The sequence below is a fragment of the Salvelinus namaycush genome, chromosome 4 (assembly GCF_016432855.1).
Source record: "Salvelinus namaycush isolate Seneca chromosome 4, SaNama_1.0, whole genome shotgun sequence".
In the NCBI taxonomy this organism is placed as follows: Eukaryota; Metazoa; Chordata; class Actinopteri; order Salmoniformes; family Salmonidae; genus Salvelinus; species Salvelinus namaycush.
In genome coordinates, this window is record NC_052310.1 from 56,848,116 (window position 1) to 56,992,294 (window position 144,179).

A 144,179-nucleotide genomic window follows, 5' to 3' on the forward strand; every position below is an offset into this window, starting at 1 on the left:
TGCCAAATAAAAATGTGATTCACATTATAAAAATAAAAAAATGGAATAATATATATATATATATTTTTTAAATATTCACATTTTCAAACAGTCCATTTATATTTTCCAACAGGGCCATACATTTGGCTGAGGATTTTCTCTCGCCTGAGTAGCCTCGTTTCACTGCCAAAAATCAAATTAAAGCATCTAGTGTTCAGCGAAACAACAACACAAATCAAATCAAATCAAATGTTATTTGATACAGCCAACACTATGTCAAATACAGGTAGCCTAGCCAAATAATTAACAAACAATCACATTAACCGTTACTCTCTCACGGGAATTCCACTAACGGTCAGTATGTAGCCAAACGTAACTGCTGCTCATTCCGTTTGCTCGAAAATTGATAAATAGTTTAAAAAAGTAAGGCCCGCGTCCATAGAGACACATAGCAGCTCTACTGGCAGTACTGCTACTACCAGCAGTACTACACCTGCACCTTTCGATGACACAAGTTGTTCCACTTCCACGAGCAAATCCAATGCTAGCATTAGTAATTCTACACTTGTTGTTAGTCCAGCTAGCATGGACACTGACAGTTGTGAATCTGATACAGCCGAAGAACTACGACCCCCTCACCCGGGAAAGCACCGAACAACAGACAGGGACAATGGACCATCGAAGAGGTGCAAATATGATGAGAACTACATTCATTTGGGGTTCACTTATATTGGGAGTAGTGTTATCTGTGCAAAAGTACTATCTCACAACTCAATGAAACCTTCGCTCTTGCGCAGACATTGTCGTGGCAGAATCAGATTTAGCTAAGTAACATAGATAGATAAGATGTAATTTTCATCATATGCTTGTGAGATACTTGTCATTAGAATGGTGCCCTTTGGACTATAGAATTGGCAGTGCATTTTCCTCTTCTGTGATAGGGCTTAGTAACTTGGGGCCAGAGAGGGGAGAGGTCAGGCTTGTCTTCATATGTCAATGTACAGTGGGGCAAAAAAGTATTTAGTCAGCCACCAATTGTGCAAGTTCTCCCACTTAAAAAGATGAGAGAGGCCTGTAATTTTCATCATAGGTACACTTCAACTATGACAGACAAAATGAGAAAAAAAAATCCAGAAAATCACATTGTAGGATTTTTAATGAATTTATTTGCAAATTATGGTGGAAAATAAGTATTTGGTCACCTACAAACAAACAAGATTTCTGGCTCTCACAGACCTGTAACTTCTTCTTTAAGAGGCTCCTCTGTCCTCCACTCGTTACCTGTATTAATGGCACCTGTTTGAACTTGTTATCAGTATAAAAGACACCTGTCCACAACCTCAAACAGTCACACTCCAAACTCCACTATGGCCAAGACCAAAGAGCTGTCAAAGGACACCAGAAACAAAATTGTAGACCTGCACCAGGCTGGGAAGACTGAATCTGCAATAGGTAAGCAGCTTGGTTTGAAGAAATCAACTGTGGGAGCAATTATTAGGAAATGGAAGACATACAAGACCACTGATAATCTCCCTCGATCTGGGGCTCCACGCAAGATCTCACCCCGTGGGGTCAAAATGATCACAAGAACGGTGAGCAAAAATCCCAGAACCACACGGGGGGACCTAGTGAATGACCTGCAGAGAGCTGGGACCAAAGTAACAAAGCCTACCATCAGTAACACACTACGCCGCCAGGGACTCAAATCCTGCAGTGCCAGACGTGTCCCCCTGCTTAAGCCAGTACATGTCCAGGCCCGTCTGAAGTTTGCTAGAGAGCATTTGGATGATCCAGAAGAAGATTGGGAGAATGTCATATGGTCAGATGAAACCAAAATATAACTTTTTGGTAAAAACTCAACTCGTCGTGTTTGGAGGACAAAGAATGCTGAGTTGCATCCAAAGAACACCATACCTACTGTGAAGCATGGGGGTGGAAACATCATGCTTTGGGGCTGTTTTTCTGCAAAGGGACCAGGACGACTGATCCGTGTAAAGGAAAGAATGAATGGGGCCATGTATCGTGAGATTTTGAGTGAAAACCTCCTTCCATCAGCAAGGGCATTGAAGATGAAACGTGGCTGGGTCTTTCAGCATGACAATGATCCCAAACACACCGCCCGGGCAACAAAGGAGTGGCTTCGTAAGAAGCATTTCAAGGTCCTGGAGTGGCCTAGCCAGTCTCCAGATCTCAACCCCATAGAAAATCTTTGGAGGGAGTTGAAAGTCTGTGTTGCCCAGCAACAGCCCCAAAACATCACTGCTCTAGAGGAGATCTGCATGGAGGAATGTGCCAAAATACCAGCAACAGTGTGTGAAAACCTTGTGAAGACTTACAGAAAACGTTTGACCTCTGTCATTGCCAACAAAGGGTATATAACAAAGTATTGAGATAAACTTTTGTTATTGACCAAATACTTATTTTCCACCATAATTTGCAAATAAATTCTCATTTTGTCTGTCATAGTTGAAGTGTACCTATGATGAAAATTACAGGCCTCTCTCATCTTTTTAAGTGGGAGAACTTGCACAATTGGTGGCTGACTAAATACTTTTTTGCCCCACTGTATATGTTAAACCATGTGGTGCTATGTAGAATATCAGAAGGGGAGGAGGACAGAGGGGAACGTTGTTTTCTTATGGGAATGTGTCTGTAACTATTCCTAAACCATGTGAAGGGATGGCGTTATTAATGGGGAATCAGTTAGTTATCTCATACAATGTCTGTACGCCAGTCACTCCCTACTTTTCTCAAGGGGGGAAGGAGTAAGGCAGTGTTTGGAACCATTGTATGTCCCCTCTGAGGTTGCCCTTATCTTGATCTGGTATATGACCTAAGAGGTTCACTGTCTTTTCTGAGCTTATCCAGGAGGGGGTGTATTTGAGATGGGAGTATCTCAAATGACAATTGATATATGCCATTGGATGAGGTAATGTTTTGGTAGACAGTGAAGTACCAATGAAACCTTGTCTTGGGAGACCAAACTGAACGATGATTTATAGCTGATGCTGTCTAGCGATAGGATACTCCTCTTTGGGGTAAAGGATTCTTTGTAAGTTGAGAGGGGTGTATCTTGGCTATAAATGAAACTAAGAATTGTTTTGTAAGGACTCTCAGATAATTCATTGATAGACACTGAATTGATCTGAGAGTCATAAAGGTCTATGGTGAAGCTTATATATTATTAAAGATGGATTTTATAATATAACTCTGACTTGTGTGTGGTTGGCTCTCTCTCTCTCTTTATTGAGTAATACAGGAAATTACCACGACAACATTTAGAAACAAAACATGCCAATTTGAAAAATAAGCCACAGGAGTTTTTTGAGATTCGAGTAGTAAGACATGTATAAAAGCAACAGATACCATTAATAAGAAGGGGCTAGAAGCGTCTTATATGGTGAGCTACCGAGTGGCTAGGACAGGCAAGCTCCATACTATTGTGGAGGACTTAATTCTTCCTGCTGTCGGGGATATGGCTGGGACATTGCTGGGGGAAAAGGCCAAAAAAACTATACAGACAATGCCTTCATCAAACAACACTGTTTCACAACGCATCAGTGACATGGCAGGAGATGTTTTGAAACATTTGTCGCTTCGCATACAAGCCAGTGAATTCTATGCGTTACAGCTGGATGAGTCAACAGATGTGGCGGGCCTGGCACAGCTCCAGGTATATGTCCGTTACGTTTATGGGGGTCAATTAAGGAAGACATCCTCTTCTGGAAACCAGGACAACAGGAGAGGATATTTTTTAAGTATTGGACAGCTTTGTGACATCAAATGGACTTTGATGGTCAAGATGTGTTGGTATCTATACTGATGGCGCGAAAGCCATGACAGGGAGACCTAGTGGAGTGGTAACGCGCGTAAAAGCAGTTGCTCCTGACGCCACTTGGGTACACTGCAGCATCCACCGAGAGGCTCTTGCTGCCAAGGGAATGCCTGACTGCTTGAAAGACGTTATGGACACTACAGTGAAAATGGTTAACTTTGTTAAAGCAAGGCCCCTGAACTATCGTGTATTTTCTGCAACATGCAATGATATGGGCAGCAAGCATGTAACGCTTTTACAACATACATTGTATAATTTTGTGTGTGCAAATGAACTAAAGCTTACGGACAATGTCAAATGTGATATAGCGAAGTACCTGAGTGAGTTTTGTGCGCAATTACGCAGGTACTTTCCCGAAACGGATGACACAAACAACTGGATTCATTATCCCTTTCATGCCCTGCCTCCAGTCCTACTTACCGATATCTGAAAAAGAGAGCCTCATCGAAATTGCAACAAGCGGTTCTGTGAAAATTGAATTGAATCAGAAGCCACTGACAGATTTCTGGATTGGGCTACGCTCAGAGTATCTGTTAAGACACTGATGCTCTTTGCAACCACATACCTATGTGAGAGTGGATTCTCAGCCCTCACTAGCATGAAAACTAAATACAAGCCCAGACTGTGTGTGGAAATGTATTTAAGACTGAGACTCTCTCCAATACAACCCAACATTGCAAAATTATGTGCAGCCTTTCAAGCACACCCTTCTCATTAACCAGTGGTGAGTTATTCACAATATTCAATTAAGTTTTATATGTAGGATGGCTAAATAAAGAGCAAAATTATTGATTAGTATTATATTATTATTAGTGCCCTGGTCCTATGAACTCTTTGTCACTTCCCGCAAGCCAGGTTGTGACAAAAACTCACACTCATTCTTAAGTTTAATAAATATATCGTATACTGTGTTTGTGGCAGTCTTACAATGATGGCAAAAAACAGCATTTGAGAGTGCGCTGACCCTGGTGCTAAAGGGGGTAAGCAGCTAGAGGTTGAATGTTTGAAGGGGTACGGGACTATTAAAGTTTGGGAACCACTGCATTTACACGTTCTGACAAGCTTTGTAACAAGTTAGACAAAATAACAATTGTCTTTCAAACGAGATACTAAGTCGTTCAAACAAGATAATTCCAAGAGTGTAAGTTTTAGTAGATTCTTTTGCCTTGGGCTTCAGGGCTTCCATATGTCTTTGTAGGAGGATAAAACCAAGATTGTGCTGCCAGCATAATATTCTGCTGCCAGGAGAACGGTAATGAAGTGATCGGTGAAAGTCCGAAGTGCATGCACAAGTTATGTGCTCACAACCATCTGCACCAATTTCGGTTCTCTCCAATTCCCCAATAGTGTGTGATTACAGCCCACAATTTGGGGTGTTCCTGCATGTGGTTATTCCCCGACCCTTGAGCATCCCATTGGTTCCTGCATGAACGCCCTCCCCTCGAGCATCCAATTGATTGGGTGGGCCTGAAGAAATTTGGGTGGGTAGAGAAACAGTTAACCTCTTGCAATTCTATACATTCTGCCATGGGGCAAAGAGAAAAATGTGCAGTTTTATAGCTAATCTCATGCTATTCTACACATTTTGCCATGAGGCTGAGAGAAAATGTTGCATTTTTAAAGTTAATTAAAGCTAAAATATAGGATAAAGTCACTATATGAGTTGTCTTGTTTGCTAAATTGACAAATGAAGTAGGCAGTGACATGGTGCATATAGCCATAAAAGCACAGCAACATACTTTGTGTGTGTGTGTCTATATACAGTATCAGTCAAAAGTCTGGACACACCTACTCATTCCAGGGTTTTTCATTTTTCTCTCTCAATTATCTACATTGTAGAATAATAGTGAAGACATCAAAACTATGAAATAACACATATGGAATCATGTAGTAACCAAAAAAGTGTTAAACAAATCAAAATATATTTTATATTTGAGATTCTTCAAAGTAGCCACCCTTTGCCTTAATGACAGCTTTGCACACTCTTGGCATTCTCTCAACCAGCTTCATGAGGTAGTCACCTGGAATGCATTTCAATTAACAGGTGTGCCTTGTGTGAAATTTGTGGAATTTCTTTCCTTCTTAATGCGTTTCAGCCAATCAATTGTGTTGTGACAAGGTAGGGGTGGTATACAGAAGATAGCCTTATTTGGAAAAAGACCAAGTCCATATTATGGTAAGAACAGCTCAAATAAGCAGAGAAACGACAGTCCATCATTACTTTAAGACATAACGGTCAGTCAATCTGGAACATTTCAAGAAGTTTTTAAGTTTCTTCAAGGCAGTCGCAAAAAGCATCAAGCCCTATGATGAAACTGGCTCTCATGAGGACCGCCACAGGAAAGGAAGATCCAGAGTTACCTCTGCTGCAGAGGATAAGTTCATTAAAATAACTGAACGTCAGATTGCAGCACAAATAAATGCTTCACAGAGTAACAGATACATCTCAACATCAACTGTTCAGAGAAGACTGCGTGAATCAGGCCTTCATGCAAAGAAACAACTACTAAAGAACACCAATAAGAAGAAGAGACTTGCTTGGGCCAAGAAACACGAGCAATGGACATTTGATCAGTGGAAATCTGTCCTTTTGCCTGATGAGTCCAAATGTGAGATTAATGGTTCCCACCGCCGTGTCTTTGTGAGATGCAGAGTAGGTGAACGGATTATCTCCACATATGTGGTTCCCACCGCGAAGCATGGAGGAAGTGTGATGGTGTGGGGGTGCTTTTCTGGTGACACTGACAGTGATTTATTTAGAATTCAAGGCACACTTAACCAGCATGGCTACCACAGCATTCTGCAGTGATACGACATCCCATCTGTTTTGCGCTTAGTGGGACTATCCTTTATTTTTCAACAGGACAATGACCCAGACCACGAGAAACAAAATTATCTGGTCTGATCAAATCAAATCAAATCTTATTGGTCACATACACATGGTTAGCAGATGTTTTTACGAGTGTAGCGAAATGCTTGTGCTTCTAGTTCTGACAGCGTAGCAATATCTAACATGTCATCTAACAATTCCACAACAACTACCTAATACACAGAAATCTAAGTAAAGGAATAAGAATATATACATATAAATATATGGTTGAGCAATGGCAGAGCGGAATAGGCAAGATGCAATAGACAGTATAAAATACAGTATATACATATGAGATGAGTAATGTAAGATATGTAATTCTGGCCTGATGACTCCTTGCTGCCCCCAGTCCATCTGGTCGTGCTGCTGCTCCAGTTTCAACTGTTCTGCCTGCGGCTATGGAACCCTGACCTGTTCACCGGACGTGCTACCTTGTCCCAGACCTGCTGTTTAAAACTATCAAGAGACAGCAGGAGCGGTAGAGATACTTTAAATGATCAGCCATGAAAAGCCAACTGACATCTACTCCTGGGGTGCTGACCTGTTGCACCCTCTACAACAACTGTGATTATTATTATCTGACCCTGCTGGTCATCTATAAACATTTTAACATCTTGGACATGTTCTGTTATAATCGACAACCCGGCACAGCCAGAAGAGGACTGGCCACCCCTCATAGCCTGGTTCTTCTCTAGGTTTCTTCCTAGATTCCGGCCTTTCTAGGGAGTTTTTCCTAGCCACCGTGCTTCTACACCTGCATTGCTTGCTGTTTAGGGTTTTAGGCTGGGTTTCTGTACAGCACTTTGTGACATCAGCTGATGTAAGAAGGGCTTTATAAATACATTTGATTGAAATTTGATTGATTTGATTGATGTAAACATTATTAAAGTGGCATTATTAAAGTGACTAGTGATCCATTTATTAAAGTGGCCAATGATTTCAAGTCTGTATGTAGGCAGCAGCCTCTCTGTGTTAGTGATGGCTGTTTAACAGTCTGATGGTCTTGAGATAGAAGCTGTTGTTCAGTCTCTCGGTCCCAGCTTTGATGCACCTGTACTGACCTCGCCTTCTGGATGGTAGCAGAGTGAACAGGCAGTGGCTCGGGTGGTTGTTGTCCTTGATTATCTTTTTGGCCTTCCTGTGATCTCGGGTGCTGTAGGTGTCTTGGAGGGCAGGTAGTTTGCCCCCAGTAATGCGTTGTGCAGACCGCACCAACCTCTGGAGAGCCTTGCAGTTGTGGGCGGTGCAGATGCCATACCAGGCGGTGATACAGCCCGACAGGATGCTCTCAATTGTGCATCTGTAAAAGTTTGTGAGGGTTTTAGGTGACAAGCCACATTTCTTCAGCCTCTTGGGGTTCACTATACAGTCTGTGTGGGTGAACCACTTCAGTTTGTCCGTGATGTGTGCCCCGAGGAACTTAAAACTTTCCACCTTCTCCACTACTGTCCCGTCGATGTGGATAGGGGGGTGCTCCCTCTGCTGTTTTCTGAAGTCCACAATCATCTCCTTTGTTTTGTTGATGTTGAGTGAGAGGTTGTTTTCCTGACACCACACTTTGAGTGCCCTCACCTCCTCCCTGTAGGTTGTCTCGTCGATGTTGGTAATCAAGCCTACTACTGTTGTGTCGTCTGCAAACCTGATGATTGAGTTGGAGGCGTGCATGGCCACGCAGTCATGGGTGAACAGGGAGTACAGAAGGGGGCTGAGCACGCACCCTTGCGGGGCTACAGTGTTGAGGATCAGTGAAGTGGAGATGTTGTTTCCTACCTTCACCACCTGGAGGCGGCCCGTCAGGAAGTCCAGGACCCAATTGCACAGGGTGGGGTTGAGACCCAGGGCCTCAAGCTTAATGATGAACATGGAGGGTACTCTGGTGTTGAATGCTAAGCTATAGTCAATGAGCAGCATTCTTACATAGGTATTCCTCTTGTCCAGATGGGATAGGGCAGTGTGCAGTGTGATGGCGATTGCATCGTATGTGGAGCTATTGGGGTGGTAAGCAAATTGAAGTGGGTCTAGGGTCACAGGTAAGGTGGAGGTGATATGATCCTTGACTAGTCTTTCATAGAACTTCATGATGACAGAAGTGAGTGCTACAGGGCGGAAGTCATTTAGTTCAGTTATCTTTGCCTTCTTGGGTACAGGAACAATGGTGGCCATCTTGAAGCATGTGGGGGATAGCCGACTGGGTTAGGAAGAGATTGAATATGTCTGTAAACACACTAGCCAGCTGGTCTGCGCATGCTCTGAGGACTGGGCTAGGGATGCCGTCTGGGCTGGCAGCCTTGCAAGGGTTAACACGTTTAAATGTCTTACTCACGTCGGCCACGGAGGAGAGTCCACAGTCCTTGGTAGCGGGCCGCATCGGTGGCACTGTATTATCCTCAAAGTGGGCTAAGAATGTGTTTAGTTTGTCTGGAAGCAAGAGATAAAACCAAGACCAAAATTGAACTCTTTGGCCTGAATGCCAAGCGTCACTTCTGGAGGAACCTGGCACCATCCCTACGGTGAAGCATGGTGGTGTTAGCATCCTGTTGTGGGGATGTTTTTCGGCAGCAGGGACTGGGAGAATCGAGGGAAAGATGATCGGAGCAAAGTACAGAGAAATTCTTGAATGAAACCCCAGTCTGAGGTCCTGAGCGCTCTGGAGCAGGTTAAGGTTCACCTTCCAACAGGACAATGACCCTAAGCACACAGCCAAGACAACGCAGAAGTAGCTTCAGGACAAATCTCTGAATGCCCTTGAGTGGCCCAGCAAGAGCCCGGACATGAACCCGATCTAACATCTCTGGAGAGACCTGAAAATAACTGTGCAGCGACGCTCCCCATCCAACTTGACAGAGCTTGAGAGGATCTTCAGAGAAGAATGGGAGAAACTCCCCAAATACAAGTGTGCCAAGACTTGAGGCTGTAATCGTTTCCTAAGGTGCTTCAACAAAGTACTGAGTAAATGTTCTGAATACTTATGTAAATGTCACATTTCAGTTTAATATTTTTTATAAATTAGCAAAAATGTCAGAAAACCTGTTTTTGCTTTGTCATTATTGTCACACCCTGACCTTAGAGATCCTTTTTTGGTCTCTATTTTGGTTGGTCAGGGCGTGAGTTGGGGTGGGCATTCTATGTTGTGTTCTATGTTGTCTAGTTCTATGTGTTTGGCCGGGTGTGGTTCTCAATCAGAGGCAGCTGTCTATCGTTGTCTCTGATTGAGAACCATACTTAGGTATCCTTTTCCCACCTGTGTTTGTGGGTAGTTGTTTCCTGTTTTGTGTTGTTTCACCTGACAGGACTGTTTCGTGTCGTTCACTCTCTTTTTTGTTTTTGTCATTCAGTGTTCAGTCTATTTAATTAAATTACAATGAACACTTACCACGCTGTGTGTTGGTCCGATGATTCCTATTCCTCATCATCAGACGAGGAGAGTCGTTACAATTATGGGGTATTGTGTGTAGATTGATGAGGGAAAAAAACGATCAATATTAGAATAAGGCTGTAACGTAATAAAATGTGGAAAAGTCAAGGGGTCTGAATACTTTCCGAATGCACTGTTTATATTTAAGCAATAAGGCCCGTGGGGGTGCGTTATATAGCCAATATACCATGGGTAAGGGTTGTTCTTATGCACAACGTAACAGAGTGCCTGGACACAGCCCATAGCCGTGGTAAATTGGCCATATATCACAAACCCAGGGTGAGTTTTTGCTATTATAAACTGTTTACCAACGTAAGTAGAGCAGTAAAAATAAGTGTTCTGTCATACCCGTGGAATACGGTCTGATATACAACGGCTGTCAGCCAATCAGCATTATAAACTGGGCATTCAACTGCCCAGTTTATAAATAAATATAAACTCAACAAAAAAAGAAACGTCCTCTCACTGTCAACTGTGTTTATTTTCAGCAAACTTATCATATGTTCATACAAATATTTACATAACAAGATTCAGCAACTGAGACATAAACGGAACAAGTTCCCCAGACATGTGACTAACAGAAATGGAATAATGTGTCCCTGAACAAAGGGGGGGGGGGGGGGGGGGTCAAAATCAAAGTAACAGTCAGTATCTGGTGTGGCCACCAGCTGCATTAAGTACTGCAGTGCATCTCCTCCTCATGGACTGCACCAGATTTGCCAGTTCTTGCGGTGAGATATTACACCACTCTTCCACAAAGGCACCTGCAAGTTCCTGGACATTTCTGGGGGGAGTGGTCCTAGCCCTCACCCTCCGATCCAACAGGTCCCAGACGTGCTCAATGGGATTGAGATCGGGGCTTCGCTGGCCATGGCAGAACACTGACATTCCTGTCTTGCAGGAAATCACGCACAGAACAAGCAGTATGGCTGGTGGCATTGTCATGCTGGAGGGTCATGTCAGGATGAGCCTGCAGGATGGGTACCACATGAGGAAGGAGGATGTCTTCCCTGTAACGTACAGCGTTGAGATTGCTTGCAATGACAACAAGCTCAGTCCGATGATGCTGTGAAACACCGCCCCAGACCATGACGGACCCTCCACCTCCAAATCAATCCCGCTCCAGAGTACAGGCCTCGATGTAATGCTCATTCCTTCGACGATAAATGCGAATCCAACCATCACCCCTGGTGAGACAAAACCGCGACTCGTCAGTGAAGAGCACTTTTTGCCAGTTCGGTCTGGTCCAGCGACGGTGGGTTTGTGCCCATAGGTGACGTTGTTGCCGGTGATGTCTGGTGAGGACCTACCTTACAACAGGCCTACAAGCCCTCAGTCCAGCCTCTCTCAGCCTATTGTGGACAGTCTGAGCACTAATGGAGGGATTGTGCGTTCCTGGTGTAACTTGGGCAGTTGTTGTTGCCATCCTGTACCTGTCCAGCAGGTGTGATGTTCGGATGTACCGATCCTGTGTAGGTATTGTTACACATGGCCTGCCACTGCAAGGACGATCAGCTGTCCATCCTGTCTCCCTGTAGCGTTGTCTTAGGCGTCTCACAGTACGGACATTGCAATTTATTGCCCTGGCCACATCTGCAGTCCTCATTCCTCCTTGCAGCATGCCTAAGACACGTTCACGCAGATGAGCAGGGACCCTGGGCATCTTTCTTTTGTGTTTTTCAGAGTCAGTAGAAAGGCCTCTTTAGTGTTCTAAAATGTCATAAATGTGACCTTAATTGCCTACTGTCTGTAAGCTGTTAGTGTCTTAACGACCGTTCCACAGGTGCATGTTCATTAATTGTTTATGGTTCATTGAACAAGCATGGGAAACCGTGTTTAAACCCTTTACAATGAAGATCTGTGACGTTATTTGGATTTTTATGAATTATCTTTTAAAGACAGGGCCCTGAAAAAGGGATGTTTCTTTTTTTGCTGAGTTTATATATATACACAGCTGGCTCCCCAACTGGCTACGAGTTCATTTTCAGCCAAATATGTTAAATTCATAGTTTATGCAGTGACCACCCAGTGGAGAAACAAGTACTCAATTGTCATACTTGAGCAAAAGTAAAGATACCTTAATAGAAAATGACTCAAGTATAAGTGAAAGTCACCCTGTAAAATACTACTTGAATAAAAGTCTAAAAGTATTTGGTTTTAAATATACTTAAGTATCAAAAGTAAATGTATAAATAATTTCAAATTCCTTATATTAAGCAAACCAGATGGCGGAATTAAATTTTTTATTTACAGATAGTCAGGGGCACTCAGAGATCATTTACAAACAAAGCATTTGTGTTTAGTGCGTCCGCCAGATCATAGGCAGTATGGATGACCAGGGATGTTCTCTTGATTAGTGTGTGAATTGGACCATTTTCCTGTCAAAATATAACAAGTACTTTTGGGTGTCAGGAAAAATGTATGGAGTAAAAAGTATATTATTTTCTTTAGGAATGTAGAGTAAAGTAAAAGTAAAAGTTGTCAAAGTAAAGTAAAAGTTGTCAAAAATATAAATAGTAAAGTAAAGTACAGATACCACAACAAACCACACAGTCATGGGTGAACAGGGAGTACAGAAGGGGGCTGAGCACGCACCCTTATGGGGCCCCAGTGTTGATGATCAGTGGGGTGGAGATGTTGTTTCCTACACTCACCACCTCGGGGCGGCCGTCAGAAAGTCCAGGACCCAGTTGCACAGGGCGGGGTCGAGACCCAGGGTCTCGAGCTTAATGACGAGTTTGAAGGGTACTATGGTGTTAAATGCTGAGCTGTAGTCGATGAACAGCATTCTTACATAGGTATTGCTCTTGTCCAGATGGGTTAGGGCAGTGTGCAGTGTGATTGCGTCGTCTGTGGACCTATTGGGGCAGTAAGCAAATTGGAGTGGGTCTAGGGTGACAGGTAAGGTAGAGGTGATATGATCCTTGACTAGTCTCTCAAAGCACTTCATGATGACGGAAGTGAGTGCTACGGGGCGATAGTCGTTTAGCTCAGTTACCTTCGCTTTCTTGGGAACAGGAACAATGGTGGCCCTCTTGAAGCATGTGGGAACAGCAGACTGGGGATAGGAATTGATTGAATATGTCCGTAAACACACCAGCCAGCTGGTATGCGCATGCTCTGAGGACGCGGCTAGGGATGCCGTCTGGGCTGGCAGCCTTGCGAGGGTTAACACGTTTAAATATTTTACTCACGTTGGCTGCGGTGAAGGAGAGTCCGCAGGTTTTGGTAGTGGGCCGTGTCGGTGGCACTGTATTGTCCTCAAAGCGAGCACAGCACAACAAGGTGAGTCCAAAAATGCATTGTATGCCACTGCATAATTTATGTAATATGCCATGGATATTTGAATACTGTAGCTAAGAAAGTAATACTTACTGTATGTTGTGTAGTAAGATGTTACTAGTCCATGTGCCTCACCTTAATAATTTGGTCTATTTACCGCTCTTAATTTCACCTACTGTTCTGACTTGGTGGTGCACATGTAGCCTATAGCCTGTTTTAGAGAAATGTAATCATCGAATATTGTAAGAGCTTTCATTGTCTGCTTATATGCCCCCTTTATTTATCCTACGGTTCCGACTTGGTGTAAAGGGAGAACACTAAGAACGGCCCATGTTCTGAATTCTGTCGCTGTACATTTCAAAAGTGCTAAACAAATAGTTATATTGACTACGTCAGTCCTAGCTCGCTCAATGGCTTAACCGAAATTATGAACTGCCTCTTATCCGCTTGTCGTCCCCTTATTCCATAGTTTCTACATCTCAATTATCATTAGAAACCACATTTCTTTAAACAAGTCAGCCATATCAGCTGTTTTTTTAAAGGCAATAAATGAGGCTGAATTGAACCATTTCGCTGCCAGATAAGGCTCCGCTGATAGCCAGGTGTAGCAGCGGTAAGATGTTGGGACAGCTTTATGTAGGCCGTTTGTGGACACTGTCACTGTTATAATGCAATTAATGTACTGTTTAGTGGCTTTGCTGGCATGCATCCCACATTTTTTTGCCCCACCAAGATTTACATGCTAAAATCGTCACTGCCTATTTGATACATTTGGGTTAACTTGCTCATATCAAGCAACACATACCAGTTTGTGGAAAGGTAAAAATAACAAGTGATCGTTTTTTGAATGATCGGACAGCGAAACCAAAATAAATTGGTTGCTAGCTGGTGAGACTTATTTATTTCTCAATTAATTTGGTGATGAAGCTGAAGCTGGTTTCCAAAGTCGTTCAGACGGTGCTAACTGCTCATGCCGGCGGGACGAACTAGCTAAGCATATGGCTCTGTAGAGCATCCGTGAAGTCACACACTCAAGAAGGCTCAACCAATCACCCAACAGGTACTATGTTGACTGATGAATATTCAGGATATTGACTGCACCCTTCTCATTCAACCAGTTTTCAACCCACTAAAAAGTAAGAAATTCAATCCAAATTATTTTGAATGTCATTCCTTTATTACTAAAGTCTCAAAATCACAAATGAACACAAGCATGCTTGAATCATCACTGAACAAGTTTATGGTTTCAGATCAGGTTCAGTTATGTGCTATAGGGTAAAGGTGAGTACATAAGGTCGAAGTACATAAGTATGTCTCTTTGGCTGCACTGCATTAACAAGTATTAAAGGACAGGCATAAGAGCAGCACAATCTTCTGAACGTTCTAAGCAGTGCATTAGATTAGTTTTAGAGCGACATTTTGAAATGAACATTAAAAATAGAAGTCTATTCAATCAACATGCAAAGATTATACACTTCAGAGCCTTCAATTTTCATTCCATATTTTTTTTTAGGAATGTTTGATCTGTAGCGAAGGCAGCGGTAGAAGTCCCAGTACTACAACATTTCAGCAAAACAGTCTGTCCATGTACATATCAGAATAAAATAGAGACTTGAAGCTTTGCGCCAGTGTATGAAAAAGACATGGACATTGAAGAAAAAAAAACTCCTCTTAGCTTGATGAAACACCAAGAGGTACTTAATAACAAAACATTTCAAATATTAAAACATTACTTTGGAAATTCCACAAGTTTCTCAAAATCAAGTGCTTTAAAACATAAATATTCCAGCATATACTACTGCCCACCAAAAGCTCATGAACTGTGGCGCAGCGGTCTAAAGCACTGCATCTCAGTGCTAGAGGTGTCACTACAGATCCTGGTTCGATTCCAGGCTGTATCACAACCGGTCGTGATTGGTAGTCCCATAGAGCAGCGCACAATTGGCCCAGTGTCACCCAGGTTAGGGTTTGGCCGGGGTAGGCCATCAATGTAAATAAGAATTAGTTCTTAACTGACTTGCCTAGCTAAATAAAGATTAAATAAAATAAAAAACTGAAGACAGACCAATAAACTGTGGTGTGCAGAACAGTTCAAGTGCTGTCCAGTAGAGGGAGTCCCAGTGCAGTCATTACTTGCAGTCCTCAGTAGAAGCGAAGCCAAGGACTGACTAACTCCTACAGAAGGCATACATTTCTGTGTACAATTGGCACAATAGTTTCTACAATAATTGTTTTATTATTTACAATCAGCTTGTTTGCTTTTTTAAATCAAATTGACGGAATTAAACAAATTGAATGAAGTAACGTTTTAACAGTTTTGTCGTTACATTGTTATTAAAGGAAGGATAGGATAAGTAAGTGAGGCCTTGGCGTGGCAGTTGCTAATATCACTGCCTAATTAAATTCTTATCGGAAGAGCCCTTTAATAAATAAATAAGCTAAGAATAGCGTCATGTAAAGTGACAGTGGAAAAAGTAATGTTTATATTATGAAAAACAATGGACATAGTATTTTTTTTGTTATAGTGATGCATATTATACAGTTGGCTTTGTATACAAAGAAATATTAATTCTATATTAGGGATACTCTACAGTTGGCCTTCTCAATACGTAGCTATCCATACCCCTTGTGTAATCTATAACATGGCATAAAGGCAGTGTACACAAAAATTCCTCTGAATAACAAGCTGTCCCAACAGAATTTGTTTTAGAAAATCTAATGAAAATGTAGTACACTTGCAATCTTTAGATCAACTACAAAAGACAATAGAATATTGGTTCTTCAGGTAGAGCAGACAGGACATTGACCCGATTACAGATGTGTTGCTCCACCTAAAATACCTATTCCATACCCCTGCACTTGTATCAAGTTTGGCAACAATTTGTAGAACTTTTGCAACAACTCAAACAAGCAAAACAAAATCAGCAGACACCTTGGAACTTGGCATTAAAAAAAGAGAACATTAAACATGTATGGCTAAGTAACCATCACTAAAGACCTAAACCCTACATCACCCTCATGAACATATCAATCAATTGGATAAACACTAATCACTCTTTTGTAATGAGTACTTTGTAGTGAGTACTGAATATTAAATCTGCTCTCTAATAGTAAACTCTAAGCTATCTTACTGGGAAGTTCAGACTCAGAGTATGATACATGTTATTTTTACATGTGAACTCTCCACTCCTATTTAGAAACTCAAAGAACGTTTTTGGATGTTGTAAACTCAGTTCTGAACATTCTGGGAGCTTTTGGGGAGTTTCTGTCCCGAGATGTCAATAATTCCAAGAGCACATGAGCGCAGCATAACATCTCAAACAGAGAGCTGAACTCTAACTCTAGTCAACTAATGGAAGATTACATCATGTTGAAAAGGGATGCTGGACACGGGACATGCAAAAGTACAGAATTGGCTACATTTATTATGTAACAGGCCTAAAGGGTTTAGGGAAGAAATCTATTGAGTCATATTTTATGGCTGAGATAAAGGGAGAAATTCAAGAAAGAAATATGCCTCCATTTCAACATCCCCCATTTATATTTTTCTCACCTTATCTGGCTGCAAGTTCTGATGCACACAACAATAGAGCAAGGAACAAGCAGCACAAGAAACAAAACTGCTTCTCTCTCCCAATCTCTCACAGCTGTTTAGTTAGGAAATGAGCCATACATTTGGACAGAATTGTAGAAGCCCATAAACCTTAACAGCAACAAGTGCTTTGTTTGAAAAAACACACTCCCCTGCTTGATGCGTGAGTGAAAGGGCAAGGTCTTTCCATACCCATAGCAGATGGCATGATGACCACCACAAGCTTCCTATGGACTAACATTCACCCAGAGCCATCCCAACAGAGTCCCATACACCCAGGTTCGGACATAGAGTTTCCTGCCAGACTCCGTCAACAGCATTGGCAGTGTTAGCCCCCCCAAAAATAGCAGCGATGGCAATGTCTTCATAATACTCAGATGGGACCTTTGACCTTCTCCAGGGAATTTGCCTTTTTTGTCTGGATCCTCAGACTCATAGAAAGTAGTCAACATCCTGTGGAGAAAGAGAAGGTTCATTTTAGAGTTAACACATATCCCCAGTTTGTGTATAAAATTAGCCAATCATACCAATTTATAACTCTAATTGTCAGTTCTAGGTCTGCAAATTTTCACTAATTCCGAGATTTTCCAGAAATTATGGTTGAAAGATTCACGGCATCAAATGAGAATAACCAAGAAGCCCGGAATCCTCCAATCAGGTTTTCCCGTAAAACTGGATATTCTGTGCACACTTTTATTGTGTAGTCAGGGCACTCATATGATTGAATGAGCAATCAAAACAGACCAGCTCTAACATCCTTAAAATTAACATTGCAGTCCACCATTTGAAGTGGTGGCAGCATTTCTGATACATTTTCCTAACATGAACTGAACCTTGGCCTACATGTGGAAATTGTGTATAGCAGGTTGGTCAGTGTCGTATAGTCAGACATGGTTAGAGAGAGGGGGTAAGTAAGAGGATACTCACTGGTCCTTGATCTCAAATCGCTTGTGCAGCCAATCACGGAAAATCACGGACTCCGGAGGAATTTCCTTCATGTCCACACGTTCAAAGTGGATGTGAACTCTTGGAGATTCCTTACACAGGAATTCTATCAAACAGAGAAAACATGAATGAGAGACAGAACAACATGAGGAAGAGCATAGGGCTTAGGCCACGTAGTCAGCCATCAAATCAAAAGTGTGTTCAACAGGTTGTTAATGAGGCACCATGTAGGTTCAGAAGATTATGGATGTGACCCTAAATTCTTCCGTCCTCTAACTCCAAATTAAGCGACTACAATTTGCACTCAGGTGGTTTTCCCCATAATTTCCAAAACATTATAATCTGAGCATAATTTGAATGCCCAGTTTAAGAAACTATAGAATCCTCAAGAGCCCTGCCTGCTGTGTGTTTCTTACAGGCCCTCAGATTAGCCTATAGGCCTATTCTTAATCATAGCACTTATTTGGCATTTTCATATGACTCAACCAATCAGCCAGATCCACGAGGGCAAAGCAATCATTAAAATCATTATTGCACACTACTAGCTGGATTGTATCATGAAAACCTCCTGAGATATAAGAAACCCCAAGTCACATCAGGCCAGAAGAGTCAGCCTTTGCTGTGGCCACACTCCTAGTCTCCTTCACGCTTTTCAGATTACGAACATACCAGTACCGAATCTTTCTCCATGTTTCTTTGATATCGGTGCTCAAATTTCATGATCTCTCTCCAGCTATCGTCTTTTGCTTGCTTGTCCGAATACAACCGCATTGAAGGGTTGTAAAGGTTCTCGTATCGTCTCACCAGCTCACACAGACACTCCTCCAAACTGGACAGACAATAGCGCTAAGCAAACCTCAAAATAAACGTCCATCGAGCCTCCCGGGTGGCGCAGTGGTCTAGGGCACTGCATCGCAGTGCTAGCTGCGCCACCAGAGTCTCTGGGTTCGCGCCCAGGCTCTGTCGCAGCCGGCCGCGACCGGGAGGTCCGTGGGGCGACGCACAATTGGGCTAGCGTCGTCCGGGTTAGGGAGGGTTTGGCCGGTAGGGATATCCTTGTCTCATCGCGCTCCAGCGACTCCTGTGGCGGGCCGGGCGCGCTAACCAAGGGGGCCAGGTGCACGGTGTTTCCTCCGACACATTGGTGCGGCTGGCTTCCGGGTTGGAGGCGCGCTGTGTTAAGAAGCAGTGCGGCTTGGTTGGGTTGTGCTTCGGAGGACGCGTGGCTTTCGACCTTCGTCTCTCCCGAGCCCGTACGGGAGTTGTAGCGATGAGACAAGATAGTAATTACTAGCGATTGGATACCACGAAAATTGGGGAGAAAAGGGGATAAAATAAAAATAAATAAAAAATAAATAAATAAATAAACGTCCATCTCTTCTGTGTTTATACCAGAAGGGATACCGGAAAAGATGTGATGTAGACAAAGGGCCTGGACTTGCTCAATACTGCCGGTCAGTCTTTATAAAAAACAAAATTACAGTGTGTACACATGCTGCTCCAGGGCCAGTACAGTTCTTCCTTCAAACAAGCATGCATCAACATTTTGTTAATTTGCAATGTCTCTTGTTCACATTCACTTGTAAATGTCAAAAAAAAAAAAAAATGACATTCGGTTGCTCCTACCTACACTACCGTTCAAAAGTTTGGGGTCACTTAGAAATATCCTTGTTTTTGAAAGAAAATCAACTCTTTTGTCCATTAAAATAACATCAAATTGATCAGAAATACGGTGTAGACATTGTTAATGCTGGAAACAGCAGATTTATTATGGAATATCTACATATGCGTACAGAGGCACATTATCAGCAACCATCACTCCTGTGTTCCAATGGCACATTGTGTTAGCTAATCCAAGTTGATCATTTTAGAAGGCTAATTGATCATTAGAAAACCCTTTTGCAATTATGTTAACACAGCTGAAAACGGTTGTACTGATTAAAGAAGCAATAAAACTGGCCTTCTCCCCGGGTGGCGCAGCGGTCTAAAGGCACTGCATCGCAGTGCTAACTGTGCCACCAGAGATTCTGGGTTCGAGCCCAGGCTCTGCAGCAGCCGACCGGGAGGCTCATGGGGCGACTCACAATTGGCCCAGCGTCATCCGGCTTAGGGAGGGTTTGGCCGGCAAACCCTTGTCTCATCACACACTAGCGACTCCTGTGGCGGGCCGGGCGCAGTGCACGCTGACCAGGTCGCTAGGTGTACGGTGTTTCCTCCGACACATTTCGGGTTGGATGTGCGCTGTGTCAAGAAGCAGTGCAGTGCTCAGTCTCAACGTCAACAGTGAAGAGGCGACTCTGAAATGCTGGCCTTCTAGGCAGAGTTGCAAAGAAAAAAAACATATCAGACTGGCCAATAAAAAGAAAAGATTAAGATGGGCAAAATAACACAGACACTGGACAGAGGACTCCAGCATCCGGGAGTCACCTATTCATGTTGAGATTGGTGTTTTGCGGGTACTATTTAATGAAGCTACCAGTTGAGGACTTGTGAGGCGTCTGTTTCTCAAACTAGACACACTAATGTATTTGTCCTTTTGCTCAGTTGTGCACCGGGGCCTCTCACTCCTCTTTCTATTCTGGTTAGAGCCAGTTTGCACTGTTCTGTGAAGGGAGTAAAAGGTTTTTATTTTTATTTGACCCTGCTGGTCATCTATGAAGGTTTGAACATCTGGCCTTAATGCCCATGTACTCTTATAATCTCCACCCGGTACAGCCAGAAGAGGTCTGGCCACCCCTCAGAGCCTTGTTCCTCTACAAGGTTTCTTCCTAGGTTCCTGCCTTTCTAGGGAGTATTTCCTAGCCACTGTGCTTCTACATCTGCATTGCTTGCTGTTAGGGGTTTTAGACTGGGTTTCTGTATAAAGCACTCTGTTACATCTGCTGATTTAAAAAGGGCTTCATAAATACATTTGATAACAGGGCTGCAGTGGAGCAGGTCAACATCTTCAAGTTCCTCGGCGTCCAAATCACAAAAAAATTACAAATAGTCAAAACACACACTCTTCCCCCTCAGGAGGTTGAAAAAGTTTGGCATGGACTCTCAAATCCTCAAAAAGTTCTACAGCTGTACCATTGAGAGCATCTTGACTGGGCTGCATCACTGCCTGGTATGGCAATAGCACCGCCCTCTATTGCATGGCTCTACATAGGATGGTACGGACAGCCTAGTACATCACTCGGGCCGAGCTCCCTGCCATCCAGGACATCAATATCAGGCAGTGTGGAAGGAAGGCTCGGAAAATCGTTAACTCCAACCCCCCAACCCATAGACTATTCTCTCTGCTTCCACATGGCAAGCGGTACCGTTACATCAAGTCTGACACCAACAGGCTCTTGAACAGCTTATATCCCCAAGGACTAAGACTGAAAAATAGCTAACAAAATAGCTACACAGACTGAGTTAACCTTGTATCTTTATTGACCTTTTAGTATTGCACTCACTATGCACACTCACAGGACCTTACACACACACCATCATCTCCTCACTCACACATAATATGCGCATACCTTTATACTGACTCTCCACACACGCACACCTACTCACATACAAGCTGCTGTTACTCGGTTTATCTTATATCCTGTTGCCTAGTCACCTTACCCCTATACATATCTACCTCCATCACTCCAGTATCCCTGCACAATGTAAATATGGTATTGGAACTGATCCTGTATATACAGTTGAAGTCGGAAGTTTACATGCACCTTAGCCAAATACATTTAAACTCAGTTTCACAATTCCTGACATTTAATCCAAGTAAAAATTCCCTGTCTTAAATCAGTTAGGATGACCACTTTATTTTAAGAATGTGTAATGTCAGAATAATAGCAGAGAATTATTTATTTTAGCTTTTATTTCTTTCATCACATTCCCAGTCGGTCAGAAGTTTACATACACTCAATTAGTATTTGGTAGCATTGCCTTTAATAGTTTAACTTGGGTCAAACGTTTCGGGTAGCCTTCCACAAGCAATGAGTTGGGTGAATTTTGGCCCATTCCTCCTGACAGAGCTGGAGTAACTGAGTCAGGTTTGTAGGCCTCCTTGCTCGCACACGCTAATTCAGTTCTGCCCACAAATTCTCTAGTATTGAGGTCAGGGCTTTGTGATGGCCACTCCAATACCTTGACTTTGTTGTCCTCAAGCCATTTTGCCACAACTTTGGAAGTATGCTTGGGGTCATTTGCGACCAAGCTTTAACTTCCTGACTGATGTCTGGAGATGTTGCTTCAATATATCCACATAATTTCCTCATGATGCCATCTATTTTGTGAAGTGCACCAGTCCCTCCTGCAGCACATCAGAATCTTCTACAGCTTCTAAATCTTCTACATCCTTTTCGGGAATTTTCCAAGCTGTTTAAAGGCACAGTCAACTTAGTGTATGTAAACTTCTGACCCACTGGAATTGTGATACAGTGAATTATAAGTGAAATAATCTGTCTGTAAACAATTGTAGGAAAAATTACTTGTCAAGCACGAAGTAGATGTCCTAACCGACTTGCCAAAACCATAGTTTGTTAACAAGAAATTTGTGGAGTGGTTGAAAAATTAGTTTTAATGACTCCAACCTAAGTGTATGTAAACTTCCAACTTCAACTATATATATGTGTGTGTGTGTGTGTGTGTGTATATATATATATACATACACAAACACATACAGTACCAGTCAAAAGTTGGCACCCACTCATTCCATTTTTCTTCCTTTACTATTTTCTACATTGTAGAATAATAGTGAAGATATCAAAACTATGAAATAATACATATGGTATCATGTAGTAACCAAAAACAGTGTTAAATCAAATTACATTTTATATTTGAGATTCTTCAAAGTAGCCACCCTTTGCCTTGATGACAGCTTTGCACACACTTAGTAAATAGTCAAAATAAATTAAAACCCTTGAATACGTGTCCAAACGCTTGACTGGTACTGTATATATAATACATAAAACGATGCCAGCTGATTCCTGATTGACAGGCTGAGAAATGCTGCCTGCCAGTCTGTCTCATCCTGACACATTCATTACATTACAGCTGGAGATCGAATTTGAATACTGAAACAATCTTGCAAATGTCAGAGGCAGACAGCAAGGTTTATATAAATCGCCGCTGTTGAAAACTAAATATTAGTCTAAAAGAAATGTGAAATAATGTATAGATGCTTTTTACAGTGGAGATCAAGTTAATACATTGGGGTTTTAGGCTGGGTTTCTGTACAGCACTTTGTGACATCAGCTGATGTAAGAAGGGCTTTATAAATACAATTGCCTGGCTGGACTGATGAGACAGTGGATTGCAAAGTCAGATGGAGGTAAATAGGCATTTTAACGTCGTAGATTTAGCTGGTGGTAACTTGTGGAATAGACACTGGTTAAAACCGCATTCCAGCCTATCAGCATTCAGGATCAGAACCACCTTTATAAAAGAGTAAAAACACCAGGAAATCTGCTCCAAGTGATTTTAATTTAAGAAATCTGCTCAAGTATTCCCATACATAATAGAAAGACACGTTAACGTATACAAATGTAAGCAAGGTTTGAAATGATTGTCTTAGTCAAATATATGTTTGGGCTTCTTATCCAATTTTCAGTCTACAAATGATTTGTAATTATATTGGAGAGATGGTGAGGATACAGCACAAAATACCAGCGGATGGTGGCTGTATTACATACACTCAGCAGTTCCTGTCAGTCTGTCTTGATGGCGATGTATTGGACGTGTTACTTCTTGGTAGAAGAGGTTACTGAAATTTTTCTTGATTATACATTGTTTGAAAGCTAACAGTAGTGGGTAAGTGCTCAACATATATAATAAGTAACCTATAACGATCATTATCACAAGCGCTGTTTGGCGCAATGGTAACGCATTTGAATCGCAGACATGATTCATGAAATCTCATTCTAACCAAAAACAGGGCATGCTAAATATAAATACATTATGATTTAGTTTCCGTATCAGAATCTCTTTTATGATTCTGTTTGCAGTGCATACACTCTGGCAGCTAACCGCCAGTTCACCCTATGAACACAAGGGAGAATTGGACGAGGTGTATGGCGTACCATCCCTGCGCATGCCGTCTCTACCATAAAGCGCAAGTGGCATTTACATAGGGTTTGAGTTTGAATAAAACTAGTTCATTTAGTAAATCTACCCTGCTGTAATGTTTTCAAGACATAGGCATAATTTGAGAGTGGTAACATTTCTTCAGCCGCATCCCTCAGCTTTTTACCGAAAGAGGAGCAGGAAGAACACTTTGTTATTATTTCAACTGCCGACTGCCGCTTTAAGATAAATTGCAGATTAAATACCAAAATATGTTACAGATACTATAAAAATGTCACATTACTCACACAGTTAGTGAATACACAGCATAGCAAAAATTTTACAAATCCCTTTTTACATCAAAATAATAACCAGTGGTTATAGAGGGTGCAGCACTTCACCACCTCAGGAGCAAATGTCAGTTGGCTTTTCATCGCTGAGCATTCATAGGTCCAGACAGCAGGTCCGGGGGTAGGAGGGCGAAAGTGTCGAAACCGCAGGTCCGGGACAAGGTCGCACATCTTTTGAAACAGGTAAAAAAAAAAAAAAATCTGTATAAAAACAATTCCACTCAAATTGCCTCTATGGATGGGTGTATCTTTGAATTGGCTGTTGAATGGCCTGCTCCTTCTCCACTTTCAGGAACATCAGCCCGCTTCCCCAAAGTGACCATCACTCTTTCTCTTTGGGCACTCAGGAGTCTTCTGGGATGGTCCTAGAGACAGATAAAAGTTACACAAATAATTTTAGCTAATTTCTCTCTCCATGTCTACATCTGACATAGTCGTGGCCAAAAGTTTTGAGAATGACACAAATATTATTTTCAAAGTCTGCTGCCTCAGTTTGTATGATGGCAATTTGCATATACTCCAGAAAGTTATGAAGAGTGATCAGATAAATTACAATTAATTGCAAAGTCCCTCTTTGCCATGCAAATGAACTGAATCCCCAAAAAACATATCCACTGCATTTCAGCCCTGCCACAAAAGGACCAGCTGACATATCAGTGATTCTCTCGTTAACACAGGTGTGAGTGTTAACGAGGACAAGGCTGGAGATCACTGTCATGCTGATTGAGTTCAAATAACAGACTGGAAGCTTCAAAAAGGAGGGTGGTGCTTGGAATCATTGTTCTTCCTTTGCCAATCATGGTTACCTGCAAGGAAACACGTGCTGTAATCATTGCGTTGCACAAAAAGGGCTTCACAGGCAAGGATATTGCTGCCAGTAAGATGGCACCTAAATCAACCATTTATTGGATCATCAAGAACTTCAAGGAGAGCGCTTGAATTGTTGTGAATGCTTCAGGGCGCCCAAGAACGTCCAGCAAGCGCCAGGACCATCTCCTAAAGTTGATTCAGCTGCGGGATCGGGGCACCACCAGTACAGAGCTTGCTCAGGAATGGCAGCAGGCAGGTGTGAGTGCATCTGCATGCACAGTGAGGTGAAGACTTTTGGAGGATGGCCTGGTGTCAAGAAGGGCAGCAAAGAAGCCACTTCTCTCCAGGAAAAACATCAGGGACAGACTGATATTCTGCAAAAGGTACAGGGATTGGACTGTTGAGGACTGGGGTAAAGTCACTTTCTCTGATGAATCCCCTTTCCGATTGTTTGGGGCATCCGGGAAAAAGCTTGACCGGAGAAGACAAGGTGAGCGCTACCATCAGTCCTGTGTCATGCCAACAGTAAAGCATCCTGAGACCATTCATGTGTGGGGTTGCTTCTCAGCCAAGGGAGTGGGCTCACTCACAATTTTGCCTAAGAACACAGCCATGAATAAAGAACGGTACCAACACATCCTCCGATAACAACCTCTCCCAACCACCCAGGAACAGTTTGGTGATGAACAATGCCTTTTCCAGCACCTTGCCATAAGGCAAAAGTGATAACTAAGTGGCTCGGGGAACAAAACATCAATATTTTGGGTCCATGGCCAGGAAACTCCCCAGACCTTAATCCCATTGAGAACTTGTGGTCAATCCTCAAGAGGTGGGTGGACAAACAAAACCCCACAAATTCTGACAAACTCCAAGCATTGATTATGCAAGAATGGGCTGCCATCAGTCAGGATGTGGCACAGAAGTTAATTGACAGCATGCCAGGGCAGTTTGAGAAGTGTTGAAAAAGAAGGGTCAACACTGCAAATATTGTCTCTTTGCATCAACTTCATGTAATTGTCAATAAAAGCCTTTGATACTTATGAAATGCTTGTAATTATACTTCAGTATTCCATAGTAACATCTGACAAAATATCTAAAGACACTGAGGCAGCAAACTTTGTGGAAATGAATATTTGTGTCATTCTCAAAACTTTTGGCCACGACTGTAGGTAGCGGTGAAGTGACTATGCATAGATAATAAACAGTGACTAGCAGCAGTGTTATGGTTTGCAGGTAGAAGATGTTAAGGAGCCTTTTGGTCCTAGACTTGGCGCTCCGGTACCGCTTGCCGTGCGGTAGCAGAGAAAACAGTCTATGACATGGGTGGCTGGAGTATGACAATTTTATGGGCTTTCCTCTGACACCGCCTATTATATAGGTCCTGGACTGTAGGAAGCTTGGCCCCAGTGATGTACTGGGTCATACGCACTACCCTCTGTAGAGCCTTACGGTCAGATGCTGAGCAGTTGCCATACCAGGCGGTGGTGCAACCGGTCAGGATGTTCTCGATGGTGTAGCTATAGAACCTTTTGAGGATCTGGCGACCCATGCCAAATCTTTTCAGTCTCCTGAGGGGGAAAAGGTTTTGTCATGCCCTCTTCACGACTGTCTTGGTGTGTTTGGACCATGATAGATCATTGGTGATGTGGACACCAAGGAACTTGAAACTCTCGACCCGCTTCACTACAGCCCCGTTGATGTTAACGGGGGCCTGTTCGGCCTGCCTTTTTCTGTACTCCACGATCAGCTCCTTTGTCTTGCTCACATTGAGGGAGAGGTTGTTGTCCTGGCACCACACTGCCAGTTCTCTGACCTCCTCCCTATAGGCTGTCTCATCGTTGTGTCGTCAGTGTCGTGCCTACCAGTGTTGTGTCGTCAGCAAACTTGGTGTTGGAGTCGTCTTTGGCCACGCAGTCGTTGGTGAACAGTGAATACATGAGGGGACTAAGTACACACCCCTGAGGTGCCCCAGTGTTGAGGGTCAGCGTGGCAGACATGTTGTTGCCTATGCTTACCACCTGGGGACGGCCTGTCAGGAAGTCCAGGATCCAGATGCAAAGGGAGGTGTTTAATCCCAGGGTCCTTAGTTTAGTGATGAGCTTCGTGGGCACTATGGTGTTGAACGCTGAGCTGTAATCAATGAACAGCATTCTCACATAGGTGAGAAACACACATTTCCTTTTGTCCAGGTGTGAAAGGGCAGTGTGGAGAGTGATTGAGGCTGCATCATCTGTGGATCTGCTGGGGGGGGTGCGCGAATTGGAGTGGGTCTAGGGTATCCAGACATTTCTGGGGGGAATGACCAGCCTTTCAAAGCACTTCATGGCTACCGACGTGAGTGCTACGGGGCGGTAATCATTTAGGCAGGTTACCTTCTCTTTCTTAGGCACAGGGACGATGGTGGTCTGCTTGAAACATGTAGGTATTACAGACTCAGTCAGGGAGAGGTTGAAAATGTCAGTGAAGACACTTGCCAGTTGGTCCGTGCATGCTTTGATTATTTGTTTTAAAATTTTTACCTTTATTTAACTAGGCAAGTCAGTTAAGAACAAATTCTTATTTTCAATGATGGCCTAGTAACAGTGGGTTATAACTGCCTTGTTCAGGGGCAGAACGACAGATTTGTACCTTGTCAGCTCAGGGATTCGATCTTGCAACCTTTCAGTTACTAGTCCAACGCTCTAACCACTAGGCTACCCTGCCGTCCCAGTACACGTCCTGGTAATCCATCTGGCCCCGCAGCTTTGTGAATGTTGACCTGTTTAATGGTCTTGCTCACATTGGCTACCGAGAGCATTCAGAGTCATCCAGAACAGCTGGTGCTCTCGTGCATGCTTCAGTGTTGCTTGCCTCGAATTGAGCATAAAAAAGGCACTTAGCTCATCTGGTAGGCTCACGTCACTGGGCAGCTCGGGTCTGGGTTTCCCTTTGTAGTCCGTAATAGTTTTCAAGCCCCGCCACATCCGACGAGCATCAGAGCTGGTGTAGTAGGATTCAATCTTAAATCATGTATTGACACTGCTTGTTTGAAGGTTCGTCCGATGGCATAGCGAGATTTCTTACAGGCATCCAGATTAGTGTCCCGCTCCTTGAAAGCGGCAGCTCGTCTTTAGCTCGATGCAGATGTTGCCTGTAATCCATGGCTTCTGGTTGGGATATGTACGTACGGTCACTGTGGGGACGATGTCATCGATGCACTTATTGATGAAGCCGACGACTGTGGTGGTATACTCCTCAATGCCATTGGATGAATCCCGGAACATTATCCAGTCTGTGCTAGCAAAACAGTCCTGTAGCGTAGCATCCGCGTCATCTGACCACTTCCGTATTGACGAGACTCTGGTACTTCCTGCTTTAGTTCTTGCTTGTAAGCAGGAATCTAGAGAATATAATTAGGGTCAGATGTGCCAAATGGAGGGCGGGGGAGAGCTTTGTATGCATCTCTGTGTGTGGAGTAAAGGTGGTCTAGAGTTTTTTTCCCTCTGGTTGCACATGTGACATTTTGGTAAAAGTGTCTGCATTAAAGTCCCCGGCCACTAGGAGCACCGGTTCTGGGTGAGCATTTTCTTGTTTGCTTATGGGTTTATAGAGTTGGTTGAGTGCGGTCTTAGTGCCAGCATCGGTCTGTGATGGTAAATAGACGGCTACGAGTAATACTAAGTACTTCCCCGCACAAAACACACTGGGCGATCCTCGTTATTTCTCAAAGTTTGTATGAAAATGAGAGAGTAACTCATCACTGTATTTGCGTTCAATGGCGATCGAGCTCAGTCAGAACTTGTGGCTAGCTTGAGTCCATTTGATGAGTGGTGAGTGCTGGCAAGAGGGAATGACAAGTCAGTGGCTGACAGCGCATCATCTGCTGCTGAACGACAGCGCTGCAGCGTGTGGGTAGCGGAGTGATCTTCAAGAAAACTGCCGGGGGGAAAATCTGGTAAAACGCTTAGCGGGCATCTCCCTCTCCCGCAGCTGCCAAACTGAGCAGAGAGCGCACTGAACCGTGAGCGCAGTTGCACTTGCCCAAATCAATTAAATAATTATACATTTACTCCGACACATCGCAACCCACCATTAACAGGTCAACGACCCACTTTGGGTCGAGACCCTTACTTTAAGGCTGCCACAGACAATTTGATGATTCCTGCCAGTGACTCACTGGCATCAGTCATTACTATTGCAATTTAAAATGGCGCTGACCATAGCTCAAATAAAAAGGAAAGGGGGATACCTAGTCAGTTGTACAACTGAATGCATTGTGAAATGTGTCTTCCGCACTTAACCCAATCCCTCTGAATCAGCCTTGTCGATAATCAAAATACTAAATATAGAGCGTTTGTTAAATGCACATGTTTAGTATTAGTGGATTGAATACATCGCTTTGCTTAGTTTTGCTTCCTAAAGTGTTTCCATTCCCCTTAAATACCTGAAAGAAATGAATCGTCTCGAACAACTTCATACCTGGCATGGTTGGGGCAGGTTGTCTATCACTGCTTTTGCCCAGTGTTGCCTCATACACAACAGTGATATCATAAACAGCATCCAGGTGATCCCTCATGGTCTCTATGGCAATGTGAGAGGCTTTCATTCTTGGGGTCAGAACATGGTCTAAGGCAGCCAGCCCTGAGGGAAATAAACAGGAGAGCATTGGTTAACTCTGATGTGCCAGGCAACATGCAGTGGTAGTCCTTTACACTCGTACCTGTATACATGCTGAAAATGGCAGATTTGGGCACTAATATGTGTCTCAAATGGAACGTAGTAACTGTACAGTAACATGCTATACATGAGGTCAGAGCTCAGGCTCTGTGCTTCACAGTGCTGTATGGTTTTTGATTGACGGCTGTTCTGAACTTGAGCGTGACAAGTAGTCCCCCTCCTCCCTCCCAGTAATTGGGCAACTTTTGCAATGTTTTGTCTGAGTGAGGGAAATGCTGTTAATTAAGAGGACTCAAAGTATTTTGAAAGATGAGACAATGAGGATTATAATAAATACTGCTTTGATGTCATACAAGCCAAACACCCGTGAGTCCAAATGTGCACTGTACATTTCCAAATCATTAAACCCATGTCATACAGTTGAAGTCAGAAGTTTACATACACCTTAGCCAACTACATTTAAACTCAGTTTCACAATTCCTGACATTTAATCCTAGTAAAAATTGTCTTAGGATCACCACTTTATTTTAAGAATGTGAAATGTCAGAATAATAGGAGAGAATGATTTATTTCAGCTTTTATTTCTTTCATTACATTCCCAGTGGGTCAGATGTTTACATACACTCAATTAGTATTTGGTAGCATTGCCTTTAAATTGTTTAACTTGGGTCAAACGTTTTGGGTAGCCTTCCACAAGCTTCCACAATAAATTAGTTGAATTTGGGCCCATTCCTCCTGACAGAGCTGGTGTAGTCAGGTTTGTAGGCCTCCTTGCTCGCACATGTTTTTTCAGTTCTGCCCACACATTTTCTATAGGATTGAGGTCAGGGCTTTGTGATGGCCAATACCTTGACTTTGTTGTCCTTAAGCCATTTTGCCACAACTTTGGAAGTATGCTTGGGGTCATTGTCCATTTGGAAGACCCATTTGAGACCAAGCTTTAACTTCCCGACTGATGTCTGGAGATGTTGCTTCAATATATCCACACAATTTCCTCATGGTGCCATCCATTTTGAAGTGCACCAGTCCCTCCTGCAGCAAAGCACCCCCACAACATGATGCTGCCACCCCCGTGCTTCAGTTGGGATGGTGCTCTTTGGCTTGCAAGCTTCCCCCCTTTTCCTCCAAACATAACCATGGTCATTATGGGGTCAAACAGCTCTATTTTTGTTTCATCAGACCTGAGGGACATTTCTCCAAAAATTACAATCTTGTCCCCATGTGCAGTTGCAAACCGTAGTCTGGCTTTTTTAAATGGCGGCTTTGGAGCAGTGGCTTCTTCCTTGCTGAGCGGCCTTTCAGATTATGTCGATATAGGACTCGTTTTACTGTGGATATAAATACTTTTGTACCTGTTTCCTCCAGCATCTTCACGAGGTCCTTTGCTGTTGTTCTGGGATTGATTTGCACTTTTCGCACCAAAGTATGTTCATCTCTAGGAGACAGAACACGTCTCCTTTCTGAGCGGTATGATGGCTGCATGGTGTTTATACTTGCGTGCTGTTTGTACAGAGGAACGCGGTACCTTCAGGCGTTTGGAAATTGCTCCCCAGGATGAACCAGACTTGTGGAGGTCTACAATTTTTTTTCTGAGGTCTTGGCTGATTTCTGTTGATTTTCCCATGATGTCAAATAAAGATGCACTAAGTTTGAAGGTAGGCCTTGAAATACATCCACAGGTACACCTCCAATTGACTCAAATGATGTCAATTAGCCTATCAGAAGCATCTAAAGCCATGACATCATTTTCTGGAATTTTCCAAGCTGTTTAAAAGGCACAGTCAACTTAATGTATGTAAACTTCTGACCCACTGAAATTGTGATACAGTGAATTATAAGTGAAATATTAGTTGTGTCATGCACAAAGTAGATGTTCAAACCGACTTGCCAAAACTATAGTTTGTTAAGAAATTTGCGGAGTGGTTGAAAAACAAGTTAATGACGCCAACCTAAGTGTATGTAAACTTCTGACTTCAACTGTATATATTTTCAACATTCAGTTACAAGATAGCATGTCATACCCTGGGTTGTTCTGAACATAATTAGCCTGTTCATTGTGAAGAAAACTTGCTGCGGCGCATGCACTGGACTCCTTTCTACGCACATACAAATTACAGAATCGGTTTCTCAATTGCCTGAGATCGTATTTCATAACTTAGCTTTAAAATCATGCCCAAGTGACCCAGATTGCGTTTTTATAATGGACGTTTTTAGATTGCGAAAAAAACAAACAGAAATTGTGTGATGGGGGGGGGGGGGTGCAAGGTTGTGTTCCAAACAAAACCACAAGTGTGCTTGTTCTAGTTCCTCAATGGCACAGCTGGGAGACCTAAAAAATTACCTTATAGTTGAAGACTTCTTTGAGTCAAAAGTGCATTGAAATGGCTTAGGAACTGTGCACACTGTGCACAGGTGCATGGCCACTTGGAGACACCAGTGCTCTCACTCAAACCCTTGTAGTTTGTTTATTTTATTTAACCTTTATTTAACTAGGCAAGTCAGTTAAGAACAAATTCTTATTTACAATGACGGCCTACCAAAAGGCCTCCTGCGGGGACGGGGGCTTGGGATAAAATAATTTAAAAAATAACATACAATATAAATATAGAACAAAACACATCACAACGAGACAACACAACATAAAGAGAGACTTAAGACAACAACATAGCAAGGCAGCAACACATGACAACACAAAACATGGTACAAACATTACTGGGCACAGTCAACAGCACAAAGGTCAATAAGGTAGAGACAATACAACACACAAAGCAGCCACAACTGTCACAAAGTGTCCATGATTGAGTCTTTGTGACTGTCCAGTTTGAGTATGTTGCAGCTCGTTCCAGTTGCAGTGAACTGAAAAGAGGAGCGACCCAGGGATGTTGGTATGTTGCACCTAGAAGAAAAAGAAACGCACACCTATTTAGGCGAGGTGCTGGCTAGCGGAGTAGAAAACTTGAAAATAAAAGGAGAGCCGCACACTCTATGAGCTCAAATGCAAAAATTGAATATCCAACGTTTCGACAGCCAATCTGTCTTCATCAGGGTATAATCACAAACACTGCGGGATGACTCGTTTATATAGTATCAAAAGACACACAGGTGTCTGTAATCATGGCCAAGAGTGGCCTAATATCATTGGTTAATTCTCAAATATTAAAATGGCATACAAAGAACAGCATACAAAAAACAAATGGATAGCATACCATCATAGATTCATTTTAGACTGCCATTGTAATTGTTTGTAAGCTTGTGTAAAGTCACAATAATCACAAGAATGGCTTCAGATCAAAGTCCACGTTGAGACCGAAGGGAGCAAGGGGTCTTTAAGTTAAAGATCCAGGCAGCCTCTCGTTTTAACAATAAATGATCAAGGTCACCCCCTCTCCTAGGGAGGGTGACATGTTCGAAGCCAATATAACGCAGAGACTAAATTGAGTGGCCTGCCTCCTAAAGTGGGCCGCAACTGGGTAAGTCAAGTTTTTGCACCTAATGGTGCTACGATGCTCTGATATATGTATTTTTAATTCACGCTTTGTTTTACCCACAATTTTTACCACAAGGACAAGTTATAAGATAAATAACTGCCTTAGTGGAGCACGTAATAACACCTTTGATTGGGATCAATTTCCCTGTTTGTGGGTGTTTGAAGGATCTGCATTTATAAGTGCCATTGCATTGAGCACAGCCATTACACTTGTAGTGTAATAGACGTTGTTCAGGAATATCTTGGGGTGGTAAATCAGAGTGTACCAATTGGTCTCTGAGATTTCTGCCCCGCGAGAATACGACCAAGGGAAGGTCCGAAAACACATTACAGAGACTATCATCGGATTTTAGAATGTGCCAATGTTTGTGAACGATTCCCTTAATTTGTTCAGAGCGCTTTGAATAGCGGGTAGTTAGAATGCAAGAATGCGTCTTTTTGCGAGACTGCCCTTGAAAAAGGTAATGTTTTGAATTGTACCCCCTCTCCTTGAATATTTCTGTCGAAATCGGATTTTTTTTTGCAAATTCTTTTGATTTGACAGAATTGGCTTTAGGGCAAACTATTTTTAAGGGAAGTGGGTGACAACTGTCAGCCCTCAAACTGTTACGATCAGTAGGTTTCCTGTAAAGATCAGTGTATAGAACATTATTTTCACACAAGATCAGAAGATCAAGAAAACTGATTTGACGTGTATCAGATTTCATAGTAAATCTCAAATGTTCAGAACAGGAGTTAAGAAAAGCATGGAATGCCTGGAGCTGTTTTGCATCACCCCTCCATAGAACAAAAATATCATCAATATACCGTTTCCAAATAATGATGTTAGGCTAGAAAACATGCACCTACCCCACATTTTCCAGGAATATTCCTCTCATGTATCCAGAGTATTTTCAGATTTTGCTAACGAAAATGAAAAGTACAGTAAATATAATAATTTACCACTACAGTAAATGTAATAATTGTAACACTATCTCCAAACTGTTCCCTTTCAATTGCTACCATGGCTATGCATATGCTTTTTGGATCTTTCAATAAATGCTAACAGCAATACAGCACTCCATTTAAATAATCAGGTCACATATCTGAATGGTAGACAGTGGACAAATTGCAGGATCAAAGGACAAACGAGCCCATACTTCACTGAGAGGTGACTAATGTAGTCTTTCAAAATGTCACCCGGTTGTTGTAATCACTAAAATCATTAAGAATGTCGGCTGCACTTGAGACCAGCAATTATCTAAAACCATATACGTAATGGCGCCGGAGGATGGCTGCCGTTTCATGGGCTCTTAACCAACCGTGTTATTTATTTATTTTTGCATTTTTGTAACTTATTTTGTACATAATGTTGCTGCTACCGTCTCTTATGACCGAAAAGAGCTTCTGGAAATCAGAACAGTGATTACTCACCTTGAACTGGACGAAGAAACTCTTTAATGAAACGGACGAGAGGGATTTACTCCAGACACCCGAACAGGCCCTCATCTCTGTCATTCGCAGGAGAAAGAGATGGAAAAGATATCGCGGAAAGAGATCAGGGTGCCTTGTGAGGATCTGCCGACGAGTGGCTAATCTTCCCTTGCCATCCGTACTCCTGGCCAACGCACAATCGCTGGAAAATAAACTGGACAAGCTAAATGCACGTTTATCCTACCAGCAGGACATTAAAAACTGTACAACTAATGCACGACGACATGATTAACATACAGCTGGCGGGTTACACACTGCATCGTCAGGATAGAACTGCAGCCTCTGGTAAGACAAGGGGTGGCGGCCTATGCATATTTGTAAACAGTAGGAAGTCTCAAGGTTTTGCTCACCTGAGGTAGAGTATCTCATGATAAGCTGTAGACCACTCTACCTAGAGAGTTTATCTGTATTTTTCGTAGCTGTCTACATACCACCACAGACTGATGCTGGCACTAAGACCGCACTCAATGAGATGTATACCACCGTAAGCAAACCGGAAAAAGCTCATAGAGGCGGCGCTCCTAGTGGCCAGGGACTTTAATGCAGGGAAACAAATCTGTTATACCCAATTTCCATCAGCATGTTAAATGTGCAACCAGAGGAGAGAGAAAAATAAATTAATAAAAAACAAACTCTAGCGATCCCCTTTACTCCACACACAGATGCTTACCAAGCTCTCCCTCGCCTTCCATTTGGCAAATTTGACCATAATTCTATCCTCCCGATTCCTGCTTACAAGCAAAAACTAAAGCAGGAAACACCAGTGACTAGATCAATAAAAAAAGTGGTCAGATGAAGCAGATGCTAAGCTACAGGACTGTTTTGCTTGCACAGACTGGAATATGTTCCGGGATTCCTCCGATGGCATTGAGGAGTACATCATATCAGTCATCGGCTTCATCAATAAGTGCATTGATGACGTCGTCCCCACAGTGACTGTACGTACATACCCCAACCAGAAGCCATGGATTACAGGCACTGAGCTAAAGGCTAGAGCTGCCGCTTTCAAGGAGCAGGACTCTAACCCGGAAGCTTATAAGATATCCCGCTATGCCCTCCGACGAACCATCAAACAGGCAAAGCATCAATACAGGACTAAGATCGAATCATACTACACTGGCTCTGATGCTCGTCGGATGTGGCAGGGCTGGCAAACTATTACAGACTACAAAGGGAAGCACAGCCGAGAGCTGCCCATTGACACGAGCCTACTAGACGAGCTAAATTACTTCTATGCTCGCTTCGAGGCAAGTAACACTGAAACATGCATGAGCACACCAGCTGTTCCAGATGACTATGTAATCCCGCTCTCCACAGTCGATGTGAGTAAGACCTTTAAACAAGTCAACAATCACAAGGACGCAGGGCCAGACGGATTACCAGGACGTATACACCGAGCATGCGCTGACCAACTGGCAAGTGACTTCATTAACATTTTTAACCTCTCCCTGTCCGAGTCTGTAATACCAACATGTTTCAAGCAGACCACCATAGTCCCTGTGCCCAAGAACACTAAGGTAACCTGCCTAAATGATTACCGACCCGTAGCACTCACGTCTATAGCCATGAAGTGCTTTGAAAGGCTGGTCATGGCTCACATCAACACAATTATCCCAGAAACCATAGACCCACTCCAATTTACATACCGCCCCATCAGATCCACAGACGCACTCCACACTGCCCTTTCACACCTGGACAAAAGGAACACCTGTGTGAGAATGCTGTTCATTGACAGTAGATCAGCATTCAACACCATAGTGCCCTCAAAGCTCATCACTAAGCTAAGGACCTTGGGATTAAACACCTCACTCTACAACTGGATCCTGGACTTCCTGATGGGACGCCCCCAGATGGTAAGGGTAGGGAACAACACATCCTCCACGCTGATCCTCAACACGGGGGCCGCCCAGGGGTGCGTGCTCAGTCCCCTCCTGTACTTCTGGTTCACTCATGACTGCACGGCCAGGCACGACTCCAACACCATCATTAAGTTGGCCGATGACAACAGTGGTAGGCCTGATCACCAACAATGACGTGACAGCATATAAGGAGGAGGTCAGAGACCTGGCCGTGTCGTGCCAGGACAACAACCTCTCTCTCTCTCTCTCTCAACGTGATCAAGACTAAGGAGATGATTGTGAATTACAGGAAAAGGAGGACCGAGCACACCCCCATTCTCATCGACAGGGCTGTAGTGGAGCAGGATCAGCGCTTCAAGTTCCGTGGTGACCACATCACCAACAAACGAACACGGTCCAAGCACACCAAGACAGTCATGAAGAGGGCACGACAAAACCTATTTCCCCTCAGGAGACTTAAAAGATTTGGTATGGGACATCAGATCCTCAAAAGTTTCTACACCAGAGAGCATCCTGACTGGTTGCATCACTGCCCTGGTATGACAACTGCTCGGCTGCAAGGCACTACAGAGGGTAGTGCGTATGGCTCAGTACATCACTGGGGCCAAGCTTCCTGCCATTCAGGACCTCTAGACCAGGCAGTGTCAGAGGAAGGCCCCAAAAAAGTTGTCCGACTCCAGCCACGCTAGTCATAGACTGTTCTCTCTGCTACCGCACGGCAAGCGGTACCGGAGCACCAAGTCTAGGTCCAAGAGGCTTCTAAACAGCTTCTACCCCCAAGACACAAGACTACTGAACATTTAAATAAATTGCTACAAAGACTATTTTCATTGTCGTCCACCAGCGGATATTGCTGCAGTCAGCATGCCAATTGCATGGTCCCTCAACTTGAGACATTGTGTTGTGTGACAAAACTGTAGATTTTAGAGTGGCCTTTCATTGTTCCCAGCACAAGGTGCATCTGCGTAATGATCATGCTGTTTAATCAGCTTCTTGAAATGCCACACCTGTCAGATGGATGGATTATCTTGGCAAAGCAGATATGCTCACTAACAGGTATGTAAACAAATTTGTGCACAACATTTGAGAGAAATAAGCGTTGTGTACAAACAATTTCTGGGATCTTTTATGTCAACTCATTAAACATGGGACCAACATTTTACATGTTGCGTAAATATTTTTGTTCAGTGTAGTTAAATATGTTGCTATGCAAACATAAGACTGCAGTTTATCGACTGCCACACTGGGTATATATTGCATTCCATTTCATGGTGATATGGCTGTGATGGCCAAAGCAGTTAATTGAGAAATCAGCAATTGCAAATGTTATAACTTCAGAAGCGGCTCACACAAGGAATTATGATCTAAAAGACCCAAAGCAGCAGTTTCTCAATATCAAACAATTTCTGGGTAACAAACTAAGTACCTAATTGTTTTCAATTAAAATGGTAAAAAAAATAAACAAAAATAGCTTCTTAGCAAAGAGCAATTTCTCAAGCTAGAATTTTGCTAGGACATTCTGGGAGTGGTCCGAGAGGAGAGGAAACCTAGCTGTTATTGGCAGAAGTTTGGAACTCTCGTTCTTATTGGTCTACTAACTAATTAACTGCCTGGTAAGGTCACCAGGCAGGCCAAAACACCATTCCACCAAAACAGACTGAAATTCCAGGCAGTCTTTTCAAACAGCTCATACACTTTAAGGGCATTATCATTTTCACAATATTATTAATAAAATTAAGCTAATGCTAAAGATCAAATGCCCTGTGCAGTCAAGTGATATTCCTGTGTTTTAATATTTCCACACCGTGGTTGGAATAATATTGTGAAAATGATAATGCCCTTAAAGTGTATGAGCTGTTTGAAAAGTATTAATATATTTTATAGAAAAATAAGTACATTATAGTAAACAAGAAGTATGTGGACACCCCTTCAAATTAGTGGATTTGGCTATTTTAGCCACACCCGTTGCTGACATGTGTGTAAAATAGAGCACCGCCATGCAATCTCCATAGACAAACATTGGCAGTAGAATGGCCTTACTGAAGAGCTCAGTGACTTTCAACATGGCACCGTTATAAGTTGCCAACAAGTCAGTTCGACAAATTTCTGCCCTGCTAGACTGCCCCGGTCAACTGTAAGTGCTGTTATTGTGATGTGGAAACGTCTAGTAGCAATGTTTCAACGGAGAAGTGGTAGGCCACAAAAGCTCACATAATAATGGGACCGCCGAGTGCTTCAGCGCATAAAAATCGTCTGTCCTCAGTTGCAACACTCACTACAGAGTTCCAAACTGCCCCTGAAAGCAACGGCAGCACAATAACTGTTCATCGTGAGCTTCATGAAATGGGTTTCCATGGCCGAGCAGCTGCACACAAGGCTCAGATTAGCATACACAATGCCAAGCGTCGGCTGGAGCAGCGGAATCGCGTTCTCTGGAGTGATGAATCACGCTTCACCATTTAGCAGTCCAACTGACAAATCTGGGTTTGCCGGATGCCAGGAGAACACTACCTACCCCAATGCATAGCGCCATCTGTAAAGTTTGGTGGAGGAATAATGGTCTGGGGCTGTTTTTCATGGTTCGGGCTAGGCCCCTTAGTTCCAGTGAATGAAAATCTTAAAGCTACAGCATACAATAACATTCTAGACAATTCTGTGCTTCCAACTTTGTGGCAACAGTTTGGGGAAGGCCCTTTCCTGTTTCAGCATGACAATGCCCCCGTACACAAAGTGAGGTCCATACAGAAATGGTTTGTCGAGATCGGTGTGGAAGAACTTGACTGGCCTGCACAGAGCCCTGACCTCAAACATTTCGGAATAAATTGGAACGCCGACTGCGAGCCAGACGTAGTCGCCCAACATCAGTAGCCAACCTCACTAATTCTTGTGGCTGAATAGAAGCAAGGTCCCGCAGCAATGTTCCAACATCTACTGGAAAGCCTTTCCAGAAGTGGGGAGGCTTTTATAGCAGTTAAAGGGGGACCAACTCCATATTAATGCCCATGATTTTGGAATGAGATGTTAGACGAGCAGGTGTCCATGTAGTGTGGTAGTCGGCTACCAAACGAAGATATCGTACTTTATGAAACAAAAGGTCTTAAACAAGAAGCCATTTCAAACCTTTCAACTTGCTCTTGCGAGTTTGATTTATGTTGCTAGACCTCTTATAAGTCAGCAGTAACATACTTGTGTAATCACAAATGAACCTTTTGCCCAATTTATAAGCTACAGCCTCTGAAATATTTAATTAAAAGGAGCTCACTGGTCCAAGCTGCCAAGCTCTTAGCACTGTACCAGCAATCCACTGACGAGGATAAAAAAAAATAGAACAGCCAGGTGGCGTTTCATTTTGTCTAAGGTTCCACTCTAATGCGGTCAACAAACATTTGGGTTGTGAGATTTTGACAAGAGATTGCAAAAAGTTAGTTGGGAGGGTGGGTAGATTGTATCCGCTGTCACGGTAAATGTATCTTGCTTTAAAAAGTTGCAAGTTGTATTTTTTCAAAACCTTATTACCAAATACCTTATGATCCAAAAACCATTATACAGTAAAAAAAAAAAAGGTTTGGGATCGAGTCCTCCTCTGTATTCTGCCACTGAACATGGCCAATGCGAAGTTGCTGAGTTTCAGAGGTTAAAGGTTGAAAAAGAAAGCAGTGCTACAACAATCACTTTCAATGTGGGATAAGGAATCCATTAAGCATGGGAGGGGAAGGTGAAGTACCCGTTCCAATGCATTACCCCTACATGACCCCCATTCGTTAATCCTCCCCAAAGCTTTGCTATTAGTCATGAAAGAATACACTAGTGTGGAATTTATAAATCAATGTGAAAGTATGAAAGAGCACCTTCTTTAGTGGCAAAAGCCTGACTGTCGCTGATCATCTTCTTGAGTTCAGGGTTGTATCGGGTTCCTTCTGGGAAGATGACAAGATACATCTGCACAGAAATCAAAACAAACGGGGGTTGAGTTACAGCAAGTGAAGTCTTGCAGGGGAGATCAGCACATCATTTCTCGTAAGGTAAGTAGTCTAAGACTATGTTTCTACACTCTACATACAGAGCATTCGGAAAGTATTCAGAGCCCTTGACTTTTTCCACTTTGTTACGTTACAGCCTTATTCTAAAATGGATTAATCTACACACAATACCCCATAATGACAAAGCAAAATATCACAAGTGTTGAGACCCTTTACTCAGCATTTTGTTGAAGGACCTTTGGCAGGGATTACAGCCTCGAGTCTTCTTGGGTATCACACTACTAGCTTGGCACACCTGCAGATCCTCAAGCTGTCAGGTTGGATGGGGAGCGTCGCTGAACAGCTATTTTCAGGTCTCTCCAGAGATGTTCGATCGGTTTGAAGTCCGGGCTCTGGCCACTCAAGCACATTCAGAAACTTGTCCCGAAGCCACTCCTGCGTTGTCTTCACCGTTTGCTTAAGGTCGTTGTCCTGTTAGAAGGTTAACCTTCGCCTAAGTCTGAGCACTCTGGAGCAGGCTTTCATCAAGGATCTCTGTATTTTGCGCTGTTCATCTTTCCCTCAAATCAAGACTAGTCTCCCAGTCCCTGCCACTGAAAAACATCCCCACAGCATGATGCTGCCACACCATGCTTCACTGTAGGGATGGTGCCAGGATTCCTCCTGACGTGATGCTTGGCATTCAGGCCAAGTTAAATCTTGATTGTATCAGACAAGAGAATCTTATTTTTCATGGTCAGAGTCATTTAGGTGCCTTTTAGCAAACTCCAAATGGGCTGTCATGTGCCTTTTACTGAGTGGCTTCCATCTGGCCACTACCATAAAAGGCCTGATTGGGTGAGTGCTGCAGAGATGGGATAACCTTCCAGAAGGACAACCATCTCCACAGAGGCAATATAGAGCCTTTTCAGAGTGACCATCGGGATCTTGGTCACCTCCCTGACCAAGGCCCTTCTCCCCTGATTGCTCCGTTTGGGCGGGCGGCCAGCTCTAGGAAGAGACTTGATGGTTCCAAACTTCTTCCATTTAAGAATGATGCAGGCCAGTGTTCTTAGGGACCTTCAATGCTGCAGAAATGTTTTGCTACGCTTCCCCAGATATGTGCCTCGACACAATCCTGTCTCGGAGCTGTACAGACAATTCCTTCGACCTCATGGCTTGGTTTTTGCTCAGACATGCACGGTCAACTGTGGGACCTTATATAGACAGATGTGTGCATTTCCAAATCATGTCCAATCAATTTAATTAACAAAGGTGGACTCCAGTCAAGTTCTAGAAACATCTCAACGATAATCAACGAAAACAGGATGCACCCGAGATCAATTTTTAGTCTCAATTCAAAGGGTCAGAATACTTATGTAAATAAGCTGTTTTTTAATTAACAAATTTGCTAAAATTTCTAAAAACCTGTTTTCGCTTTGCCATTATGGGGTATTGTGTGTAGCTTGATGAGGAAAAGGCTGTAACATAACAAAATGTGGAAAAAGGTCTTAATACTTTCCGAATGCACTGTACCCATACACATATGAAAACCTGGGTGTCATGAAGACAAGACTAGTCAGAAAATCATGACAAAATGCTAGCACAGAAGCCCAGGGACAAAGGGTAGCCCAGAAGCTCAAACAACAAGCTGTGGATCTTAGTGTCCTGGGAAGAAGTTATTTGGCAACAGCAGTCCTTCCTGATATAGACTAGGCACAGGGAAATATTTAGAACGGACATGCCAGTGACCAAAACAGCCTTTATAGATATTTATTTCAGTTGGTTTCATGTATATTTTAGAATAGCAATGCTCTTCAAAGAATGACAAATTGGGATAAAGTAAGAGCACTTTCATGGTATTTCACTGACAGCCTCACAGCCCATCAATAGAATCCATTGAATGAAGTGACAGTATTAAACATTAGTTTTGTTGGCAGCCATGTAAAAAGTTATTGGCTGCGATGCAAGAAATAACATGCTTATCACCAAAAATGCTTTTGGGAGTAAATAACATTCACAAAATCAGACAGTTTCTGTCAGTGTGCTCCTTAAATACTTACTGGTGTTCCCAACACTGTTTGTGAAGAGAGCTTCTTTTTCATTGCCTTCTCGTCAAACTTTGCGCTTCGCTTCACGTAGACACTGCCATGCTAAAAATGAACATTTGATTAAAAAATTGATACCAAATAGGATTAAATCGCTCTTACCAATAAGCACAATATATATTATAGCATCTAACAGTCCAAAACTTTTAGATAAATATATTACCTGAGAGAAATACCATCCGTATAATGGGAGCCATTTCAGCCCATCTTTTAGGACGTATCTCACATGTCCAAGTGCTTCCTGCCTAATGGCTAACATGTCAGCAATGATCCAGTCCGCTGTATGACAAGAGAAAGCAAGGGTTTTAGTCCAACTGCATCATGTGCCAAACTTTAACTAACAAATTATTCTCGCTCAGAATGAACAGAAATTAATTAGTTAAGCATTTTGTTGAAAAGGAACAGCTCACCTGTGCATTGATGGTTGGAAAGGTAGACTACATTCTCTTTAATCTTTGGCACGTCTCCATAAATAACAATCTAAAGAAGAATGAACATCGTTTTACTAGGCCTAAAAGACAAGGGCATAATGACAAACAGAAACAAAATGGAAGAAATTTGGGTGGCAACCAAACTGAAATTATTTGTGCGAATGTTTGTAATTAGACATACACCCAGGATTTTGTGGAAAATCCACAGTGCTGAGGACGCCAATGGCAAGCCAACTGTGTCTTAAGTGTTTTGTTCATAAAAACGGGTCTCATCATCTTAACCTTTTAGAAGCTGTTAATGAACCAACTTCGCCACTTGTTAAAACACCACAACTCAGAAGTGTTGGTGTGCTTCATAAAACAAAGGGTGTTTCTCAATATGCATACTAATGTTATCCACACTCATGCTCCGAGTTAGTTCGCCAATGACGTTCTTGTGAGGACGAGAGGGTTGAGAATGCATTAACATTAGAATTTGTGAAGCTAGCTATATGTGAATCGTATTAATATAGCTAGCTTGACAGTTTGATTTGGAGTCATTCTCTGACCGTTGCATGCTCCAATTTGCTTGCTTGGAGCACGGTATAATGCATATTGAGAAACACCCCAAAATGTTTGAAAATAGTAGGGAATTCCAGGTCTTCAACGTGTCTACTGGTATTCCTACTGTCGGCCTATGTGAAATATCATTTAGAAAGCCATATCCAAGAACACCCATAATAAATGAAGTCATCAACAGACTAGGCCTAAATAGCAAACAAAGCTGAACCACAAAAGAATGGCTTAGAAGTTAAGTCATACATAAATCAGATAACATTGGCAATAGGCTCGATTTGTTCCTACCAACCTAAGGATTCATTTCATAACCCCCATGTAGCAATAGCTCAAACACAGACCAAATCGAAGCTTACTTTGTTAGTTGTTTGGTGAAAACGTTGTGTAAGATAGACCTGGGCGGTATACCGTATTTTACTATACCGGTATTGATGCACGGACTGGTTTGGGTTTTTAACTTTACCTTCTATAATAGTATTTAAATGTTTGTTAAATGTGATACGCCATGTGTAATGGTCAATGCAGCACAAGCAACAAAGTTGTTTCCACTTTAACCTTAATATAAATCCACAAGCTTTCTATAATTACAATATTAGTTTGTGTTTCTTACATCAGCAAACTCGTGTTAGCCACTAATGCTAATCGCTAGTCAGCTGGCTAAAAGTCAGAGCAAATGTAGCTAGCTAATACAGCCTGATACCAGTGCTGGTGGAGGCCTAAATCAGCATGTTTGTGCAACAGTATCTTCTAAATCAAAGAGGAATAGGCGAAGCATGACCATGTTGGCTACATGAATAAAGATTTAATGTAGCCAAAGATTATAGGGTCCCCTAGGCAACACTGAACATCACTTTGGTTCCTACCCTGTCACAATAACTCATCCATAGCATTTTTCATTCGTTGTCATGTTAAACACTGTATTCAAAGTGCCCACTATTATTAGTATTCTAACTATAGAATTATAATAAACATTCTATTTCCATAATGCCAACAGTTCACCCAAGTGTTTTGATCTAAATTGCAACATTTGGTTAAAAATAAGGCCTAGTTTTTTTGCCCATATCGTGGCAGTGTGGAAATGAGTGCAGGAAATGCAGAAATTGATGGAAATGCAGGAAATTGTTTTATACTGTTCAACTTTAACATAAAATAATCAGAATGCAGAAAGACCCATTGAAATAATTTAGAATATATATGTTGCCTAGGGTCACGCACTACTCAAAGCAAATGTAGAACTTTTATTAATCAAAAACATAAAATACCGTTGAATTTGAAAAATACCATATGATGTTTTGGCCATATCGCCCAGCCCTAGTGTAAAATATTTTTTTGACTCAGGGCTGGTGGTCAATAGCGGTAGGTCACAGACGGACAAATAAAACATCCCCCATGATCTGTGGAGTCCCGGATTTCGGTGTGATTCAACGTATTCCGTGTTTATTTTGTTTATGCTTTCGCAATCCTAACCGGAAAGTCGGTAGCAGCAATCTTGAAATGAGGTCATCGGCTCGGCCTGCTCTTAACTACCATATATGGGCATATGAATGTAAGTCACACCAACGATTTTAAGGCACAGATCAATAGCCAAGATACTCAGCTTTCCGCAGACAACCTGCTTTTGCAGATAGGGGCTACTGTTCTCATACCAGACGGAATTGAATAAAAACAAATCTAACATGGGGACTTTACATTTAAGAGGCGTGGTGCCACATAAAATAAACAAATAAATAAAACAGCATACCACAGGTAAAACTGGATGCCTAATGCAATGTTCCAGACTCATAAAGCACTAAAACGTATACAGACCACATTCACACGTTTTTAACTAGCCATTATTTTGCTCCCTAGAGGACTGGTGAAGTAGTCCAACACTAATGACAACCGGTTCGGTTTCAGTTAGATTCTTCAAAATGATCAAATTTTCGAGAAGAAGAAAAACGATAGTGTCCAAACCGTTTGGGCTACACACTAATATGACCCCTCTGTGCAAAGGTGAGACTCTCACGAACACTGTTGTTTTGCTCTAAGACGCCTACAGGCCTCACAAGACTCGTCTGATGGACACCCAGTAACAGTTGAAAAATTAATGGAAGTATATATGGAGACTGTTTAGTTCCAAAAATGTGTCCTGATCTTATCTCTCAGATATAGGTCAGACACTCAGAACAAACTGCCTTAATTTTGAGGGGGGATTATCTGTTGTTCCATGTAGTGAATATGTTATTCAATGAGTTTGTATGGGCTAATAGCAGTAAGGCCAAATAAAATGTTTAATCAAAAACTTTTATATATTTTATACTTCAAGGGGTCTTCAAATTGATCCATTTTTGGAATGACCTTTAACACAGAATAAAACTATTAAAGGGTAGTTAACATAAAATGTAACTACATGTAACATATGGATTTGCATTAGTATACACATCAAAAGTCCCAAAGCAAAGTCACACCTAATTTTTCAATTTTTCAAGTTATTACTTAAACCAATCAGAATTCCCGAAACCATGTCGGGAATTGTTTGAGGCGATATAATATTTCCTGTAATGTAAACTCCAACTGAAATAATATCAAATGTATAACTTCCTTTTCAGCCAACAAGCAAATAAATTCATAAAGTATTGTTACAAATCAACTTTACGTTAGCAATTGCCTGACTTGTGCAGTGCAATCAACACCTGGCTTACAGCTACATTAAAGTAAACCAAAGTTTGGGAAATACATAACACTATCTAACCAGTTAGCTATATGCAGTAATCCTAGCCAGCTAGCTAATTTTAGCCATTTAACCAAATAGCTATTAGCCTCGCCAATCACCACAGTTATGGTCAGCAAGCCAGAGCCCAACAACTGGAGACCAGCTAGACCACCACAACTAAAACATAACCACAGATCAAAAGCAAAGAGAGCAGAGACTTACAGATTGTTGGCTGGGGCTCAGCCGATGATAAAACCTTTCAAAGAGTGCAGGTTGAGTTAGCTACAAAAGCAAGGGGGAGGCGGGCACTTCACCAAGCTGAGTGAAATCTAATGGCAAGAAAATCTAAATTAGATAGATCCCAGATGTCAGTCAGCTAGCGTGCTAGCACTAAGCCAAAGAGGGAAAAGTTACAAAACTCCCATAGCCAACTCAACAGAGAACATGGTGAAAAGGTGACCAAAAAAAAAGAACAGATAAAGTGCTACACAATTAGAGCAATTGGTTGGAGCCCACGGCAAGAAGGCACCAGAGCCTGCCATGCTAACGGGTTTCCACTAGATAACACAGCCACAAAGTCTGAAGAGTATGAGGATGCTAACCGTAGCCAGCTACAGAGCTAGCATACAAACTTGGTAGCACAGAGTAGATCCTCCATTTGACGTTGATAAATACTGCAGTGGGTAGTTAAGATACCCGAAAATAAGTTAATACATTTGTAATAACCCAAAAACATAAGTTTGTAGTTATAGGTACCAGATCGTGACTACAACTAAGTTACTAACTCTGACCACATTGTTGTTACTTTGGTGAGTAAAAACTCATGCTTCCTACCCTTTAATAAGAGCCCCATAATGGTAGTGACTGCCCATTACTGCTTATCACTTATTAACCATAATTTGTAAGCATTACTTTAAGTAATATACTGAAATATTGTTAGTTTTACTTTGAAGCAAGGTAAGACGTTACATAAATGAGCAAAGTAGCCTAGCCAAAATCCAACCACAGAAAGGGAGGCAATTATTTTATAAAGACTTCCTATTGGTTTTCATAACTTTCTTTCAATGTCCAGAAGCCAAAGGCACAATCCTAGTCATTATCAACCAATCCTAGTTGTTACTATTAGATCCCCTCTCTTAATAACTTCTTGTCAATAGGGGGTGCTGTTAGCACTTTGTAATAATTACGTTCCCAAATTAAACTGCCTCGTACTCAATTCTTGCTCGTACAATATGCATATTATTATTACTATTGGATAGAAAACACTCTAGTTTCTAAAACCGTTTCAATTATATCTGTGAGTGAAACAGAACTGGACTTAGAGCAATTTTGCTATGTGGATGTGAGAATGCAGAATTCTGCAAGCTGCTCTGAGATCTGTTTATAAATCTGCCTGTCTTTTATTGGTTGAGATGCACTGCATACGCCTTCCCCTGGATGTTAGCGAATAGTGAGAGTTGAAATGGAGTCTTTACGCAGATCTGAAAGGTTATAAATAGCTTGGCAAGGAAGTGTCTGTTCTTTTCCCTCTTCGCTCTGACGCAGAAAGGACCTTGGCATATCGTACTAGAACCTTCGGTTATAGCTTTTAGAAATATCCGGCTGTGTTTTTATTCGATATAGGCTTTAAAGACATCATGTTGTTATTTTAAACCGAATTATATCAGTTTATGTCAGTATATTGCGATTTTCGGGTATTTATTTTTGTGGCGTTCTAGGTAGTTGGGTATCTCTGGCTCACATGCTAATGTTTACTGCTAATTGCAACGTTGAAGACGACATTCTACAACCGAGCAACGATTCTTTTGGACAAAGGACACCTTTCCCAAGATTCTGATGGGAGTTCATCAAAAAGTAAGAACTATTTATGCTGTTAATTCGTTGTTCTGTTGAAAAATGTAAAATGCATAAGCCGCCATTAATTTCAGTGCAGCCTCGCTTTAACGCACGCTGTATGTTGTAGTAACGTTAATTTTAAAAATGTAACACAGCGATTGCATTAAGAACTAATGCATCTTTCATTTGCTGTCCAACCTGTATTTTTTAGTCAAGTTTATGATTATTTATCGATTAGAATAGGTGCCTCTCCCAAGAATTCTCCCGACATTTTCTAGGCAGCTTGGCTACTTTTCTCATTGTATAACCACGATTTGTGCCGCTAAATATGCACATTTTCGAACAAACTCTATATGCATTGTGTAATATGATGTTATAGGACTGTCATCTGAAGAATTCTGAGCAGGTCAGTGAAAAAATTAATATATTTTGGTGGTTTATACGTTATCGCTATTTTTGGCTTGAATCAATGCTGTTGTGTGGTTTGCTATTGTGGTAAGCTAATATAACGCTATATTGTGTTTTCGCTGTAAAACACTTAGAAAATCTGAAATATTGGCTGGATTCACAAGATCTGTGTCTTTCATTTGCTGTACGCTGTGTATTTTTCATAAATGTTTTATGACGAGTATTTAGGTAATACACGATGGTCTCTGTAGTTATTCTAGTTGCTTTGGTGAGAGTTGTGATGGTGGCTGCAATGGTAAACTATGATTTATACCTGAAATATGCACATTTTTCTAACAAAACATATACTATACAATAAATATGTTATCAGACTGTCATCTGATGAAGTTGTTTCTTGGTTAGTGGCTATTTATATCTTTATTTGGTCGAATTTGTGATAGCTACTGATGCAGTAAAAAAATGGTGGAGTAAAAAAAGTGGTGTCTTTTGCTAACGTGGTTAGCTAATAGATTTACATATTGTGTCTTCCCTGTAAAACATTTTAAAAATCAGAAATGATGGCTGGATTCACAAGATGTGTATCTTTCATCTGGTGTCTTGGACTTGTGATTTAATGATATTTAGATGCTAGTACTTACTTGTGACGCTATGCTAGGCTATGCTAGTCAGCTTTTTTACTGATGGGGGTGCTCCCGGATCCGGGTTTGGGAGGAATTAGAGGTTAACGGAGATTCTCATCTCTGTCACATATGGAACTACTCGCATTAGGTGCGCTGTTTAGAACGGTGGTTTCCCGCAAATTGCATTTTGGCAAATGTTTGAAAATGACTTATTAGCTGCTTCATTATACAGGAGTAGCATGTTCAATAATAGGCTATAGCCTTTTGACCAAGATGATAGGCTTGCTATTGTTGCATGTTCAAGATGGCTTTGCTACACAGAAAGCAGCAATTGGCTACTCCAGTCACTGACTAAATCAGCAGACCTATAGTGCATTCGGAAATTTTTCAGAACCCTAGACATTTTCCACATTTTGTTATGTTACAACTTTAGTCTAAAATTGATTCATTAGTTTTTTTCTCATCGATCTACACACAATACCCCATAACGACAAAGCAAATTTATAAAAAATGTAAAACAGAAATATTTAAATTTACAAGACCCTTAACTCAGGATTTTGTTGAAGTAACTTTTGCAGCGATTACAGCCTCGAGTCTTGTTGGGTAGGACTCTACAAGCTTGGCACACCTGTATTTGGGGAGTTTCTCCCATTCTTCTCTATAGATCCTCTCAAGCTCTGTCAGGTTAGATGGGGAGCGTTGCTGCACATTTATTTTCAGGTCTCTCCAGAAATGTTCCATCGGGTTCATGTCCAGGCTCTGGCTGGGCCACTCAAGGACATTCAGAAACTTGTCCCGAAGCCACTCCTGCGTTGTCTTGGTCGTGTGCTTAGGGTCGTTGTCCTGCTGAAAGGTGAACCTTCGCCCCAGTCTGAGGTCCTGAGCGCTCTGGAGCAGGTTTTTAATCAAGTATCTCTGTAATTTGCGCCGTTCATCTTTCCCTCGATCCTGACAAGTCTCCCAGTGCCTGCAGCTGAAAAACATCCCCACAGCATGCCGCCACCATCATCATCATGCTTTACCGTAGGGATGGTGCCAGGTTTCCTCCAGACGTGACGCTTGGCATTCAGGCCAAATCGTGCTTTCATCAGACCAGAGAATTTTGTTTCTTATGGTCTGAGTCATTTAGGTACCTTTTGGCAAACTCCAAGTGGGCTGTCATGTGCCTTTTACTGAAGAGTGGCTCCCATCTGGCTACTCTACCATAAAGGCCTGATTGATGTAGTGCTGCAAAGATGGGAGAATTTCCAGAAGGACAACCATCTCCACAGAGGAACTCTGGAGCCCCGTCAGTGGCCATCGGGTTCTTGGTCACCTCCACCAATTGCTCAGTTTGACTGGGCGGCCAGCTCTAGGAAGAGTCTTGGTGGTTCCAAACTTCTTCCATGTAAGAGTGATGGAGGCCCCTGTATTCTAGGGGACCTTCAATGCTGCAGACATTTTTGGGTACCCTTCCCCAGATCTGTGCCTCGACACTATCCCGCCTCGGTGCTCTACGGACAATTCCTTTTTGCATTGACATGTGTTAAGCTCGCCGCCATTGGACTCTGGAGCAGTGGAAACGCGTTCTCCGGCAGTCCGATGGACAAATCTGGGGTTGGCGGATGCCAGGAGAAGGCTACCTGCCCCAATGCATAGTGCCAACTGTAAAGTTTGGGTCGAGCTAGGCCCCTTAGTTCCAGTGAAGGGAAATCTTACGCTATAGCACACAATGACATTCTAGACAATTCTGTGCTTCAAACCTTGTGGCAACAGTTAGGCCCTTTCCTGTTTCAGCATGACAATGCCCCATGCACAAAGCGAGGTCCATACAGAAATGGTTTGTAGAGATCGGTGTGGAAGAACTTGACTGGCCTGCACTGAGCCCTGACCTCAACCCCTTCTTAAACCCTGGGGATGAATTGGAAAGCCAAATGTGAGCCAGGCCTAATCTCCCAACATCAGTGCCCGACCTCACTAATGCTCGTGGCTGAATGGAAGCAAGTCCCTGCAGCAATGTTCCAACATCTAGTGGAAAGCCTTCCCAGAAGAGTGGAGGCTGTTTTAGCAGCAAAGGGGGACCAACTCCATATTAACGTCCATGATTTCTTAATGAAATGATCGACAAGCAGGTGTCCACATACCTTTTGTATGTAGTGTAAGTAGTTTGGAGGTGCATTTTCAAAATGGTACAGTATAAATGCTTTTAGTACATAAGATCGATAGTGGAGTAGTTGTAATACTTTATGTAAACTCAATTGATTCATGTATTTGAAACAGTATTTTAATTGAGTCTTTAATAGGGATGAATGGCATTATCGCTTATGTGATGCAAGTATGTTTGGAGGGGTGCATTTCCAAAATGGTAAAGTAAAAATGCTTCTAGTGCATAACAGATAGTGGAGTAGTTTGAACCCTGACCTGTTCACTGGATGTGCTACTTTGTCCCGGACCTGCCGTTTCTACCCCTCTCTACCTCTGAATGCTCGGCTATGAAAAGCCAACTGACATTTACTCCTGAGGTGCTAACCTGTTGCACCCTCGTTAACCACTGGTATTATTATTTGACCCTGCTAGTCATCTCTGAATGTTAGAAAATCTTGAAGAACGATCTGACCTTAAAACCTCTTGACGCTAGGGGTCAGATTATTATTATTTATTTTTTTAAATAACGTTCCCAAGGTAAACGGACTATTTCTCAGGTACAGATTGTAGAATATGCATATAATTTACAGATTAGGATAGAAAACACTCCAAAGTTTCCAAAACTGTCAAAATATTGTCTGTGAGTATAACAAAACTGATTCTGCAGACGAAAACCTGAGAAAATCTAACCCGGAAGTGATATATACACTGCTCAAAAAAATAAAGGGAACACTTAAACAACACAATGTAACTCCAAATCAATCACCTTCTGTGAAATCAAACTGTCCACTTTGGAAGCAACACTGATCGACAATAAATTTCACATGCTGTTGTGCAAATGGAATAGACAACAGGTGGAAAGTAGAGGCAATTAGCAAGACACCCCCAATAAAGGAGTGGTTCTGCAGGTGGTGACCACAGACCACTTCTCAGTTCCTATGCTTCCTGGCTGATGTTTTGGTCACTTTTGAATGCTGGCGGTGCTTTCACTCTAGTGGTAGCATGAGACGGAGTCTACAACCCACACAAGTGCCTCAGGTAGTGCAGCTCATCCAGGATGGCACATCAATGCGAGCTGTGGCAAGAAGGTTTGCTGTGTGTCAGCGTAGTGTCCAGAGCATGGAGGCGCTACCAGGAGACAGGCCAGTACATCAGGAGACGTGGAGGCCGCCGTAGGAGGGCAACAACCCAGCAGCAGGACCGCCACTGCCAGAGCCCTGCAAAATGACCTCCAGCAGGCCACAAATGTGCATGTGTCTGCTCAAACGGTCAGAAACAGACTCCATGAGGGTGGTATGAGGGCCCGACGTCCACAGGTGGGGGATGTGCTTACAGCCCAACACCGTGCAGGACGTTTGGCATTTGCCAGAGAACACCAAGATTGGCAAATTCGCCACTGGCGCCCTGTGCTCTTCACAGATGAAAGCAGGTTCACACTGAGCACGTGACAGACGTGACAGAGTCTGGAGACGCCGTGGAGAACGTTCTGCTGCCTGCAACATCCTCCAGCATGACCGGTTTGGCGGTGGGTCAGTCATGGTGTGGGGTGGCATTTCTTTGGGGGGCCGCACAGCCCTCCATGTGCTCGTCAGAGGTAGCCTGACTGCCATTAGGTACCGAGATGAGATCCTCAGACCCCTTGTGAGACCATATGCTGGTGCGGTTGGCCCTGGGTTCCTCCTAATGCAAGACAATGCTAGACCTCATGTGGCTGGAGTGTGTCAGCAGTTCCTGCAAGAGGAAGGCATTGATGCTATGGACTGGCCCGCCCGTTCCCCAGACCTGAATCCAATTGAGCACATCTGGGACATCATGTCTCGCTCCATCCACCAACGCCACGTTGCACCACAGACTGTCCAGGAGTTGGCGGATGCTTTAGTCCAGGTCTGGGAGGAGATCCCTCAGGAGACCATCCGCCACCTCATCAGGAGCATGCCCAGGCGTTGTAGGGAGGTCATACAGGCACGTGGAGGCCACACACACTACTGAGCCTCATTTTGACTTGTTTTAAGGACATTACATCAAAGTTGGATCAGCCTGTAGTGTGGGTTTCCACTTTAATTTTGAGTGTGACTCCAAATCCAGACCTCCATGGGTTGATAAATTTGATTTCCATTGATAATTTTTGTGTGATTTTGTTGTCAGCACATTCAACTATGTAAAGAAAAAAGTATTTAATAAGAATATTTCATTCATTCAGATCTAGGATGTGTTATTTTAGTGTTCCCTTTATTTTTTGGAGCAGTATATATATATATATATATTTTTTTATCTTTGTTTCCTGGCCTGTCTTTCTTCCATTTAAAGGTGTATCAACCAGATTGCTTTTCCAATGGCTTCCTCAGGCTGTGACCAGGCTTTAGACATAGTTTCAGGCTTTTATTTTGAAAAATGAGCTAGATTTTTCAAAAGTAGTCAGGTGTCCTCTGAATAGTTCCTGCGCGCGAGAGGGGAGTTCTCCATTTTCTTTTTCTCTCTTATTGAATAGGTTACGGTCCGGTTGAAATATTATCGATTATGTTTGCTAAAAACAACCTGAGGATTGATTATAAAAAACATTTGACATGTTTCTACGACCATTACGGATACTTTTTGGAATGTTCGAACGGAACGAGGCTGTAGTTTTCTGAACATAACGCGCAACCCAAACGGCGTTTTTTTTCTTATAAAAGTAATATTTATCGAACAAAAAGAACATTTGTTGTGTAACTGGGAGTCTCGTGAGTGCAAATATCCGAAGATTATCAAAGGTAAGCGATTAATTTTATTGCTTTTCTGACTTTCGTGACCATGCTAATTTGGGGCTAGCTGTTCTAGCATTGATTGATACACTCACAAAAGTTTGGATTTCTTTCTCTGTAAAGCATATTTTCAAAATCTGACACGATAGGTGGATTAACAACAAGCTAAGCTGTGTTTTGGTATATTTCACTTGTGATTGCATGATTATAAATATTTTTTGTAATATTTTGCGCCCTGCAATTCAGTGGTTGTTTAGGAAAATGATCCCGTAAAAGGGATCCGTGCGCAGAGAAGTTAATGGCCATGTACTCTTATAATCTCCACTCCGCCCAGTCAGAAGAGGACTGGCCACTCCTCGGAGCCTGGTTTCACTCTGTCTTCCTAGGTTCCTGCCTTTCTAGGGGAATTTTTCCTAGCCACTGCTTCTACATCGGCATTACTTGCTCTTTGGGGTTTAACCTCCCTTGGGTACGTGAGACGTTAGCGTCCCACCTCTTCAACAGCCAGTGAAACTGCTGGGCGCCAAATTCAAATACAGAAATACTCATTATAAAAATTCAGAAAACAAAACATATTTTACATAGCTTTAAAGATGAACTTCTTGTGAATCCAACCGCGGTGTCAGATTTTTAAAATGCTTTACGGCGAAAGCATACCTTACGATTATTTGAGAACATAGCCCAGCAGACAAATCATTACAAATAGTAACCAGCCAAGTAGAAGAGTTACACAAGTCAGAAATAGAGATAAAATTAGTCCCTTACCTTTGATGATCTTTATATGGTTGCACTCAGCAGACATTCATTTACTCAATAAATGTTCCTTTTGTTCGATAAAGTCTCTTTATATCCATAAACCTCAGTTTTCGCGCTTTTTCTTCAGTAATCCACAGGCTCAAACGCAGTCAAAACAGGCAGACAAAAAATCCAAATTGTATCCGTAAAGTTCATAGAAACATGTCAAACGATGTTTATATTCAATCCTCAGGTTGTTTTTGCCTAAATAATGGATAATATTTCAACCGGACAATAACATTGTCAATATAAAAGGTAAACAAGAAAGACACTCTCAGTCGTGCGCATGAAAAAGCTCTGTGACACTTTAGGGTCCACTCATTCAGACTGCTCTTACTTCCTCATTTTTCAGAATACAACCCTGAAACAATTTCTAAAGACTGTTGACATCTAGTGGAAGGCATAGGAACTGCAATTTGAGTCCTAAGTCAATGGATACTGTAATGTAAATGCCATAATTACAAATGCGATGTATGTGTATTTTCAAAATGGTACATACCGTATTTGAAAGAGTATGTTAAACTTTCACTGAGTCTCAAATACAGGATACATATTTTTGAAATATGAGATGAAACTAACCCGGTAATTACTTGTATTGGCAATCTATTTGAATTAGCTCTTCAATAAAAAAATAACCATTCAAATATTATACATGCTGATATTTGACAATAGGATATGATTAGAAATTCCAATCGTGGCTATACTAATCCGAATGATTTTAAAATCAGACCCGTGCCTTTATAAAGTAGTTAGATGTTTCTTTGCAGCAAGACTATTCCTGACCTAACTTATGTGATGACATCCAATTGCAATCATAGTTAAATGCAATCTCAATCACTAAAGATGGTCTACCCGAACTACCGTGTGTTGTTTACGAAGCGAAACTAAAAAAAGGTGAATAATGTACTGAGGTAAAGACAGTTTCAGGTTGGATATTCAAAAGATATATTCGCCCGTAGTTTTCCTTACGTCCACCAACAGCAGTTAGGGACCGTAAACATGGTGACAAATCACATTTTTAAAATTTCAATAGCTCTTTAACCATCACTCCAAACACTTTGAAAACTGGTTGTAGCTAACCCGATGGCATAGACACACCCTTTAGTTTGTCCATTTTTATTTCACATGGTTTTACATGAATTTTTCAAAATGTAGAATTTCAATAGCTCCTTGGTCATGTGACCTAATGACTTCAAACAAGGTTCAGAATGTCCACTGACTATGCCTTCATATTGCACACTCTGTTTGTCTACTTTCATCTCATGCTATTAGACTTAAATCTGTAAGCTTTGCAGGCCTTCATTTTACATGGGTGTTTAAAAAAAAACTTTTAAGTCAACAAAATGTTCCATCCTCACAATAACTATCGTTCACATGGACACTGAAAAGATCTGCAAATGGCTGTATGTGGAATGGATCAAGGACAGGAGAGGTGTTCAAACAGAGGTGCTTAAAGGAAGGCGCTCAGGTAGGCCTCATGAAAAACAATGTTTCATATGCTCTTTATAATCACAGTAATAATAGGCATGGATTTGTCAGTCACAGTGAGCTTGATAACGTGAAAGAATCCTTTTTATAGCATCACTTTCATATACTGTACATTAAGACAAATCCTTCTACGTTGAGAATTAGAACGCAGTTTATATAACCTGAAAATGACTTGATATTTGAGTGCATTCACAACAAGCCACCTGCAGACAACTTACAAAATGCAATATTGCATTTGAGGGTTTGTTTTTCTGATGAAAATAGTTATTTGATGCATGGCCTACTATTTCTAACTGGGAAAATAAATTCCTACGTCTTTTGTGAGTAAAATCCTTTTTCCAAAATTGATTTAGGTCATTTTTGTGAAGAGGTATGAGGGTTGTGATATGGGTCATTTAATAGTAAAATCATTTAAGGGATCAATACATTTCTATATTGCTTCCTTAGTATCTGCATGAACCATCAGGCCAAGTGTTTTTGGTTGACCTTGTTGGACAGAAAGAGAAGGAGGAATTGGAACACGCTGCATTCAAATTCTGGTCTTAGTTATTCCATTGTACTGGATCTAATACATATTAGCATTTTACATATATTCATAAGTGTAATACTTTTTTATGACATACTGTGAAAAACTCTTGGCTGCTGGCTCTGTCACTTTCAGACATGCGCAGAGCAGACATGAACCACAGGGGTTCTGTGTAAAGAGAGAGTAATCCAAAAGGCACAGACACACCCCTTGACTTTCAATTGGCACCGTTGACCTGTATGTATTCTCTCCTGATTGGCTCTGTGGTGCACAGTCTGGCAAAGTGCCAGAGGTATGAGGAGAGACATCCTCCTTTGTATTTATGATAACAAATATTTCCTAACACTTTGGATCCTATTTTTGGACAGTTAGAAGACACAATGCATCAATGCAAAAAAAATGTATTACTAATTACTGTCCATGAGTAACCTCAACCTTGTGGGTCTATGGGTGTTTGGGCCAATAAAGTGCCAACTCAATTCTACCACTGACTAGTCTCTCATGCCCCTATGAACGGGGACACAGGAAAATAGTTTTTAATATAAACCAGCACTTTCTTTACTCGAGTACACTAACCCCTAATTGGGGCTCTTTTCTTGACACATAGTAGCAGTTTACCAGATAACAAGTCAAGAAGAACAAAAAATAGATTATTGTAAGGGTGTATTACATCCTGTGCTGGCCCCATTGTCACGTCCATTCTGGATTCTGAGTGGTAAAATCATAGCTGAAAAATGCCTTTATGCATGTGTATACATTTTCCACCAAGACAGAACTGTCAAAGGGGGTGGAGTTGCAATCTACTGCAGAGACAGCCTGCAGAGTTCTGTCATGCTATCCAGGTCTGTGCCCAAACAGTTCGAGCTTCAACTTTTAAAAATCCACCTTTAATAAGTCTCTCACTGTTCCTACTTGTTACAGACCCCCCTCAGCCCCCAGCTGCGCCCTGGACACCATATGTGAATTAATTGCCCCCCATTTATCTTCAGAGTTTGTAATGTTAGGTGACCTAAACTGGGACATGCTTAACACCTCAGCCGTCCTACAATCTAAGCTAGATGCCCTCAATCTCACCCAAATTAACCTACCAGGTACAACCCCAAATCTGTAAACTCAGGCACCCTCATAGATATCATCCTGACCAACCTGCCCTCTAAATACACCTCGGCTGTCTTCAACCAGTTTCTCAGCGATCACTGCCTCATTTCCTGCGTCAGTAATGGGTCCGCGGTCAAACAACCACCCCTCATCACAGTCAAACGCTCCCTAAAACACTTCAGCGAGCAGGCCTTTCTAATCGACCTGGCCCGGGTATCCTGGAAGGATATTGACCTCATTCCGTCAGTAGAGGATGCCTGGTTATTCTTTAAAAGTGCTTTCCTCACCATCTTAAATAAGCATGCCCCGTTAAAAAAATGTAGACCCAGGAACAGATATAGCCCTTGGTTCACTTCAGACCTGACTGCCCTTGACCAGCACAAAAACTTCCTGTGGCGTACTACATGAGCATCGAATAGCCCCCACGATATGCAACTTTTCAGGGAAGTTAAGAACCAATATACACAGGCAGTTAGGAAAGCTAAGGCTAGCTTTTTCAAACAGAAATGTACATCCTGTAGCACAAACTCCAAAAAGTTCTGGAACACTAAAGTCCATGGAGAATAAGAGCACCTCCTCCCAGCTGCCCACTGCACTGAGGCTAGAAAACACTGTCACCACCGATAAATCTACAATTATCGAGAATTTCAATAAGCATTTTTCTAAGGCTGGGCTTGGTTTCCACTTGGCTACCCCTACCCCGGTCAACAGCTCTGCACTCCTCACAGCAACTTGCCCAAACCTCCCCCATTTCTCCTTCACCCAAATAGCTGATGTTCTGAAAGAGCTGCAAAATCTGGACCCCTACAACTCAGCTGGGCTAGACAATCAGGACACTCTTTCTAAAATGATCTGCCGCAATTGTTGCAACCCCTATTATTAGCCTGTTCAACCTTTCTTTCGCATCGTCTGAGATCCCCAAAGATTGGAAAGCTGCCGCGGTCATCCCCCTCTTCAAAGGGGGTGACACTCTAGACCCAAACTGCTACAGACCTATATCTATCCTACCCTGTCTTTCTAAGGTCTTAGAAAGCCAAGTTAACAAACAGATCACCGACCATTTCGAATCCCACGTACCTTCTCCGCTATGCAATCTGGTTTCCAAGCTGGTCATGCGTGCACCTCAGCCACGCTCAAGGTCTTAAACGATATCATAATCGCCATCGACAAAAGACAATACTGTGCAGCCGTATACTTCGACCTGGCCAAGGCTTTTGACTCTGTCAATCACAGCATTCTTATCAGCAGACTCAATAGCCTTGGTTTCTCAAATGACTGTCTCGCCTGGTTCACCAACTACTTCTCAGAGCTCAGTGTGTCAAATGGGAGGGCCTGTTGTCCGGACCTCTGCCAGTCTCTATGGGGGTGCCACAGGATTCAATTCTCGGGCTGACTCTCTTCTCTGTATACATCAATGATGTAGCTCTTGCGGCTGGTGATTCTCTGATCCACCTCTACGCAAATGACACCATTCTGTATACTTTTGGCCCTTCTTTGGAAACTGTGTTAACTAACCTCCAAACGAGCTTCATGCCATACAACTCTTCTTCCGTGGCCTCCAACTGCTCTTAAATGCAAGTAAAACTAAATGTATGCTCTTCAACCGATCGCTGCCCGCATCTGCCCACCCGCCTATCATCACTACTCTGGACGGTTCTGACTTAGAATGTGTGGACTAGAGGTCGACCGATTATGATTTTTCAACGCCGATACCGATTATTGGAGGACCAAAAAAAGCCGATTTTTAAAATGTATTTGTAATAATGACAATTACAACAATACTGAATGAACACTTATTTTAACTTAATATAATACATCAATAAAATCAATTTAGCCTCAAATAAATAATGAAACATGTTCAATTTGGTTTAAATAATGCAAAAACAAAGTGTTGGAGAAGAAAGTAAAAGTGCAATATGTGCCATGTAAAAAAGCTAACGTTTAAGTTCCTTGCTCAGAACATGAGAACATATGAAAGCTGGTGGTTCCTTTTAACATGAGTCTTCAATATTCCCAGGCAAGAAGTTTTAGGTTGTAGTTATTATAGGACTATTTCTCTCTATACGGTTTGAATTTCATATACCTTTGACTATTGGATGTTCTTATAGGCACTTTAGTATTGCCAGTGTAACAGTATAGCTTCCGTCCCTCTCCTCGCCCCTACCTGGGCTCGAACCAGGAAAACGTCGACAACAGCCACCCTCGAAACATCGTTACCCATCGCTCCACAAAAGCCACGGCCCTTGCAGAGCAAGGGGAACAACTACTTCAAGTCTCAGAGCGAGTGACGTCAACGATTGAAACACTATTAGCGCGCACCCCGCTAACTAGCTAGCCATTTCACATCGGTTACACCAGCCTAATCTTTGGAGTTGATAGGCTTGAAGTCATAAACAGCTCACTGCTTGAAGCATTGCGAAGATCTGCTGGCAAAACGCACGAAAGTGCTGTTTGAATGAATGCGTACGAGCCTGCTGCTGCCTACCATCGCTCAGTCAGACTGCTCTATCAAATCATAGACTTAATTATAACATAATAACACACAGAAATACGAGCCTTTGGTCATTAAAATGGTCGAATCCGGAAATTATCATTTCGAAAAACAAAACGTTTATTCTTTGTGAAATACGGAACCGTTACATATTTTATCTAACGGCTGGCATCCCTAAGTCTAAATATTGCTGTTACATTGTACAACCTTTAATGTTATGTCATAATTATGTACAATTCTGGCAAATTAATTACGGTCTTTGTTAAGAATAAATGGACTTCACACAGTTCGCAACGAGCCAGGCGGCCCAAACTGCTGCATATACCCTGACTGCTTGCACGGAACGCAAGAGAAGTTACACAATTTCCCTAATTATAAGAAATGCATGTTAGCAGGCAATATTAACTAAATATGCAGGTTTAAAAATATATACTTGTGTATTGATTTTAAAGAAAGGCATTGATATTTATGGTTTGGTGCAACGACAGCGCTAAATCATCCCCCGTTTGTCGAAGTAGGCTGTGATTCCATGAGAAATTAACAGGCACCGCATCAATTATATGCAACGCAGGACACGCTAGATAAACTAGTAATATCATCAACCGTGTGTAGTTAACTAGTGATTATGTGAAGATAGTTTTTTTATAAGATAAGTTTAATGCTAGCTAGCAACTTACCTTGGCTTCTTGCTGCCCTCGCGTAACAGTTAGTCAGCCTGCCATGCAGGATCCTCGTGAAGTGCAATGTAAGGCAGGTGGTTAGAGCATTGGACTAGTAACCGGAAGGTTGCAAAAACAAACCCTCGAGCTGACAAGGTAAAAATCTGTCGATCTGCCCCTGAACAAGTCAGTTAACTTTTTATGGCTGCAGGGGCAGTATTGAGTAGCTCTGTTTAAGGTGCCCATTTCAAACGGCCTCGTACTCAATTCTTGCTCGTACAATATGCATATTATTGTTATTATTGGATAGAAAACACTCTAGTTTCTATAGCTGTTTGAATTATGTCTCTGAGTGGAACAGAACTCATTCTACAGCACTTTTCCTGATATGGTGTGAGATTTCAGACATCTTGGCCCCTGCTCCCAGGTCAGTTCATAAGTCCCTGTGAAGGCTATGATGCTACAAACACTGCCTACGCCTTCCTCTAGATGTCAGTAAGAGGTGACAATTTGAATGGAGTCGATTGCGCAATCAGTGCCTGTATAAAACGACAAAGACCGGATGTACCGTTCTTTTCCTGCTGCGCCTGACGCACGATGTACGTTGGACCTGCTCTCTTTCCAAGCTTGGGTTTAGCCAGTAATATTTCGCCGGTCATGTTTTTACTCGTTATAGGTGTTAAAGACATCATAAGGTAGTTAATTTAAACCGTTTTATAGCAATTTATATCCGTTTAGTGCGATTTTGAGGCAATTCTTGGTGATGCACTTTGAAGCTTTGGGCACGTTTCCAGTACCGGTCGAACGTTAGTGGGCATTTCGAAGGACAAGCGGACATCTTTCGACCAAAAGAAGATTAGACCCAAGAAAGGATACATTGCCCAAGATTCTGATGGAAGATCACCTCATAGTAAGAAATATTTAAGATGATAAATCGTTGTTCTGTCGAAAAATTTTAAACGCATATTCCGCCATTTTCTTTGGTATAGCTTCGCTTGGCGAACCCTGTATTGCACAGTAAGGATAATTTTAGAAATGTAATTCAGCGATTGCATTAAGAACTAATTTGTCTTTCGATAGCTGTCCAACTTATATTTTTTTAGTCAAGTTTATGAATAGTTAATCATGAGACAAGATCACTGTCAAATATGGCGCCCGCCATTTTCAGGCTAGTTTTGCTAGTTTTGTCATTGTATAACCACGTTTTTTTGTGGCTAAATATGCACATTTTCGAACAAACTCTATATGTATGTTGTAATATGATGTTACAGGAGTGTCATCGGAAGAATTCTGAGAAGGTTAGTGAAAAAATTAATATATTTTGGCGATGATTACGATATCGCTCTCTTTGGCTTGAATCGATGCTCTGGTAACGTTTGCACATGTGGTATGCTAATATAACGATTTATTGTGTTTTCGCTGTAAAACACTTAGAACATCTGAAATATTGTCTGAATTCACAAGATCTGTGTCCTTCCATTGCTGTGAGCTGTGTATTTTTAAGAAATGTTTTATGATTAGTAATTAGGTAATACACGTTGCTCTGTGTATTTATTCTAGTCGAGTTGTGATGGTGGGTGCAATTGTAAACTATGATTTATACCTGAAATATGCACATTTTTCTAACAAAACATATTTATTGTATAGGATAGGTTATCAGACTGTCATCTGATGAGGTTTTTTCTTGGTTAGTGGCTATCAATATCTTTATTTGGCCGAATTGGTGATAGCTACAGGTGGAGAGAAAATGGTGGACAAAGAAAAATGGTGTCTTTTGCTAACGTGGTTAGCTAATAGATTTACATATTTTGTCTTCCCTGTAAAACATTTTAAAAATCTGAAATGGTGGCTTTATTCACAAGATCTGTATCTTTCATTTGGTGTCTTGGACTTGTGATTTAATGATATTTAGATTCTTCTATTTAATTGTGACGCTATGCTAGCGATGCTAATCAGTGTGGGGGGGGGTGGGGGATGTTGTCATAGGTGTACCGACCTCGGGCTTGCAGCCATAAGAGGTTATCACTTTTCAATGACGGCCTAGGAACGGTGGGTTAACTGACTTGCCTAGTTAAATAAAGGTGTAAAAAAAACAATAAAAAATAATTCCAAATCGGTGTCCAAAAATACCGATTTCCGATTGTTATGAAAACTTGAAATCGGCCCTAATTAATCGGCCATTCCGATTAATCGGTCGAGCTCTAATGTGGACAACTACAAATACCTAGGTGTCTGATTAGACTGAACTCTCCTTCCAGACTCATTAAGCATCTCCAATCCAAAATTAAATCTAGAATCGGATTTTTATTCCGCAACAAAGCATCCTTCACTCAGGCTGCCAAACATACCCTCGTAAAACTGACTATCCTTGAATTCGGGCGATGTCATTTACAAAATAGCCTCCAACACTCTACTCAACAAACTGGATGCAGTCTATCACAGTGCCATCCGTTTCATCAACAAAGCCCCACATACTACCCACCACTGCGACCTGTATGCTCTCGTTGGCTGGCCCTCGCTTCATATTCGTCGCCAAACCCACTGGCTCCAGGTCATCTATAAGTCCTTGCTAGGTAAAGCCCCGCCTTATCTCAGTTCACTGGTCACCATAGCAGCAACCACCCGTAGCACGCGCTCCAGCAGGTATATTTCACTGGTCACCCACAAAGCCAATTCCTCCTTTGGCCACCTTTCCTTCCAGTTCTCTGCTGCTAATGACTGGAACGAATTGCAAAAATCACTGAAGCTGGATACTTAAATCTCCCTCACTATCTTTAAGCGTCAGCTGTCAGAGCAGTTTACAGATCATTGCACCTGTACGTAGCCCATCTGTAAATAGCCCATCCAACTACCTCATCCCCATATTGTTATTTATTTATATATTATTTGCCCCTTTGCACCACAGTATCTCTACTTGCACATTCATCTTCTGCACATCTCACTCCAGTGTTTATTTGCGAAATAGTAATTATTTCACCACTACAGCTTATTTATTCCCTTACCTCCCTAATCTTACTTAATTTGCACACACTGTATATAGACTTTTGTATTGTGTTATTGACTGTACATTTGTTTATTCCATGTGTAACTGTGTTGTTTGTCACACTGCTTTACTTTCTCGGCCAGGTTGCAGTTGTACATGAGAACTTGTTCTCAACTGGCTTACCAGGTTGAATAAAGGTGAAATAAAAAAATATTGTATGTGGGAATGTCTTATGTCCGTCCTACATGTAGTGTTGGTACATGGAGTATTCCTCAACTGCATATATCATAAATTGCTATTGCAAATAGAAGTATTATGTTCAACTGACATTTTCAGATATTATTTTGACAAACACACGTTGGTGCTTACAATTCGTTCTCTATTGTATTGGGCACTGTCATCTGTGATATGACTTTCTTTAAGCATGCACTGATGAAACTGTCACTTAATATTTTTTTCTTAAAGTCTACAAAACACTCTACAGTCATGGCCAAAAGTTTTGAGAATGACACAAATATTAATTTCCACAAAGTTTGCTGCTTCAGTGTCTTTAGATATTTTTGTCAGATGTTACTATGGAATACTGAAGTATAATTACAAGCATTTCATAAGTGTCGAAGGCTTTTGACAATTACATGAAGTTGATGCAAAGAGACAATATTTGCAGTGTTGACCCTTCTTTTTCAACACCTCTCAAACTGCCCTGGCATGCTGTCAATTAACTTCTGGGCCACATCCTGACTGATGGCAGCCCATTCTTGCATAATCAATGCTTGGAGTTTGTCAGAATTTGTGGGGTTTTGTTTGTCCACCCACCTCTTGAGGATTGACCACAAGTTCTCAATGGGATTAAGGTCTGGGGAGTTTCCTGGCCATGGACCCAAAATATCGATGTTTTGTTCCCCGAGCCACTTAGTTATCACTTTTGCCTTATGGCAAGGTGCTCCATCATGCAGGAAAAGGCATTGTTCGTCACCAAACTGTTCCTGGATGGTTGGGAGAAGTTGCTCTCGGAGGATGTGTTGGTACCATTCTTTATTCATGGCTGTGTTCTTAGGCAAAATTGAGTGAGTGAGCCCACTCCCTTGGCTGAGAAGCAACCCCACACATGAATGGTCTCAGGATGCTTTACTGTTGGCATGACACAGGACTGATGGTAGCACTCACCTTGTCTTCTCCGGACAAGCTTTTTTCCGGACGCTCCAAACAATCGGAAAGGGGATTCATCAGAGAAAGTGACTTAACCCCAGTCCTCAGCAGTCCAATCCCTGTACCTTTTGCAGAATATCAGTCGGTCCCTGATGTTTTTCCTGGAGAGAAGTGGCTTCTTTGCTGCCCTTCTTGACACCAGACCATCCTCCAAAAGTCTTTGCCTCACTGTGCATGCAGATGCACTCACACCTGGCTGCTGCCATTCCTGAGCAAGCTCTGTACTGGTGGTGCCCCGATCCCGCAGCTGAATCAACTTTAGGAGACGGTCCTGGCGCTTGCTGGACTTTCTTGGGCGCCCTGAAGCCATCTTCACAACAATTGAACCGCTCTCCTTGAATTTCTTGATGATCGAATAAATGGTTGATTTAGGTGCAATCTTACTGGCAGCAATATCCTTGACTGTGAAGCCCTTTTTGTGCAAAGCAATGATGATGGCACGTGTTTCCTTGCAGGTAACCATGATTGACAGAGGAAGAACAATGATTGCAAGCATCACTCTCCTTTTGAAGCTTCCAGTCTGTTATTCGAACTCAATCAGCATGACAGAGTGATCTCCAGCCTTGTTCTAGTCAACACTCACACCTGTGTTAACGAAAGAATCACTGACATGTCAGCTGGTCCTTTTGTGGCAGGGCTGAAATGTAGTGGAAATGTTTTTTTGCCGATTCAGTTCATATGCATGGCAAAGAGGGACTTTGCAATTAATTGCACTTCATCTGATCACTCTTCATAACATTCTGGAGTATATGCAAATTGCCATCATACAAACTGAGGCAGCAGACTTTGAGAAAAGTAATATTTGTGTCATTCTCAAAACTTTTGGCCACGACTGTACATTTATTCACTCTGTGATAGGGTTGGATCCTATATGCTACTTTTATTGTCCTGTAAATGGTTCAGTGCCTATCATTTAGGCTGTGGGTAGAATGGGGCATTAAGGAAATTACATCTACTAATAAATTACTACTAGATTATAGTGATAAGGAAAACAGCATACAAATGTGGCTTGTGTATTAATTTTCCTATAACTAATCATAATTCCATTATTTTTACATAAAAATGAGAATACTTAAAAATGAGAAGATCCCGCCATGGAAAAGACTGGGCGGACATAAAGTGTAAAGGACGGGAAATAACTCACACCATGCAGCAGGACACCTTCAGCTGTGGGGTCTTTGTCATGCAGGTTTGATAGTTATATTTTCAATAAGCTGTTATGTGACAATTAGGTAAAAAACTATATTTAATTTTTTGGTGTACATGGCCAAGGAAGTTGCACAGAACTTCCAACATCCCCTCCCAAATTGATATGGAACCTAAAAAAACACATGGAGCAACTGCAAAAAGAAATGGCTGAGGATATGCTAAAAATGTCTGGTATGTAAATACATTTAATTCAAAGTAAATGTAAATTCTTTATTTTTATGTAGTTGTGTGGGACAGCCATATGTTCAGTTCATACCTATGATTTCAGAGTTCAACAAAGCCAACAACTGCTTCATGTGTGCCACTGATAAAGAACCTGGATGTGGCCCAAAGACTGACTGGGTTAGTAACTTTATTTAACATGTTTATAATCTTCTGACAACAGTGGCGGTATGTAAGACAATTTATGGCTAATATTTTATATTATTTATAACGTGTTACGCTTTATTTGGTTTTGATTGAATGTTTTGCATGCCAACTGAGGTTCCATGTGCTGTGCCTAGGAATGAAGACAAAAGAGTTCAGAGTAAAGAACACAAACTGGAAGTGCAGTCTGTGTTGTTGAAAATGTATGCTATACCCCATCCACACTGAAGAGGCTCTGAAATATACATCAACCAGGGATAAAGAGAACCAGGGATAAAGAGAAAGTTAACACTGAAATGTTTCATACTTAATTGAAGTTAAGTGTCTGTTGGCATGTCGGAAAATATTAAAGGTATACAATCTCTTTAATTTGTCAATATTATATTTTTTATTAATTGATTTACTTGCCACAATTACTGTGGTTACTTACCTGTTCAGCATATGTATTGACCAGCAAACCACTGCAGTCTACCTCACTAGCTCACTCTCCATCCCTGCTTTGGACAATTAATAGCATGACTCTCGTACTTTGCCCTTTTCCTTTATGGTTGATATTAACGACAAAAGGAGATATCTGTCTCTCTCCTATTGTGTACCACTGTTAAATACTGTGGGAAAATAAAGAACAGGGAAAATAAATACTTAGAACTACCAATTATTGTAGATAAATATTAAAGAAAAGGGTAAACACTGGACCCCGTAATTGTCAAACTAATAATAATGAAAAATTCATATAAAACCACGTGAGATGAAAATTGACAAACTAAAGGGTGTGCAATGTGTAGGCCCACTGAGTGGACATTCTGAACCTTGTTTGAAGTCACCAGGTCACATGACCAAGGAGCTATTGAAATTCTAAATTAAAAAAATTCATGTAAAACTATGTGAGATAAAAATGGACAAACTAAAGGGTGTGCAATATGTAGGCCCACTCAGTGGACATTCTGAACCTTGTTTGAAGTCACTAGGTCACACGACCTAGGAGCTATTGAAACTTTACATTTGGAAAAATTCATGTAAAATCTTGTGAGATGAAAATTGACAAACTAAAGGGTGTGCAATATAGAAGAGTAGTCAGTGGAAATTCTGAACCTTGTTTGAAGTAAGTATGTCACATGACCAAGGAGCTATTGAAATTTGAATGTAAAAAAGTTTGTACTTTGTTCACACTCCCTAACTAATTCAACTAGGAATACAAAACACTGCTCACAATACCACATGTTTATTAGCTTTGGAAAGCAAATTAATGTCTAAATCGTGAAAATAAGACCTGTGCAATGTTGTGCGCAATTTTTCCAACACCATGACACTTATTTGGAGTCTATTGAGGTTTGAAAGCGATATACGTCGAATATCGAACTTGAAACTGTCTTTACCTCGGTGAATAAAGTCAATACAAATTCACCTCACTTTTTGAATCAAGTAACTGGATGTAAACATCACGTCATCATACAATTCACTGGCAACACTAAATATGAGGTTCAGAAGAGGTTCATAGATCGGAGATTCTCTCCTTTCAAGCATATTCCGCGTGATACCATAATGTGTAGTACATGCGCGCACTTAAATTCTACAGCTCGTATAGCTTGACCGATCATTTTCAGGATAGGTTGACTGCAGTGAGGATTCACCACGTGTAATCAGCTATCGTATAGCAAGCCAGGAGGCAATACAGGTTGCATGCAATTCCATTTAGGACCTAACAGTTCAATGTGAGTCCTTAAAATGAAATGCAGGCCTACTCACCTCCACCCCGGTATAGTTTTCGAAGAAAAATAGGACGAGGCTCTGGTAGATGTTATAGAGGTGGTCGTCCATCCTGCGATATAGTCTTGATGGTAAGACAGCGGTAAGCACACGACATGCACCCCATGACAGCACATAAGCCGGAGCTGTGCCTAGCATTACCACTGCAGGAAACCAGTACCGCAACGAGTATGTGTGCACAACCAGGGAGAGCAGCATTCTGTACTACTGCACACTTATAGCTATTTCAATTAGCTATAACTATAAGATATCTGCACGTTCACTTCTCGGTTGACTGTTTCCTGTTGAAAGTAAGCTAGGATGAGAAGTTGCAAATATAGCTTATACAACGGCCACATAGTAACACCACATGTCAACGTTATGCATATCGCAAACGACCTCGAATCTCCGATAGCTAGCTAACTTTACCTAGCTAAGCTAACTTACTTTGTGGCTAAACACTGCTCAACCGGCACATGACCCAAACGAATGGTTTCGTACAAAACCACGGTTAAAACAGCAGTGGTAAATCATTACTATATGCTTTGCATATAAATTCTCCTCGGTCAACAGTGAAGTTTTAGTTCAAAAACTACCTCTACCAAAGTCACACACACGCCTCCTCATGGACTCAATGGGGGAATCGCATTCTCCTCGCCTCCTCAAAACCCATTGGAGTAGGTCGGAGGGGCGGGACTTCTGGCTTTCTCATCCAATGGGGTTTGAGGAGCGAGGAAGCAATTGCGATTGGTCCGTGCTATCCGGGATCATTGGGACCCCTCTACCCCACTGAAGTTAACATTTTAAATTAAATTTTAAATGAATAAGGTAGGGGTTAAGGTAGGGACATCCCAATGATCCCGCATAGCACTGGCTATTGAAATTCTATCCATGTTTAATAATGATTCATGCTATCTGGGGTCATTGGGGCTTCTGTACCCTAAACTTAACCCGTACCTGTGTAACCCGTACTACGCTGCAGTATAGAACGACCAGTTGAAACACCGGAAGGGTCGCTACTTCCCTTTAAATACGTAATTCATTGCTTAAAGCCATACCCACCAAACGGGAGCAAACGTACCTCAAACGCCTTGTTCACACTGACAGGGTTTTGGGACACCAGAAGTACATTACACATGATCACACCGACAGCATCATTGCATTTTGGTACACTAGTACATTCAATTCCAATGGAATGCTGAGTTTGCCTTGCAGCATTGTGTTGCAGAGGCAGTTGCAGTATGTTCTGTGGTGCATATGTTGGATTTGTCTTCTTTTTTTTTTGCATCAAACTATGCATAGAAATGGTAGCAGAACGTGAATGTTGAACTTCTGTTGCAGGCATATCCAGATGATGCTGCATACTATTTTGCGCAATGACACTGTAGGTGTGATCAAGGTGTTTGCCTTCCAGCATTGAGTTGCAGAGGCAGGTGCAGTGCATTCTTTGTGGCACTTACCTTGTATTTATCAAACATATATATATAATTGTATGCTGTAGACAGCTTGCTGTTGCGTACCAATTTGCGCAATGATGCTGTAGGTGTGATCAAGGCGAAAGTCTGTTCAAGAAAGTACAAGAACGTTTTGGGGAAACTTGTCATACAGTCCAAACCCGTTCCGCAAAGTAGCAAACTGAACGCACCTCTAGTGTCATGTCAGATGGCGTCACTCCTATGCTACGCTCGTCCATCATCATCCTGCACTACTCGAAACTAGGAAACTCAGAAAATGTCCGACTTGCTAACTGGTTGAAAGTGGCAGTGGCACCTGTATAACTACAATCATTTGGCAAGTCGGAAATGTCAGTTTCCTAGTTCCAACTACCACATAAATGCGGAATCTGTGTAGACTGCGGTCACGCTATCTGACTGAAGACAATGACCCTAGACCCTAAACCCTACCCTTAAGCCTCGATCACACCTACAGTGTTTTGCGCAAAATGGTACGCAGCATCATCTGGATATGTGTGCAACAAAAGTCCAACATTCACCTTCTGCTACCATTTCTGTCAAGCTGCCGATTTATACAATTTGATGCATACTTCGATAAAATCCAACATATGCACCACACAGAACGCACTGCATCTGCCTCTGCAATGCAATGCTGCAAGCTAAACGGAACGGAGCATTCCATTGGAAATGAATGTACTTCTGGTGTACCAAAATGCAATGACACTGTTGGTGTGATGGAGGCTGGAGGCGTAAGCCATTGGCCAACATTGTGCAAGCTGATTGGTTTAAAGAAGAGTTCTGAGACTGGGGGGTTGCTAAGGGTGGATGACAGTTGCTAATGTGCTGGTGTCAGGGATAAGTCTAAACGGGATACTTGGGACATCCCATCTCTGACATCACCCCCATTTAAGTTGACATTTAAAACGTTATAAAGGTTCCAATGCAATAATTTTTTAAAATCTCAATTTCAAATAATTTCTGGGTAACAATTAAGTACCTTACTGTGATTGTTTTCAATTAAAAATGGTAAATAAAATAGCTTCTTAGCAATAATTTTGCAAGATGTCTGGGAGGGGTCTGAGTGGGGAGGAGAAAATGGAAAATTATGTTATTGGCCGAGAGGTTTGGAACTGTTATTTGTAACTAATTCCCCAGGCAGGCAAAAACTCTACCCACCAAAACAGGCTGACACTTCAGGCTGTCTTTTCAAACAACTCCTACACGAAAAGGGCATTATAATTTTCACAATATTATTCTAACCTCACTGTGGAAATAAAACAAATAGGGAAATCACATTTTTTGGCTGCACTGGGCCTTTAAGGTTAGGGTAAGGATGTCCCAAGGACCCGGCATTGAACTAACCCTGGTGTCAGTGCCAGCAGCAGTAAAGCAAGATCTGCCGAAAACTAAGGCTGAGTTTTAAAGTTATTTAGATAGTGTGTGTCTGATGAAACCTGACAAGTGTGTGACCTGTGCTATCCAGTATAACTTAACAGTAAATTACTGAGTGAATTGTTAAATAGACACTGTATAAGCACTAGCCTAGTCCCAGATCAGTTTGTCGTATAACCAGCTATCTTTGATGCATAGTAAACTCCTATGACATTAAAGCACTGCTTTGACAATAGACTCATCTTTGAATTGGAACTGTGATGAGTGGATGGACTGACATGACTAGTTTTGTGACAAATAATCACAAATAGAGATGTCCTTATACTTCAGTCTATATCAAACAAAAACCTGGAAAGTTATGCTGCGATGAACATTCTGACAAGGTAAACGTTTTATTAAATAGAATGCAATAACAGTAGAAAGTCAATTCACATTCAAGGGGAAAAAAAGCCAAAACGATTTCCATGTGTGTTCTCTCCATGTTTGAGTCCAACTTCAAATTACCCGGACTTCCATTCCAAGTCATACTTCTCATATGGAAGTTGCTTGAGATGTGTGATACAATCTAGAAGAAAAAGGAAGTCAATGAATGCCATTGTTAAAGAAACATAATGAGACAGAGGGTAAAAACTTCAATTTACATAAATATTCTAAGCTAAAGCCAAATGTAACACCACACAATCCAAAAACAAATCACAACATTTAGTAACATAATACAAATATTCATGAACATTTGGGGTAGGTGCAACATGAGAAACTGAAAATGTCAAGGGTTTGAGTGAGAGTTGTCTCCAAGTGGCTATACAGCTATTCAAAGTGTGCACAGTTCCTAAGTAATTTCAATGCACTTTTATAACTCAAGGAAAGAGCCTTCAACTATTATTAGATGCTTTCTGGAGCTCTCCTAGCTGTTCCATTGAGGAACTGAATGAGCACAGTTTTTTGTTTGGAATGCAGCCATGCACCCCACCTTCACGCAATTACTGTTGTTACGCAATCCAAAACCAGCCCATCACAAATCGCAATCTGGGTCAGATGGGCATCATTTGAAAGCGTATTCTATTGCCAACATGACTAGTGAAGTTATAAAATACGACCTTGCAGTGTTAGGCTTCCCAAGGTACTTCAGAGAACAATACAATTTTGGTGCATATGGAATGTCATGAGGGCATTCAGGTGAGTCTTCCATGGCCATTTTCTTCACAACACAGAGAACATAGGCCCATTTTGTTCAGAATAACCTGGGGTATGACGCAATGTCATTCTTGTAACTGTAAAGCATCATTGCGATCATACATTTCGATGTTGGAAATGTGAAGTGCACATTTGGACTCATGGGTGTGTGGTTTGCTTGTGTGACAAAGACATATTTATAATTTTCGACTTCTCATCTTTCTGAACACATCGAGTGCTCTTGATTTACAGCACTCCCCTTACTGAGACAACACTACAATGTGCAAATGTAACCCAATTTGCGGGAAGGATGGGGGCATCTTGTTGCGGGTGATGCTCCGGCCTAGAACTTGAACTCCCATACATCGCAGTAAAGCGGTGACCCAGAGCCTGACAGCCACTGTGTTCCAATTTAAGTGCTTATCAGTGACGTAATCTACATTTTTCAACCTGTATATGGGATGGAGAGTAAAAGGGCTACACATGAATTAACACTGGGCTGACATCTTACCCAGCACCCACTGCTCGGAGAGAATCCTGCTCCCTTCTGGTCTCTTGCCGTTGTACTCCCCTATGCAGAGGCCTGTCTGCCGGACCGTTTTGCAGACTGTGCCCCCACACAGCTGGATGAGCTCCACCAGGCTGTGGGTGGGGGGCTGGGTGTTCCGGGAGACAAACATTGCAGGCTGACCCAGGAAGAGGTCCTGCTGGTGCTCCCCTGCAGACAGGTGCTGCTGCAGACGGCAGATCTGGGAGGAGAGACATGGTATGGTCTTAGATGGGATGTATTTTCAGGAAGAGTGGAGTTGCTTGCAGCGGTGTTTTAAAAGAGCTCATCTTAATATAGCTAAATGAGTAGTTATTCAGAAATGTACATTTTGTATATGTATTGTGCGTTTGCCTGACCATTAGTTGTCACAACTCAAGTGTGTTGCAGTGTTCTCTTTTCACAAGGAGAGGGCAGAAAAACACCTTGAATTTGTAAATACATTGAACAAAAATATAAACAACACGTAAAGTGTTGGTCCCATGTTTCATGAGCTGAAATAAAAGATCAGACATTTTCCATACCCACAAAAATCATATTTCTCTCAAATGTTGTGCACAATTTTGTTTACATCCCTTTTAGTGAGCATTTCCTCTTTTCCAAGATAATCCATCCACCTGACTGGTGTGGCATATCAAGAAGTTGATGAAACAATATGATCATTATACAGGTGCACCTTGTGCTGGGGGCCATAAAATGCCACTAAAAATGTGCAGTTTTGTCAACACAATGCCACAAATGTCTCAAGTTTTGACGGAGCGTGCAATTGGCATGGTGACTGCAGGAATATCCACCAGAGCTTTGCCAGATAATTTCATATTAATTTCTCAACCATTAGCTGCCTCCAACGTTGTTTAGAGAATTCAGCATTATGTCCAACCAGCTTCACAACCACAGACCAGGTGTATGGCATTGCGTGGGTGAGCGGTTTACTGATTTCAACGTTGTGAACAGAGTGCCCCATGGTGGCGGTGGGGTTATGGTGTGTGCAGGCATAAGTTAGACAACAAACACAATGGCATTTTATCGATAGCAATTTGAATGCACAGAGATACCGTGACGAGAACCTGTGGCCCATGGTGAGGCCCATACTTTAAAAAGTATCTGTAATCAACAGTTGCATATCTGTATTCCCATTCATGTGAAATCCATAGATTAGTGCCTAATGAATTTATTTCAATTGACTGATTTCCTTATATGAACTGTAACTCAGTAAAATCTTTGAAATTGTTGCATGTTAAGTTTATATTTTAGCCACATTTCATACAAACAGAGTTGCTGTTGTCATTATCTGTACAATCAAATGCCCTCCAAAAAGCTTAACCGAATCTGACTCCAAATCACACACCATCTACCATTTCCCCACTTGAAGAACAATCTACTAACTTGGTATCTTGACAAGTGCAGAATTGAAATAAAATGTGTGTGAAATACAACAAAATATGAAAGGGATTTGAGGTTCGAATTATAAATAAATGTGTCTGCCAGAGTGAACCATAACAACCCTTAGCAGTATAACATTCACTACCGGTCAAAAGTTTTAGAACATTTTTAGATCACACTCATTCAAGGGTTTTTCTTAATTTGTACTATTTTCTACATTGTAGAATTATAGTGAAGACATCAAAACTATTAAAATAACACATATGGAATCATGTAGTAACCAAAAAAAGTGTTCAACAAATCAAAATATATTTTATATTTGAGATTCTTCAAAGTAGCCACCCTTTGCCTTGATGACAGCTTTGCACACTCTTGGCATTCTCTCAACCAGCTTCATGAGGTAGTCACCTGGAATGCATTTCAATTAACAGGTGTGCCTCGTTAAAAGTTAATTTGTGAAATTTCTTTCCTTCTTAACGTGTTTGAGCGAATCAGTTGTGTTGTGACAAGGTGGGGGGTATACAGAATATAGCCTTATTTGGTAAAAGACCAAGTCCGTATTAAGGCAAGAACAGCTCAAATAAGCAACGAGAAATGACAGTCCATTACTTTAAGACATGAAGGTCAGTCAACACGGAACATTTCAAGAACTGAACGTTTCTTCAAGTGCAGTCGCAAAAACCATCAAGCGCTATGATGAAACTGGCTCTCATGAGGACCGCCAAAGGAATGGAAGACCCAGAGTTACCTCTGCTGCAGAGGATAAGTTCATTAGAGTTACCAGCCTCAGAAATTGCAACCCAAATAAATTCTTCAGAGTTCAAGTAACAGACACATCTCAAATTCAACTGTTCAGAGGAGACTGTGTGAATCAGGCCATCATGGTCGAATTGCTGCAAATAAACCACTACTAAAGGACACCAATAATAAGAAGAGACTTGCTTGGGCCAAGAAACAGAGTCAATGGACATTAGACCGATGGAAATTTGTCCTTTGGTCTGGAGTCCAAATTTGAGATTTTTGGTTCCAACCGCCGTGTCTTTGTGAGATACGGTGTGGGTGAACGGATGATCTCTGCATATGTATTTCCCACAGTAAAGCATGGAGGAGGTGGTGTTATGGTTTGGGGGTGCTTTGCTGGTGACACTGTCTGTGATTTATTTAGAATTCAAGGCACACTTAACCAGCATGGCTACAACAGCATTCTGCAGCGATATGCCATCCCATCTGGTTTGGGCTTAGTGGGACTATCATTTGTTTTTCAACAGGACAATGACCCAAAACACACCTCCAGGCTGTGTAAGGGCTATTTTACCAAGAAGGAGAGTGATGGAGTACTGCATCAGATGACCTGGCCTCCACAATCCCCCAACCTCAACCAAATTGAGATGGTTTGGGATGAGTCGGATCGCAGAGAGAAGGAAAAGCAGCCAACAAGTGCTCAGCATATGTGGGAATTCTTTTAAGACGGTTGGAAAAGCATTCCAGGTGAATCTGGTTGAGAGAATGCCAGGAGTGTGCAAAGCTGTCAAGGCAAAGGGTGGCTATTTAAAGAATCTCAAATATAAAATATATTTTGATTTGTTTAACACTTTTTTGGTTATTACATGATTCCATGTGTTATTTCATAGTTTTGATGTCTTCACTATTATTCTACGATGTAGAAAATAGTAAAAAATTAAGAAAATCCTTGAATGAGTAGGTGTTCTAAAACCTTTGACCGGTAGTGTATATATGTTATAACAGGAGTCATGATGAATGATTACATGTAATTTTTGTAATCTGGGCCCATGCTTATTTACTTGTAATGATTGAAAATACAACAGGAAAAAAAAAAGCGAACCACATGGAAAGAACTCATTCCACTCATTTTGTTTACTGCTTTCCATTGTGTAATTTTGGCAATGGATTTAATGTCTTAGGTTCATAACGGTGCACATTTTGGAGGTTGGACAAGGGGTAGAGCATTGTACCTTATACTAAGCTTGATCTAAAGGTGATCCCCTACTCAGACCAGGTAGACAATTACTTTTCACTTTGAGGATACATGTTGGTTACCTCGGACTCCAATCCACATCTCTGTGTGAGTAATACCCCTTTATCGACAGCCTCTAAGAGTGGACGATGGGAAGTAAGCCTTATTGTGCTGAGAAGCTAAGCGATAACAAAAGTCCTATGACATTGGCTGACACAGCTCATAGCTTGTAGTAATACATCAAAGATTCAATACAATGCCATCAAAATTTCAGTAACTTTCCCCAAATTCCCTGGTTTTCCAAAAATTCAGGTTGAAATTTTCCTTGAATCATACAGGAATAAGCACAAAACCCGGAATCCTCAAACCAAGTTTTCTAGAAAACCTGGGAATTTGGGGGGAAATTACTGGATTTTGCAACCCTAGTCCAGCATGGGTCGGTTGCAAGGCTGAAAGGGACAATCTGCTCCTTTTTGAATGAGTGCCAGAAAACAGGCTGTAAAGCATTTTGGTCCTCCTCTGTACATAGCAGCAGCCTTTTTATCACTATTTTATCAAGGGTTTGTCAAATGGAGAGTGAACTGAGCATTGAAAGTACATTGTTCACTTCATGGGGCGTGCTACTAGTGGTGGATTCATATTTAAGACATGAGGATTATCAGTGTCTTTAAATCAGGGAACACTGATTTGGACTGGGACAAGAAGTCAGCCCTGGCATTTTATTATTTGAACTGGCTAGCCAGCTAGCTAACTAGCTAGCAACGGACAAAAAGCATTGTTTAGAAAATTGCTTGTAGTTGCTTTGCTTGCTAGACTGACATTTACTGAATTCATTTTAAACAGATTAGTGTTAAAATAGAGAACATATGCTATTTGGAGCACCGGGCCGCTGATGTCATGCAGAGGCTGCTGTTTGGTGTACTTTTTCATAATGACAAGTTTAATGTCAGACGACAATAGCACGTTCATGATATCGCTACGACAATTGTCTACAGACATATCAATAGACAGACTGTAAACAAGCCATTAGGCTATATTGCAAATTAGTGCTGGTCATATGTGTTCTCTGAATCAACACCTACCCTGAGTGTTTATTACTACAGATTCCAGCCTAACATTTTCCCCAGGTGTCACTGGTGCCTCTAACTTTTACAGTTGGTGGCACTAGTGCATGATTTGGTGGGATCCAAGTTTTTCGAGTGGTGTAAAGTACTTAAGTAAAAATACTTAAGTCGTTTTTTGGGGTATCTGTACTTAAAAGAAAATAATGTACTTTTTCACTCCATACATTTCCCTGACACTCAAAATTACTTACATTTACATTTTGACAGGAAAATGGTCAAATTCATACACTTAAGAGAACACCCCTGGCCATCCCTACTGCCTCTGATCTGGTGGACTCAAACAAATGCTTTGTTTGTAAATTATGTCAGTGTTGGAGTGTGCCCCTGGCTATCCATCAATTTAAAAAATAAAAAAAGTTAAATGGTGCCATCTGGTTTGCTTAATATAAGGAATTTGAAATGATTTATACTTTTACTTTTGATACTGAAGTACATTTTAGCAATTCCATTTACTTTTGATACTTAAGTATATTTAAAACCAAATTATTTTCGACTTTCTCTAGTATTTTATTGGGTGACTAACTTGATTAATTTTCTATTAAGGTATCTTTACTTTTACTCAAGTATGACAATTGAGTACTTTTTCCACCAATTGCATTTTGAAATGTTATACGATCAGCATGCATCTCTCTGAAGCGCATGGGGCAGAGAGGACAGTGGTTCGCTCATCACAGCAGGATACCCCAGCGAAACAAGCACAGCGGCAGGGCAGACACTTTCATCAGAGAAATCATGAGGATAATGCACTTTACCGTTTGACCAAATCATGGTTTTAGCCGCCACAAAAATAGGAAGTTTTGAGTGAGGTGATAACGTAGAATGTGCTCCTACGTTTATAGGCACGATTTCCATTTTTTACAATCAATGATCTTGGCAGTCTAACTGATGACGAGTCAGAGCAGGTATCTTTCCCGATGGCGCGTTTGACTTTGAATGTGAGGTTGAGTAACCTCAGCTCAGCCTATCAGAAAACCGGGCTGGTCTATCTTGGTAGGGGGGCTGGCCTTTGCCCACTAGTCAGGCAACGGTTCATTATAGAGTAGTATAACAGAAACATTTAGCAAAAAATCTAAACAAAAAACTATAGGCCCATGGGCCTCCGGCCATGTCACATTTTTCCAAAAAATTCTTATATACAGTGCATTCGGAAAGTATTCAGACCCCTTGACTTTTTCAACATTGTTACGTTACAGCTAAAATTTGCTAAAATTGATTAAAATATATTTCCCCCCCCACCTGATCAATCTACACACAATACCCTATAATGACAAAGCAAAAACAGTTTTTTAGACATTTTTGCAAATTTATATAAAAAAATATATCACATTTACATGAGTATTCAGACCTTTATTGACGTTCCTTTGGCAGCGATTACAGCCTTGAGTCTTTTTGGGTATGATGCTACAAGCTCCCCACCTGTATGTGGGGAGTTTCTCCCATTCTTCTCTGCAGATCCTATCAAGTTCTGTCAGGTTGGATGGGGAGCGTCGCTGCATAGCCATTTTCAGGTCTCTCCAGATATGTTAGATCGTGTTCAAGTCCGGACTCTGGCTGAGCCATTCAAGAACATTCAGAGACTTGTCCCGAAGCCACTCCTGCGTTGTCTTGGCTGTGTGCTTAGGGTCATTGTCCTGTTGGAAGGTGAACCATCACCCCAGTCAGAGTGCCCTGAAGCAGGTTTTCATCAAGGATCTCTATACTTTACTCCATTAATCTTTGTCTTGATCCAGACTATTTCCCAATCCCTGCCGCTGAAAAACATCCCCACAACATGATGCTGCCACCATGCTTCACCGTAGGAATGGTGCCAGGTTCCCTCCGGACGTGATGCTTCTCATTCAGGCAAAATAGTTCAGTCTTGGTTTCATCAGACCAGAGAATCTTGTTTCTCATGGTCTGAGTCCTTTAGGTGCATTTTGGCAAAATCCAAGCGGGCTGTCATGTGCCTTTTACTGAGGAGTGTCTTCTTTCTGGCCACTCTACCATAAAAGGCCTGAATGGTGGAGTGCTGCAGAGATGGTTGTCCTTCTGGAAGATTCTCCCATCTCCACAGAGGAACTATGGAGCACTGTCAGTGACCATCAGGTTCTTGGTCACCTCCCTGACCAAGGTCCTTCTCTCTTGATTGCTCAGTTTGGCTGGGAGGACAGCTCTAGAAAGAGTGCTAGTGGTTCCAAACTTCTTCCATTTAAGAATGATGGAGGCCACTGTGTTCTTGGGGACCTTCAATGTTGCAGAAATGTTTTGGTTACCATTCCCCAGATCTGTGCCTCGACACAATCCTGTCTCGGGGCTCTACGGACAGTTTCTTCGACCCCATGGCTTGGTTTTTGCTCTGACATGCATTGTCAACTGTGGGACCTTATATAGACAGGTGTGTGCCTTTCCAAATCATGTCCAATCAATTGAATTTACCACATGGACTCCAATCAATCTGTAAAAGCATCAAGGATGATCAATGGAAACAGAATGCACCAATTTCGAGTCTCATGGCGAAGGGTCTGAATAGTTATGTAAATAAGGTATTTCTGTTTTTTTTTAAATAAACTATCAATTCCTATAACGTTGTTTCAATATGGCTGCGGCCACATCTCTAAGCTTGTGCTAGGCTCTTGAAAACGTTTAATATTATGTTCAAAGCATTTTCATAACATCACATTCAACAAGGTTACCTAACATCGACATGTAAAACAATGTAGATTGATTTGAGCATTTCAGTGCCACTTAGGTCCAACCAAAATGTTACTTCCGCTTTATCCCACCCGCTTTATCCCAACCCCTTCCGAAAGATACAATATACAGGTTGGAGAGGATGGAGCAGTGGGCGGCCACACTGGGCGATTGTGGAGCAGTTTTGCATCTTTGAAAATAAGTTGTTTTAATGATCTTAAAATGTGTCCCAAGAACAAACTACTATTGAATTAACTAAACATATCCTCTACACCAGGTATTCCCAAACTGGGGTACGTGCAATGCTGTCGGGAGTACACCAAATATAAATGTGATTCACATTTAAAAAACAAAAAGAAAATTGTTTTATTTTTATTCACATTTTCAAACAGTACATTCATATTTTCCAACGGGGCTATACATTTGGGAGAGTTTTTTTTCTCGCCCGAGTAGCCTCGTTTCACTGCCAAAAATAAAATTAAACCATCTAAGCAACAACACAATGTCAAATACAGGTAGCCTAGTAAAATAATTAACCTCCAATCACATTAACCGTTACTCTCTCATGGGAATTCCACTAACGGTCCGTATTATAGCCAAACGTAGCTGCTGCTCATTCCGTTTGCTCGAAAATGGATAAATGGTTAACAAAAGTAAGGCCCGCATACACCAGCTCTACTGGTAGTACTGCTACTACCAACAGTACTACACCTGTCGACGACACAAGCTGTTCCGCTTCCACGAGCACATCCAATGCTAGCATCAGTAATTCTACACTTGTTGTTAGCCCAGCTAGCATGGACACTGACAGTTGTGAAACTGATGCAGCCACAGAGCTGCTGCCCCCTTACCCGGGAAAGCACCAAACAATAGACAGGGACGTTGGACCATCGAAAAGGTGCAAATATGATGAGAACTACATTGATTTGGGGTTCACTTAGATTGGGAGTAGTGCCTTTCCTCAGTTACAGTGCATTATATTTGCAAAAGTACTATCTCATCACTCGATGAAACCGTCACTCTTGCGTGGACATTTAGAAACAAAAACATGCCAATTTGAAAAATAAGCCACAGGAGTTTTTTGAGCGAGAATTAAGATGACTTTCGAGTAGTAAGACATGTATAAAAGCAACAGATACCATTAATAAGAAGGGGCTAGAAGCGTCTTATATGGTGAGCTACCGAGTGGCTAGCACAGGCAAGCCCCATACTATTGTGGAGGTTCTTAATTCTTCCTGCTGCAGCGGATATGGCTGGGACAATGCTGAGGGAAAAGGCCCCCAAAAAATATACAGACAATGCCTTCATCAAACAACACTGTTTCACGACGCATCAGTGACATGGCAGGAGATGTTTTGAAACAATTACTTCTTTGCATACAAGCCAGTGGATTCTATGCGTTACAGCTGGATGAGTCAACAGACGTGGCGGGCCTGGGACAGCTCCTGGTATATGTCCGTTATGTTTATGGGGGGTCAATTAAGGAAGACATCCTCTTCTGCAAACCAGTGGAAACCAGGACAACAGGAGAGGATATTTTTAAAGTATTGGACAGCTTTGTGACATCAAATGAACTTTGGTGGTCAATATGTGTTGGTATCTGTACTGATGGCGCAAAAGCCATGACAGGGAGACATAGTGGAGTGGTAACGCGCGTGCAAGCAGTTGCTCCCAATGCCACTTGGGTACACTGTAGCATCCACAGAGGCGCTCTTGCTGCCAAGGGAATGCCTGACAGCTTGAAAGACGTTTTGGACACTACAGTGAAAATGGTTAACTTTGTTAAAGCAAGGCCGCTGAACTCTCATGTACAGTGCTGTGAAAAAGTATTTGCCCCCTTCCTGATTTCTTATTTTTTTTGCACGTCACACTTAAATGTTTCAGATCATTAAACAAATTTAAATATTACACAAAGATAACGGCATTTTGTGTTTACTTGGGTTAAGTGATGATTTTATTTATTAACGGAAAAAAGCTATTTGAACCTTCATGGCCCTATGTGACAAAGTAATTGCCCCCTAAACATAATAACTGGTTGTGCCACCCTCAGCAGCAACAACTGCAATCAAGCGTTTGCGATAACTGGCAATGAGTCTTTCACATCGCTGTGGAGGAATTTTGGCCCACTCTTCTTTGCAGAATTGTTTTAATTCAGCCACATTGGAGGGTTTTCAAGCATGAACCGCCTTTATGGTCACGCCACAGCATCTCAATCGGATTCAAGTCCGGACTTTGACTAGGCCACTCCAAAACCTTCATTTTGTTTTTTAAGCCATTCAGAGGTGGACTTGCTGGTGTGTTTTGGATCATTGTCCTGCTGCAGAACCCAAGTGCGCTTCAACTTGAGGTCACGAGCTGATGGCCGGACATTCTCCTTCAGGAATATTTGGTAGAGAGCAGAATTCATGGTTCCATCAATCACAGCAAGTCGTCCAGGTCCTGCAGCAGCAAAGCAGCCCCAGACCATCACACTACCACCACCATATATGACTTTTGGTATGATGTTCTTTTTCTGAAATGCTGTGTTACTTTTACGCCAGATGTAACAGGACGCACAGCTTCCAAACAGTTCAACTTTTGTCTCGTCAGTCCACAGAATATTTCCCCAAAAGTCTTGGGCATCATCAAGATGTTTTTTTTGCCAAAAGTGAGACGAGCCTTTATGTTCTTTTTGGTCAGTAGTGGTTTTCGCCTTGGAACTCTGCCATGGATGCATTTTTGCCCAGTCTCTTTCTTATGGTTGAGTCATGGACACTGACCTTAACTGAGGCAAGTGAGGCCTGTAGTTCTTTAGATGTTGTTGTGGGTTCTTTTGTGACCTCTTGGATGAGTCGTCGCTGTGCTCTTGGGGTAATTTTGGTAGGCCGGCCACTCCTGGGAAGGTTCACCACTGTTCCAAATGTTCTCCATTTGTGGATAATGGCTCTCACCGTGGTTCGCTGGAGTCCCAAAACGTTAGAAATGGCTTTGTAACCCTTTCCAGACTGATAGATGTACAATTACTTTGTTTCTCATCTGTTCCTGAATTTCTTTGGATCGCGGCATGATGTCTTGCTTTTTGAGATCTTTTGGCCTACTTCACCTTGTCAGACAGGTTGTATTTAAGGGATTTCTTGATTCAACAGGTCTGGCAGTAATCAGGCCTGGGTGTGGCTAGTGAAATTGAACTCAGCTTTCCAAAAAATGTGATTAACCACAGTAAATTCATGATTTAACAAGGGAGGGGCAATTACTTTATCACATAGGGCCATGAAGGTTCGAATAGCTTTTTTCCCTTAATAAGTACAATTATCACTTAAAAACTGCATTGTGTGTTTACTTGGGTTATTTTTGTGTAATATTAAAATTTGTTTGATGATCTGAAACATTTAAGTGTGACAAATGTGCAAAAAAAATAAGAAATCAGGAAGGGGTCAAATACTTTTTCACAGCACTGTATTTTCTGCACTATGCAATGATATGGGCAGCGACCATGTAACGCTTTTACAACATACAGAATGCACTGGTTATCAAGGGGCAAAGTATTGACACATTTTTTTAAATTGAAAGATGAGCTTAAAGTTTTCTTTACTGACCATCATTTTCACTTGTCTGACCGCTTGCATGATGACGAGTTTCACACACGACTGGCCTATCTGGGTGATGTTTTTTTTTAATCGCCTGAACGATCTGAATCTAGGATTACAGGGACTCTCCACAACTATATTCAATGTGTGGGACAAAATTGAGGCTATGATTTAAGAAGTTCTCTCCTGTGTCTGCATTAACAAGGACAACACACAGGTCTTTCCATCAAATGAACTCAAGTTTACGGACAATGTCAAATGTGATATAGCGAAGCACCTGAGTGAGTTTGGTGCGCAATTACGCAGGTACTTTCCCGAAACGGATGACAAACAACGAATTCATTATCCCTTTCATGCCCTGCCTCCTGTCCACTTACCAATATCTGAACAAGAGAGCCTCATTGAAATTGCAACAAGCTGTTCTGTGAAAGTTTTATTTAAATCAGAAGCCAGTGCCAGATTTCTGGATTGGGCTGCGCTCAGAGTATCCTGCATTGACAAATCGCACTGTTAAGACACTGATGTGCTTTACAACCACGTACCTATGTGAGAGTGGATTCTCGGCCCTCACTAGCATGAAAACTAAATACAGGCACAGACTGTGTGTGGAAAATGATTTAAGACAGACTCTCTCCAATACAACCCAACATTTCAGAGTTATGTACATCCTTTCAAGCACACCCTTCTCATTAACCTGTGGTGATTTATTCAACATTTTCAATTAACAAATAAAGTGTTATATGGAAGATGGCTAAATAAAGATAAAAATGATTGAGTATATTATTATTTGTGCCCTGGTCTTTGTCACTTCCCACGAGCCAGGTTGTGACAGAAACTCACACTCATTCTTATGTTTAATAAATGTATCGTATAATGTGTGTGTTAAAGGTCAACCGATTAATCAGAATGGCCAATTAATTAGGGCCGATTTCAAGTTTTCATAACAATCGGAAATCTGTATTTTTGGACACCTGTATTTTTTTTTTTTACACCTTTATTTAACTAGGCAAGTCAGTTAACACATTCTTATTTTTAATGATGGCCTAGGAACGGTTGGTTAACTGCCTTGTTCAGGGGCAGAACGACAGATTTTTACCTTGTCAGCTCGGGGATTCAATCTTGCAACCTTACGGTTAACTAGTCCAACGCTCTAACCACCTGCTTTACATTGCACTTCATGAGGAGCCTGCCTGTTATGCAAATGCAGTAAGAAGGCAAGGTAAGTTGCTAGCTAGCATTAAACTTATCTTATAAAAATCAATCAATCAATCATAAATCACTAGTTAACTACGCATGGTTGATGATATTACTAGTTTATCTAGTGTGTCCTGCGTTGCATATAATCAATGTGGTGCGCATTCGCGAAACAGGACTGTCATTGCTCCAACGTGTACCTAATCATAAACATCAATGCCTTTCTTAAAATCAATACACAAGTATATATTTTTAACCTGCATATTTAGCTAAAAGAAATCCAGGTTAGCAGGCAATATTAACCAGGTAAAATTGTGTCACTTCTCTTGCGTTCCTTGCATGCAGAGTCAGGGTATATGCAACAGTTTGGGCCTCCTGGCCCGTTGCGAACTAATTTGCCAGAATGTTACGTAATTATGACATAACATTGAAGGTTGTGCAATGTAACAAGAATATTTAAACTTATGGATGCCACCCGTTAGATAAAATAAAATACGAAGTCTATGATTTGATAGAGCAGTCTGACTGAGCGGTGGTAGGCAGCAGCAGGCTCGTAAGCATTCATTCAAACAGCACTTTCGTGCGTTTTGCCAGCAGCTCTTCGCAATGCTTCAAGCATTGAGCTGTTTATGACTTCAAGCCTATCAACTCCCGAGATTAGGCTGGTGTAACCGATGTGAAATGGCTAGCTAGTTAGCGGGGTGCGCACTAATAGCGTTTCAAACGTCACTCGCTCTGAGACTTGGAGTAGTTGTTCCCCTTTCTCTGCATGGGTAACACTGCTTTGAGGGTGGCTGTTGTCGATGTGTTCCTGGTTCGAGCCCAGGTAGGAGCGAGGAGAGGGACGGAAGCTATACTGTTACACTGGCAATACTAAAGTGCCTATAAGAACATCCAATAGTCAAAGGTATATGAAATACAAATCGTATAGAGTGAAATAGTCCTATAATTCCTATAATAACTACAACCTAAAACTTCTTACCTGGGAATATTGAAGACTCATGTTAAAAGGAACCACCAGCTTTCATATGTTCTCATGTTCTGAGCAAGGAACTTAAACATTAGCTGTCTTACATGGCACATATTGCACTTTTACTTTCTTCTCCAACACTTTGTTTTTGCATTATTTAAACCAAAAATTGAACATGTTTCATTATTTATTTGAGGCTAAATTGATTTTATTGATGTATTATATTAAGTTAAAATAAGTGTTCATTCAGTATTGTTGTAATTGTCATTATTACAAATAAATAAAAAATATATAGAAAAATTGTCCGATTAATCGGTATTGGCTTTTCTTGGTCCTCCAATAAATCGATATCGCTGTTGAAAAATCATAATAGGTCGACCTCTAGTGTGTGTGGCAAGCTTACAATGATGGCAAAAAAACAACATTTGAGAGTGCGCTGACCCTGGTGCTAGAGAGGGTACGCAGCTGGAGGTTGAATGTTTGAAGGGGTACGGGACTATAAAACATTTGGGAACCACTGCTCTACACTATACACCAGATGTAGCCTATTGTGTCTATAGAGCCTTGTAGCATCCACAAAGGGGCATGAAGCAGATTGGATTTTGAATGTCAATTCCGGCAACAACAAAAAAAAAGGCTAGGTCATTGTGCGACACTTCCTTCCCCCTGATGCTCTTCCTCCCGACATGAAACGACTGACAGACAAACATCCACGCCCACACATCTAATGGTGTAGCGATTCAACCAGAACACCTGAATCATTCCGTGTTCTGTGTTTCTGGAATGAACAGCCTTCCTCTGTGGTCATCTGCCTAAAACGTGCCGCATTTCCTTCACATTCTATTACATCACTTCACTTCCTGTAGTTCAGCTTCTTGTGTGTGCTGGGAACTAAAGAGAGAGTGTGAGTAGAAGGCAAATGCAATGGATCGCCTCAATAACGGAGGATGTTGGTTATTGTGTGGTAGGCCTATATGATGATGGTCAATGCATTGTAATAGGAACTGATGCTTAGAAATAGACAGAATATACCTAAAAAGGGACAAGACTAACAGACCTTTGAAATAATGTAAGACCTTTGGCTATGTTGATAATTTTCTCAAAGTACAAAACTGTCACTCAAAAGGCTTCCGCATTCTTCGGTTTGGCTAGGTGAAAGTGTGTGCTCGCATACCTTTGACCTTCACTTGAAAAATGAGAAAAAAAAGTGTCAATTTTGAGATGCCATAGCCAGTATACACTACCTAAAAAGTCTGAATTAATAGAACTGAAGATATCGGTCATTAATTTTGATGTTTTTGCATAGGAGAGCTTAGGTCGCGCAATTTTACATCTATACTAAACAAAAATATAAACGCAATATGCAACAATTTCAACGGTTTTACTGAGTTACAATTCATAAAAGGAAATCAGTCAATTCAAATAAATTCATTAGGCCCTAATCTATGGATTTCACATAACTGGGCAGGGGCGCAGCCATGGGTGGGCCCCAGGAGCGAAAATGCTCAACCACTGGGGATCCAGGCCCAGCCAATCAGAATGTGTTTTTCTCCCACAAAAGGGCTTTATTACAGACAGAAATACTCTTCAGTTTCATCAGCTGTCCGGGTGGCTGGTCTCAGACGATCCCACAGGTTAAGAAGCCAGATGTGGAGGTCCTGGGCTGGCACGGTCACACATGGTCTGTGGTTGTGAGGCCGGTTGGACATACTGCCAAATTCTCTAAAACGATGTTGGAGGAGGCTTATGGTAGAGAAATTAACATTCAATTCTCTGGCAACAGCTCTGGTGGACATTCCTGCAGTCAGCATACTAATTGCAGGCTCCCTCAAAACATAATGCCACAGATGTCAAGTTATGTGACAAAACTGCACATTTTAGATTGGCCTTTTGGTCCCCAGCACAAGGTGCACCTGTGTAATGATTATGCTATTTAATCAGCTTCTTGATATGCCACACCTGTCCAGTGGATGGATTATCTTGGCAAAGGAGAAATGTTCACGAACAGGGATGTAACCAAATTTACGCACACAATTGGAGAGACATAAGCTTTTAGTGCGTATGGAACATTTCTGGGATCCTTTATTTCAACTTTTAAACATAAGATTAACACTTTACATGTTGCATTTATATTTTTGTTCAGTATATTTTGGATGTTTGGTGCAGTATTTCTGAAGTGAAAAATGTGCATGAAAATGAGTCTATCGTTGAATGATAAACACTTAATTGAAGAATCCCTACTGTTGACCAATCACCAACGAAGTGGCGTAGACTTCGGCTTCCAAACTTCAGCTTCCCCCGAGGAAATATTACGCGCAAAAAAAATTCTGAAAAAAACCCTTGCTGAAGGCAAAAACATTGTCGTAATATATGCAAAATGTTCCGTACTGTTTAGATGGGATGCATGCGGACACCTAAGAGAGACTCAAGCAGTTTCACTCAGAGGTGAAATATGTTCAGCTTTAGTGTTAAAGGAAATGAAGAATGAAGCCAGTGGAGCAATAGGAAGATGATCATGATTGAGAAACATCCCTGGGGTTTAAGACAAAACATCCTCCAAGCGGACTCACTTCCTGTACAGACCACCTCCATCGCACCGTGTGTGATATCAGCTGTTTGATATAGCTCACATCATTGGAATAGACAATGACTGAAAAACAACTTTACTATACATCACAGGCTGGCTCATTATCTTGAAGATAATAAATGCAATACACTCTCCATAAATCTTATGTTTGATGTTAATTGTATAAACTGAGCGATAAGCAGCCTGATAAATAAGTTTAATGTCAAAACTACTAATGTCGGTTTTTACAAAAAGCCATAAACTAGGAATTTGATATTCCTGTGTTTTATATACAATTCCACACCGAGTTTGTAATAACGGGAAATGTGAAAATTATGTCCTTTTAGTGCGAGAGCGGTTTGAAAAGACCACTTTAAATTTCTGCCTGTTTTGGTGGGATGTTTTGGCCCACCTGGTGACCTCACCAGGCGGTAAATTAGTTAATAAGAAAGAGTTCCAAACCTCTCTGCTAATAACAGCTAGTTTTCAGTTTCCCCTCCCAACTCTGACCACTCCCAGACAGTCCTAGCTAAATTCTTGCTTCAGAAATTGCTCTTCGCTAAGAAGCTATTGTTTCTTTTTGACCATTGTAATTGAAAACAATCGCAGTAAGGTACTTAATTGTTACCCAGAAATTATTTGATATTGAGATAAAAACAGCTGCATTGGACCTTTAATGTGTGACCCTCACCTTGCACCGACCCAACTTGATCTCTCATCCATTTAAGCCAAAGGTTAATGTAAATTAGTTATGTTTGCCAAGTGTGTCAGTTGGACATCTAGATACACAGCAGACAAACCATTAACATTCCGGAGCTTGGTTGGCACCTTTGAAATTAAGCGTCTGCTTTCCTCAAGAGGCACAAGTCTCCTTGGAAGACAGTTTCCCAGCAAAATGTATTGCCTATACCCCCTCCCTAAGAATAAATAATTATCAAACCATGCTTGAACTCCTGAATAATCACAATATTTGATCAGTATGGACAAAAAGGCTCCTTTTTTTTATTTTTATAAATATGATTTGAACCTAGGTCTGGACTCAAATGACTAGGCTATTTGGGGACGTTTTTCCTCATGCTACTCCATGATAGTCTGAGAAGGATTGAGACAGGATGCAGGGAACACAGCCGCCCTGACCTGAAACATCCTCTAAAATCAAAGGTGGGAAAATCGTGAGGGGAACGTGGTCTGGCGACAGCCAGGCACCACTGAAGATTGTAATCGAAAGTTAACTACAGCACAATAAGCTAATATTCAGGCTACATTACCTTAGCTTCAGACATGGCTACTGTGTAGTGTGATTCTGATGGTTCCCCAGCTGCTCGTCTACAGTTGCCAGGATCAGAGGATGGAAAAAATATACTTAAAAAAAGGACTAGATGAAGAACCTTGACTACTTCATTCCCACACAGGGAAAAAAAAGCAGGCAATCTGGACAACAGGGCTCTGTGAAGCCAAGATCAGTCTATTTTAAGTCACATTAAAATTGAGATTTAGCATCTTATCATGATGACATGAAGTGGAAGGATGAGCTTTATTAATGTCCCCAGAACCCCAGCCAGATACTCGTCTCCCTCTGTAAACATACTGGATCTCACCCCTACATGTGTAACAAGATCCAGATACAACCCAGAGTTGGAGAATGACAGGAAATAAGAGCTAATGTTTTTTATGACTGAGCAAAGAGATCGGAATGGGATGTGACAGAGAAAAGGCTCTCCTTCCTTGAACATTCTCACTTAAACAAATGCCTGTGCTTTGTTGTGGGGAGAAAAATATTTACCACGGTTGAGGATGGACATTGCAATTCCAGACTTTACTTGATGGAAGCTGCATCCTGAATAGATGTTCGGCCATCGGCTTGTGAGAACACACAAATATGGGCATTGTTGTTTTATCCTCTCTGCCCTTCTCCCTGACCTGTTGATGAAGCTCTATCCCAGGCAAAGATGAGGTTATGGTGGGAAGTGTTTAATTAGTGCATCTGCTCCTGTGTGTGTGTGTGTAACAAGTAGAGTCTACACATTGCTTCTTCCAGCCTAGCAGCTCTTCATGGTGACTGGCTACAGGGATATAGTGGGAGGGGCCTTGCCATTACTCCCATAGCTAGTAACCAGAGGGCCAACTACAGCTGAAATCAAGAGGCTGGAGGCTTAGTGAAAAAGGGGGAAACGTGCAGTCTAGGAATGACACCATCTACCCGGCGTACCCACTGACTGTATCCCCTCCTCCTGCCTATAAAAGAACCTGAAGAATTGGACTGTGTGCACTTCGATATTCCAGAGGATAGCAATACAACAATATTTAACCTCGAAAAACATTCAACTGAAAAGGCAGTGACCCAAAAGGAGAGCTTTGGGTAACATTTTTACAATAACATTTTTGTTTTAATTCTTATAAATGTTTTATGTTGGCTTACTGGTGGTCTTGAGTGGCTGCCTGGCCCTGGGGGCAGGCTACAGGAAAACTACAGACCCAACAGCTGCTAAGAGACAGTACCAGATCCAAAATGGCCCGTGCAGCTACACCTTCCTGCTGCCTGAACAGGACAACTGCAAGACCCCAAGCAGCACCTACACCAACCTGGTCCAGAAGGACGATCCGGCAGAGTATGATGAGTCGGTCCAGAGGCTAGAGCAGCTGGAGAACATCATTGAGAACAACACACAGTGGCTCCTCAAGGTAAAGTCTTCTGCTTGACGTCACACAGCAGCTTCTCTACTGGGAGTGCAGGTCTGTGTTCAATGCCGTCTCACACCTATTCCCATGGTATTACACTTTTTTGGGGTCCCTCTATTTTGTATGATATTTTACATCCCTCCAATTTGTATGTTATGTGTTACTTGCATGTCCAGGTACACTCTGGTATAGTGCCTGCATTTAAAACGTAACAAGGAACTTGGTTCCGGATAACCCGTTGGGTGCTGTGAACCTTTCAGAGATTAAAAAGTAAATTAATGGTTCTGCTGCTCTGCCGTCATGTTACATCAACTTGAGATGATAAAGAGACCGCAAGTTTTTGCAGCCTTTGGTATAGAGGTATAATTTGGAGGGGAGTGGGGGGGACAAACTGAGCTCATTATGTAGCCTACTGTGCAGAGGTGATGTTATGTAGTGTCATGATTTCCCACTCTGCACAATATTATTAAGAAGTTGCTTTCTATAGGAATGTCTCATTTCCCACCCCATCAGAAAAGATGAGTATACACACTAACTTTTCAGTGATGTGCAGACGCGTTATACTCCAGTCACCTTCGTTACTGCAAAGAAGGCTTTGAAAGACTAATTCAGATTTTTAAAATCCTCCTTGTAAGGAAGCAGGCAAGTGAATTGTGACATTGTCCTACTATTTGAAGGGGGCATCTTCACATGGATTCAGTCTTGAGCAATAAGAAAGCGAATGTGAGCCGAAGTAGGGAGAAAGTAGCCTGTGTCACAGAAGCAGGGCTGTGGTGGCTCTAAGTGGGTGAGAAGGGCCGAGTAGTGACAAAGCCTCTACACAGGTGCCCAGATGAAGGATCTGCGCATCCCTTTCAGCGCTACTGAGCCATCAACTTGTGTGAAAGGAACGAGCTCAGGCTACCTACATTCTTTCCCACTCTTTAGAGTTTGATTAATGATGAGGTCTATAGAGCTCTGACAAGACAAGCACAACTCATTGCCTGATCACACAGCTCACAACCAAAAAAAAACAGACCCTGGCCTGAATCATTCCACCAGCTCAGTCAGCTGCTACTAAGCATTGGGGTACCTAGACCTTTTGTCATTGCCGTTTTAGCAGAGCAGAGCCACTGCTTAAGAACACTTTATTTAGAATAATGTAGGCTTTGATGCTTTGAATTTGGCACTGAACATAATTTAGCTTTAAGGTAAAGACATCAACTTTTAAGCTAAGGACAGTGATTGAGCTACTGTTTTAATAAGATGTCCTCACACCGGAAGAATACCTAGAAATGAAGCGGTTCAAATAGTGAATCTCTAGTCTTTAGACTCCATAATGATCCTTCATTCAGTTCATTAAGCATTTACTGCCTCACAGGCTTTTATCCTCCAAGGACAGATTTGTTACGTGAGATACATTTGCGTAACTGTGCTAAAATCTCAAATCAATTGACATGTATGATTTATGCTGCATAAAAGTCAGCGTAACGTGTGTTTGCGGTTAGGATTCGTCCCAAAGTGACTACTCCGGAAGGATTAAGAACTTTGTCATTAATATCTGTCAAGGAAAGAATTGCAATACTTAATTGATTGATGTAAAACCAACATTAAGTGAGGGGAACTAATCTATAGGAGCTCTGCAAAGGTTAAGAGACTCCTGGTAAAAATTTGGTTGACTCAACGCATCCAGAATTCTGGAGGCATTGTAAAGGAAAAAGTAAGCTATGTAATAGGGTCCTTTCATGCACATTACTACTACTAACAATTAACAAGCCTTATCCAAAATATAAGTATACATTTTCCTAATACATTGCTAATGAACAAACACTTGAAATTGCCCTTTAAACATATAAATAATTTCCTGACGTGTCAATTTCATACACTAGAGCTTGTCCGTATATTGGCATTATACGTAATAACAGAGGAAAAGGTCTTCCTTTGAACTTCCCCATGTAAGACCGAGTCGAAGACAGAGGAAATCATTGTACATCAACTGACGAAAAGACAATTTGTGAGAGCCGAGGTAATACCTCAAAATCTTGCACTGTCTCACTCTCAAAATTGGAAGACAGGATGAGGGACTTTGCTGTCGTGCCGGTAAAATAAAATGTCAGTTTGCCGTCACGCTTTTCATGTAAACCGGGTGTACAAACAAGAATTCCTCGTGGAATACTTAGAGGCAGGAGTGGAGTAAACAACTGATTAGATCATTTGCCGTCAATGGAATGTCCCGCTCGCAGTTCCGATGACACACTCTTCCAGCCTCCACGTGCCTGTGTCCAGGAACACAGACAAGATGGAAGTGGAGAAAGGAAGACAAACAAAATTAGCACTGATTGCAGCACTTGTCATGGCAAAAAGCAAAATATACTTCCCGTTTTAAAATTGTCCCAATAGTTTACCTTTTTGGCAGATGGGTATACAGCCTAATTGTTTACGCAAACAAAGATCAGAACGACTAGGCCTACTAACGCTACTAATATCCTCTTGTAGTGTAAGACGCAGTGTCGTAGAGGATGCAACTCGTCACTCATCATTTCCATCCTGTTTACAAGACTTTCAGGCCTGATTGCCACTCAGGAACTCAATGCAGGAAAGAGCTTTATGATTGGGTTTGTTTTAAATCTGGCAGTTTCATTTTGACAGGTGGCTACTGGATAGGGGTACAAGACTCCTATTTAAAGGTCTTATTTGCTCTAAAGAAAATTATACAGTGTGGGACAAACAAGAGAGAAAAAATCTTATTTCAAACTTTTCTACAGGTAGGAATGTTACAATTATGAGTTTGCCTTCACGATGACTTAACCAAACTCATGTGAAGGCTGTCAGCAGTAACATTTAACAAAAAAAGAGCCTTAGAGGTTGAAAGGGCATTCCAGCGCAGTCCCCATTGACAGTGATACAATTTGATATGACCAAAAATGACCATATTAAAACGTTTTAATTTTCGGGAAGCTATTAATCCCTTGTGTAGATCAAATATGAATCAGCAGGGATGCTGGGAAAATATTCTCAGTCTTTCATTTTTGACCCCTCTGAAAAACAGAAGCACATGAACTTCCTGCCCCGATTTTTAGAGGCTTCAACATCATGTAATCTAAACACTTGTCAAAAATCCCTGGCCTGTCACCAGATAATTCTGCCCACTTGTACCGCTCAAGAGACTTCTAGGTCAGACACAAGGGGGAAAGCCATGAACTCCATGACAAGGCGGTAGTGCTTAAAAATAGTAATTCTAAAGAAAAACAGCCTATACTTTCACTGTGACATCCATATGGTAAACGACAGTTTCGTACACAATTAATTTGAACCCATCACAATGGCCCAATAACTCTGCCAGGGGACAAGGCAGTACGCTCCAATCTTTATGCCCTGTACGAAATATAACCACTCCTTTTCCAGCTCCCCTACCATTGCTGAGAAAACATGGACAAAGGCCCAATATCATGATAAATCACTTAAACCATCTCACTAACCTGCCTTCATCAACTTTTCTTCATCCTTACTGCAGCTGGAGAACTACATACAGGAAAACATGAAACAGGAGATGTTCCAGATCCAGCAGAATGCAGTGCACAACCACACGGCAGCCATGATAGAGTTTGGAACTAACCTGCTGAGTCAGACCGTTGAACAAACACGGAAGCTGACTAACGTAGAGGCGCAGGTGAGGACCTTTTACTTAATATAGTTTTGAAAATATATGCTAAATGAATAAAACATTCAAAACCCAATAGCCTACACCAAACAAAAGTTATAAAAATTTGCAAAATATGAAAAAAATCAAATGCTGTCCAACAGGGCCAGGATTTGCTGTAGAAAGTCATTGACCTTTTGTGAACGAACTACACAGCATTTCCTGTTATTAACGGCATTGTATTCCCACAAGAAAGGGTCTATCAATTTGTCACAATCAGACATCCGTTTGTTCAAAGCCACCAACACCAGGTCCAATAGTAGCCCGACACATACCCAACATTCATGTAAACAACAAATTGGCACAGGATTTTGCTGAGTTCAGTTCCTCAAACTGGAAAATAAGAGGGGGCTTTCTAGAACCAGGAGTTCAATACGTCTGTGAGGAGACTTTCATTACATTATACAGCCACTTTCACAGTAGACCCTACATCCCCTGACCCCTTTCCAACATATCTGTCCTTTATTGGAATTTGATTGTTCTGTTTTTTCCTGTTACGAAACAGATTTTTCCGACCATCTAGGCCTATGCACATTGTGCTCTTTAGAAAGTGAAGCGAACCATAAAACCGTGTTTGCACATGAAGTGAGATAGGACTGTTACAAATCGAGTTTGGACTGAAATTGTAATCAAGTTAAGCGCTACTATTACAAGATAAGTGTATTGAGGCCCTGTATTGTATTTAGTGTACTGTAAATGTTTTCAGTGAGAGGGAAAAAAACTAAACTGATGGCTGGCTGTGCACAATTTATTTTTAACTGTAGCTGATCCAAAAGTATTGCAGTGAACTGTGGAATTGTTTGTGAAACAAATTACTCAAGAGAAAAACAGGGAGATGTCAGAATCCATCCATTACATAATACCAATTTGAGATTTTTTCTAACCAGGAAAGACCAAGTTTTCATTTAATCATACCACATCCCTAATTGAGAGAGTACCTCAAGGACAGGTTGTGAAATTACATAAGTAAAATGACTTGTTCATTTGGTTCTTGCCAAATATTCAACATAATGACAAATCAAAATGGTGTTTACTTAATTTAATCTGTAAAGGGCTTGCAGCAATTACTAGCTCCATCTAATCTAAAATTTATATTTAATCTTTAGGTAATAAATCATACAACTCGGCTCGAACGTCAGCTTCTTGAGAACTCTCTATCAACGAGTAAGTTGGAAAAACAGCTCATTTTCCAAACAAATGAAATAACCAAGCTGAATGACAAAAACAGGTAAGGATATTTGTTTGCATTAACAAACTTCACTTTCATTCAGGTGCCCCATCTCTAAATCATGCTTCAACTAAAACAAGGCTACAAACACTAGACAGTAGCCTAAATAGTTAGGCTAATATTTCCTGTGTTTTCTGTTAAACACATTTTTGCCTAATTGTAGGCTTATATGTTCTGTTCCCGTAAAACAATTTGCTTCTTGATATGAAATACTACAAGACCAGTAATGCCAACCAGCTCTGCTACGGGTTTCTGAGCGTGTACCTTGCCCTTGTTCCTCCCCAGCTACCTGGAGAAGAGGGTGGGGGAGATGGAGGAGCAGAGGCAGGTGGAGCTGAAGACGCTGAAGGAGGAGAAGGAGCAGCTCTCTACACTGGTACTGAGACAGACGGCTGTCATCGAGGAGCTGGAACAACAGCTGCTGCGGGCCACCACCAATAACTCTGCCCTGCAGCGGCAGCAACAGGAGCTGCTTGAGACCGTCAACAACCTCATCTACACAATCTCTATCCCCACAGGTGGAGGTGGGTGACACTATGACAGCGTCTGGTAGACTTAGGAGGGGGCTACATTGGCATCACTGATTAAGACCAGAATGCTATGGGCAATTCAATTTTTGTAGCGTAACTAATAAGCCACAGTTTAGTAAAATATAGAATGTAAATTGTTGATCAAATCACAACCTTTGAAAAGTCACAGTATACTAGTATGTATTTACAGTGCCTTCGCAAAGTATTCAGACCCCTTGACTTTTCCACATTTTGTTAGGTTACAGCCTGCTTTTTCCCCCTCATCAATCTATACACAATACCCCATAATGACAAAGCAGAAACAGGTTTAGACATTTGGGCTAATTTATTAAAAATAAATAACAGAAATATCATATTTACAAAAGTATTCAGACCCTTTACTCAGTACTTTGTTGAAGCATCTTTGGCAGTGATTACAACCTCGAGTCTTCTTGGGTATGACGCTACAAGCTTGGCATACCTGTATTTGGGGAGTTTCTCCCATTCTTCTCTGCAGATCCTCTCAAGCTCTGTCAGGTCTCTGCAGAGATGTTCAATCGGGTTCAAGTCTGGGCTCTGGCTGGGCCACTCCAGGACATTGAGACTTGTCCCGAAGCCACTCCTGCGTTGTCTTGCCTGTGTGCTTAGGGTTGTTGTCCTGTTGGAAGGTGAACCTTTGCCCCAGAGTCTTTAGGTGCCTTTTGGCAAACTCCAAGCGGGCTGTCATGTACCTTTTACTAAGGAGTGGCTTCTGTCTGGCCACTTTACCATAAAAGCCTGATTGGTGGAGTGCTGCAGAGATGGTTGTCCTTCTGGAAGGTTCTCCCATCTCCACTGAGGAATTCTAGAGCTCTGTCAGAGTGACCATCGGGTTCTTGGTCACCTCCCTGACCAAGGCCCTTCTCCCTCAATTGCTCAGTTTGGTCGGGTGGCCAGCTCTAGGGAGAGTCTTGGTGGTTCGAAACTTCTTCCATTTAAGAGTTATGGACGTCACTGTGTTCTTGGGGACTTTCAATATTGCAGACATTTTTTGGTACCCTTCCCCAGATCTCTGCCACGACACAATCCCGTCTCGGAGCTCTACGGACAATTCCTTCGACCCCATGGCTTGGTTTATGCTCTGACATGTATTGTCAACTATGGGACCTTATATAGACAGGTGTGTGCCTTTCCAAATCAATAGAATTTACCACAAGTGGACTCCAATGAAGTTGTAGAAACATCTCAAGGATGATCAATGGAAACAGGATGCACCTGAGCTCGATTGTGAGTCGCATAGGGTCTGAATAGTTAAGTAAATAAGATATCAGTATTTTATTTGTAATAAATGTGCAAAAATGTCTAAAAAACGGTTTTTGCTTTGTCATTATGGGGTATTGTGTCTAGATTGCTGAGGATTAAAAAAAAAAAATAATCAATTTTAAAATAAGGATGTAATGTAACAAAATGTGGAAAAAGTCAAGGGGTCTGAATACTTTCCGAAGGCACTGTATGTTAAAGTACATGTACAACTTTGCTGTATTATCAATTTGATCGGCCCTCCACTTTTTGCAGGGAACAAGCCTACCATGATGCAGGACACACCAACCACATACCCAGACTGTGCTGCTGTCTACAAGTCAGGAAACACAGACAGTGGAGTCTACTCACTGACCCTTCCCAATGCTACACAGGAGATTAAGGTAGAATTAAACTTTTATGTTAATATTGGTCCTATTCAAGCTATAAGCTCCCAACATTAAATCAAAAGTACAATCACATGGAGACTAGTTAAGAAATAAGTAAAACATTTCTAACACCACAGCCAATCCGTTAATTCAGAGTAAATTCAAATGTTCTCAGCCTTTGGTTTGTTTTGTGCATGCCCGAGCTCAAGTAGGGATCTCCTTAGATACTTTTCAGTGGTTAGAGTTAGACTCTGGCACATCACTTGTTTTAAGAAACCTCCCATTCCATTCAACTAGACTGAGAAGGCACTGCTTTTGTCAAGTTTGCTGCTGAAGTCGAAAGTCCCTCAATGTAGTCAAAAATCTGAATTTATTATCATTGATAGTTGGAGTAATCTATGTTTTTTTGTTTGAAGGCTTACTGTGACATGGAGACAGAGGGGGGTGGATGGACAGTACTACAAAAACGATTTGATGGCCGTGTTGACTTTCACCGTACGTGGAAAGAGTACAAAATGGTGAGAGCTAAAGGAAATTATCCAAGTTCCACAGCACAAAGATTAGATAACACTGCCAAGTGTCAACAAACAGTGAAAAGTTTTTTGTTAAAATATCTCAGAATGCAACTCAACTGTGACATTGTGATCATGCTAAAGGTGAATCATTGTTTTATGTTCTTTCAAAGGGCTTTGGAAACCCTTCAGGTGAATACTGGTTGGGAAATGAGTTTGTTTCGATACTGACCAATCAGCACCCATACGTCTTGAGAATACAGATGATGGATTGGGAGGAAAACGCAGGATTCTCACTATATGACCAGTTCTCTCTAGGCAGTGAAGCAGAAAACTACAGGTAGGCCTACGTTTCCCAGGTGTGGTGTCTAAATATAGGCTACATATGTAATGTAAAAACAATGTTGGGGGAGTCTGTGTGTGTGGAGGACCATTGAATATAGGTGATAGCTTTTATTACTTTGCGATGTGGACTGAAATACATCATAGCTGCATAAGAGTCCATTAACATTACTATATCAAAACATTTTGTGTAAAGTATTATAATGAAATGGTGTGCAAGTCATGTTCTTGAAAATCAACAAATGACAAACAAAACATTTAACTTGCCTGAAAATACACATAAATACATGGGGTGGAAGGGTCACCAGTACAAAACAAATGTGTTGCCATCTAGAAAATGTTTTGGATCTGTGACACAGAAGGCTAAAATGAATCAGTCTCCTAAACCTTCAATCTGTACCCCTAGACATCACCAGCGCCTGCTAGAACATAAGCTGATTTCAAGGAGAGAGCCGATACTTCCTTTCTATTTGAGCAGCACACCTCAACTCAAGCACACTCCTGTTATTAATTCCTTTAGTCTCAAAGTATATCCAATGACAATTCTAGAGCCAGACAAAGCTGATTTCCATATAAATTATTTTTATACTGGAATTGAGAGGCCACAAAACAATGTAGGTCAGCATTGACATCAATATCTCATCACCTGCGTTAAAATTTTGTACAGAATGAATGACAACCAAACCATTACAGGGCACTTCTTTCAGAAAACCCTGCTGCAGCTTTCATGAGTCACTTAACATCTAAATTACTAGTGTGTAGACATAGCCTATAGATTCTCATGGAGCACAAGAACGGTTAAAAAGTCAGTAAAAAAATAAATAAATAAAAAGTCAGTTAAAAAAAAAAAACGCATCTACAAATACAACCTCTCCTGTACATAGTTTACTGCTAGCAGAGTAAGGAATACATGGCGGACTCAATTCCAGCATTTCCCTTATATTGTAAAAAGATTCATAAAAAATAAACAGCACCAGTGAAAGTTTGGACACAGCTACTCTTCATTTTTACTATTTTATAAATTGTGGAATAATAGTGAAGACATCAAAACTATGAAATAACACATGGAATCATGTAGTAAACAAAATCAAAATATATTTGAGATTCTCCAAAGTATCCACCCTTTGCCTTGACAGCTTTGCACAATCTAGGCATTCTCTCAACCAGCTTCATGAGGTAGTCACCTGGAATGCATTTTAACTAACAGGTGTGCCTTGTTAAAAGTTCATTTGTGGAATTTCTTTCCTTCTTAATGTGCTTGGGCCAATCAGTTGTGACAAGGTAGGGGTGGTATACACAAGATAGCCCTATTTGGTAAAAGACCAAGTGCATATTATGGCAAGAACAGCTTAAATAAGCAAAGAGAAATGACAGTTCATCATGACTTTAAAACATGAAGTCAATACGGAACGTTTCAAGAACTTTTAAAGTTTCTTCAAGTGCAGTCGCAAAAAGCATCAAGCGCTATGAAACTGGCTCTCATGAGGACCGCCACAGGAAAGGAAGACCCCGAGTTACCTCTGCTGCAGAGGATAAGTTCATTAGAGTTACCAGCCTCAGAAACTGCAGCCCAAATAAATGCTTCACAGAGTTCAAGTAACAGACACATCTCAACACCAACTGTTCAGAGGAGACTGCATGAAACAGGCCATGTTCGAATTGCTGCAAAGAAACTACTACTAAAGGACACCAATAACAAGAAGAGACTTGCTTGGGCCAAGAAACAAGAGCAATGGACATTAGACCAGTGGAAATCTGTCCTTTGTCTGATGAGTCCAAATTTGAGATTTTTGGATCCAACCGCTATGTCTTTGTGAGATGCAGAGTAGGTGAACGGATGTGTGGATCCCACCGTGAAGCATGGATGTGGTGTGATGGTGCTTTGCAGGTGACACTGTTATTTATTAGAATTCAAGGCACCACAGCATTCTGCAGCGATATGCCATCCCATCTGGTTTGCGCTTAGTGGGACTATCATTTGTTTTTCAACAGGACAATGACCCAACACACCTCCAGGCTGTGTAAGGGCTATTTAAACAAGGAGAGTGATGGAGTCATGCATCAGATGACCTGGCCTCCACAAATCACCCGACCTCAACCCAATTGAGATGGTTTGGGATGAGTTGGACCGCAGAGTGAAGGAAAAGCAGCCAACAAGTGCTCAGCATGTGGGAACTACATGATTCCATATGTGTTATTTCATAGTTTTGAGGTCTTCACTATTGTTTGACAACGTAGAAAATAGTCAAAATAAAAACCCTTGAATGAGTAGGTGTGTCCAAACTTTTGACTGGTACTGTATATAATATATTTAATTTTCGGGATGGTAAAACGTTTTCATTGTAAACTTAGACTAAAACCATATATAATGAAGATAATGGAGGCATTATTTTTTTATAAGATCATCTTTGAGAACTAACAAACAAAATAATTGCCATCACTGCTGAAAAAAACCCAGAGGAAAAACACATAATTCCTTCCCTAAACTTGGGTCTTTTGAGGAATGTCAATCACGTACTTCCTCCTCACAGTGTATTTCTCCGTTTTCATTTCACAGAATACACCTTAAAGGCTACAGTGGCACAGCAGGCAAAATTAGTAGCCTTGGTCAGCCGGGAAGTGATTTCAGCACAAAAGATGCAGACAATGACAAATGTGTTTGCAAATGCTCACAACTGACAACAGGAGGTAAGGAACAGGTTCATTTGCAAATCACCTTCGAGTTTTCACTGGCCTTTATTAAGAAGATCACTTATTCCCTTCATTATTCCCTCCACTTGACCCCCCCCCCCACAAGCTTTGGTACTTCTCCCAGAAATCTACAAGAAAGTTAAAAGACCTCTTGTTTTTTCTTTCTGTTGCGGGGTCAAGGTTCTTGAGCAAAATTAGCTCAGAGTTAATCACTGATGAGCTCATTTGGGAATTCTGCCCCTGCAACTGCTGACATTAATAGTCTGGGAACTGAGGATTTTTTCCCCTCCCTCTCTTGGAGCTCAGAATAGAGGTCCTGCTCCATGTCACTGACATTTGGACTGCTTTGGGGCCAGACTTGGACTCCTTCAGTGTATCGGTGTCTGCTTACTTGACATATGAGAGGGTCTTCTCCAAATGAGAGGGTCCCCTCAGAGGTCTTGCACAGAGGAATCCCTCTACCTCAGGGAATTGTTGGGGATAACCAGCTGCATATTAACGAAATAGGACTAAGATGACAGACACCCGGGGGGAATGACCTACACTAGCTTGCACTCCATGTGATAACAATCCAGACCTTCCCATTTAACTCAACAAAGAGGTACAAAAGTGTGCAAGTTTGTTGTAATGTGATAATTCAAAGCATCAATGTTAGAAGGAGAAGCACAGTTACTTATTGGGCATGTTGTTTTATAGACAATGCACATCCTGAAAACCCTCAGACTGACAATCTCGTTTTCTGCTTTCCTAGGCTGGTGGTTTGACGCCTGCGGCCCCTCCAACTTGAACGGAATATTTTTCCAGCAGGGCCAGAACTCAAATCGATTCAATGGAATCAAATGGTACTACTGGAAAGGCTCAGGCTACTCACTGAAGTCCACCACAATGATGATCAGACCAGTAGACTTCTGAGGCTGTGACAGAGACATGCCTCTCACAGACATGCATAGAATGGAGAGCAGAGCTCTGTCACTCTGGGAAACAACTACACAGACAAACAAAAAGACCAAACAGACCAAAGTGCTCCATAACAGCAACCTCATCACTTCCGAACATTCCACAAGGGAAGGAACAATTTGCTTTGCTCCAACAAGTCACTTTTTTTTTTTTTTTTATTAACTTTTGTACAAAATGGACAGGTGAAGACTAGCAGAAAAGTCTATGAAATATCTATACTCAGAAATATATGGGCTTTGGACTGCATAACCAACCAGGACAAGGCAGTCAAAAGATGACCAGTTGGAAATCTTGTATTTATAGCAAACTGGAACTGTGGTAGAGATAACAGTATTGTTTTCTATTAATAAGCAATACTAGGGGAAATGTCAGTGTGTAACACATTGCAAGGTTGACAAAGTTAATTTTGTAATAACGATATTTCACCCCATTAATATTTGATACAATGAATTGGAAAATAAGTTAAATTTATAATGTAAAATAAAAATGTAACAATAGCCCTAATTTTAAAAGCAAAGAAAACTAGGGTACAAAGCACAAAGCACAATACTTCATACATATCAAATATGAACATAATGCAAAAAGGCAATCTGTAATGAATCTACATCTTTTCTTCCTTACAGAAATTGTACATACTCCGTGCCTTCAGAAAGTACTCATACCTCCCTGGTCTTTGTGGTTGAATGTGTTTGAAATTCACTGCTCAACTGAGTGTCCTTACAGATAATTGTATGAATGGGGTACAGAGATGATAGTCATTAAAAAATCAACACTATTATTGCAACTTACTACGTGACTTGTTAAGCACATTTTTACTCCTGAACTTATTTAGGCTTGCCATAACAGAGAGGTTGAGGAGGTTGAATACTTATTGACAAGACATTTCAGCTTTTCATTTCTAATTCATTTGTAAAAATTTGTAAAAACATCATTCCATTTTGACATGAAGTATTGTGTGTTGGCCAGTGACACAAAATCTCAATTTAATCAATTTTAAATTCGCACTAAGACAACAAAATGTGGAAAAAGTCAAGGGGTGTGAATACTTTCTGAAGGCACTGTACATTATTTAATTCAAATGTATAGATGGTTCACAAAATGTATTAAAATCAATGTGATAACTTTGATCGGCATGTTACTCAAAACATGTCATCAATGTCAATTAACCTAATTATGCAAGCACACGTGATATCAATTGCAAATCCTAAAGTGTGTTAAACTTTTTCCATGATTACTTCGACTTCCACCTCTTTTGCCTGACTTAGACTACATACTCTCATGACTCCAATCTGTACAATCTATCCAGTACTATGGAGCATATCTGCTTATATTTATCAATCTAATTTAATTGTTTTATTGTAGAAATGTGATTTATGGTCATAACTTATTCATGTAATATACTTCACCCATTGTTTTGTGAACATTCGGGATCACAAGTTAATTTTCACTTAATTCTTCTAAGTGACTTGTGGTATGAGTAAGATTAGTCTATTTGGGACTTTTTCTATGTGGAGTATGGATAATGGTTTTGTCAACGGCAGGAATGCAAACAAATAGACTTTAGAACTTAATTCCAATCATGTTGAAAGTACAACCTACAGTTCTTATGTGTTCATTCTGCTTTAACACAAAACATAAAATATTTGTTTTAATGTCTGATGTGTCATATGCCTTTGCTTTAAAAATGCCTTTAACTTTCAATTCAGTTAGATTTTCTGCAAATATCAGACATTTTTCAGGAACGGCCAGGAAGCTATTTACCTCAACACAATCCACAAGACAGAGGAATCAGCACAGATGGAGTATGTGTCAGGTAAAAATGCTGATTGGCCCCCCATCAAAAAAGCCTTTAGGGAATGTGTGGATTGTTATGGCCACCACAACAGAACTGTGTGTGATTTCAAGAGGAAATGTGATGAGACATATTCTATACCAAAACACCCCTTCCCCTTCACAGATGCAGGACAAAGATTCATGAATGAAGGAGGACAGGAAGAGGCAACATCCACATCTGACACAGGATGCCGGAGTAAAAAACAACCGCCTTAAGTTAATGAATGGCAATAAAATTAGCAGGTTTCCAACCCACTTCCTTCTGTTTGGAATTCCAGGTCTATGATAGTCAAAAAGATGGTAAACTGACCAGGCTATTTCATTATAAAAGCATAGATTTAACCAATTTGACCCCAAGGGCTATGCGTTTAGATATGAATGGTATACAATATTAGCAGAATCTTCAGTTACTTACAGATGCTGCTGGAAACTGATCTGAAAGTTCATATGGTTCTTCTGGAATCCATTGTCTTTGCTCCAAACACCACAAAATCTGTTTAGGGGAAAATTACTAGAGTTTACCATTGGCCAGAATTTTTGAGCTGTGGAGTTTATGGATGGCAAAATCATGTGTAATGTACAATCTACTGTACAATGTGTGCTAAACAGTGTTGTGTTCTTCAACTAACACTCAAACCATCTAAAATCAGCAAATTCACGTTGCCAAAGACCCACAAAAATAACATACATACCCACTCAAAAGAGAGGATCCAACAGCCACGGGCGATGCCCAGGAGAATGTTGAGGGTCCGCCGGTGGCCCCCTGACACCACGTGGGTAGTGCTCTCACACACCTGGGCCACCACTGAGAACCCACCCAGAGCTCTGACCACCTGGGCCACTGTGTGCTGCTTTCTGAGGAACCAGAGGAGAAAAGAGGAAAACCTGAAATGGGATTTCTAAATACCTAGGTTAGTAGGTTGAGAAGGCAAAGCATTAGAGTCAACAAGACACTATCAAATGTTAATCTGTTCAAAAGGTGGATGTGTCATACAGCTGGATATACTTACTCGGTGGGCATGCTTGTCATAACTAATGTCCTTAGAGTCTGAAATGAAAAATCAACCAAATGTAAACCAATTATATGCACTTGAGAGTACATTAGCATGGAGTGAGGTTCAATACAAAGTATTCACCCAAAAATTACCATGGAATAATAGCATTGATAAAGGCTTTATCAGTTTTCTATTTCCTTATTGCTTTCCATTGTTGATATTGAGGGACAACACAGTGGTACAGCTCTGGATAGGTAAACAGTATCTCGCTCATTTTCACAAAAAAACACCACATGCCGGATATCTGCATATTTGATGTGTGAAAAGGAAATGAAACCCAAGGCCATGAACAGTGATAAACAGGCTGGAGAGCACCGGTATTGAAATAGAATTGTAGGTTAGTGTGGTTCTGTCCCATCCATATCATGTACTGACGCAGTGCCGTGGTCCCCCACACAGCAGGCCATCAGCACTGAACACCTGAGCGCCAGTTAGAGAGACTGACAGGGCGACCAGGCTCTTTCCTGTCAGGAACAGCTCTCCAGTCCCCGAGCAGGAAGTCTGGGGTGAAGGCCTCCTGAGCAGAGGGCAGCCAAAACAGCCCACCAGTACACAGCCCCATATATGACTGCTTTACAGGCATAACAGGGTGTCCGTGACATCAATATGTGGCCAGGTGTGATCACTAATAAAAAGGTTGCTTGTTGCGTATTAGCAATGTGGGGGTTGGAAACTGGCAGCATACGGCAGGGGCTGAGGTAGTTTAAAACAGGCATTAGGATGAGAAGAAGCTAACACAGTATATTGAATGAGCTGAGGATTGTTTGTCCGAGGGCTGTCATGACTCAAATAAATAAGTTAGAAATACTAAATAATTCACCCTGCCCAACCCCTCTATAGAGAAGTCCTTGCTTTTCATTTGAATGTTTTCAACAAGAACACCTAGAGCCTCCGTGACAAAATAACCCTTTTAATCTACCATACCCAATACACTCAGCAAAAAAAGAAAGTCCTCTCACTGTCAACTGCATTTAATTTCAGCAAACTTAACATGTGTAAATATTTGTATGAACATAACAAGATTCAACAACAGACAAACTGAACAAGTTCCACAGACATGTGACTAACAGAAATGGAATAATGTGTCCCTGAACAAAAGGGTGGGGGGGGTCAAAATCAAAAGTAACAGTCAGTACTTAATGCTGCTGGTGGCCACACCAGATACTGCAGTGCATCTCCTCCTCACGGACTGCACCAGATTTGCCAGTTCTTGCTGTGAGATCTTACCCCACTCTTCCACCATGGCACCTGCAAGTTCCCGGACATTTCTGGGGAGAATGGCCCTAGCCTTCAACCCCCCAATCTCAGCCTATTGTCTCTCTCAGCCTATTGTGGACAGTATGAGAACTGATGGAGGGGTTGTGCATTCCTGGTGTAACTCGGGACAGTTGTTGTTGCCATTCTGAACCTGTCCAGCATGGGTGATGTTCTGATGTACCGATCCTGTGCAGGTGTTGTTACACGTGGTCTGCTACTGCGAGGGCAATCAGCTGTCCGTCCCGTCTCCCTGTAGCGCTGTCTTAGGCGTCTCACAGTACGGACATTGCAATTTATTGCCCTGGCCACATCTGCAGTCCTCATGCCTCCTTGCAGCATGCCTAAGACACGTTCACCCAGATGAGCAGGGACCCTGGGCATCTTTCTTTTGGTGTTTTTCAGAGTCAGTAGAAAGGCCTCTTTAGTGTTCTAAAATTTCATAACTATGGCCTTAATTGCCTACCGTCTGTAAGCTGTTAGTGTCTTAATGACTGTTCCTCAGGTGCATGTTCATTAATTGTTTATGGTTCATTGAACAAGCATGGGAAACAGTGTTTAAACCCTTTACAATGAAGATCTGTGAAGTTATTTGGATTTTTACGAATTATCTTTGAAAGACAGGGTCCTGAAAAAGGGACGTGTCTTTTTTTGCTGAGTTTATAACACACCACAAATCTCTATACGAATGCACATAAAGGGATTAATTGGTGAAAAAGTTCTCAGCTTTCTTTAGTAAAGCATGGTATGGTTTGTGTCATCATTAATTACAAAAGGATTGTCCTTAGCTCAGTGCTGAAATAAGTTACTAATCTTTAAGATGGACATAAACCATCACCACTGTGATGATGCTGATTAAGTGACATGGAAAATAACGCAGCTGCTGCTAATACCAAAGAAAGGTATTTATCAGGGGGAAAACAATGTTTTCAGTAGTAATTTTGTGTGCTACTGAGCAAGAGAATGCTTTTCAGACTTCAAAACAAGGCCACAAGGATTTTGTTAGAGGGGACAACCCTAAAGCACTAGCAGTTCTATTCACTTTTCACTTATTCAACAAGAAACAAACTACAAGGAATTTCAGCAGCTACGTTTGAATGGTTCCTCAAGGGGAATTTTTGGCTTCACTTATGCAATGGACATGTTCTTGCAGCAGTTGAAGAATGGGTCCACACTAAATAAACATGAGACAAAGACTTGGTGAACTGTTGCACCAGGCTCCATTTCAATGTGCTTCACACAAATGAAGGAAATTCTTTTGGGTATGACAAGGTCCCCTTGATGGCCGGTCTATGCAAACTGAAATGACTCAGGCCCTATTCATACAGTGAAAGAGGTCAACTTCCATAGGCCCTTGTCCTAATCCATCTGGGGGTCTGGGATGGCCAATTATAACAGAAAAATCACCTTTGAGAGTACAAAAATCTGATTACAACTTGTCACAATTGAACAGTGAGTTAATTTGCAAAGGCCGTGCATAGAAAAACTTAAATCACATGGTTAGGCTACATGCTATGAATAAAGTGGTTATGACATATTTCCTGAAGTTCTTTAAGGACACATACACAATGCCATCGTATAGAGCCAAGTACTAAGGTAAAATTAACTCATTTCTACTTTAGGGCATCATACACATGCTGCATGATACACATACAGGACAACTCCCCTAGCTGCTAAGGGTACAAAGTACACATCAGATGCCATGCTTCATCAACCCAAACAACTTTTCACCAAATATGAGTTATTTTAAAATTACTTTTAGTGAGTATTAAAATCACTATGCTGTAATGCCTCAGTAAACTATTTTACAAAACCATAGATTGTCTAAATTTGGTACGTATGATACTGTCTAAAGAACAAAGACGCTAAAAATGGTTTCTGTCATGGCTGTTGCACTTGCACATGACTTCTTTCCACTTTTGGTAAGACTACCTTTGTCCAGATGCTGAGGGGGATGAAGTCTAATCCAAACAAAGCACTCCATAACCTCATAATGAGTGCTCTTCTTACGTGGGCTGTTCTGTGAAGGTTGCACCTGCAACCTAGCACAGAAAACCAATACCATCTTTCACAGTTGTAAAACAGGTGGCCAGTTTTCCAGACCCTGCTAAGTAAACTATTTCCTGGAATTAAAAATAAACTAATTTGGGGGTAGAAGTAACATGACAGTGTTATAGTCAAATCACAATTAATAATTTAAATTAATATTTAATCTCGATCATGTAACGATGAAAGAATATTATGCATTCTGCGATACAGTTCACATGGGAATTCAAACAAGGTTCCTAGGGAAGATGAAAGCCATTTTCACCATAGTGTTAAAAGCTGAAGTTTTGTTCAGGTTGAGAGAACACAAAGACTGAGCCAGGTGCATTTTCACAGACAAGGATGTTGTGCTACCAACATGGAGGTAACACACAGGAACCCCTGAAGACTACACAGACAGAGCCCCCGTGGCAGCAGCTTCAAAGACTACCCATTAATACTCATGCGTGTACTGCTCACTTTCTGAGCAGCTGTATTCAAAAGGAATGGAACACAAAGGCAAAAAGATGCCACTGTTCCTCCACGGCTTGGTTTTACCAAGAGATTGAGGACAAGTTAATAAAGTTTAGGTTTCGTATTTAATTCGCAAACTGTCAGGTTAATCAATATCTAAGATTTTTTTTTTAAACCATAACATTGTTGAAAATGCTATTGTATGTTTATAGTCTGTTTAAATGCTGGGCTATAACAATTACAGCAAACACCACAACAACTTAGATGGTTACCTTTGTATTTTTGTCCATGCTCTTCTCCACCACATTGACTTGTCCTTTCTGTTTGCTTAAATTGTCAGAAATTGTGTCCGTGACACCAGCTGTTGCAGCATATGCAGTTCCTCTGCCTACAACTGAAAACGTTGAAAATGTTACAAAACAACACACACAGGTGCATTTTCTTCCTGCTGAATGCTGATTCACTTGTGTTTATGTGTTTACGGCTATCATGCGAACAGATATTGTCAGTAAGGTTAATCTGGAACGAAAGGTTAACATCTGTTTATTAGAAAATGTACCATCACATCAGTATTAAAACAGTTAATTTAATCAATTTTCCAATTGTGCTGGAATGACACAGCTATACTAAAACTTAAATTCACAGTATGATTAACTTACATGGCTAAACATTTTCCAATATGAAAGTACATATTTTCAGCTTTTGCTTCACAAAATACTGATCAAGGTAATAATTCTGATGTGGCTAATAAGTGCTATGCCGTTGCTGTGATAAAACCCCAGTTTGGGACACTTGCAGAGAAAGGATTGTAAACATTCATGTGGATAATGAAACCATGAACAACTACAGTACCAATTTCACAGCACATTATTACTACCCGAGAGTCTAAGGTGTTTTATGTTGATCAGTTATATTGATTAGTAAAACAATCTCTTAAATGCTATTGCATTGATGACATGGTAACATCCCAACATTTTGTAATATTTAGGTTTTAGAATTCACATACTTTCCAAACGTGGGCTACTTTTCCCTTTATTGTCCTTGTGCCGAGGTAGGATATATGAACTGTTTGGCTTATCTAGTGATTTTTTGGCCGCTGTCAAATTTGGTTTTGAAAGTTGTGTGGGATCTGTTGACGCGCTCTGCTTCTCAGGGGCACAAGTCAGATCATCGGTTGAGTCTTTAGGCAATCTGGAGAACGGCAATGTGCATTGTGCACTTCTTTTAGTCACAGTTTGTTTTGTATTATTGTCCTCTGAGGATGCAAGTCCTTTTGTATCCTGGTGTGGGTGCTCATGTTGAGACAACATGCTGCTTACACTGCTGGACTCTTTTACACTTGGCACCCCATGTTTTCTCTTTTTGGCACTGGCTGACTCAGACCCTGTGGTTTCACTCTTGCCCCTCTTCCTCTTCCCAGGGCTAGGCTGAGGCTCCAGTTCAAAGGGAACAAGAACCTTCGAATCTGAGGGCAAGCAGGGCAAAAGGAGACTTTGTTGTCTCCGCGGGTTGTTAGCTGGAGAGAAGAAGTCCTCAAATACCCCATCATCATCATCATCATCATATGCACAGGAGGCATGAGAGTCATTTGAGACAGTGCAAGATCTTGCCAAAGCAGGAAGCAAGGATTTTCTACGTTGGCTCACTTTTGATTTCAGTGTGGTCATCTTTACGGATGTTTGATGAGGCACATTGGGGTTTTCTGGTAAAATTTTTGAAGAACGGCGACTAGAAATGCTAGAAATGTCCAGATTAACAGTTGGCTTACTTTCTGGAAGAGACTGTGGTGTTCTGCTTTTTCTAACAGGTGGTGTGACTTTTGACATGTTACTTCTGCTGGTTGATCGTCTATTTTTTCCCACTACAAAACTGTCAAACGTAAACACTGATTGCACACTCTTGCTACCCTCCGGGAGGTCATCCAGGCATGGACTCTCTAAAGACCTGTGTTTCTTGATGCCATCACTTTTGACTGAGGTCCTTTTAGGATTTTTGTCTTGTTTATTTGCTTTTTCTTTAGCCGGTGAATTGGGTAACGGACTTGTCTTTTGTCTCGGCACAACACTGCAAGGTGACATCCAAGGTTTCTGAAAGTATTTCTTGTGCTGTATTTCTATGGTGTCTTCATGTTGCTTCTCTCCATCTGTCTTATTTGAGCCAACAGATGCATTAAAATCCTCATCCGGTTCTTCATCTGCATAGGGAAAGATATGCCATTATGAGAATTAGAAAAGATACTGAAACTTATAGCATTATATAAATGACAGCGTCAATGCATCTTATGTCCAAGTACTTACACAGTTGTTGCAAAAAAGAGCGGGATGGTGTATTCCCAAGAGGAGGCTTGAGCTCAGGTGATAACCTAGATTGTATCTGTGAAGCTGAGAGAAATCATTGAAGCTGAGAGAAATCATTAACTAGAGTTGCCACATATCTCAGCTCTTTCACAGACTCTGGCCCATGTTTTGCAGGTGCTAAACATACTATACACATCAAACAATTGGCCATAGACACATAAAACATACCTGTCGGGGAGAGGTTTTCCCTTTTTTCTCTCATTTCTTTCAGGCGCTGTGCCATGGACTCAGACCTTTTCATAGAAGGACTGTAAACTATTCCATTCTCTTCGTCGATAATGTAAGGGGACACATCTGTAACTATACAGAAATACATTTCAATATGAAACCACATCCACGCACAAAATGTCAGACATGAGGACAGATTTCTTACTAAGAGGTGATTTTGGCACTAGGTCTTTGATCATCTTGTCCAGTTTTTTTTTCATGCGCCTGTCATTCTCAGGGGTCCTCTGAGGGGTGTCTCTTGGCTGCATACAACGATGCTGTATGAAAGAAAATATATAATATTATTTTGGATTTGGATGAATCTCATAAAAAAACACTTTAAGGCCCTTTCAATAAATACACTTAATTAAAGCAATAAACAAATTATTCATGTTCTTTGGTAAAAAGTCCTTGCTCAACTATTACAATTTTTAAGAAATAAAATAAATATAGTTTAACTCCAGACAGCCAAGGAGTTGACAGTGATCAAAGAAAAGTTATGTACAGTAATTATTTAAACCTAGCAAAGATTTGTACATTTGCTTACCACCCTTTTCTTGAGTGCTGGATTGACTTCATCATTTAATGCCGGACACAACTCTTCATTAACATGTTCACCATCATCTTTACATCTGCATTAATAAACAGAAACAACATGAGTGATAGGATAACAGAGCGCCCAACTATTTTATTTGTCAGTCAGTGACACCTTGTGGCTGGTGTAATAATTGCAAAAACAAAATGGCCATATCACTGACTTGTCAACACGCAGACCAAAATATATTGAAGATACATTGTTGCCATTGCTATGATGGTGCACTTTAAAGAAAATAAAGAATATACACAGAAATTAAGCTTGAGGTTTACCTGGCCACCCAAAGGACAGACACAAGTTTCACACCCGTCTTCTTGGCTTTATTCCAGGTGGCTTGATGGCCATTTTTAAAGACTACGTGGGTGACTTGTTTATTGAAGGTTTTTGATACCTGGAATTATACAGGGAAAATCACATGTGAAACTGCACATAGTAAAAACAAACTTCTGTGTAGTTAGTTAGCAGTGTAGCTATAAAAGGGTAACTCACCTCAACTCCCATATCCTGCAGCTGCTGGATGAATGGTTTAGAGTAATTCTCTGTTTTACTTGATGACCACACGTCAACATAGGCAACAACATCTAGAGAAAAGATCAAACCCCCATACTTAATTCACAGAAAAATTTGAAAATACATGAAAAAGCTGTAGCTAGTTAGGCAAGCTATTCAAAGCATGAAAGGTGTACACATAATTTACCTTTTAGAATAGCAGCACAGTTAGGCCTACTGTTTGAGGTCATTTGAATCTCTTACTGAAGGATTTCCCTACAACCAGAGAAAAATAAGTAACCAAGTTAAATTTAGGGAAAGAAAGTGCAGTCAGTTAGTTGGTGAAATGCTGCGGGGGATGTGCTTCTGGCAAGCAACAAACCATCTGATGACATGTAACGTTAAGGCTACACCCACATGCAAACTGAAACTCATAGCTAGCTAGCTTGCTCTCCAGAATCTAAGGCATTAACAAGTCATTCTGTTTAATCCCAAAGGTTCTCAGCTATAAGCACCGGCGGGTAAGGCCCACCGACTATGATTTTAGCGGTCTTATGCCACGATTTTGCCGTCCCAAACTCTTAGGTAGTAAATGGTAGTCGGACGACTTGGCTGGTTCAGTGTGACAGGGTCTAGGTCTGCCGATTAAGTACAACTACGTGTGGCCGTAGGCTCCGACAAAGTTCTGGCAGGGTCAGAAATGTTGAGCCTTTATCGTGTATGCCCTAGTGTGGTCGGTGTTATGAGCGGACCCCGTGACTGACCAACAGGAACACGGCCCTAATTATCTTGTTCAGCCTACAACATGACATCTTAATTCTTATGGCTGAGATCCCGTTAACGGGATCGATATGACAACAGCCAGTGAAAGTGCATGGCGCCAAATTCAAACAACAAAAATCTCATAATTAAAATTCCTCAAACATACAAGTATCTTATACCATTCTAAAGGTAATCTTGTTGTTAATCCCACCACAGTGTCCGATTTCAAAAAGGCTCTACAGCGAAAGCACCACAAACCATTATGTTAGGTCACCGCCAAATCACAGAAAAACACAGCCATTTTTCCAGCCAAAGACAGGAGTCACAAAAAGCAGAAATAGAGATAAAATTAATCACTAACCTTTGATGATCTTCATCAGATAACACTCATAGGACTTCACGTTACACAATACATGTATGTTTTGTTCGGTAAAGTTCATATTTATATCAAAAACTCTCAGTATACATTGGCGCGTTATGTTCAGTAGTTCCAAAAACATCCGGTGATTTTGCAGAGCGCCACATCAATTTCCAGAAATACTCATAATAAACGTTAATCAAAGATACAAGTGTTATACATGGAATTTTAGATTCACTTCTCCTTAATGCAACCGCTGTCAAGATTTTAAAAAAGCTTTATGGAAAAAGCAAACCATGCAATAATCTGAGGTCGGCGTTCAGAGCCCAATCAAGACAAAAAGATATCCGCCATATTGTGCCGTCAACAGAAGTCAGAAATAACATTATAAATATTCACGAATCATGATCTTCATCACAATGCACTCCCAGGAATCCCAGTTCCACAGTTCCACAATCCCACAATAAATGTTTGATTTGTTCGATAATGTCCATCATTTATGTCCAAATAGCTACTTTTGTTAGCGCGTTTGGTAAACAAATTAAAACTCATGAAGCGCGTTCACTAGTTGCAGACAAAATGTCAAAATAATCCGTTACAGTCCGTAGAAACATGTCAAACGATGTATAGAATCAATCTTTAGGATGTTTTTAACATAAATCTTCAATAATGTTCCAACCGGAGAGTTCCTTTGTCTTCAGAAAAGCAAATGGAACGGGAGCTACCTCTCATGTGAATACGCGTGACCAGCTCGTGGCTGCTGGCAGACCTCTGACTCATTCCCCTCTCATTCAGCCCCCTTTTACAGTAGAAGCCCCAAACAAGTTTCTAAAGACGGTTGACATCTAGTGGAAGCCCTAGGAAGTGCAACATGACCAATATCCCACTGTATCTTCAATAGGGGCTGAGTTGAAAATCGACCAACCTCAGATTTCCCATTTCCTGGGTGGATTTTTTTCTCAGGTTTTTGCCTGCCATAAGAGTTCTGTTATACTCACAGACATCATTCAAACAGTTTTAGAAACTTCAGAGTGTTTTCTATCCAAATATACTAATAATATGCATATATTAGCAACTGGGACTGAGGAGCAGGCAGTTTACTTTGGGCACCTTATTCATCCAAGCTACTCAATACTGCCCCCAGCCATAAGAAGTTAAAATCAGGCTACCTAACGGGATTTTGAAAAGTCACAAAATCGACAAATCAAAATAAATGTTCTTCCACAGCGACCATTTATTTCTGAGTTCAGGCATTTGAAGTATGCATGTGAAAACAATTTCTAAGACGCATACTCCCAGCATTTTCAAACTCACTTCACTCGCGCATATGCATAGAGTGAGGCTTGTGCTGCTTTGATGGAACATACACCGCTGCAGTTGACATAGCTTACGTCGGCTGACATATTCTGCGATTGGCATGCGAGGTTATGACGACAAAACTGAAGCAAATCGTACAGGTTGATATCAAGATCATGATTTGGTAACATTGCACAGTGTGACATGTCATAATCGTAAAAGACTAAATCTGACGTACAGTGTGGGAACGACTCATTGTTAGGGCGCAGACATGAGCATCTCGTCATTATACACAGATCTATGGTGTAATTGGGAAGGTGCACAGAAATAAACCACATCCATGTTCTCCTTTTGGTAGGTATTTTCATTATTAAACATGCAATGAACTACACAGAGGGAAAAGTACACGGACAGAACTCTTGTTAATGGGTATGCACAAAAGCAAGAAAGAGAGAGCTCAACATTACATTTAAACTACTCAATCAGTGAAGTCTCTGATGGGCATTGACTAGAGCAGTGGAGTCAGGTATAGTTTCTGACGTTGCTATGCGCAGGATAGCTGAGAGGTGAGAATCCGTAAGAGATGATCTGTGCCTTGACTTGTTATATTTCGTCACTGAAAATGTCTATTCACATACATAGGTTGACTCAAACATCTTCTGAGCATAACTCCTAATCTTTGGAAAGTTTTGTTCGAGAGATGCATAGAACCTCATCAGACATTGTTTTGAATAGTTCCCCAATCACTGCATCAGACTGAAGATCGATAAGCTCAAGTAGCAGGTCAGTGGGAGCGTTATCCACATTGAAGGTGAAAGGAGAGGAAACCAACAGCATGTCATTTTCCAACACTTTGAAATCCTCAAAATGACGAGAAAACTCACCGTTCAAAGCACACAGAAGCGATGTATACTTCTCCCGCTGGTCATCTGATAGGGAACAGACTAGTAGTGTCGGAAGGTGAATGAGATTGTTGGCTTCTATTTGGCGGGTCAGGAGGAGTAATTTTCCCTTGAAGGCTTTGACAAGGCTGTACATCTGATGTGCAAAAAGGCCCTTCCCTTTTAGTTTGGAAATCAGTTCATTCATGAGGGCCATGATGTCCACAGTGAAGGCAAAAATCAGCCTCACAGTGAAGGCAAAAATCAGCCTCACAGTGAAGGCAAAAATCAGCCTCACAGTGAAGGCAAAAATCAGCCATTCTTTATCTTGCAGTTGAGGGAAATCCACATATTTTCCTTTCATATGCAAAAACTCAGAAAGCTCCGACTTCAGGCCCCACACCCTTTTAAGCACCTTCCCCAAACTCAGCCATCTCACGTTTGTGTGGTAGGGGAGATCTGCAGGACCCGACTCGGTCTCTTCCAACAGTGAGACAAACTGCATGTGGTTTAAAGATTTTGCTCTTATGAAGTTCACCACTTTAGTGACTGTATCCACAACATGGCTCATTTTCAGAACACATTTACAGAGCACCTCCTGATGAATAATGCAATGCAGGAATATCATTTTCTGATCTGGTTTGAGCTTAGCTACTTGATCTTGTATCCTTTTCAAAAGGCCAGTGTTTTTTTCATGTCAAGTTTGGGCACCCATCAGTGGTCACGCTGGATAACTTTTTAAAACTCAGTCCCAGCTTTGCCACACACTTATTAACCACCTCCAACTAATATTTCCCTGTGGTTGTGCTCTTCATTGACTGCACTGAAGCAAGCTCCTTTGTAATTTTAAAGTCTGGGGTTATGCCTCGTAAGAATATCAACAACTGCGCCGTGTCACGTGCATCACTGCTCTCATCCAGGGACAAGGAGAAATCCTTTACCTTGTCTTTCAACTGTTGTTCCATATTCTCTGCGATGTCCTCACTGTTCGTCTTGACAGGGAAACATTTTCAAACAGCTCTTTCTTGTCGGGGCAAAGTATTGCTGCAGAGTCAATTAAACATTCTTTAATGAATTTGCCCTCAGCGAAAGGCTTGCTATGTTGAGCAATTTTGTGGGACAGTACATAGCTAGCTCTCGCAATTCCATCGTTTGCTAAATGCAGTTTTGTGAAAAGGCCTTGCTGCTTTTGCAACTGAGAAAGCAACTCTTTCGATGCACTTGCCCTCTGCTCAGAAGATATATTCCTATATTTCTCTGCATGCTTCATCTGGAAGTGTTGGGACAAGTTGTAGTCTTCAAGACAGCGATGTTCTCTTTGCTCACTAAGAACACAGCTTTACATGATACCTCAATAAAGAAATATTTCGATGCCCACTCTTGCTGGAACCTACATTCACTGTCTACTTTCCTTTTCTTTGAAAAACTAATTTTTGCACAATTTCTAGCTAGCTACTATTTGTAACTGTGACGCATGTGTCAGCCTGTCAGTCACTGTCTGTCCTCATGCAGTTATTTATACGTGCCTTCAAAATAAATGTCCCACAAGCGGTGGGAGTTAAATCATTACACAAAGGCAAGTATTCATTGGGCCTTTCATTTGAATAACAAATACATTTTCCAAAACTTTACTAATCACAAATGATTTATGTGATCTGAGCATGATTCCGCGGGCCGTATTGAGTCAGGCCAGGGGCCGTATGCCTTTGCCCAGGCCTGCACTAAAAACATACTAAATTATGTCTGAGTGTTGGAACATGCCCCTGGTCACCCGTAAAGAAAAAGAAAAATTGAATAAAATGGTGCTGTCTGGTTTGCTTCATATAAGGAATATGAAACAATTTATGTTTACTTTTAATACTTACAGTTGAAGTCGGAAGTTCACATACACTTAGGTTAGAGTCCTTAAAACTCGTTTTTCAACCACTCCACTAATTTCTTGTTAACTTCTCTAGGATATGTGGGACGCTAACGTCCCCCTTGGCCAAAAGTCAGTAAAAATGCAGAGCGCCAAATTCAAATATATTAGTATAAAAATCAAACTTTTATGAAATCACACATGAAAGACACCAAATTAAAGCAACACTTGTTGTGAATCCAGCCAACATGTCTGATTTCAAAAAGGATTTACGGCGAAAGCACACCAAACGATTATGTTAGGTCAGTACATGGCCACAGAAAAACACAGCCATTTTTCCAGCCAAAGATAGGAGTAACAAAAAGCAGAAATAGAGATAAAATTAATCACTAACCTTTGATGATCTTCATCAGATGACACTCATATGACTTCATGTTACACAATACATGTATGTTTTGTTCGGTAAAGTTCATATTTATATCCAAAAATCTGAGTTTAGGCGGGACGCTACTGTCTCACTTGGCCAAAAGCCAGAGAAAATGCAGAGCACCAAATTATACTATAAAAATTACTATAAAAATCAAACTTTCATTAAATCACACATGAAAGATACCAAATTAAAGCTACACTGGTTGTGAATCCAGCCAACATGTCAGAATTCAAATTTGCTTTCGCCGAAAGCAAACAATGCTATTATCTGAGTTAGCACCATTGTAAACAAAGAGAGAAGCATATTTCAACCCTGCAGGCACGACACAAAAAGCAGAAATAAAAATATAATTCATGCCTTACCTTTGACGAGCTTCTGTTGTTGGCACTCCAATATGTCCCATAAACATCACAAATGGTCCTTTTGTTCGATTAAATCCGTCAATATATATCCAAAATGTCCATTTATTTGACGCGTTTGATCCAGAAAAACACCGGTTCCAACTCGTGAAACATGACTACAAATTATCTCAAAAGTTACCTGTAAACTTTGCCAAAACATTTCAAACTACTTTTGTAATACAACTTTAGGTATTTTTTAATGTAAATAATCGATAAAATTGAAGACGGGATGATCTGTGTTCAATACAGGATTAAAACAATCTGTAGCATGCTTTCTGGTCATGCGCCTCTATCTAAGAGGACACTTCAAGTGACCCTGATTCAAAATGGCCGTACTTCTTCATTACACAACTGAAAAACCCTCAACTAATTTCTGAAGACTGTTGACATCCAGTGGAAGCGGTAGGAACCGCAAGAAGGTCAATTAGAAATCTGTATTCCCAATGAAAATCCATTGAAAAGAGAGTGACCTCAAAAAAAAAAGATCTGAATGGTTTGTCCTCGGGGTTTCGCCTGCTAAATAAGTTCTGTTATACTCACAGACATGATTCAAACAGTTTTAGAAACTTCAGAGTGTTTTCTATCCAAATCTACTAACAATATCCATATCTTATCTTCTGGGGATGAGTAGCTGGCAGTTGAATTTGGGTATGCTTTTCATCCAAACGTGAAAATGCTGCCCCCGGTCCTAGAGAAGTTAACACACTACAGTTTTGGCAAGTCGGTTAGGACATCTACTTTGTGCATGACACAAGTAATTTTTCCAACAATTGTTTACAGACAGACTATTTCACTGTATCACAATTCCAATGGGTCAGAAGTTTACATACACTAAGTTGACTGTGCCTTTAAACAGCTTGGAAAATACCAGAAAATGTTATGGCTTTATAAGCTTCTGATAGGCGAATTTACATCATTTGAGTCAATTGGAGATGTACCTGTGGATGTATTTCAAGGCCTACCTTCAAACTCAGTGTCTATTTGCTTGACATCATGGGAAAATCAAAAAAAAAATCAGCCATGACCTCAGAAAAAAAAATTGTAGACCTCCACAAGTCTGGTTCATCCTTGGGAGCATTTTTCAAATGCCTGAAGGTACCACGTTCATCTGTACAAACAATAGTATGCAAGTATAAACACCATGGGGCAACGCAGCTGTCATACCGCTCAGGAAGGAGACGCGTTCTGTCTCCTAGAGATGAACGTACTCTGGTGCGAAAAGTGCAAGTCAATCCCAGAACAACAGCAAAAGGACCTTGTGAAGATGCTGGAGGAAACAGATACAAAGTATCTATATCCACAGTACAATGAGTCCTATATTGACATAACCTGAAAGGCAACTCAGCAAGGATGAAGCCACTGCTCCAAAACCACCATTAAACAGCCAGACTACTGTTTGCAACTGCGCATGGGGACAAAGATCGTACTTTTTGGAGAAATGTCCTCTGGTCTGATGAAACAAAAATATAATTGTTTGGCCATAATGACCATGGTTATGTTTGGAGGAAAAAAGGGGAGACTTGCAAGCCGAAGAACACCATCCAACCGTGATGCACGGGGGTGGCAGCATCATGTTGTGGGGGTGCTTTGCTGCAGGAGGGACTGGTGCACTTCACAAAATAGATGGCATCATGAGGAAATTATGTGGATATATTGAAGCAACATCTCCAAACATCAGTCAGGAAGTTAAAGCTTGGTCGCAAATGGGTCTTCCAAATGGATAATGACCCCAAGCATACTTCCAAAGTTGTGGCAAAATGGCTTGAGGACAACAAAGTCAAGGTATTGGAGTGGCCATCACAAAGCCATGACCTCAATCCAATAGAAAATTTGAGGGCAGAACTGAAAAAGTGTGTGCGAGCAAGGAGGCTGACAAACCTGACTCAGTTACACCAGCTCGGTCAGGAGGAATGGGCCAAAATTCACCCAAATTATTGTGGGAAGCTGGTGGAAGGCTACCTGAAACGTTTGACCCAAGTTAAACAATTTAAAGGCAATGCTACCAAATACTAATTGAGTGTATGTAAACTTCTGACCCACTGGGAATGTGATGAAAGAAATAAAAGCTGAAAGAAATCCTTCTCTACTATTATTCTGACATTTCACATTCTGAAAATAAAGTGATGATTTAACTGACCTAAGACATGGAATTTGTACTAGGATCAAATGTCAGGAATTGTGAAAAACTGAGTTTAAATGTATTTGGCTAAGGTGTATATAAACTTCCGACTTCAACTGTAAGCAATTACATTTACTTTAGTATAAGTATATTTAAAACCAAATATTTTTACTAAAGTAGTATTTTACTGGGTGACTCACTTTTACTTACTACGTTAATAGAAAATGACTCAAGTATGACAATTGGGTACTTTTTCCACCACGACTTTTCTCAGTGTAGCCAGCCTACTTTTCTTGGTGAAATGCAAGATAAACTTTAAGCAAAACATTAGGAAACGTAGCTGTTTACATTATTGCTATGATAAACATTAGAAATGATGGCCATGCCTAGGTTTTTTGCAAAAAAAAATATTTATTTTTCATTGTAAGCACTTGTGTGGCTGACAGTCAAATACTGTTGCACTTCTGTTGTCATCTGATGACAATGAAGCTATTTTCTGCCGAATGTGTTGTACTAATGTATTTTCTGGGCCTGATCACTCTGCGGCAAAAATAAAACTTGACTTTCAATGTAAAACGCAACCCGTCGATTAGAGGTCGACCGATTAATCGGAATGGCCGACTAATTAGAGCCGATTTCAAGTTTTCATAACAATCGGTAACTTTGGACACCGATTTGCCGATTAAATTATTATTTTATTTTTTACACCTTTATTTAACTAGGCAAGTCAGTTAAGAACACATTCTTATTTTCAATGACAGCCTAGGAACGGTGGGTTAACTGCCTTGTTCATGGGCAGAACGACAGATTTGTACCTTGTCAGCTCGGGGATTCGTTTTTGCAACCTTCCGGTTACTAGTCCAACGCTCTAACCACCTGCCTTACATTGCACTCCAGGAGGAGCCTGCATGGCAGGCTGACTAACTGTTACGTGAGGGCAGCAAGAAGCCAAGGTAAGTTGCTAGCTAGCATTAAACTTATCTTATAAAAAACAATCAATCTTAACATAATCACTAGTTAACTACACATAGTTGATGATATTACTAGTTTATCTAGCGTGTCCTGTGTTGCATATAATCGATGCGGTGCCTGTTAATTTCTCAGTGAATCACAGCCTACTTCGACAAACGGGTGATGATTTAACAAGCACATTTGCGAAAAAAAGCACTGTCGTTGCACCAATGTGTACCTAACCATAAACATCAATGCCTTTCTTTAAAATCAATACACAAGTATATATTTTTAAACCTGCATATTTAGTTAATATTGCCTCCTAACATGAATTTCTTATAACTAGGGAAATTGTGTCATTTCTCTTGCGTTCCGTGCAAGCAGTCAGGGTATATGCAGCAGTTTGGGCCGCCTGGCTCATTGCGAACTGTGTGAAGTCCATTTATTCCTAACAAAGGCCGTAATTAATTTGCCAGAATTGTACATAACTATGACATAACATTGAAGGTTGTACAATGTAACAGCAATATTTAGACTTAGGGATGCCATCCGTTAGATAAAATACGGAACGGTTCCATATTTCACTGAAAATATAAACGTTTTGTTTTCGAAATGACAGTTTCCGGATTCGGACATTTTAATGACCAAAGGCTTGTATTTCTGTGTGTTATTATGTTATAATTAAGTCTATGATTTGATAGAGCAGTCTGACTGAGCGATGGCAGGCACCAGCAGGCTCGTAAGCATTCATTCAAACAGCACTTTCGTGCGTTTTGCCAGCAGCTCTTCGCAATGCTTAAGCATTGAGATGTTTATGACTTCAAGCCTATCAACTCTCGAGATTAGGCTGGTGTAACCGATGTGAAATGGCTAGCTAGTTAGCGGGGTGCGCGCTAATAGCGTTTCAAACGTCACTCGCTCTGAGACTTGGAGCAGTTGTTCCCCTTGCTCTGCATGGGTACCGCTGCTTCGAGTGTGGCTGTTGTCGATGTGTTCCTGGTTCGAGCCCAGGTAGGGGTGAGGAGAGGGACGGAAGCTATACTGTTACACTGGCAATACTAAAGTGCCTATAAGAACATCCAATAGTCAAAGGTATATGAAATACAAATCGTATAGAGAGAAATAGTCCTAAACTTCTTATCTGGGAATATTGAAGACTCATGTTAAAAGGAACCTCCAGCTTTCATATGTTCTCATGTTCTGAGCAAGGAACTTAAACGTTAGCTTTTTTTACATGGCACATATTGCACTTTTACTTTCTTCTCCAACACTTTGTTTTTGCATTATTTAAACCAAATTGAACATGTTTCATTATTTATTTGAGGCTAAATTGATTTTATTGATGTATTATATTAAGTTAAAATAAGTGTTCATTCTGTATTGTTGTAAATGTCATTATTACAAATAAATACAACTTTTTTTTTTCTTTCTTTCTTTTCTTCTTTAAATCGGCCGATTAGTCGGTATCGGCTTTTTTTGGTCCCCCAATAATCGGTATCGGCTTTGAAAAATCATAATCGGTCGACCTCTACCGTCAATACACAGCTGGACTCACCTGCTCCCGCTTTCTCCGTTGTGCTATTTACAAACAAACACTTGACTGGCTCAACTGTTCTGGGAAACTACTGTAAAATAATATGACCGGTGAAATGAAAAATGCAATCTGTTTTATCTCCTAACGTATTGCACAATTTGACTGCAGGTATTTACTTAAATTGTTAAATATCCAAATGTAAGGAAAAACTTCACCCCAAAAAATTATACGATATTGAAAAACCATCCAATGGCTATTTCCAAATACCCCAGTATACCGCCCAAGCCTACTAGGCTGGCCACTCAACTACAATACATTTTGAATGCACCAAACAGCAATGCTGCATTCAACTGCACCGGTAATCCATGCAGTACAAAAAAAATTAAAAACATGTTTTAAGTTTAAATGTTACACAGGGCTTGACATGAAAATTGTTGGACAAGGGAATTATAGATTTAAGTTGTCAGGAAAAAAATAATTATGCACACAATAACAATTGGGCTGCTCCGGATGCAATGTTTTGCTCACTGTCCTCTCAATTTCTGCAGAGCTCATGAGAGTTTAATTATTGTAGGCCTGCATTGACAGGTACGAGCAGTCTTTCAATCATGCAGTCGCGAGTTGAGTTTGAGATCAAAGCAAGCCGCATTTGCTGATAATTTCCATTGAGTCACTTGCAAATTTGTTGATGAAATGAAAATCCTGGAAAAGTAATGGTGTGTGTATCACCTGCGTGTGTGCCAGTGGGCAGTTGCGGGGGGGGTAGCCAATTCAAAACATTGTGTCGCTTGGCTGTTTAAAAAATATATATGTATTATGAACACATTTTTATTATGAACACTTGGCTGGTTATCTCGCTAGTTAACTATTTAGCATACATTAATGCATCATTGTTATGTCCGATGTCCTAAAATAACTTCACACAGGCACTTGTGTATAACCGCAAATGACCAACACTCAGTTGATACGGGTGCCTTCTATTGTCAATACCAGTCATAATAATGGTTATTTTGTCGTTATTTGCATAACTTTTCATTCACCTTTTTGGCCATTGTGTTACAGACCATTTTTTATTTTTGGACAAGTGACTTGAGCTTTTGGACAAAAAAAAATAAAATCTGTCCTACTTGTCTGAAGGACAAGAGGCAAAAAAAAAAGCCCTGTTACAACAACCTAAAGCTACCTTTTTTGTTATTTGAAGTTATTAAATACTTTGATTAGGGTCGCAGCATATTATGCACATCTGCAAGCATAGCAGCAAAGACTGGACAAATATTACTTATCTTTTGTTTTAATATGTTAAAATGCTAGTACATTGTGGGCATTATAAAGGGACATGTTCTTTCTAAAAAAAACAATGCCCCGTTTGGGTCCCCCGCAAATTCGTTGTGGTTTTTAATATGGCCCGTGTGCTAATCGAGTTTGACACCCCTGTGCTAGGGAATCTATTTATGTAGCTAGATATTTATTAAGCAAGCTAAAAACCCAGACTCAAGTTAGCTAGCTAGCTGCTAGGAGGACGTCATGTCATTGGAGGAGTGGCTGAGTGACTTAATTTTCCCCCCTCATATCATTTTTGGGTGGCTACAGCTAGAGATGCAGGTGTCATTTGGTTAGCTAGCAAGAAATGTGAATCACTTTGCTAGCTAGGCTGAACTTGTTATCCAAAGTTAGTGTATCTCCTAGTTATCAATCAAATGTATTTGGCATTGATCAAATGGGCAGGTAGGCAGGCAAGTTCCCATTCAGTTGACAAAACGTGGGTTGAGACAAGCATGCATACTGCAGAAGGACGAGCAGGCTACTATTCCCCATCGTTTATCTAGCTGAAAAAGTTTAAGAGGGTTTATCTAATGTTCCCTAATTAGATTTTTATCTCATCTCGCTCTGGCTAGCATTAGTCGTTGATCTTGTTGATGGGCATAGGCAACTGAGGGAGAGTCTACCTTTTCATGGTTGTTTTGATCAGTAGGACTGAAGTTCCCAAAATGTAAGAAGACTCCCGTGGTATTTACATTTGTAGAAATCCATTAAGGTGTATTTTGTGGCTTAGGGCAAACGTTTTCTAATGATCTAAAGTCACGCTGTTGCTAATGCCTGTAAAAACACAGTCAACTTCAAAGTGAATTTATGGCAGGCCCGTGTGGAAAATGGCTTATTTTTTTATATAGGCTTACTGTAGCTCTGATTGGCTATGGCACATCTGTCTGTGTTGACTCAGGTCCTGGACAAGACAGAAGTTTTTATTTACTGCAGTGTCTATTACAATGTCCAAACGCACGGCCGCTTTTCCCACTATATTACAATCTAATTTTCATAAATGCCTTACTATATTCCCAAACGTTCTATGAATTTATGAAGAAAAAAAAGTGTTATTCTTCCTGGGGGTGTATATGAACATATTTTAATAAGACTTCAAAGGGACTACAAAGGGAAACCCAGACATGAGCTGACCAATAACGTGAGCCTACCAGACGAACTAAATGCCCTTTATGATCGCTTCGAGGCAAGAAACACTAAAGCATGCACGAGAGCACCAGCTGTTCTGGATGACTGTGTGATAACGCACTCGATAGCCGACGTGAGTAAGACCTTTAAACAAGTCAACATTCACAAAACCACGTGGCCAGATGGATTACCAGGACGTGTACTCAAAGCATGCACAGACCAACTGGCAAGTGTCTTCACCTGACATTTTCAACCTCTTCCTGACTGAGTCTGTACTTATTTGGCTTCTATCCCCAAGCCATAAGACTGCTGAACAATTACTCAAATTGCCAACGGACTATTGAACCCCCCCCCATTTGTTTTGTACACTGTTGCTACTCGCTGTTTATTATCTATACATAGTCACTTCACCCCTACCTACATGTACACATTACTGCTAACTTGTACCCCCACACACTGACTCGGTACCGGTGTTGTGACAGAATTCTCCCCCTTTCTCGTTCTTCATTGCTGCGACTTGCTTGCTAGTTGAGATTTCTGCTCTTCACTCCATTGTCAGTTTAGCCTACGTCTCACTGATCTTAGTAGCAGAAAGCATTTGTCTGCAGTTTTCAGTTTGGCTATTTGTTTCATGTGGTTACACTTTGGTGTAATGTTTAATATAACACACATACATTCATTATTAATTTCGGTTGCCTATCCTGACGTGAAATTTGTTCTATATTAAGTATTTGACTCTGATGTGTGCCACAGAAAGTATTTGACTCTAGCCACAAAATTAAGGAAATCAGAAGGGAGGGAAATTCTGTCAGGAGGGGGATTTTCGCCACAACACCGGTATATAGCCTCGTTATTGTGTTACTTTTTATTATTTTTTACTTTAGTTTATTTGGTAAATATTTTCTTAACTCGTCTTGAACTGCACTGTTGGTTAAGGACTTGTAAGTAAGAATTTCACGATAAGGTCTACACTTGTTGTATTCGGCGCATGCGACATACAGTTTGATTTGTTGCTAAAACGCTTTTAGTTCCACGTTAATATTAGCATGTTCTAATCAAAAACCAATGTAATTCAGTCTCCCCCAGATAGCATAGTCTAAATGTCATGCCCAAATAGTATCTTCAAACCAAGAACTCGAAAGTGTAACCAAAGATTTGTATAACTCATTCTGTCTTTGGTGTAACGTTAACGTTTAGGTATTTCTTTGACGGCTAGCAAATTCACATAACCTTGAGTCCGAAGATTTCTAGCAAAGTACCTAACAATAGCTAACTTCCTAGCTTGTGAATGCAAATCGTACCATAATGATACTTAGCAACTTGACAAAAAGGTATGAGTGCTAACGTTGGCTAGCTACTCTAGCTAAACAAAGCAATTTAGCTAGTATATTCCGACTGAGTGTGTGTCGACAAGTTCAAACAGATCCAGTACTGTGATCCAGCCAGTTACTTTTATAAAGCGTGTACTAAAACTGTATGGCTTTAAAAAACACTTTTCTCTACTTACAATCTTGAGACTTTCCGCGGGTGTAATTTTATGACACAAGGCATGCTGGGAAATAGAAGACGTACGAACCTGTCATTGGTTGGTCTGAAATATACAGTAATATACATTATTAGCTAGCTAGATTTGTGGGTCTTTTAACAAGATCACGATAGAGCAATTATGAGAACAATAGCTTTTGAAGCCATAGCCTACCCCTCTGGATATAATCTCCTCTCCTCATTCTAGCTTTCACTTATCTGATGTCCCCAGACCTCCTGACAAGCTGTTTTGTGTTTCAACTAATATCTCTGATAAGCAATGCATTTTTTGTTGATAAAACAGTGAGGACGACAAGAGTGACTGACGCATATTATTTTGGTATGCTGATGCTGCTGAATAAAAACATTTTCAACAATGCTTCTGACTGGAACCAGGGCCCTTCAGAAGTAAGAATAGGCATGCATGTTCATTTTGTTAAAAAATGTATTTGGTTGGCACGTCTCAAAAGCATGCTATGAAAGGCTGGTGAGGCTGGGTGATGGAGTTGATTGTTCTAAGTTATCCATGCAACACTGGCATCTGGAATCACAATACCTGCCTGACTATCATTCTAATTCATCATTCTTTTGGATATGAATGCACTCATTTGCATAAATAGTTGCCACATTTGTGCTCATACTGTGCTGTGCTTGTTGGTTGGTGAGACATTTTTACTCTCTTGCTCCAATTAAGCAAATTGCATTTCAGGTGTGAAATTCCAATTGTACCTGTTATCTCTAATGAGAATAATGAGAAACAGTGGAACATTTTTAGAAAGTAACTAATCTATTCAGTGCAGTCTCTCTGTGAAAAAAAAAAAGAATTATGAGAGTTCATATAAAGCTAAGTAATGTGCAGGGGACACAACCATCAAAAGGTTGACTGTCAATCCAATAATCATTATTACATTTCCCTCTCCATACAAAAACACAACAATTTGGGCAAAGAGCCATGGAGAAAAGTCTCAAAATGTATTAGCTCAGATTGATTGATCATTTAGATGTGATGCAATCACAGGTGCATGGCACTGAGAAGCTTTCCATCACTCATACTCATTAGCAGGGGTAATGCTAAATTGATTTTCAACTACTCTATCTGATTCATAGACCCTAACATAGAGCAGCACATTTGCAGCTCTTGCCCAAGCAAACAGCAAGACAGTACATACATAAAACGTTTTTTATACAGTTTATCATATTTTTATAATCATCTATTTTGAATGTTTTTTGAATGACCCTCTATGTAAAGGTTTACTAACCTAATATAATGTAACCTCTTGCCAGTGGAGGTCTCTATGTCGCCAGATTGCCTCAACATTCTGCAGTGGATGCTTGCTGTGTGTGTATTTTTATCCACTGAGTTTTGAGGTGTGATTTTATTTAGCAGTTTATCAAGGTGATACCATACCTAATATGCTGTAACCTCTTGCCAGTAGAGGTCTCTGTCTCCAGCTTGCCTCAACATTCTGCAGTGGATGATTGCTGTGTGTGTATTGAGGTGTAGATTCTATTTTGCAGTTCATCAAGGTGATACCATACAGTGTACCAAAGACACATTGTCTTTTTCATAAATATGAATAAATCAAATATTAATAAAACATTTTAGCTTGATTTAGCTTTTGCACTTCTGGGACTATTTTATTGGTTCCAGAATACCAGGCAAATTAAATCAGAACATGTATTTATTTGACCTATGTCTGGAGTCTTTTGAGTAGAAATACAGTACCTCTGGTACATCTACCTGTTTCATGGAGAGAAGAATGACATTATCTTTATAAATCTCAAAAATGGTGGTGTAAAGTACTTTAAAGTAAAACTACTTTAAATTACTACTTAAGTCATTTGGACGGGTATCTGTACTGTACTTTACCATTTATATTTTGGACTACTTTTACTTCACTACATTCCTTAAGAAAATATTGTACTTTACTCCATACATTTTCCTTGACACCCAAAAGTACTTCTTACATTTTGAATGCTTAGCAGGACAGGAAAATAGTCAAATTCACGCACTTATCAACCGAACATCCCTGGTCATCCCTACTGCCTCTGATCTGGCGGACTCACTAAACACAAATGCTTTGTTTGTAAATTATGTCTGAGTGTTGGTGTACATAACATGTCTATCACTGCTAAGCTAGGCTTTCCGTAAATAAAAAAATACAAGAAAATGGTGTCATCTGGTTTGCTTAATAAAGGAATTTGAACAAATGTATACTTTTACTTTTGATACTGTAAAGGCTGTCTTCGGGTGAAAGAGAGGAGGACCAAAATGCAGCGTGATGATAATCCATATTTTAATAAGGATATTTAAACGACGAACAAAAACAACAAACTGACAGAAGGAACCGAAAACGCTACAGTCCTGAACATGGGAACACAGAACAGATGAACACACGAACAGGAACAATCACCCACAAACAAACAGTGAAAACAGGCTACCTTAATATGGTTTCCAATCAGAGACAATGACAAACACCTGCCTCTGATTGAGAACCATATTAGGCCAAACAACAAACCCAACATAGAAACACAAAACATAGAATGCCCACCCAGCTCACGTCCTGACCAACTAAACAAAGACTAAACAAAGGAAATAAGGTCAGGAACGTGACAGTCCCGTCGTCCCCCCCCCAAGGTGCGGACTCCGGCCGCAAAACCTGAACCTATAGGGGAGGGTCTGGGTGGGCATCTGTCCACGGTGGCGGCTCTGGCGCTGGACGTGGCCCCCACCCCACCATAGTTAATACTCGCTTCCGTGGCCTCCTCTTAACGGCGACCCTCCAAATTAACCCCACTGGACGGAGGGGCAGCTCCGGACTGAGGGGCAATTCCGGCATCGCCGGCGTGACAGGCAGCTCTGGCAGCTCCTGGCTGACTGACGACTCTGGCAGGTCCTGGCTGAATGACGACTCTGGCAGCTCCTGGCTGACTGACGGCTCTGGCAGCTCCTGACTGGCGGGCGGCTCTGGCAGCTCCTGACTGGCGGGCGGCTCTGGCAGCTCCTGACTGGCTGGCGGCTCCTGATTGGCGGGCGGCTCTGGCGGCTCCTGACTGGCGGGCGGCTCTGGCGGCTCCTGACTGGCGGGCGGCTCTGGCGGCTCCTGACTGGCGGGCGGCACTGGCGGCTCCTGACTGGCGGGCGGCTCTGGCGGCTCCTGACTGACGGACGGCTCTAGCGGCTCCTGACTGACGGACGGCTCTGGCGGCTCCTGACTGACGGAAGGCTCTAGTGGCTCCTGACTGACGGACGGCTCTAGCGGCTCCTGACTGACGGACGGCTCTAGCGGCTCCTGACTGACGGACGGCTCTGAAGGCTCAGGACAGACGGGCGGCTTTGAAGGCTCAGGACAGACGGGCGGCTTTGAAGGCTCAGGACAGACGGGCGGCTCAGACGGCGCTGGGCAGACGGGCGGCTCAGACGGCGCTGGGCAGACGGGCGGCTCAGACGGCGCTGGGTAGACGGGCAGCTCAGATGGCAGCTCAGACGGCGCTGGGCAGACGGCAGACTCTGGCCTGCTGAGGCGCACAGTATGCCTGGTGCGTGGTGCCGGAACTGGTGGTACCGGGCTAGGGACACGCACCTCAAGGCTAGTGCGGGGAGCAGCAACAGGGCGGCTCAGACGGCGCTGGGCAGACGGGCGGCTCAGACGGCGCTGGGCAGACGGGCGGCTCAGACGGTGCTGGGCAGACGGGCAGCTCAGATGGCAGCTCAGACGGCGCTGGGCAGACGGCAGACTCTGGCCTGCTGAGGCACACAGTATGCCTGGTGCATGGTGCCGGAACTGGTGGTACCGGGCTAGGGACACGCACCTCAAGGCTAGTGCGTGGAGGAGGAACAGGGCTCTGAAGATGCACATGAAGCCTGGTGCGTGGTGTTGGAACTGGTGGTACTGGGCTGGGGCTAGGAGGTGGCACCGGATATACCGGACCGTGCAGGCGTACTGGAGCTCTTAAGCACCAAGCCTGCCCAACCTTACCTGGTTGAATGCTCCCCGTAGCCAGGCCAGAGCGGCGAGGTGGAATAGCCCACACTGGACTGTGCTGGCGACCCGGGGACACCATGCGTAAGGCTGGTACCATGTACACCGGCCCGAGGAGACGCACTGGAGACCAGATGCGTTGAGCCGGCTTCATGGCACCTGGCTCGATGCCCACTCTAGCCCAGCCGATACGTGGAGCTGGGATGTACCGCACCGGGCTAAGCACACGTACAGGAGACACCGTGCGCTTTTCCGCATAACACGGTGTCTGCCCGTACTCTCACTCCGTCCTGACTGACGGACGGCTCTAGCGGCTCCTGACTGACAGATGGCTCTGAAGGCTCATATTAATATACTGTATGTAGCCTTAGAAATAAGGTTCGTGAAATCAATAACTTCCTAACATCAGATAACATTCATGTACTGGCCATCTCTGAAACGCACTTAGATAATTAATTTGATGATACAGCAGTAGCAATACAAGGATATAACATCTGTAGAAAAGACAGGAATGCCTATGGGTGAGGTGTTGCTGTATATGTTCAGAGCCATTATTCCTGTAAAGCTTAGACTGGATCTCATGTCAAATGTTTTTGAAGGGTTGTAAGTTCACTTGCCTCATCTAAAGCCTCTTCTTTTGGGGTGCTGCTATAGGCCACCAAATGCTAACAGTAAGTATTTGGATAATATGTGTGCAACGCTTGATAGTGAATGTAATGTTAACAGAGAGCTCTATTTTCTGGGTGACCTGAACATTGACTGGTTAGCAACTATCTGTCCTCTCAAGAGGAAGCTTCTAACTGTGACGAATGCTTGTAATATGACCCAGGTTATCACTCAACCAGTTGGAGTGCATACCAATAGTGTTGGATCTGTGACGTACACTTGTATTGATCATATCAAATCAAAATAAAATAAAATGTTATTGGTCACATACACGTATTTAGCAGATGTTACTGTGGGTGTAGCGCAATGCTTGTGTTCCTAGTTCCAACAGTGCAGTAGTATCTAACAATTCACAACAATACACAAATCTAAAAAGTAAAAGAATGGAATTAAGAAACATATAAATATTAGAACGAGCAATGTTGGAGTGGCATTGACTAAAATACAGTTGAATAGAATACAGTATATACATATGAGATGAGTAAAGCAGTATGTAAACATTATTAAAGTGACGAGTGTTCCATTATTAGTGGCCAGTGATTCTATGTCCACGTATATAAGGCAGCAGCCTCTAAAGTGCAGGGTTGAGTAACCGGGTGGTATCTAGTTAGTAATGGCTATTTAACAGTCTGATGGCCTTGAGATATAAGCTGTTTTATAGTCACTCTGTCCCAGGTTTAATGCACCTGTACTGACCTCGACTTCTGGATGATAGTGGGGTGAACAGGCCATGGTTTGGGTGGTTAATGTCCTCTCAAAGCACTTCATGATGACAGAAGTGAGTGCTACGGGGCCATTGTCATTTAGTTCAGTTACCTTTGCTTTCTTGGGTATAAGAACAATGGTGGACATCTTGAAGAAAGTGTGGACAGCAGACTGGGATAGGGAGAGCTTGAATATGTCCGCAAACACTCCAGCCAGCTGGTCTGTGCATGCTCTGAGGACGCAGCCTTGCGAGGGTTAACACGCTTAAATGTCTTACTCACATTGGCCACGAAGAGCGAGAGACCACAGTCCTTGGGAGCAGGCCACGTCAGTGGCACTGTGTTAGCCTCAAAGCGGGAGAAGAAGGTGTTTAGCTTGTCTGGGAGTAAGATGTCAGTGTCTGCGACGTGGATGGGTTTCCCTTTGTAATCCGTGATTGTCTGTAGACCATGCCACATACGTCTCATGTCTGAGCCGTTGAATTGCGACTCCACTAGACTCCTCTATACTGACTCTATACTGACTTTTTGCCTGTTTGATTACGTTACAGAGGGAATAACTACACTGTTTGTATTCAACCATATTCCCAGTCACCTTGCCATGGTTAAATGTGATGGTTCACGCTTTCAGTTTTGTGTGAATGCTGCTATCTATCCACGGTTTCTGGTATGGGTAGGTTTTAATAGTCACCGTGGGAACAACATCCCCTATACACTTCCTGATGAACTCAGTCACCGTGTCCGTGTAAGCGTCAATGTTATTCTCAGAGGCTACCCGGAACATATCCCAGTCCGCATGATCAAAACAATCTTGAAGCATGGATTCCGATTGGTCAGACCATTGTTGAATAGACCTTAGCACGGGTACTTCCTGTTTGAGTTTCTGCCAATAGGAATGGAGGAGCAAAATGGAGTCGTGATCTGATTTGCCGAAGGGAGGGCGGAGGAGGGCCTTGTAGCCATCTTGAAAAGGCAAGTAGCAGTGGTCTAGTGTTTTTCCTAAGCGAGTACTACAGTCAATGTGTTGATAGAATTTTGGTAGCGTCTTCCTTAATTTGCTTTGTTAAAATCCCCGGCTATAAATGCGACCTCAGGATATGTGGTTTCCAGTTTGCATAAAGTCCAGTGTAGTTCCTTGAGGGCCGACCATGGTATCAGCTTGATGGGGAATATACACGGCTGTGACTATAACCGAAAATAATTCTCTTGGGAGGTAATACAGTCACCATTTGATTGTGAGGTGTTCTAGGTCAGGTGAACAAAGGGACTTTAGTTCCTGTATATTATCACAATCACACCATGAGTAATCATGAATCATGAAATATACACCCCCGCCTTTCTTCTTTGCGGAGAGTTCTTTATTTCTGTCTGCGCGATGAACTGAGAACCCAGCTGGCTGTATTTACAGGGACAGTATATCCCAAGAGAGCCATGATTCCATTGTATGTTACAGTCCCTGATGTCTCTTTGGAAGGAGATCCTCGCTCTGAGCTCGTCTATTTTAATGTCCAGAGACTGAACATTAGCAAGTAATATACTCGAAGTGGTGGATGCTGTGCTCGCCTCCTGAGTCGGACTAGAAGTCCACTCCGAATACCTCTTCTCCACCGTTGGCGTCTTGGAGCAGCTTCTGGGATAAGTTAAATTGCCCTGGGGGGTACGAACAAACATGTGGAATGATCTACAATGCACTTAAAAATTGGAGGAATTGGTGTCTAGGGCATTTCAGACAGTTTCTAGGGGACCTTTTTACTGAAGAATGTGTCTGTTTTTTATGATTGTGTTTTGCTTTTCATGTATTGTTGTGTATCATAACATGTATTTTATTGAGTATATGAATGTGTAGCTTAATGTGTTTATTGTATTTTGATGTGTGTTGTGGTGCTGTACAGGGCTCATCTGGAAAAGAGACCTTGGTCTCAGCATTGACTCCCTGTCAAAATGTTAAATAAAAAGTCACATTGACAAAGATGTTGTGAAATTGGGGAGGGGTATGTCTGTTAGAAAAATATGATTTCAGACACCCATACATACCCCACAAGACATGCCACCTGAGGTCTAGTTACAGTCCCCAATTTCAAAACGAATTCACGTAAACGCACTGTATTATACCATGATCGCATGGAACTCCCATTTCCAATTACTCAAGCAAACAGCAAAATTACCTTTACAAAACCAATTAAACAACATCTCATGGAACAGCAGGGACTGTGAGGGGACAGACACTAACACACGCACACATTCTAACATACATAATTTTTTAGTTGTATAGTTTGTTGTATTGTTTGTATATCGTTGTATTTTACATTTGTGTGACTGTCTTTGACTATCAGTGTATCAGTGTTTTGTTACTTGTCATCTTTAGTTGTTTTTGTGGACCCCAGGAAGAGTAGGTGCTGCTTCTGTAAAAGCTAATGGGGATCCTAATAAAGAAATAGGCCCACAGAGAGTATGGTAAAGAGATTTGCCACTTGTGAGGCTTGCAATTTGCGAGGAGAAATAGATTTTTCAGCATCTGTCTGTCTGTCTGTCTGTCTGTCTGTCTGTCTGTCTGTCTGTCTGTCTGTCTGTCTGTCTGTCTGTCTGTCTGTCTGTCTGTCTGTCTGTATCACAAATAGTTATCTACCTTTATAAACAATGCATCCCACTAGGCAGAGGCGTCAGTTCAATGTCTAGTTTTGGTTGAGTTGTCAACTAATGTGAGTTCAACATGAAATCAACAAAAAGTGTCACCATGTCATTGGATTTAGGTTCAAAGTTGTGTGAAAAAAGTCCCTTATGTTGATTACTTTTTGCAAATCCAATCAGTTTTCCACGTTGAGGGTGGGGGCAGGGAAAATGTCCATTGAGAAGGGGGGTGGGGGGGGGTAAAATGACCATAGGGGGATTAGCAGGGGGGTGGGGGGAGGGGTAGGAAGTCTGGAGGACAGGAGGGGGACAGGGGAGCAGGTAGCTGACTAGTGATGGTCTGGGGGTAGAAACTTTTGGATCCTTGGACAAAGGTCTGCAACTTCTGCATGTGTACCAGAGCTATCTGGCTCACAGTTTTTACGAAGACTTTGTCTTCCTGCTGGAAAATCCAGTTTAACCCCTGAGCTGGTCAGTTGATGGAAGACTAGCTTCAAGCTGGTGGAAACATGGTTGAGCTGGTAGATCATAGCTTGGCTAAGCTGGTGGAAATATGCTTTAACTGGCCATGTTGGTCAAGATGGTATGGTAATATAATTGCTTGAGCTGATATTGACATTGGCATTGATGTTTATTTATTTTCCTACAGAAAACGAATATATGGTGGACATATATATTTTTTTACAGAATATAAACATAGCCTATCCATGATTTTCATACACAAATGAACATTGAACATTTTAAGGTAGACTCAGCAAAATGTCATTGCCACGAGCAGCACCACAAATATTGCGATGATTGAGATGCAAGACTTCGCTCCCACACAGTCACAGACAGTATCTACGCACGTGCATGGGTTTGCTTCACGCTGTTCGAGTGTGGTAGGTATGGGACCAAAACGGTATTTAGAGTTTATTAGTCACATGCACAGGGTTGCAGATGTAATTGCAGGGTACAGTTACATTCTTAAGCTCCAGGTCAAAGCGAAGTGAATGACACAATTATACAAATACAAATAATAATATATACAGTACCAGTCAAAAGTTTGGACACACCTACTCATTCACAGCAAAGCTGTCATCAAGGCAAAGGGTGGCTACTTTGAAGAATCTCTAATATAAAATATATTTTGATTTGTTTCAGACTTTTTTGGTTACTTCATGATTCCATATGTGTTTTTTCATAGTTTTGATGTCTTCACTATTATACTACAATGTAGAAAATAGTAAAAATAAAGCAAAACTCTTGAATGAGTAGGTGTGTCCAAACTTTTGACTGGCATTGTACATATTTACAACTGTAACAATGACAAATGTCCATTGGGGGTGGGGGCAGGGTAGGCCGAGCTCCATGCCATCCAGGACCTCTATATCAGGCGATGTGAAGGGAAGACCCGGAAAATCGTTACAGACTCCAGCCAGACTGTTCTATCTGCTTCCGCACGGTAAGCGGTACTGGTGCATCAAGTCTGACACCAACAGGCTCCTGAACAGCTTCTATCCCCAAGCTATAAGACTACTAAATAGCTAACAAAATGGCTACACAAACTATCTGAGCTGACCCTTGTATTTTTTTTAATTATGCACACTCACAGGGTTCTACACACTCACCCATTAAAACACTCCAACACACACACAAAGATAGCTTTGAAGTTTATAGTGATGTTGACTAGGTCTGGGTTTCTCTGACAGCAGATATTTAGAGCTGGCTAGCTAGATAGATCAATACTATTTAAATAATTAACTCTCCCGTAGTGGATCCTCCTGTTCTGGAGCCTCGGCTGCCTATCAGACCCAAAGTCTTTCCCAATTAAATAAAAATGAGTGTTCTCAAAACATTTACGCCTACCCCTAAGTGTGCTTTGTTTCACTGCGTCTGTCATCTATCTATTTTTGTAGGTAATTGCAACTAATTCTAGCGGTGCAACAGAGCTCAAGAATGAGAAGCATCATGCTTAGATGTAGTTCTCGTCAGATCCCTGTATTTTGGATGAATGGATGTCCTCCATATAGGGTTCTAGCGTAGGAAAGAATATGGATAGGGGACACATATACAACCTACCTTTACTTGGCAATGTTAATAAAACAACAGTGCATGTACTAACTGTGCTCAACAGTTGCACATTGTCATAGCTGTAATTGAAACATATTGAATCACTACCAATGGTCAGGCCAGGGAGAGCAAGAGAGGATGAAAGGCTCACTCCCTCACTGTGCTGCCCCTGTAGCAGATGATCTTTTCTTCAGTGGGGCTCTGTCTGGAGGTCCCTCACAGCTGTCCACAATTCCTCCACCACTTATGCATGCCAATGATTAATTATTGATATGCCTGACCACTGTGTCCAAGCTGTCAGACATAATGAGATAGACAGGAAAAAAATCATAATTTGGTTCAGTTCCAAAAGGTGCTCTTTAGGGTTTCCATGTGTCACAACACATCTCATCACATAAATTCCTCTTGACATAGGATAGGCACATTGACATTTTCTTTTTACATATTGTCTTTAATTCTAAGTCCCCAAAACCCATTTAGAAATAGCCATGTTTGTCCTCTTTAACTGAATACTGTTGAATTGATTGACGGATATTCAAATGTATATATTCAGACTATATTTCAATTGTGTGATTGCTTTTCTCAAAAGCACTTCTGTTTCTAGCTCTAGGCCATGGCTATCTGTTCAAAAAATAAAAGTGTGGATTCAGAGGATGGACCTACAGCCCTACCTGTAGAGGTGTTCCATAGATTCAATACATGCTCAGAATCATGTAGAATAGCTTTAGGCAACTCAAACAGCCAGCTCAAGTTCACATGTCCCCCTGAGTTCAAGGGCTCATAACAAACACAAAAAGCTCCGGTTGATAGGAGGGAAACAATAAATTAAGAGACAGATTGATGCATTCTAGACCACAGCGCTCTACAGTCCACACACCTTAGTTCCTTCCAACCCAGATACTGTATGTCATAAAAAGTCAGAAAGCAAGCAACTTCTATCAATCTAGTCTGAGCATGGTTGTTGAGCGTGGTTGAGCTTGGACAAGCAGACTCATTGTCAAGGTGGGAAATGAACAGGGTTCAATGTTGTAGTGTTCTGTGAAATTGTTGAATAATGTTCCACTTGACTTCCTTTAGGGCACTTCCTATACTGTATCTTGAGCTATGTATGCGTAACTTGAACTTTTCCATACAATATGCATTGAAGTTTATTGAGTAGCCTCACTTGTGTAAAAATAGAATTACACAGGTTTACTCTAGAAAAACACTACTGTAAGCAACCAACAGCAGCTCATGGCAAGTAGCAGCTGTGCAGAGTGAGATCTCTACTGTCGATGCACAGCAGCACTGACTCACTGTTAGCCTGACCCCTGAGACCTTCTGGAGAATGCTGCAGAGCATGCCCACAAGCCCAGGCTTGAGTGTGATACAATATAGAATCTTGATGGGGACAGATAAAAAAATCCTCTACTTTCAAACTCTTTCCTTGGTGTGTTTAGGCCAAAGCTTATGTTCAGTGTGCCTGTTGACTGATTCAATCACCTATACTCTGCAGCACTGTTTAACATCCCACATTTTAGGTAGCTACCTATCTTTGAAGCAACATTTAGGTAAGAGACAGGAAAAATAACTAGGGAAGATACTGTAATTTGGAATTTTCTGTAGCCTTAAGTACTTCCATAATTTCATATTGTAGCCTATAAAATGAATTTAATAACGGATGAATATGATGTGATGCGTTTGGACTTCCTCCCACAGATGCTCCCAGAGAGTTGTTTTCCTCACACATAAAGAGGCACAATCATTTAAAGTCCACATAAGGTGAAATAAACAGATGTTTGTATATATATATATTTTGATGTGTCACCATGGAGTCACGAAGTCATGTCCTGTTCTTTTCTTCGTCTTTGCACCATCTGAGTTTCTCTTCAAAGAGTCTGGTAATAGAGTGCAACGGTCGGGAACCAATGGGATGCTCGAGCAGGGGTGTTCATGAAAGAACCAACAGAATGCTCGAGGGGGGGCATTCGTGCAGAAGCAGGAATGCCCCGATTTGCGGGCTGCAGTTGCACACTAGTGGAGATTTCTGTTAAAAATAGAATCACATGGTTTATTGTGTCTCTGTGACCGCTGATAACTTCAGAACAAAGTTGACTACAAATACATATAAGTTGCCAATGTCTTTGCAATTGATACAAACAAGCTTCAAATATAAAATGCTTCAAATTAAAACCAAGATGACTGCATTCAGATATAAACAGTAGGATATAGTCATATTTCAATCATATTTAAATACATTTAATGTTCAATCAATTGAAATCCACTTGCTACTTGTAGGCTACTGTCTGTAATTTGTCTTAATATGTTTGATGTGTAACCTTGTCACACCCTGGCCTCTGTTATATTGATTTTCTTTATTAGTTTAGTTAGGTCAGGGTGTGACATGGGATGTTTGTGTGTTTTGTCTAGTTTAGGGTGTGTGTATTGTTTAGGGGGTTGTGTATAGTGTATGGGGTTGTGTTCAGTAGAGAGGTTTAGGAAAGTCTATGGTTGCCTGGTTTGGTTCTCAATCAGAGACAGCTGTTTATTGTTGTCTCTGATTGGGAGCCATATTTAAGGCAGCCATAGGCTTTAGGTGATTGTGGGTAATTGTCTATGTCTAACGTTAGTAGCTGTGTGTGCACTTTCGTTTGTAGCTTCACGTTCGTGGTTTATTGTTTTTTTGTATTAGTTTGTATATTGTTCGTTTCGTCTTCGTCTCTAATAAAAGAAGATGTATTCATATCACTCTGCGTATTGGTCCGATCCATGCACCTCCTCAGACGAGGAGGAGAACGAACGTGACAAACCTAATGTGCGTAATTTGCCAAATCTTTGATTTAGTGAATTTCTATTGGGTAAGCAACATTGCACATGGTAGGTCAGGTGCATTTTTTTCCTAAATCTTTCCCTCTGGACAGTTTGATGGAATCTTATTGGTGTTTTTGTCTCAGCGGCCATAATAAAAGTAGAACTGTGAAGTTAGACTTGATTCCCAATGTTGTCTTTGAGCGTGTATGTATGTTGGGAAAATATTCAGACCCCTTGCCATTTGTTTACGTACAGCATTATTCTAAAATGGATTAAAAAATGTTTTCCCATCAATCTACACACAATACCCCATAATGACAAAGAAACAAATGTTTTTTAGGAAATTTTGCAAATGTATTAAAAATTAAAATATAAAACCTTATTTACATAGGTATTCAGAACCTTTGCTTTGAGACTCGAAATTGAGCTCAGGTGCATCCTGTTTCCATTGATCATCCTTGAGATGTTTCTACAATTTGATTGGAGTACACCTGTGGTAAATTCAATTGATTGGACATGATTTGGAAAGGCACACACCTGTCTATATAAGGTCCCACAGTTGACAGTGCACGTCAGAGCAATTGTCTGTAGAGCTCCGAGATATGATTGTGTCGAGGCATAGATCTGGGGAAGGGTACAAAAACATTTCTGCAGCATTGAAGGTCCCCAAGAACACAGTGGCCTCTGTCATTCTTAAATGGAAGAAGTTTGGAACCACCAAGACTCTTCCTAGAGCTGGCCGCCCGGCCAAACTGAGCAATCGGGGGAGAAGGGCCTTGGCCAGGGAGGTGACCAAGAACCCGATGGTTCCTCTGTAGAGATGGGAGAACCTTCCAGAAGGACAATCATCTCTGCAGCACTCCACCAATCAGGTCTTTATGGTAGAGTGGCCAGACGGAAGCCACTCCTCAGTAAAAGGCACATGACAGCCCACTTGGAGTTTGCCAAAAGGCATCTAAAAGACTCTCAGACCGTGAGACACAAGATTCTCTGGTCTTATGAAACCAAGATTGAACTCTTTGGCCTGAATGCCAAGCGGCATGTCTGGAGGAAACCTGACACCATCCCTACGGTGAAGCATGGTGGTGGCACCATCATGCTGTGAGGATGTTTTTCAGTGACAGGGACTGGGAGACTAGTCAGGATCGAGGAAAAGATGAATGGAGCAAAGTACATAGAGATCCTTGATGAAAACATTCTCAAGAGTGCTCAGGACCTCGGACTGGGGCGAAGGTTCACCTTTCAACAGGACAATGACAGCAAAATGCACACAGCCAAGACAAAGCAGGAGTGGCTTTGGGACAAGTCTCTCAATGTCCTTGAGTGGCCCAGCCAGAGCCGGGACTTGAACATGATCAAACATCTCTGGATTGACCTAAAAATAGCTGTGCCGTGAGGCTCCCCATCCAACCTGACAAAGCTTGAAAGAAACTGCAGAGAAGAATGTGAGAAACTCTCCAAATACAGGTGTGTCAAGCTTGTAGCGTCATCCCCAAGAATACTTGAGGCTGTAACCGCTGCCAAAGGTGCTTCAACAAAGTACTGAGTAAAGGGTCTGAATACTTAAGTAAATGTGATATTTCAGTATTATATGGAGTATTGTGTGTAGATTGATGAGGAAAAAACAAACATTTAATACATTTTAGATTAATAAGGCTGTAACGTAACAAAATATGGAAAAAATCAAGGGATCTGAATACTTTCCGAATGCACTGTATGTTTGCACGTGTGTGGTCATGTGAAAATATCCAGTATGCATTGGTCATTAGAAAAGGGAAAATATTAGTTGTATTTCTTTGAAAGTTCAAAGATCAATGAACAGTGGGAAAATGCATTGCCATACTGTGGTACTCCTGGATAAAAAAAATGTTTTAACCATTTTTATGAGAAATGCTTGATGCTCATTTCTCATGCTTTGCTTCATGTCTGCACAATGGAATTAGTAAAGAATGCTAGGGAGGTGGGTGCTGGATAAACCAACAGAGGTTAAATCAGGGAGAATTTTTTAAAACTTTCTTTACTTGTCCAGTCATGTAGAAACAAAGGAAGCTGGCTCTTGATCCACAAGCAATTGGACTCCATAGCCTTTTTCATCTAGATGCAACCAGCTGAGTAAATTAATTCACAGAAGATGCATCTCAAACTTATCAAGGTACGGGGGAAAATGATATGCATGATCTTTCCTTAAACAGCGTGAAACATCATAACAATATCAAGAATGTGAAAAAACAATACCGTTAGATACTGTGAACCATCAACATTCAGTAACAAAAATGTGGGTGTAACTGTAACAGATGTGATCATACTGTACTTCTTAACTCTCTTGCGTTGTGTTTTTGAAGAAAGGACTGCCCAGCCAGTGGTCCCAGTTGGTGTTTATTCTGACGATAGACAGAAGGAAGCACATTAGATGTGTAGGACAACAGTATGTTGATGGCTGTAGATTTATGATTTGTCGCTTGCATGTCAATATCAGACTGGGTATTTTGTAATCAAACATCTTAACAATGACAAATTGTACAAAATACAATAAATGTAAGTACCTGACGATAGACACAAGAAAGCACATTAGATGTGCAGGACAACAGGATGTTGATGGCTGTAGATTTGTCTGTGAGCATGGAAGTAATTGTGAATTAGCAGGGACCACTACAATTAGCGCATGCTAGCTAACTCGCTCTTACATTCAAAAGCACATCCCAGGAAGCCCCCAAAATCTAACAGGTACCTTACACACACACACACACACACACACACACACACACACACACACACACACACACACACACACACACACACACACACACACACATTAAGGACACCTGCTCTTTCAATGACATAGACGGACCAGGTGAAAGCTTTGATCCCTTATTGATGTCACTTGTTAATTCCACTTCAAACAGTGTAGATGAATGGGAGGAGAGGTTAAATAAGGATTTTTAAGCCTTGAGACAATTAAGACATGGATTTTGTGTGTCATTCAGAGGGTGAATGGAGAAGACAAAATATTTCAGTGCCTTTGAACGGGGTATGATAGTAGATGCCAGGTGCACCGGTTTGTATCAAGAACTGAAATGCTGCTTGGATACACACAGTTTCTTGTGTGTATCAAGAATGGTCCACCACCCAAAGGACATCCAGCTAACTTGACACAACTGTGGGAAGAATTTCAGTCAACATGGGCCAGCATCCCTGTGGAACGCTTTCGAAACCTTGTAGAGTCCAATAATACAGATATTTATGCAGTGGCAAGTGGCAACATAGCCAATCCTGTTACATGGGTATAAGATTGATGTATGTTATACACAAAGCGGCAGTTTCTCAGACACAGATTAAGCTTTACTAAAAAACATTCTTAATGGAGTCTCCATTGAGTTTGCTTGTTAGTCCAGAACTAGGCTTAATCTGTGTACAGGAAACTGCCCCATTATGTTGACATGCTTGTACTTGTCACGTGTATTGGTACTGATTTGCTTTACAATACAGGTTATGTGTCATGCCAGTATGATTCAAGCATTTGATTTGATACCGCATCACATTTCTTGAAGAATCACTTTCTTAAAGTAAACATATTTTTACTTTTGTTCCTCGG

General features: G+C 41.4%; 3 protein-coding genes across 3 annotated transcripts; 1 reads left to right on the forward strand and 2 right to left on the reverse strand.

The window, feature by feature from the left end:
* Positions 1 to 15,366: 15,366 nt before the first annotated feature.
* LOC120046649 (1-acyl-sn-glycerol-3-phosphate acyltransferase epsilon-like) lies at positions 15,367 to 69,254 on the reverse strand. Its single transcript, XM_038992042.1, has 8 exons — positions 68,636 to 69,254; positions 43,069 to 43,138; positions 42,822 to 42,937; positions 42,614 to 42,703; positions 40,440 to 40,530; positions 29,575 to 29,736; positions 17,900 to 18,023; positions 15,367 to 17,425 (listed from the first exon to the last, which is right to left on the reverse strand). The coding sequence occupies exons 1-8, from the start codon at positions 68,852 to 68,854 to the stop codon at positions 17,200 to 17,202; spliced, it is 1,098 nt and encodes a 365-aa protein (XP_038847970.1). The 5' UTR covers positions 68,855 to 69,254; the 3' UTR covers positions 15,367 to 17,199.
* A 2,668-nt stretch (positions 69,255 to 71,922) lies between these two features.
* mcph1 (microcephalin 1) lies at positions 71,923 to 113,478 on the reverse strand. The gene is made up of 14 exons (XM_038992043.1): positions 113,411 to 113,478; positions 113,203 to 113,294; positions 112,986 to 113,104; positions 112,666 to 112,750; positions 112,285 to 112,396; positions 112,080 to 112,211; positions 111,852 to 111,935; positions 110,561 to 111,748; positions 109,827 to 109,948; positions 105,757 to 105,794; positions 105,439 to 105,601; positions 105,162 to 105,239; positions 73,166 to 73,403; positions 71,923 to 72,046 (listed from the first exon to the last, which is right to left on the reverse strand). The coding sequence occupies exons 1-14, from the start codon at positions 113,451 to 113,453 to the stop codon at positions 71,982 to 71,984; spliced, it is 2,559 nt and encodes an 852-aa protein (XP_038847971.1). The 5' UTR covers positions 113,454 to 113,478; the 3' UTR covers positions 71,923 to 71,981.
* angpt2a (angiopoietin 2a) lies at positions 90,793 to 103,648 on the forward strand. Its single transcript, XM_038992044.1, has 9 exons — positions 90,793 to 91,331; positions 94,822 to 94,977; positions 96,114 to 96,235; positions 96,521 to 96,759; positions 98,299 to 98,426; positions 98,828 to 98,929; positions 99,097 to 99,263; positions 101,823 to 101,953; positions 102,708 to 103,648. The coding sequence occupies exons 1-9, from the start codon at positions 91,050 to 91,052 to the stop codon at positions 102,866 to 102,868; spliced, it is 1,488 nt and encodes a 495-aa protein (XP_038847972.1). The 5' UTR covers positions 90,793 to 91,049; the 3' UTR covers positions 102,869 to 103,648.
* Positions 113,479 to 144,179: the final 30,701 nt, after the last annotated feature.

Bases quoted from the DNA above. Each gene is read 5' to 3' on its own strand.
- LOC120046649 (XM_038992042.1), bottom strand. From the start codon at position 68,854: ATGCTGCTCTCCCTGGTTGTGCACACATACTCGTTGCGGTACTGGTTT. The intron at 42,704-42,821 runs GTAATATATTTA...GTTCATTTTTAG, and splicing joins ACGGATGGTATTTCTCTCAG to CATGGCAGTGTCTACGTGAA. The intron at 18,024-29,574 runs GTATGAAGTTGT...TCTGTTTGATAG, and splicing joins ACCTGCCCCAACCATGCCAG to AATTCCTGTGTAAGGAATCT.
- mcph1 (XM_038992043.1), bottom strand. From the start codon at position 113,453: ATGACCTCAAACAGTAGGCCTAACTGTGCTGCTATTCTAAAAG. The intron at 112,397-112,665 runs GTAAGCAAATGT...TCTTTCATACAG, and splicing joins CAGCACTCAAGAAAAGGGTG to CATCGTTGTATGCAGCCAAG. The intron at 109,949-110,560 runs GTATGTGAATTC...CAACGTTTTCAG, and splicing joins AAGTAGCCCACGTTTGGAAA to TTGTAGGCAGAGGAACTGCA.
- angpt2a (XM_038992044.1), top strand. From the start codon at position 91,050: ATGTTTTATGTTGGCTTACTGGTGGTCTTGAGTGGCTGCCTGGCCCTG. The intron at 91,332-94,821 runs GTAAAGTCTTCT...TCCTTACTGCAG, and splicing joins ACACACAGTGGCTCCTCAAG to CTGGAGAACTACATACAGGA. The intron at 94,978-96,113 runs GTGAGGACCTTT...TTTAATCTTTAG, and splicing joins TGACTAACGTAGAGGCGCAG to GTAATAAATCATACAACTCG.